Here is a 144,179-nt window from a genome sequence, read left to right on the forward strand (position 1 = left end):
GAGAGAAAGGTCTTCCTTTGCCATTGGTTCACCCTCCAATGGCCGCCGCAGCCAGCGCACTGCGACCGGCGCACCGCGCTGATCCAATGGCAGGAGCCAGGTGCTTCTCCTGGTCTCCCATGGGGTGCAGGGCCCAAGGACTTGGTCCAACCTCCACTGCACTCCTGGGCCACAGCAGAGAGCTGGCCTGGAAGAGGGGCAACCGGGACAGAATCCGGCGCCCCAACCGGGACTAGAACCCGGTGTGCCAGCGCTGCAAGGCGGAGGATTAGCCTAGTGAGCCGTGGTGCCGGCTCTCTTCCTAATATTAATATGCATGTTCACATTTCCTTATTTGTTTAGAGATACTGTATGTTGGATTTTGTCTTAAAGAATTCACAATTTTTAATACTTTTGCTTCTAATTTCAGTCTTTATTTTTTACTTATATAATGAGAACATCTTTCATAGAAGTAATTTTAAGAACATAATGACACTTTTGTCTCTTCTTCCTTTCTTTTTCTTAAGTTTTACAATAGCATACTTTCAATTTACTTTATAAAACACAGGCCTAATCCTTCTCGAATTTACTAAGTAAAGCAGAAAGACCTTGGTTCTGCACAAGTATAGGCAAGGGCCACAAACTATCATCAAATCCCAAGATATCAGCTTCACTCATATACATTTTTTTACTCTAAATATTAGCTACCATAAATCAGGGAAAACACATGGTATTTGTCTTCTTGGGTTTGGCTTATTTCACTAAGCATAATAGTTAAAAGTTCAGTAATTATATCAAGAATAGCCATTGCACTTAAAGATTGATCTTTATATTTCTACCCTTTTTGGTGGAATTGAAGTGAATAAAAATCATTTCTTGGCAGTCATTTGGATTTGACTGAAATGCGAAATATGTAGATTATGAAAAGGTTGAATTAGGAAACCCATTTATCACTTTTCCACTTCAGCATGACAATAAATCTCTCCATTAGGCAAAATCATTTACTGTCTGCTTCCTTTAGGTAAAAAGATATTGTAAAATCTAATCTAATCTATTTTGAGGGTTGCCTTGCATGAGACTAAATTAAGCAACAAAGCAAAACCCAGAAAATACCTAAGCATCAGCTACAGAAACCCAATCACAAAGACAATACTGTGCACAACTAAATTTTCCACATAAATAGAATATGTAGAAATTTATATATCAAATCTCCATTTCCTAGCATTCTGATTTTTCCATTTCTCTTCAGTATAGCCATGAATTTTGGTAGCCATAGGTTCTCAGCCACTTGCTTTGACAAGGAAGAAACTAATTTATGAAGAGGTTGATTAGGGTTTCGAAAGTCACTTTAGCAGCAGTTCAGCTAGGAAGAGAACTGCAGCCCCCCCGCCCTGTATTAGGTGAATGCTAAAGAAGCAATTTGGGTATTTTGCCCTCCTATGAAAGCTCAGATCACGCACATATTCCCAAACGATGACATGTCATCAATTTCATGTAAAAATATTTACCATATAAAAAATGGTTGACTCTCAAGAAAGGTCTCAAAGTATAAAAACGTAACCCTTAAAGACCCAAGGAAAATAAGATGAATATTCTCTGTACATATGCCACCAGGAACTAGGTTTATTAATTTCTTGAAATCATGAAAAATAAAGATAATTTTCAAAGATAGGGAAAAACAAGAGTTGTGAAGCTTTATCATTAAAACAAAGCCAACAGATATATAGCTTTTTAGAGAAGGGGTTTAAAAATTTGAGCAAGATAAACATTTTAGTAATTTTTCTATTATGTGTTACTATAAATTTTTCCAGGTTTTGCTTGCTATTGATGGAGTGATTCATGAAAATAAACACTAAATGTTCGTTTAGAAAGTATTTTAATGCAAGATCTAAAGTGATGTGTTTATCAGTTTTCTATAATAATTGTAATTCATCTCTGATTACTATATGAAGTCTAATAATTTCCATTGAAATAAAAATTTAAGCATGGAGAAAGGAAAAATATCAGTTTAAAGATGGTTTAATGGAAAAGTGAGTATGATCATTTATATAATTCATGATACTAATCTATTTCATGTTGTTTTTATTTTGATAATAAATCCTTTGCCCTCTATTGGCCAATTCCAACAGAGAGGTGATAGTAATTAATCTAATTATCTAGCTTTCTTCCTTGTTTCAAATAAAGCACGCTACATGAATATACATATAAGTGCTATAAAACATAATGAATTACACATCAAGCTGAACATGAGGTCTAAAAATTAAAAACATCACAGGCAAAACATTATGCCTAAAAGTGTCTCACACGGACACTGCTTGAGACCAATACTATTAAAGTTTAAATTAGACACCACAGATTACATATTAAAATTTCTTAAATTTCTTCAACTTTTGTTTATAAGTAATTATTGTTAGGTAAGTATTTTTAAAGATTTTCATGGGTACATGAAATTGTATCTATTTATGAGGCACAATGTGATTCTGCAATGCATGTATATATTGTGCATTATTCATACCAGGTTAAACATCTATCATGTCAAATATCTATCATTTCTATATACTCAAAATCCTTTTTCTCCCTTCTAAAAATATCAAAGGGCTTCAGAAAGTTCATCCTAAATGCATATTCTGTAAAAGCTGCCCATAGATTTCTATTTTTGTACCAAAATAAACTTGTTTTAATTCCATTTTCCATGAGCTTTTTGATGTGTCTGTATATATCGCACATTATAATTATCCATAGTCAATATATTGTGTAATTGAACACCAGAAATTCTTTATCCTATCTATAACTTAATACCCAATAATCAACCTTCCCCCATCCATTCCTTCCACCTATTCTCTTCAGTATATGGTAATTAACATTCTCCTCAAAATTTCTATGAGGTCACTTTTTTAGATACTACATCAGGGAGATCATGTGGTATTTGTCTTTTTTGTGCTTCATTTATTTCATTTAATGTAATGACTTCCATTTATATCCATGGTGTAATTATTAAATTTGAAATCATCAATGCAATTTTATATATATGACAATAGACGTCCTAGATACTTTAGAGATGGCACAGGCCATGACTTTGTTGGGGGAGAAGGGAGCTTATTTCTCACCATGAAGCAAGCATGCTTACAAAATATCTAGAAATATGTGCCCTTTTCACTCATAAGTTATAATTATATATATGTATATAATTATATATTATATAATTATATATTATATGTTAATGATTGTATGAGACTCCAGTCATTATCTGGAGATATCAAGACTTCTCTGGACTGTGGGGAAGAGAACAGGAGACAAAATCTTGAGGCAAGACAGTGAATGGCAGTTGCTCTCATGGCCATTTGAAAGGACCTTGCTCTGACCTATTCACATTAATTACAATTGAGAAAAAAAGTGGCCACAACTTATCATTAGCTACAGGAAACCAGAACGTAAAAGGGAACACTAGAACACTGTCAGGGCACCAGAAATAAAATGGGACTGTCCAAGGCAAGTTGGGCCCTATGGTTATCCATGACCCTGACTTACTGGGTGCTGTATAGAAATTCTCTTCAATTCTGCTCATTAACCACAGTCTGGAATAATTTTTTTAAAATACTGTTTGCTTGCTTTCAATGTACATTTTTATATTGGAAGGTATTTTTGATTATCAAATTGTTTTCAAATCATAAAGAAGAGTTGAATTTGACTTAAAAATCAATTATCAAGTTTATAATAATTGGTGGTCCATTATTTTCTTGATTTTGTTGCTGTTACAAAAACATGGTGAATCCCAAACTGTAGTAGAGCTGTTTGCTCACCCTTGCCTATTAATTCTTTCATGTTAGCAATGTACAGATGTTGGTATGTTCATTCATTCTAGGTGATTATTTTGTGGGGGAGATGGTAAATTCTTACCTATAAGCTTCATAATTTCTTTCAGGTCTCTGCTACAGGAGTGCATTATAGCATTTTGGAAGCATTTTAAGTGAACCCTGCCCCTATATATTTTCCAAGTATTTTAGGAATCATTCCATTGAAATTCTGAACAAAAGAATGAATGCAATCTACTTTCACTTAATAATAAGGCATCATCTGACTTCAGCTGGATTCCTGGGACCGAGATTAATAAAGCATTTGATGAAATCTTGATTAGGGCACACAAAGGATGATATCTGGGAAACAACAAGTGTGATTTGAGTTTTTATGTCACTCTAATCCTAATGTCCCCTGTACTGAATGAAATAATCACTGTAAATGTACGTACACTAATGATGTGTTTGTCATGACAACAGAGCACACAATCCCTTCATCAGTGTGGCTGGGGAGGGGGACGACTGATTTAATTCACTGCTTATTTCCAAATATTTTTATGATTTCATGCTTTTGAGAGTTCTGATATTTTTGAACTGATCTTCTGTGTCTAATTTGTATAGTCCGTGGATGACAGGCAAGGTTTCACCCTTGGTGACTTTGTTTTTCTTTATTTTCAAATTGAGAAGTTTGAAAAACAAATCGATAATTGGATGCTCAGAGATGAGCTAGTTTTTTTTTTTTTTTTTTTTTTTTTTAAGGTAGTAACCTCATCACTCAAGTACCCTTTAAGAAACTTGATTTCTTCTGCAGGATCACTTTTTTTTTTTTTTTTTTTTTTTTTTTTTTTTTTTAAGGTAGTAACCTCATCACTCAAGTACCCTTTAAGAAACTTGATTTCTTCTGCAGGATCACTTTTTTTTTTTTTTTTTTTTTGACAGGCAGAGACAGAGAGAAAGGTCTTCCTTTTCTTCCTTTTGCCGTTGGTTCACCCTCCAATAGCCACCGCGGCCTGCGCGCCGCACTGATCCAATGGCAGGAGCCAGGTGCTTCTCCTGGTCTCCCATGAGGTGCAGGGCCCAAGCACTTGGGCCATCCTCCACTGTACTCCCCGGGCCACAGCAGAGAGCTGGCCTGGAAGAGGGGCAACCGGGACAGAATCCGGTGCCCCGACCAGGACTAGAACCCGGTGTGCCGGTGCCGCAAGGCGGAGGATTAGCCTAGTGAGCCGCGGCGCCGGCAGGATCACTTTCTAATGCAATTTTAGTTATAAAAAATCTTACCACAGAGATTTTACATTTCCTAATTTCATTTCAACTACACTCAAAAGACAGTCTTTTGAGTTTGTTGGGGGAGGAGGGGTTTGTGTGTGTATGTGTGTGCTGTATTGTGTGATTGTGTACGTGTGTGGGTATCTATGAAAGTGTGATGAATAAGCTTGTCTATGAGTTGGGTGAGTGGGTTTATTCATATTAACTTGACTGAGTGATTATAATGAGTAGGATTGACTCGTGTTTAATGAAATCACAAAACTACTGAGAAATTTTGTATTTGTAGGATGTCATTTTTTAAAGACACTCAATAAGATTTTCCTAATCTTCTGCAGGAAATATTTTTCACTGAATAACAAGATTATGTGTTCAAAGAAAAGGATAGTTTTCTACCTGGTTTTGTATTTGTATAACTTGTTATGCTGCTGCTTGCAATGCCAGCATCCCACATGGGTGCTGATTTGAGTCCTGGCTGCTCCACTTCTGATCCAGCTCCCTGCTATGGTCTGGGAAAGCAGTAGAAGTTGGCCCAAGTCCTTGTGCCCCTGCACCAGAAAGGGAGACCCAGAGGAAGCTCTGGCTCCTGGCTTAGGATCATCACAGTTCTGGCTGTTGCAGCTACCTGAGGAGTATACCAGTAGATGAAAGACCTATCTCTTTCTCTGCCTCTGCCTCTCTGTAACTCTGCCTTTCAAATAAACAAATCTTCAAAAAAATAATTATTAGAGAATATATTGCACTCATGAAGAGTCACCAATAAGAGCAAACAATAAAGGCCCATGAGTTTATCAATCTAATGAGCAGTTCCTTCTAGGATTAATGCCACAATATATGAAATATATTCCATGAAACCTCTGTTTTTAACAAGTGGTTTTTACTCCAACAATTTTCTTGAACATTTGAAATTCTGTGAAAATATCTTTACAATTTATGCAGTTCAATGTTATAAAATGGGAAAGGACAGGTTAGATTTACATATGGCACTATATAAAGAAGAAATACAATGCTGCATAAATAAATACCCAGGTTAACAAGATTAGATGTAGATATTCAGTTTGGAGAATCATCAGGGAAAATGAGTCATATGTCAATCTGGAAATATCCTTACAATGAAAGACAAAAGAAGATAAGCTGATAGTCATATCTGATTCCAAAAAGTTTCAAGTAAATCTCAGTATGAATGGGTATTCTTCACTTTAATACAAATGCTAATATATTTGTAAGATAAACCTTAACTTACTATTCATTAAAATATTCTTTATTATCAACTTTATTTAATAGGCATTTTGCCAATACCATCATATACTAAATCCCATATATAAAGATATAAGTAATACTATTTATTTATTTATGGATTTTCATTCTACTCTATTGTTAATTTTTTCTATTTCCATTGCTATGTTAGAGTAGATTGATATTGTTACACGGCACATTTTGACAGCTAAAACAATGAGTAAGTACTCCCTGTTCTCTCAAAAATCCTTTGGCTGTATTTTGGGGTAGGGGCAGTCTTGGCAGACACATCTTAAGATGACCATATATAACCCATTGCATTTGACTGATGCTGACAGCTATGATTTGCTTACTAAAAAAATGTCAAAGATCATGGATGTCATTCTCATTATTTCAACATGCTGTGTAATATTGCATCTTATCAAACTAGATTGAGAGACTCTACCTTGCTGGCTTTGAAGTAATGATGAGCTGCCACTAGTATGAGATGATCTGGGAAGGAATCAGCTGGCAAGAAACTGGGAGCATCCTCTAAGAGGAAGGTTGGTCCTTGACTGACAATTGAAACAATCACAATGGATGAACTCTGTGGGCAACTAGAATGATCTTGGAAGTTAATGATTTCCTAGGAAAGACTAGAGATAAGAATGCAACCCAGAAAACTCTTTGACTTCAGCCTTGGAACATGAAGAGCAGAGGATCCAGGTAAGCCGTATCTGGGATATACACAAATCTGTTACCTATACAAACTGAGTTAATAAATTTTTGTTGGTTAAGCCACCCTAAGTGCTGTAATTTACCACATTTAATGGAAAACTGATACACTTAAAGTAAATTTTAAAATGTGTTTATTTTAAAGGGGAGGAAACAAAGAAAAAGAGGCAGGGAGTATATGTGAATGAGAATATGAATATCTAAAGTGATCAGTTTCAGTTCACAATTGATCATAATGATAGGATTAAAAGTCAAAAGGATCACATAAACAAGACTAGTGTCTGCTAATACTAACTATAGAATTAAAAGGAGAGAACAATCCAACATGGGAAGCAGGATATACAGCAGACTCATAGAATGGCAGATGTCCTAAACAGCACTCTGGCCTCGGAATCAGCCTTAAGGCATTCCGATCTGGGTAAAAAGCCCATGAGAGTTTCTCAGGCATGGAAAGCCAGGACACTATGGCAAAAAAAAAAAAAAAAAAAAAAAAAAATGACCTACATGAAAGATCTCTGTGAGTGAGATCCCAGTGGAAAGAACGGGTCATCAAAGAAGGAGGTACCTTTCTCTGAAGGGAGGGGAGAATTCCACTTTGACTATGGTCATGTCTAAATAAGATCAGAGTTGGTGAACTCAGGGGGCTTCCATAGCCTTGGCAGCTCATGACAAGAGCCTCGGATGATTACTGACATCATAAATTGTTAAATCAACAACAGGAGTCACTGTGCACTTACTCCCCGTGTAGGATCCCCGTCCTTAACGTCTTGTACTAAGTGAATTAATGGTAAAACTAGTACTCAAACAGTACTCTATACTTTGTGTGTCTGTGTGGGTGCAAACTGTTGAAATCTTAGTAAATACTAAGTAGATCTTCTGCATATAAAGATAATTGAAAATGAATCTTGATGAGGAATGGATGGCAGAGGGAGTGGGAGATGGGGTGGTTATGGGTGGGAGGGAGGTTATGGGTGGGGGAGCTGCTATAATCCAAAAATTGTATTTTGGAAATTTATATTTCTTAAATAAAAGAAAAAAAAGAGAGAGAATATGAGTATCTTCCAGCCTCTGATTCATGCTCCAAACGCCTACTATATCAGAGGATAGGCCAGGCTGACACTGCACCTGGAATTCAATCTACGTCTCCCACATGGGAGGGATCTATTTTAGGCATCACTTGTTGCCCTCCAGATTGTGAATGAGAGGAAGCTGGAATCAGGAGTGGAGTCAGGCCTTCCAAAATGGGATAAGGACATCCCAAGCCATATCTGAACAAGCACATGAAATGTGCACCCTTCAGAAGAATTTTAGAATAAAATGTCACATGGCCACAAATGAAGACAAACACTATAATGTCATATAAGAATATATGAACTAAGAAAAATTTTCAGGCAGCGCCAGCAGTGTCAGCATGAAGTACCCTGTGTTTTCAGCATCTATGGAGAAGTGAGCCTGAGGCTTCATGTAGCTAGACATCCTATGATTTCAGGCTACAGCATAGAAATTTGCCCTGTGCTTTTCTTTTATGAACATTTTCTCTAAAATACTTTGTATCTTAATTGCACATAATTGAAAGACAGAGACAGACGGATAGACAAAGATCTTCCTTCTGATGATTCATTCCCCAAATGCTCACAACAGTCAAGGCTGGGCCACTCCAAAGATGGCAGCCAGGAATCCAATCTAGGTCTCACGTGAGCATCAGAGACACAACTACCTGAGCTATTGCCTGCTGCCTCCCAAGGTGAGCATTAGCAGCAGAGTCAGGACCTGAACCCAGGGATACAGGATGCTGGCATCCTAAGCGGTCAGCGTCTTAACAGCTTGGTGAAACCCCACCCTTGCTTTCTTGTAGAAGTGGTTATGCACATGCTGACTGCAGTTAGAAGCACACTTTTCCTCTAAGAACTGGAGACAAGCAGCACGCAAGGCAAAAGACATAAGGGCTAACAGAGTGAGGCCCTGTGAAGTGCTTTTGACTGGGAGAAGAGAAACCCGCAGCCCTAGTTGACTCATCACCAGGGAACCTGAAAGGAAGCAGTGTTGTTCAGAAAATAGTCAGTGATTTCTCTGAAACATTTGATAAGGTTTTTATTGGGATTTCACAAAGTGTATAGATTAGATGTTCAATCTTGGCATTGCTCCAAAAATTGATAACTCAGATTACATACATAAATTTTTAAATAAATTTTGTAGTAGATCATGTTACAAATGTCAATACAAGAAAAAGCTTAAGTAGAAATCATCCTAAAATTTGATATTACTCTCCTGACAATATTTTCTTCAGGGTATGTGTCTGAAATAAAATGTGTTTTCTTCATGTATCTCGTCAAATATGATGACATATGGTATTTCTCAAAGTTCAGTTAGAAGAGTGCCTTTCACCTGTTTAGCTGTGTCTATGGGATCACTCTCCCAAGGTCTTCCTCATACGCATTCTTGCTCAAATGCCTGCATTTTCAATAAGATGATTGCAAAATAAACCACCATTTTTGACTAAAGCCATTGTTGATATTTCTTTTGATACAATAAAAGACTGTAACAGAAAGTTCAGTTTATTTATACAGCCTTAGAAACTACTGACATGTTTATAACATACTATATCCATGAACACTAGATGTCTCTTCATTTATTCAGATTTTATTTTATCATCTTCAGTAAAGTGTGACAGTTATCTTTATGTAGGTCGTGAACATTTTTGTTAGCTTTTTATAGAGCTATTGAGATGATCATGCAATTTTTATGCTTCATTCTGTTAACGTAATGACTTACATTTTTTGCTTTCTAAGTATTGAACCATACGTACATCCATGGGATAAAGCTCACTTGATCTTTCTGATATTTTGTTATATTTGATTGGCAGCATATTTTTAAGAATGTGTTATCTTTGTTCACCAGAGATACTGGTATATAATTTTCTTTTTTGTTGTAGTTGTGGTGGTGTCTTTTTCTATTTTTGGAATCAATATGATGCTGGCCTCAAAAAATGAGTTTGGAAGGGAACCTCCATTTCCATTTTGTGAAAAAATTTGAAATTTTAAAGAATTGGAGTTAGTTTGCCCACAAAAGTTTGGTAGAGTTCACAGTAAAGCCACCTGGTGCTGGGGTTTTCTTTCTTGAGAAGCTTCTTATTACCAATTCAATCTCATCACTTATTATTGATCTGTTCAGAGTTTCCATGTCTACATGATTTGATCTTTGCAACTTATGTGGACCAGAAATTTATTATTTTTTCTATATTTTCTGATTTCTTGGTGAATAGTTCCTTATAATAGTATGAAATAATTCTTTGTATTTCTGTGTTATCAGTTATAATGGCTTCTCTTTCAGCTCTGATTTTGTTGATTGTATTAATTTTATCTCCAATACAGACCATCCTTCCTTTGCATAGGGGATGGTTGTACAAGTTTTGAGTATCCCTTTCTTCAGAAATGAAGGAGGGATAATGTGTTATAACCAAGAAAGGCTTTATATCAGGAATTCAACTCTGATTTAACTTGAAAGTCAATCAATATAATCCATCCCACTAACAGTATAATGGAAACCAGACTATGTGATCATCTCACTAGATGTAGAAAATAAATTTAAGATTCAATATCAACACCAGTTCTTACAATTAAATCTAGCAATCAGCAATGTGAGAGAATTTCTTCAATATGTTACATGTTGTTTGTAGAATTCCAAAGGAAATCCTATTTTTAATGGTGAAACAGAATAGATTCACTGAGATCAGGAAAAAGGTGAATGTTTACATTTACTGTCTCTTATGTTAGAGCAATAAAGCATGCAATAGAAGTAAGAGGCATAGACCCTGAAAGGACAAAAAACGTCTTTTTTGTTCTCATAGGAAGTAGTTGCATATGTAAAAAAAAAATGGTGTTTACAAAAAAAAAAAAAAAAAAAAAGGAACCCCCTTGGATTTAAAATGAAAGCAGCATTCTTTAAGTGTATATTAGCAACATGCAAAGTACTTTTAGCTTGTATGCACTAGCTATGCTATTTGGGAATGAAAAAAAAAAACATCAATATAGCATCAAAATCATCAAGAAACTAGGACATAACGCTAACAAAGCTTGTAAAAATCTTCTGTAAGACAAGCATAAAGCATTTCTGAAAACCATTAAGACTTAAAAAGAAAGAATCACTGAGTACATAGACTCAAAATATTCATAAAGAAATAGGACACAATGCCAAATATAAAAATGTGTATCACTATGATTGATAATTTGTGTACCTAGCTTTCTAACTGCAGTCACTTGAAATACTGAGGTGGACAACTTGCGGCTTGTGAAGGGGCTGATCAAAAACTGCAGTGGATTATCACTGCATTTGCAGTTACCCAAAGTGCTGAGATCAAGAGATTCTATCTTTCACAAATGCAGATGTCCAAAAATGACATCAAGGGCCAGCACTGTGGCAAAGAGGGTTAAGCTTGTTATTGTGACGTCTCATATAGGAGTGATAGTTTGAGTCCTAGCTCCTATACCTCCAATCCAACTCCCTGCTAATGGGCCTAGGGAGGCAGCAGATAGGTAGTGGCTCAAGTAGTTGGGGCCCTGGCACAAATGTGGGAGGTCTGGATGGAGTCCACCTTAGACATGGCCTAGACATGGAGTGCTAACCATTTGAGGTGAGAAACAGGGAATGGAAGCTCTCTCCCTTGCTCTGCCTTTCAAATAAATAAATACATTTTACAAGGGCTAACTCACTTATTGAGAACATTTCAATTTGCAAACACTTGAACAAAACTTACACACTAACTCAATGTTGTGCTAATGCACTTTGAAAAATGCAAATTTCAAAAAATATTATAATGGATTAGAACATTAAAATAGGCTTTACACCATTTAAACCACTGGTATTGGAAATGATATGAAGATGAAATACATGGAATTATGAAAAGTAATGGTGATAATTGTTCAGAATGGGGGAAATTTTTAAAATAAAATTAAAATCCAAAAGATAAAAATTGGACATATGAAAACATATATGTCTAGATTATGAGCAATTGCATTGAGACAGTCCACACGAGATGACCGACTTTCAAATAATCAACTATGTTTTGAAATCTTGTGTTAAGATCAGTACGTGTGAAGCCATCAGTTGTTGCAGTGATTAAAATGCTGCTTAGAACACCTGCATATCATATTAGAGTGTCTGGTTGAGTTCCACCTCCTCTACTTGGCCTGGTCCAGCACTGTTGCAGGCAGGCAGAAGATCTCCATCTCTCCCTCCCTTCCTTTCATCCCTCCCTCTCTCCCTTCTTCCCTCTTTTTCAAATAAAGTGGGGAAATACGTTTTTTTTTTAATGCATAGCTCTCCTGAGAGAGTGAGAGTATTATCATATTCACTTTCTTTTTAGTACTTGCACTTTGCTATTATTATGATTTTATATATTCCTGAAATTTTCCCATATTATGTGCTATGCTACTGTGTTTTTTGGATTAGAGAAAATCCATCGCTCATAAACTCATATGTAGACCACAGATTTTAACAAAACAATATTTGTAATCAAAGAGTAACACCACTGTATAAATTTTGTTTTATACTACCAAGCCCCTAATAATTTTTTTAACCTGTCAGTAACTTGTTTTCAGATTCTTCAGGAAATATCTTTGTAATTCACTAAATGGTCCTGGAATTTCATCAGCCTGAAGAAATGCCAATTTAGAAAATATGACTCATTTTTAAATAGGATGGCATTGCCTTATTACATTGGAGAAGCCAATCCTTTCCCCCATACTTGGCTTTCTGGTATTTTACATAACCTTTTGTTCCATCAGAATTAAAGTCTGGGGAGATTGACTTCCAATATTTCATGATTCAAGATTTTAACCTTTAAGAATTGTGATTTTTGACTACATATTTTGATATTTTAGGATTTCAACGTTCAGGATTATCAGTGTCATCAGGAAAAAAAAGGCCATCACACAAGAAGCTGGTCGACTCACTGTTACCTGGGAAATGCAATTTCAAATGAGTTGAGACAACTTTTCACTTTCCCCATAATGACTAAAATAATGAGACAAAGAAAATCCAGAGAAAAAAGTATTCATGAAGTTGTAGAACTACTGAATCTATTACAATTTGTGGGTGAGAGTATAAAATAGCCCAATCACTTTGGAAAACTGTTTGATAGTTTTTGATAAAGCAAAACATAGACCTACTAAATGGTTCAACAAGCCCAGACCGTGTGCTTATCCACGAGCTGGAAACAATCAAATGCCCATCAATAGGAGGTCATGTTCATATAATGAATTACGATTCAGCGATAGAAGACAGAAACATTGATATACAAAACAATGCTGACAAATCTCAAAAACATTATGCTGAACAAAAGAAGGCTGACAAAAAGCAGCACATGTTAATAACAGACAAAATTAAGCCAGGAACACATAACTGAAACGCAGTGGCTTCCTGAAAACGCAGTATTGACTGGAAACAAACACCAAGCATTTTCTGACATAATAGAAATGGTGAATAACTTGTTTTGAGGTGGTTGTTATTCAGATGTACAAAAGATCATAGTTCACCCAGAAGAACCCATTGGACTTATTATTGATAAATAATAAATTTATTTAAATTTAAATAAATAATAAATTTATTATTGATAATTAATAAATATAAATAATTACATTTCCATGAGCAAATACATGTATACACAAAGAATAAGGAGAAAGCTAACTGTCAAAGGACAGTGTTGGAAAGTGCAATAAGGAAACAGCTATATTTGATTGTAAATCAAAAGATTAATTGGCCAAGTTGAATTATATTTTTGGACAGCATGATTTTCTTATGATAAGATGAGAATGTTAATATCAAAATTACTGTGTGCCTAAAAGAGCTACATCAGTATTACAGGGAAGTGCCAGGTCCAAAGCAGATTCCTAACAAAAGGAGTCACTCACTGTCCACTGATAACCTCATTTATTTTAGTGACTATAAAATATTAGTAGTGAAAAGAACATACCTCAATTTCTAACAGTTTACACCAGGAGTATGTTAGGAGAATAAGAATTCTCTACTGGTGATTTGATGGCACATTCCATATCGGAGTGCCTGGGGCAGTCCTGGCTGCCCTGCTTCAGATCATGCCTTTTGCATGTGAGCACCCTGTGAGGCAGCAGGTGACTCAAGTACTTAGATCCCTGCCACCATGTGGCAGACTGGATGAAGTTCTGGGTTCCTGACTCTTGCCTGGTGTAGCACTGGCTGAGAGTGTGAAACAGCAGATGGAACACTTATCTCTCTCTCCATCTCAGTTAAAAACGAAAACAATTTTTTGGGGGGCAGTGCTGTGGCGTAGTGGGTTAAGCCGCCACCTGAAGCATCAGCATCCTATATGGGCGCTGGTTCAGGTCCCAGCTACTCCACTTCCGATCCAGCTCTCTGCTGGTGTTCCTGGGAGGGCAGTGGAAGATGGCCAAAGTCCTTGGGCCACTGCACTCACATGGGAGACACGGAGGAAGCTCCTGGTTCCTGGCTTTGGACTGGTCTAGTTCCAGCTGTCACAGCCATTTTGGGAGTGAACCTGTGGATGAAGACCTCTCTCTGTCTCTCCTCTCCCTCTTTCTCTTTCTCTCTCTCTCTCTTTCTGCCTCTCCTCTCTGTGTAACTCTGACATTCAAATAAATAAATCTTTAAAATAGAATTTTTTTTAAATTGAAAATAGAATCTAAACTAAGATGGATTTTTGACAAAGGAAAATACGATTCATTTAAATCATGAGCAAACAGCATTCATCCTATGGAATTTGTTAAATTTCTAAATGAATTTATTAAACCTTCAGCTTTATTTTCAACAAAGAAAGACTATAGGGAGAAAATCAGAGAATGACAATTTCTGCTAATCGTATTTTTAAACATGGTAAGAAGTTGATTTAAGTAACTAAAAACCAGTCATCTTAGTTTTGATACCTATAACTTTATTAGATCACATCTGAAATAGCAAATTTGTAATAATCTAGTTGAACACAAGGGACGCGGTGGAAAATCAATTCAAGTTTGTGAAAAATCATACTAGACAAAATTTGTCTTTCTATAAATAGGTAACTAGCCAGTAATAAGTAAATGACCATTGATGTTAATGTTATATATATAAAGAATATATATACACACAATTAATGTAAGTTGTATCTGTAAAATTTCAATTTCTATTAATACCTGAATCATCCTGTGTTCTTGTAACACTAAATCTGCTTACACTTAAATATTATTGCTACTAACATACAGATCAAAGTATGTACTAACAGGAAGGGGTGTATCTACTTCCCAGTCTACTATCAGCATCTACAGTTACTGCAACATTTTCAAAAATATTTTTAAAATAATAGGGATTTTAACAAATGAACCATGTTTGAGACTCCAGTGGAAATTATAAAAAAAACACTGACTCATTTCTGATGTTTCAAACTCAAGAATCAGTAAAGATGCTGAACAGATAGTCTTCCTAGTGATGGGTATAAGGGCAGTGACGCTATCAAGGAAATATAGATTTCATGTAAGCAGGTGAGTTCAGTTTCCAAATGACCCAGTACTCCACACAAAACAGATCAGTTCCAAAAGTCACTGTGTAGTGCTAGCAGGAAGGAGAATGGGTTGAGGATTGATCCCAAAAGGGGTAAAACCCTTGGATAGAAATAAATGCTTAGGAGTAGTTCATGGCCTTGAAAATCAGTTTGTTTTCATGATTAATGTTTATTGATCATAAGAAAGTATAAATTCAAAAAAAAAAAAAAGGTTTGGGAAAGGAATTTGCCTTCATGGTTGTTGCCTGAATGCCTTATTCAAGGCATGGATTTGCATCCTGGCTGTGGTCCTGATTCATCTTTCTGCTAATGCTGACCCTGGGGGAGATATTCAATTGATTTCCAAGCTTAGGGCTCTTGGTTTCTATTATGGCTATTGATTCTGAAGATTTATTTATTTAAAAGTCAAAGTTATAGAGAAAGAGGAAGAGACAGAGTGAGATCTTCCATCCACGTGTCTGTTCCCCAGAAGGCCGCACCAGCCAGGGGTGAGCCAGGCTAAGTCAGGAGTCAGGAGCTTCCTGCAGGTCTCTCACTAGGATGGCAGAAGTCAAAACACTTGGGCAATCCTCTGCTGCTGCTTTTCCTAGGCCATTAGCAGGCAGCTGAATTGGAAGGGGAGCAGCCAGGAAACAAATCAGCACCTATATGGGATTCCAGCATCACAGGCATGCCTTCGCTTCCTATGCCACAATCTCAGCTTTTATTATGGGTATCTGAGTAGTGAACCCAAGAGAACTCCCTCTCTCTCTGTCTCTCAAAAAGAATATCTCTATATAAAGAATATTTATATATTATATATCTTTAATATACAATATCTATAATACATAGATATTATATATTATACATATTACATAGATATATAATATATATCTATATTATATATAGATATACATACATAATACATAGATATTATATATTATAAGTAGTATAATATATAAAGAATATACACACACAGTTAATACAAGTTGTATCTATAAAACTTCAGTTTCTACTAATGCCAGAATCATCCTGTGTTCTTGTAAAACTGGTACATTTCTTGTTCATACTTGAATTTTACTCCTCAACTAAAGTTTGAGAAAATGTCACTTTAAAAACAAATTCTGCAAGTAGTTTCTAATAAACATTGATTTTTCTAATAAGCAAGCTTGTAGAGAGACTAGAGGTAGCCAGGATTGGAGAGGCAACAGATTCCTGAAAATAAAGATTTAGAGCACCCAAGTACACTAAACATAGCCAGACTTAGGAAAGCAGCACTATATTGAATGCCAGTATCAGTTAACATTCTAGCACCATCAAAAACAGTGAGATTCTGACTTTACAAATAACGGGGAGATTCCTACAAGTTATTTTAAATAATGAAAATATTAACATAGTGTTAGTTACTTTTGGATCTTCCACAGTAAACACACACCATGAAGAACCAGTTTAAAATTATCCCAACTTAGGAAAATTTGAACCGGCTCTTAGATAAAAAGGATTGCCTTATATGATAATACACAGACTAAATGTATTTGAATTTTTTCCCCATCAACAGTGGCATATTAATACTTGTGTTTAACATGTAGTATGGGGGTAGATGTTGACAGTACTCATGTGCTCATTCCAGTTATATAGGTTTCTCCATAATAGTGTTATCAGAAACCAAACCGAACCAAGTCAACACAACAAATCTCTGTAATATCCACCCATCAGGTAGCGTACTTTTGTAGACAGATATCATAATTACACCCTACTGACTTACAGGATCCCAGATGCTTTTGAAACTATATGCTGAATTACAGGTGAAGGAGCAGCTACCACTAGGAAAAAAAATAGGCTGGCACATTTATAGAACATAAGCTGACATGAAACTTTTTGAAGGTTTGAAAATGTCCAGTAGACTTTTTAATTAAAAAATTCTGCTTGCCTTTGCACTTCTATGTTCCAAAAAGAACTAATAGAGTTAGGAACTGAAATAGTGTAATCTACTTTTGGCAAGATTTACAACTGGTTTGGGAGACCCTGGAGGCTCAAATGCTTTAGTCATACAGGCATATGGAAACTTTTGAGACTGATCTCAGTTTTCAGATTTGCTTAATAATAACGGAAGCTCTTATGAATCTAAGGAATTAAAATACAAGGATGACATTTACCTATTATATCTTGAGTGTAAGCAGAATATCAAAAAGAGGAAAGGATAAGAAAAACATTGTGCAATCTTTAGACTCCAACATCAAATACAGACACAGACATCAATCACAGATCCTGCAGTTCAAGAACATCAGGCCCAGGAAGTAAAAGCAAAAAAAGATTATGAGGTTATATCAAGAAACACATGTGTAGGCAGACTCTATTCTAGGATTTTATTCGTACATCTCTTTTCTTATCTAAAACAACCCCAGATCTGTTCCTATTCTCCGTCCTAGAAATGCAGAGAAAAAAAAAAAAAAAAAAAAAAAAAAAGCACTGGAAATGTCCTTTGTACCCTAGCATCAGAATGACTCATCACTGTCTTTTACTTGATACAGAGAGATTCAACACATTTGCTATTGTCTCTAGACTGTCTTAACCAGTTTCTGCACTTCCTCTGAAGTAGCCATTGATATTTATTGGTTCTACACATTTGAAGAACAAAGAAGCTCAACGTATCTATTTCTAGTAGGACAGTAATGAATTGAACATTTACTCATTGTCCATTATCCTCAATTTCCACATGGACATTAATTACTTATGACAGTTTAAAAAGGAAAGGGCGTCTGACAGACAGGACAGCATCACTGTAATGGCCTACTTCACAGGACAGTGGCCGATCATTTAGATCGATTGTCGCCCTGTAAAGGTGAAGCCGCTTCTAACAGTTTAAATGCAGGATCAACATAAGACCTGCATGTGGATATTTATTTATTCATATTTTGTTTATATTGTTACTTATCAAAGCAAATAAGAAAAAATAATGAAATAATCCAAATGCCTGAGTAATAGAATTATGTACATAAATAAAACAATTATGATGTTTATTGATGGAAATATTGTGTTGACATTAAGCTATATTTCTGAGTACTTTTTAATAAATGACAACTAATTAATCTGAAACACACATGAATTTCTATCTCTAAGAAGAAGTACAATAATGTTAACTGTTGTCATAATTTGATCGTGAAACATGCACTTAAATAATTAACAAATGAAAGGGAATTACAAATGAGAAGCATGATGAGGAAAGAGGCAAACTATTAAATAAGAAAATATATTTGCATGTTGTGCATCTCACAGGGGCCTAATGACCAAAACGTAAAAAAACTCTAACAATTTTATGTCAATAATAATAATCCAAGAAAAAAGGGCTGTGTTCCCAGCATCTGGCTCCACCCCTGGCCCAGTCCTAGCAGCTACATGTATTTGGGGAGTGAACTAGCAGATGGGAGCTTTCTCTCCTCTTTGTCTTTTTCTCTGTCTCAAATACATAAATAAAAAATAAAGAAGAAAAGAAGTAATCAGTCCAAAAAAAGTGTTTCTCATAGGAAGACATGTGAATGTTCAAAAGTTTGTGGAAAAATCAATGTGACATCATCTTATTCTATACAGGTTGACTATTATCAAGAATACCAAAGATAACAGATTTTAGCAAGAAATCAGAGAAAAGGGAATCCTTGCACACTATTGATGAGAATATAAATTGACAGAGCCACCATGGAAAACAATATGGAAATTCATAAAAATACTATTAATTCAAGTACTATATAATTCAGCAATCCCACTACTGGATATATATTCAAGGGAAATGAAATCAATCTATTGAAGACATCTATGGTTGTATGTTTATTGTAGCACTATTCACAACAGCTAAGGAAGGAAAACACTCTAAGTGCCCATCAGATGATGAATGGATAAAGAAACTGTGATACACACACACACACACAAACACACATACAATGGAATACTACTCAACCATGAAATCAATCAAATTTTGCATTTGCAGTAGCATGAATGAAAAAGGATGTTATTATATTGAGTGAAATAAGCCAAGCACAGAAAGGCAAGTACTACATGATTTCCTCACATGCAGAATTTTAAACAGTTGATCACATAGAAGTTGTAAGTATAAGTTGTCAAAAGCTAGGGAGAATAGTGAGGATGGAGGGATGGAAAAAATGTGCTTAATGAGTACTAAGTTTGCGGAAGTTCTGGTGTTAGTACTACATGATTTCCTCACATGCAGAATTTTAAACAGTTGATCACATAGAAGTTGTAAGTATAAGTTGTCAAAAGCTGGGGAGAATAGTGAGGATGGAGGGATGGAAAAAATGTGCTTAATGAGTACTAAGTTTGCGGAAGTTCTGGTGTTTTTTTGCACAGGAGGGTGACTATGGATAGTGATACTTTATATTTCTCTAAAAAACATAGAAGTATATATTTGGAATGTTTTTACCATAAAGAAATTATTTATTTATTTATTTATTTGGACAGGCAGAGTTAGACAGTGAGAGAGAGACAGAGAGAAAGGTCTTCCTTCCATTGGTTCACCCTGCTAATGGCCGCTATGGCCAGCGCGCTGCAGCTGGCACACCACACAGATCCTAAGCCAGGAGCCAGGTGCTTCTCCTCATCTCCCATGTGGGTGCTGTGCCGCTGTGCCCAAGGACTTGGGCCACCCTCCACTGCCTTCCTGGGTCACAGCAGAGAGCTGGACTGAAAGAGGAGCAACCAGGACAGAATCCGGTGCCCCAACTAGAACCCAGGGTACCAGTGTGCAGGTGGAGGATTAGCCTCATGAGCTGCGGCACTGGCCCCATAAAGAAATTTTAAATGATTGAAGAGATTGATGATACATTTACCTTGATAGGAAATTATACAATATATGCATGTATCAAAATACTACATACTACCCCATAAACATATATTATTGTAACTATCATTTGAAAATAAAAGATAAAAACATATTACTACATATCTATTAAAATGATAATGAAATCTATCATACCATATAGTTTTTCAAGATTTTACTTATTTATTTTAATGGTAGAGTTACAGACAGTGAGAGGGAAGGACAGAGAGAAAGGTCTTCCTTCTGCTGGTTCACTTCCCAAATGGTCAAAACGGCTGGAGCTGTGCCAATCTGAAGCCAAGAGCTTTTTCCGGGTCTCCTATGTGGGTGCAGGGACCTAAGCACTTGGACCATCTTCTACTGCTTTCCCAGGCTATAGAAGAGAGCTGGATTGGAAAAGGCGTAGCCTGGACTAGAACCAGTGCCCATATAGGATGCCAGCAACACAGGCAGAGGATTAACCTACTGCACCACAGCACCAGCACCCATACTACATGTTGGCAATAATTCAGGACAACCAACAACATCACACATCACTAGTAGGAATAAAATAGTACAGGTATATTGGAAAATATTTTGACAATTTCTTACTAAATTAAAAACATACTTACCATCAGCAAGAACAGTAAAAATACTAGGCATTTACTATAAAAAGGTGCAAATTTATGTTAACAGAACAACCTGTACATAAAGACATAGCAGCTCTATAAAATTGCTGACTGAAAACAACCCATATAGTCTTCAACAGGTGAATACCTAGGACATGGATGTAAAAATCCATATAATAAACTATTACTCAGCAATAAAAAAGAAAGAACTATTACTAACACCCAAAACAGTGATAAATATCAAAGTGAAAAAAGTCAGTTTGTGAAACAACCCATATGAATATAGAAAAGTCAACACTATAGCAGTCGAGACAAGATCAGTGGTGAGGCTTAGAGGATGGATGCAGGCTATGACTTTAAGTGGACAGTAAAGTGAATGTTTTGGAGGAGTGGAATGATTCTACATTCTGTTTGTGGTTGTGATTACATGAATCTATACATGTGCTAAAACTCCTAGCACTGGACAACTTGCCAAACACTTCAGTGCACATTGTCAAATATTAATTTTTAAAATGATGTCTTTAATCTCTGAATTTATAAAATTTTATATATTTATGGTACACCACATGGTGGAAATAGCCAAATTATGGTAATTAAAATATATTCATTTATAATACACTTGTAGTTTGGTCTAACATTCACACTTTTAAGCGTAAAACAAAGAGACAAAGGAAAGTTGGAAAGATTTTTAAAATAGTTAAAAATTAATATAGAACCAGAAATAATATGTAAAATAAAATCATTCTCATAGACCTCAATGAGTCTCTTTATTAAGGGAAATATAAATGGTCTTTATTAAGGGAAATGAAAATGCTGTGATATAAAGAATGTTAGCAATTAAAATTCCTATCCAACCTATAAGGGTTGCATATTTTAAACTCAATTATATACTCAAACACATGAAGAAATGTCATGATAGATGCATGGAAATACTGCATTAGTTTTTAAAATGCCAATTACTAATTAGGATCTTTAAGCATTCTTCAGGTATTTTCAAACCCCACAATTTGAATTTTATACTGTATTTATTTTAACAGTTTTAAAGTAGATGCACATTTTATTTATTGTTTTTGTTTTCTAGTTTCTCCTACTGAAAGCACATGATGTTATTTCCAACATAATTTTATCTTGGCACTGAATATTTGGTATATTGTAAGTACTACAGTGTCACTGCATTTAATGCTATAAAATTCTAGCAGCCTTGCATTATGTATGTATTGGCTTCAACATATTTAACCATTTCCCAAGGGCAAAAATCACGTATGATGATGTATCTTCCAGAATACAAAACATGCATTAGAATATTCAGCCGTGTTAATATGATACTATTGCAGTAACACTATGCTTTTCTTGGATTGTTTATATACCAAAAGTATTGTATAATCTAAAATTCCCATAGATTTCTTTTAATAAGTTATTTTTTACTACATAGAAAGGAGTTTTTTTTCTTTTATCTTTGCAAACTTAAATCTCTTTTGAATATTTTTGCTACTCATTATCCACTTATAAACAGTTGATATTCTTAAATAGTCAACTTTAGAAACTTTTCTTTATTCCTCTTATTTTCATGAATCTCATTCTTCATTTAATCAACTTATTTACTGAGAATCCATTATGTTCCAATAAGTAAAACAGATTCCAGGAATAAAATAAACCAAGTAGATAATAAACATCCTGGCCGAATGGAGGCTGTGGTTAACAGGATGGTAGTGGTTTTGTAGTGGCAGATGACATTAAGAAGATGGTCATACACTAAAAATAAGATTATAAGAATCATATCAAAATTAGCCAATTCATTTGTTGTGAATAGTAATAATAGGAGAATCGAATCTAGTCAAGAAAATAACAGGATCTGAGATCTGTTGTTTGAAGAGTAACTATTTACATGAAAAGTTACGGACATGTAAGTGCTAGAGAGATCAACACCCACGTGAAGTCCCTGCGGATGAAACAACGGAGGCACAGTGATGCATGGAGGAAGAGTAGACCCAGTGTGAATGGAAGCCACCTCAGTCCAAATCTTGTTCTCATTGATACATTGATGTTTTTTCTCTATGAGCCATGTTACCCTTTGAAAATTTTAGGCAAGAGGTTAAATGATCAGAATAATAATGATAAAAATAGATAGTAGGAAGTGTTTACTGAGATAAGACGGAATTTAGGGGATGAATGGTGACAATTAGAAAATGGTAGTAAGCAAGAAGAAAACGGTTACATTCAAATGAAGTTTAAGGGAAACATAAACAAATTTGAAGATAGCTTGTAGGTGCAGGTAAGAGGTTGTGTCTGGTATGGTTCCCTGGTTGCTAGACTGTTTCCCAAGGAGGAAAGAAGTGTTATTAAGGGAGCTAAGAGTAAATCAGAGAGATAGAGGTTTGAAGAAGAGGACCATCCACCTGGATTTTCATGCAGAATTCAGTATCATTTATGTAGTTGTGTTTAACAGGCAGCTGGATTCATGTATTCCTGGAGCTTACAGCCAAAATCGGAGGCAGAGGTATAACCTAGTGTGTCAAAAAAAAAAAAAAATTACCAGAACTTAGTGAAGAGACTTGCATTTTAAACAGAAATCACAAGCGAAGGAATGAGATTATTCCAATAGGATGATAGGACTATTGAAATAGCAAGAAAACTCCAATCTCATAGATCTCAAAGTGTCTAAAATATATTCCTGCTGTTTTTCATATTTTCTAAAGTTTTCTTTCAGTTTTTATCCATTTATTTGAGGGGGAAGTGAGAGGGGGAGGAGAGAGAAAGAGAGAGAGAGAGAGAGAGAGAGAGAGAGAGTGATTTTTGCTTCACTGAATTACTTTCCAAATATCTACAAAGCCTAGGGCTGACCAGGTCAATATCAGGAACCAATATCTTAGTCCAGATCTCCCATGTGGGTGACAGGAACCCAGTTGTTTAGGTCATTACCATTGCCTCCCAGAGCAGAAAATCAGACCAAGGTACTCTAATGTGGGATGTAAGAGTCCAATGCCTGTCCACACTTTAAAAAATTTTTGGCTCAGATTCTCAGATTTTTAGATTTACTGAAAATACGAGTGTTGTACCTGTTTTGCACACTTTCTATTTGTATTGCAACACTATTTGCCTAGAAGGGAAAGAATCCTTCACACGACATCTGAGTGAAAATCCTTATTATGGCATACCACACTGGGAAATTAAAGCAAAAAACAACATGTTTGAATATCCTGTGAGAGAGTTTGCACTGGTCAGGGTTTATATGTGTGTTTATGTAGGAGGATACATATATGTGTGTAAATGGAATGTATTTTCTATGTCACATAATTTGAGGGACATTTACATAGTCATCTCCCATGTAATAGCATTAGAGATGCAAGAAGTCTTTATATGATTCATGGAAAAAGGTGTATTATGGAAAAAACTACCCATGGACTTCAAAAAACATCATACCAAAATAAACATCTTTTAATCACATTTTTCATTAATTTCTTGAAGTTCCCTTGTATACACTGTACTATCTGGCTTCTAATTACCGAGGTTCCTTTTGCTCTCATTTTTGGCTAAATCATTGAATTGTAACATATTTTACTTCCTAAGATAAAATTTTTCTTGTCTTGGAGCTTTGCACTTGATGTTATACCTGTTGAAATGCTCTTCTCATAAAATTTGCATTATTTTTTATTGAAAACTCTGAAGTACCCAGCTCAAATAATCACTGACATTCTCTGACTACCCTATCTAAAGGTGCTTTCCCTCCTAGTGAGTCCTGTTTATTTGCTTCACAGTTCTGGACACATTGGTAATTCACTTACTTATTTGTAAAGATGGTTTATTCTCAACCCATCAGAATGTAAAGTCCATGACAGGAGGAATATTTCAGAGGTTGCTTGCCTGATAAAAGATTCATATATAAATTAGATAATGAGGATATTTTGTTGAATGACTAAATTCAAAATTCACTACTTTTTTTCCTTGAGTCTCTGATTAAAGCAGTCAGAAATACTCTCTTATTTGATACCTTTATATATATATATATATAAATTAATTAATTATCAGGTTGTTAGACCCATTCCCACCCCAAGTATCATCCCTTTCACTCTCTTTCCTGCCTGACCCCATCCTTGGGCTGGAGTTCCCAGAAGATATCGACATTCTCCCAGCCTCATTTTTCATTACACAATTGAGAATAGGAAAGGGTGTTTAGACAAAGAGAAATGCAGAGACAGCAAGAGGGAGAGAGATCTCCATCAACTACTAACCCAGTAAAATCAGTAAGTATTTTTACAAAAATTTATCTTGTCTTTCTCTCCATGAAGAATTCCAAGTTCCCAGGAAAATTGTGGTTAACTTAAAAATTCTATTTTAGTAAATTTTTTTCACTGCTTTTGGGCAGAAATATCATAAAAGATAGTAGAGGACTTTCAAAATGGGTAATGTTATAATTGATAAGTAGATATACTATAAAATATTATGACATGTAATATGATAAGTAGAATATGATAAGTAGATATACTATGAAAGTATTAAAGTTAGACTTTTGAAAGTGGTATTTTTATTTCCCTTAGACAAGCTGAATGCTAATTCAATGAATTTTTCAATCTATAAGTAGAATCTAAATTCATTTTGGAAACTTTTTAGTATAAAATATATAGTAACTTGCAAAAAATAGTTGGCTATTAAATGTTTAGTATGTTTATACACACATTATTAGATACTGAAAAAACATTTAAATGTTTCCCTCACCAATTTAAAAACATAATATTTTCCATGTTGTTTTATTTGTGGAAAAGTATTTCATGAAATACTGATATTATCTCTTGTTGGATATTCAAGTTGTTTTCATCATTTTTACAATTACTAACAACGTGTATTTTTCCATTTATTTTGTTCAGGTCTGAGTGGATCATAGGAGTTCTTGTGGATATTGAAAAATCTTTTTTTCTCCAAAGTGACTCTCTCTCTTCTATACTCACTAGAAGAGTGTGAAAGTTCTGGACTTCTCTGATTCACCAAGACTTTGGATGTCAAACAATTTTATGAATATAATCTGAATAAATAAAAAGAATAGTTTATATTTTCTTCATTTATTTACAAATGAAATTGAATATGTTTCTAAATACAAAACCACAACTCTTAATATCTTCATGATATATTTCCTTACAAATTATAACATTACCTACCTTGGCAGTCTGCTACTATCAGATATTTAGGTTACTGGAAACAAAAACTGTACACTTAAATTTTATCAGCAGCTATTCTCTTGAAATTAGGAATAGAAAAAGCATACACACTTACTTTTAGAGCTCATTGAAGGTAATATTGTGATCAATATCAGTTTTATCCTTTCTACTATTTTATAGTATCTGTGATTAAAAATAAATTCAATTATAGCTTTGCAATATAAGGAAGTTTGAACTAGAAATCTGGATAGGTGAGTTATATTGTTAGCTGAGTGATTTATTATTGTTCATTTTTAGACATGGATGTGTTTTTTTTCTTATAGTGCCTCAGGTCTTTACTAATTGTAAACACACATGCACACAACTGTACACACATACAAACACACGTTCTCTTGCATTACTCATAAATGTCAGATTTAATAATACATAGAACACTTGCAATCCGTGCAACACTATGTGGACATTATAACTATTTCTATGTTAACTTTAATGAAGCAAATTGGTCAAAAGAATTAAAATGTTTTCCAAAAGAAATATTTATGTCCATTCTATGATTCTTAAAGTGGATTATTTCAAACAATAGAAGCACATAGTTGTGTTTTCGTACGTTTCTACGTTAGCTTGATTGAAACTATTTTGAGTTTTCATAAATGCTTCTTCAAATGCAAGATTAAGACATTGCTGTTTTAATCTAGGACCAATGCTGGTACTAAGCACTTTGTATTACTTAGAATCCTTGGTTGTGTTTTGGCAAATATCCAGAAATAGAAAAGGGATTCTCCAATGTATGCAAGTATGCATCAGGTCTGAATGCCTATATCTCACACAATTCACGCTTTGCAACACAATTCCCATGGTGAAAGGAAAGTGGGGCCCCAGAGATCCTCTTTGGCACCTCCAGGGTGCAAAGACATATAGAATGCAAATCTGTGAGCTACAGGCCCTCACCAGAACCCAAGTCTGCTGGTGTCTCCATCTTGGTTCTCTTAACCTCTACCTCTGAGAACAGAGTGATGACCATATGCACTCTTATAGGTGTTAAACAACCATGACATTTATTAATTATTATAAGCCAAATCATAATGACAGTGAACAATTAAGGACTTTATGAGTATTAACAAATGTAATTCTATTAAGAATTCTATAAATAGATATCATTACTAGGGACATTTTGCAAATGAAAAGTTTATAATTCCAACATGTTAACTAATCCACAGACTGAGTAGAAATTACAATTTTTTTTTGACAGGCAGAGTGGACAGTGAGAGAGACAGAGAGAAAGGTCTTCCTTTGCCGTTGGTTCACCCTCCAATGGCCGCCATGGCCAGCGCGCTGTGGCCGGTGCACCGCGCTGATCCGATGGCAGGAGCCAGGTACTTATCCTGGTCTCACATGGGGTGCAGGGCCCAAGCACTTGGGCCATCCTCCACTGCACTCCCTGGCCACAGCAGAGAGCTGGCCTGGAAGAAGGGCAACCGGGACAGAATCTGGCGCCCCGACCGGGACTAGAACCCGGTGTGCCAGCACCACAAGGCGGAGGATTAGCCTAGTGAGCCGCAGTGCCGGCCGAAATTACAATTTGAATTCCAAGATTTCAGATTTCAGAGTCTGTACTACTCATGTATCAAGAGGAGACATTGCTTAGCTTGAATTGAGCAATCCTCAGTTTGAATTTTAAAATGATAATGATAATATTAATGGATATTTAATTTGCACTACATTCTAAATACTGTGTTAGGTAACTTACATTTGTTAATGTTCACAGGAACCCTCTACAGGTGGTGTTGTTATCTACATTTTGCTGAAATTAAGGAAATTTACTAATGCGCCCAGTTTCACAAGATTTTAATACAGTTTTTTTAATACTATGAATACAATACTCATATTCAGGACCAAGTTTTATAAATGGAAAAGTTAAAATCTCAATATTTCAGGGTGAAAGAGCTCTTCTTGGAATTGCAAAGTAACTCTTGTGCTAGATATGAATTTAAACATGTATCAGCTTGACCAAGAGGAGAAGTTCTTGTTGGGTAAGGCTTGGAGGTCCCAGGTAGTGCTACTGTTCAGGCCAGATCATGCTAACGTGAATGGTAGACATGCCACAGGCAGAACAGACTTCAGAGACTTCAGCACTGTTCACAGCTCTGTATTCAAACAGCCTCTTCACTTGATTTAACATGCTGCTGTTGTCATCTCACAAATCTTAATGGTTTTCATTGAATTTATGATTTACAAATGAAGCCTGAAGTGATGAAGGAGCATGAGCAGTGGAGATGTAAACAATATGTGTGTCTCCTACAAATCATACAAACAAGTAACGTTTGTAATTCCTGAGAGCATGAAATTCCACTGGACCGCCTGCATGGGGCTTCAGCGATACTTAAGCAAGTACCAGGTGTGTCATGTCTATGACTGTATAAACAGGAATCACGAAAGCCCAGGAGACTGTGATTTCCATTTCAACCGGGCTTATTTTGAAGGCAGTGGCATTCTAAGAAACATAAGTGTCCAAGACACCCTGTAGCATCCTGTCTTTTTCTTTCTTTCTTTTTTTTTCTTTTTTTCTTTTCTTTTTTTTTTTTTTGACAGGCAGAGTGGACAGTGAGAGAGAGAGACAGAGGGAAAAGTCTTCCTTTTCTGTTGGTTCACCCCACAAGTGGCCACTACAGCTGGTGCGTTGCGTCAATCCAAAGCCAGGAGCCAGGTGCTTCCTCCTGGTCTCCCATGCGGGTGCAGGGCCCACTTGGGCCATCCTCCACTGCACTCCCAGGCCACAGCAGAGAGCTGGCCTGGAAGAGGGGCAACTGGGACAGAACCGGCACCCCGACCAGGACTAGAACCCGGTGTGCTGGCGCTGCAAGGCGGAGGATTAGCCTAGTGAGCTGCGGCGCCGGCCAGCATCCTGTCTTATTCATATTAGTCAACCACTCATACTGAAAATGATATAAAAAGAAAAGGCAAAAATACAGTAATCCATAGGTTTGTTTCCTTTCTCAGAAAGCTACAAGGAGAGACTTTTTGGTAAAATATGTTTATATTAAGAGATAGAACACAAACAATGGGGCTAATTTTGCAGAGTTTCCACTGTCATATTAAAACACATATCCACATATGAGCTATAGAATACATGCTATATAATTCTGGTGATTCAACTTGAAAACTAAATTTTCTTCTATTTGAATTTACAACTGTCATTGTATGACATAAAGATGAACAATAAAATCCTTATTAATTTAGGGCCATTAATGTGGCACAGTATGTTAAAGTGCTGTTGCACCCCATATCAGAGTGGGGGATTGAGTCCTTACTATTAGGCTTCTATTATAGCTTCTGGTTAATGCTCCTAGGAAGGCAACAGAGGATGGCTCAAATGCATGGCCCTTGCACCCACACAGGTGATCTGGATGGTGTTCCAGGCTCTTGGTTTCAACCTGGTCCAGACCTGGCTCTTGTGTTGTGGAGTGAACTAGTGGTTGCAAGGTTTTCTCTCCCTCTCACTCTTGCTCTCACTCTTTGTCACTCTTTCAAATAAAGAAATACATCCTTAAAATCCATGTTAATTTAAAATATTTTCTAGAACAGTAACAATATAAAAACAACATAACAAGTTGAGAGAGGAGCACCAAAAGACAAGAAAAAACTGTATGTATTTCAGTATCTTTAATAGTAATTTTCTTCCTGGTTTTTGAGCTAGGAGTCCTGCATTTTCATTTGGTATTGGATCTCACAAATTCTTAACCAGTCTACCTTAGTCTGTTTGGGCTATTGCTGTAGCAAAGTGCTGTATTTTAGGTGATTTTAATAACAGTATTTATTTCATACCATTCTGGATTATAAAAAGTCCAAAAGCAAGGTTGTAGCCGATTCAATTCCGGGTGAGAATCCATTCCTAACTTTTAGGGCCCCTCACGGCCCATCTAAACCTCACTATCTTCAGAAGACTCTGTCTCTAAATACCATCACTTTGGGGGTTAACACTTCAATTTACAAATTTTGAGGGATACTTTCAGTCATCACACAGTCTAACCACAGTTATAGTGTGGATATCCATCTGCATGCCTCTAAGGATCTCTTCCCAAGCTGCAGTGGGAGTTAATCTAGTCTCTCTTGAAGTCTTACTTAGCACTCCTGATGTTTTAGAATGGGTATGTAATATTCTGCACATGTAAATTCCTGTTTAATGTATTGTGATTCTTAGAGATGAAAGTTCAAGCTGCTTCTTCACCTTGGGCTTCCACACTAATTCCATGGTCCTGATGTAGTCCAGGAAAGAGTACTTCTTTTGATGGATCTCTGATTATGTACAGGATTCCAGTGACTCAAGGCTTGAAAGATATGAACCCTTGTTTTATATGTACAAGTCTCTCCCTTTGCTTATTTTGGAAAAGAGATCATTTATGAATTTAATGTGCCTCACCTTATTCTTAGTCTCGCAATCATCTTACTTTGGGGGAAGATTCATCTTCTATCCTATACTTTATATAGGCTTTTGATGTTTAACTTTCGGAAACTGAAGCAATTCCTAAATACTCGGGAAACTTCCTAAGAACAAAATTCACTACCATGGAACTTTTAGAAATACTTAAGCAACTTTAATGTCATTTACTATCCTGTCTTGACATGTAGAATAGTGCAAAACTTGCAATTATGACAATATTCAATTAACTGCTTCCAATAAAAAGTGTAGAAAAATACAACACATGGCTAGAAAGCAATGAGTCAGATCCCACAGACCACATGCAAAAAATGTATCTTGTCACTTTGAATGAGAGTAACTTGTTTGGGTATTTCATACATTTGAATATGGTAAGTGTGGATGATTAATTTGCCAAAGATAGCATTTAACAAAAACATGTTTAGTCAATACAGAAAGGAGTACAAGAAGGCTAGAGTTTATTGTAGGCCAATTCCTTGTCTGAAGTTCTAAGCAAATAAAAATTTTGGCTACCTCGGATTTTTTTTTTTTTTTCTAATGCTTGGGGTCAAGGGAGTGGTGGGTCCCCTGAAAACTAATTGCTATATTGCAGTTTAGAAGTTAATTAAATTATGTTCAAACAGAAAGTTCCTCAGAGAATTTCATGAGTGTTTTTAACCAAAAGGATCTTTGTAAACAATAAGGAGAAAGCTAGAATATGTGCAGAGTATACTCCTAACAAAAGAGGTTCAAAGTAACAGAGAATCCACAAAAACAAATATTCCAAAATGAGTTAGTGATACAGGTACTCTAAGAATCAAAATCTAAAGAAAGAAAATTATGTTTAAATATCACATTATAAGTTTTAGTGTTTCATTAAATAAGCATGTCTTAAAAGCTTAGATAAAAATTTAGGTATTATTTCTTGGGTCCAGGACTGTGGCATAGCGGGTAAAGCTGCCGCCTGCAGTGCCAGCATCCCGTATGGGCTCTGGTTCAAGTCCCAGATGCTCCATTTCCAATCTAGCCCTGCTATAGCCTAGGAAAGCAGTAGAAGAAGGCCCAAGTCCTTGGGCCCCTGCACTCGTGTGGGAGACCCTGAAGAATGTCCTGGCTTCGAACTGGTGCAGCTCTGGCCGTTGTGGCCAATTGAGGAGTGAACCAGCCAGATGGAAGACCTGTCTTTTTCTCTTTCTTTCCCTCTCTGTAACTTTGCCTTTCAAATAAATAAACAAATCTTTAAACAAAATTTAGGTATCATTTCCGATTACTACAATTAGGCAGTTATTCAATGACCCACTTTCCATTTTTTTCCACTGAAAGACTTGATATGAATATTTACAAATTTTCATTTATCTGCTTTGTTGGAGATACAGCCATGGAGAGTACTTCTCATTCATTATCTTTAAACTGCAAAGAAAAAGTCAAATTTATTTATTTCTAATATAAGAGATTGATAAAACTGACCTACCTAAATAATTTTATCTCAACACTGCGGGTATTTGGGAACTATATCTTATTGAAGACAACCTATGGGCTGAGAGCTTTTTAAACATTTCTCTGATTTTTCCAAATGCTCTACAAAGTATTATTTCCATTTTAAAATGAAGAAACTGGAGCTGAAAGAGGTTATGTGAGTTGACCCAAGCTCACAAAGAATAAAATAATGAGGATTCACATGGAAATCAGGTTCCATACAATTGTGCCTCCAGATATGGAACTTACAAAGCTTTTAAGAGGATTAAATGAATGCTTTATAGATATTTCTTTGTTTTCTTAAACCATTTTATGTGACTTAGTAATAAAACACATACAAATATACATGTATATAAATGCAAAAATTTTTTCTGCCTAAATAGTTTCACTATTAGTATGTAATTATATGATTAATAATTAAACTAAACAATATTATAATGTCTATATCCCAAATCTTTCAGGATTGTGACTATACATCCCAATAATACTAGTTTTATACAAGATCAGGACCTGCGTTTAGTTTGATTGTGGGAATAGAGACATTAGCCTAACATGTTATTACCAATCTAACATTTTTAAATGCACTGATAACCATGAATTTATATTATAAAATTTCTAATCATTTAAATTGCTATTGCATCATTTATTCCTAAAATAGATTATCATGATTGTTTTCATTGGATGAATTATAATTTATTTCCTTTTTATGTTGGAAAGATTAATGCAATAACTCTACTTTGGTTTCTGGTAATAATGTTATAATAATAAAAATATTATAATATGAAATAATAATATAGTTAAAGGCAAGAAATGGGCATGTGTATGTGTTGGCACAAGGTAAAGAACACATGTTTTAGGTGGTAAAATATTAAAATAAAATGGGAAGGGATAAGCAGCCATGTGGGTGACCATATATTTATTTTAGATGACACATGATCACAGACCTACATTGATTGAAGAAGTGAGCCATATGTCAATATTTGGAGAAAGTGTATTTCAGACATAAGGAAGCAGAAGTGCATTCATCCTAAAATGGAATGGGTGTGTTTGAGCTATGGAAAAGGGTTGGTGTGGGTGGAGTGAAGCTAAGGGGGTTGGGTGAGATTGGACAGGAGTGGCAGGAGAGATAAATAAAAGGTGAGATGGTAGCTACATTATCTACTTGGGACCTTGCATTTTTTACTCAGTAAGATGCAAAGTGACTGGAGAGTTTTCAGTAAAACTATAATAAAATAAGATATAATGTGATTTAACTTAAAATATCACTGATTACAGCCTAGGGAAAATTTTAAGGAGGAGCTAATAACTAAATAAGAAACATTTTTGTTGCCATCAAGGTGAGATATGCAAATACTTAAACCAACTGGTCAGTGGTTGTAGAGAGTAGTAGTGACCAAATTTCTGAAAATACACTAATGGTAAATGTGATTTACTGACAGATTGGACATAGGGTGAAGAAATTACAAAAATAAAGAATGGACCCAAGGATTTTCTATAATACCCAGAAAAATGGAATTGTATTTTGCTAAATAGACAAAAGTTTAGAGTTTTCAGGACAGTGTCACGATTACGGATTGGGACATGTTCTGTTTGAAATAGCTTTTAGATTGCCAAGGGGATACACTGAATAAAAGTTGTATATACTAGTCTTGAATTCAATGGAGATGTCTGGGCTAGACTGGGACATTTACATCATTGATATAGGGATGATTCTTAAAGCCATGGAATGGGACAAAAAAGTCACCTTTCTGTATGAAGAGCAAAGAACTAAAAACTGAGCCTGCGACTCTTCATTTCCTGAAATGTCTAAATAAAGCATATCCAACACAAGAAACTGCTTGTAAACTGTCAGTGAGGTGGCAGGGAGGCAAAGATAATGGGACTAGTGGAATCTCAGTAGTTCTTGGTCTTTTTTTTTTTTTTTTGTAAACAGCTTCACAGATGTTTGCTTTGTCTGAGGGTACCCCAGAAAGTTTGTAGAAAGCACATACTATAAAATTTATGCATGCATTTCAAAATCTTTTGCAACAAAATAAATTGTTTTTAAATTCCATTTTCCATGAATTTTTTAAAGTAGCCTTGGTTACCCTGTGATGGATGCCTTGCATAAGATACCAGATGCAAACGGACATGATTTTCCTACTGACTGCCGCATCCTGTGTGGAATGCACAGATGGGTGACAGTGAGCACCTTTCAGTCTCCGTGTGACTCCACTCATGCATTGCTTGAATGTCCCTGTTGCTTCCCCCTTGCCTTTGGCCCTTTGAGGTGTGCTGTGCTCTTCCCTCTGGGTTGTGTAATAAAAATTGCTTCTTCAGAGACTAGAAGGTGGCATGTGTGGCTATGGAGGCTGAGTTTGGGAGGTATGAGAAAGCAATGGTCACACAGTATAAAATCTCAGAGAATCAGTAATATTTTCATTTTTTAAGATCTAGTGCATGCAATGGTGAATATAATAAATACTAATGCATTGTATGTTTCAAAATTACTGAAAGGAAATTTCAAATATCTTCTTCACAAAAAGAAGGAAATATTTGAGGTGATGTTGGCATAATCACTTGGATTTAATCATTCAACAATGTATTCATAAATCAAAACATCATTTTGTACCCTGTAAATATATATAAGTTATTGAATTATGCTCAGATTTTAATGAATATGGGAAAATGCCTTTGCCATTCCATATATCTTGGTGTCCCGCCCCTTTGTCTCACCTGAATGCTACACTTCATCTAATTTTCTTCCTAGTTAGGGCTTCTCTAGACAGTGATTATCTTAGTACAAATAAATTGGACACTGACCAAACAAGAGCCTGGAGAGCATCTTCTAGGGTAGACAAGTTTCTTGGGAGAAGGGTGCCTAGCTCAGGGTCCCACAGGTATGCATTAGGTTGGCCACCAGGTGGAAGAAGTATTCTATGAAAGGCACCACATAAACATCCATGATATCTCTTGGAAGCCAACTCAGAGCAGGACTGGAAGTTTTAGGAGCTTTCTGGAGAGAGACTTCACAGTGGAGGACATGACAACACCAAACTAGTCACACACCCACTATACAAATATAATGTTTTCTATTAAAGACAAAACTGGAAGAACACGTGGTAGACTTGAAAGCATTTTGAGTATAATAATTCCCATTTAACATACTCTTGTGTTCAAATTGCTAATAAAGCTTAAAATGCAATTTTTATTGGTAAACGAAGGGTAGGAAATGAAAACAAGTCATTTATATGAAGCACTTCTTCCAAAGAGTTTGTCTTTTGGAACTTCCTAGTTAAGGTGAATGAATTAGGACTCATCTCTGCTGAAAGAGATTCTTGAAAACATTGTTTACCTACAGCCTTTTCCTTTCCCATTTTTTCTGATTTTTGACCTTAGTCTGAGCCAGCAATCTGGATCAGCTCCATTTAAAATAGGATCTGCTTTTACCTCCCTATGTTCATCAGCCTTAGAGTGAAATTGGAATGGAGTATATAACCATTTGATGGTGCCAGTGTTTACCAGTCTGTCTCACCAGCTTGAGTCCATACAGAGATGATTTTGAAGTAAAAGAGTTACTCTGTTTACTCAGCAAACAGAGGGAAGGTAAGTAATTTTTCCCAGAAATGTAGAAGTGGTTTCTTCATGAGAGTTCACATACTGGAGAGAATCACTGAATAAACTCTTCACAGTAATGTTCCAAGATTCATTTTTAATAAAGTTGTTTATTTCAGAATATAAGCTCTACATTTGTACAAAATACCAAAACCAGTGCAGGAGGCTAAAAAGCTGTTCAGCTGTAATAGTGTAATTTGTTTCTTGGCCATTAAATGAGAATGCTGGGATTTTAATTCTGCTATTTGGTTTCCAGCATCTACGATAATTAATTTTCTCTTATTTTGTTGCTATAGAATCAAATGGAAACTAATGATGTGGAACCCAACGTTGTCAAGGCTGTGATGAGCTTCATCTACGAGGTGGGGAGGCTCCTGCATCTGACAAAATGGCAGATGACTCGAGTGGTTTCTGACAATGCTGGGGTCCTGTGCCTTGTGGCAATGTTCTGCTCGAGTTGGACCACCTAGGGACTGCAGTTCCAAACCAGCGCTGTTTTAAATCTTTCACTTGCTTGCTTCTCTACTTCTTTGTCAGCTTCATAGTATATTGTTATTTCATCTGCATTTTCTTTATCTCACTTTTTAAAAAATTATAAAATTTATGGATTCCTAAGAAATGCTTCAGTGTCTTGAGGTTATGACTTTGTTAAGTAACAAAATATTATAAAAATCACCATAAGGTTATTTTTATAGATAAAATATTTTAATTGATAAAAGATTAGGCGCCTCCTCTCCCCAAAATTTAAACTATTTAGCAAGAAGTCATTGAATTTATCAGAAAGCAGAAAAAGCTTTAAGCCTAAATATTTCTTTTGACTACTAGTAACCAGATAGAAGTTCTTGATTAAGTGGAAGTAAAAACTGTTCATAATGTGGCTAAGTATTCTGAGAACTGGTAAAAATCACTAAATGAAATCTTAGGCATCAGTGGGTTAATACACTTTTCTAATCTATAATAGTCAAGACATATTAAATCAAATTTACAAGGAGACAATAGTCACATAACAAAGGGAAGTTGGTATAGATACCAAGAGAAATCTTCTGTGAGCATGGAAAATTTTAAGGTAATAACAACCCCTTTAGAACACCAATTGGGAAAGGCAAACCTATAGAAGTTATATTTGAACTCATACATGAAGGATAGGTAAGTGCTAGGTATGGCATAATGACAGAGTGTGCGAGAGAGAGCGAGAGAGCAATGTTAGGGAAAAAGTCATGAAATAGATGAAATAGTGGAGTATAGGTATGTAGAATTTTGGAATAATCTTTAAGAGACCAATATGGTTGTGGGGTAGTTGTGAAAAGAATGGGCCCAAAGGAAGGAAATGTGGCAGAGAGACAAGGTTTTGCAGCCTTGCTACTAGCACTCTAAAGAATATTTGGACATTATTTTAAGTGTGATGGAAAGTCGTCAACAAGTTTTGAAGACTAGAATGGCACATGTCAACATTACATCTGAAGCTTAGTAAGATCATCCTATCTGGATTCTTAGAAGCAGTGGGAACAGAATGGTGAAAGCATGGAGAGCTCTTAGAAAGATACTCACAGCACAGGTGATGGTTTCAACCAGAGAAATAAATGCTAATGGGAAAAGAGAGAGAAGTAGATGGACGCCAAAGGAAAAAAAATATTTTTTTCCACTTTACAGTGTTGGACCCACACCAGAAACATTGTTAAGGTTATTAGTATGGAGTGAATTATATTCCTGTCAAAAGGGACACATTGTAGCCATTACTGTCAATACCCTGAAATGTGGCCTTAGGTGCAGTTAGAAACTTTATTAAAGTAATCAAGTTAAATCAAGGTCATTAGAGTAGGTAGATCCCAGTCTAATATACCAGGTTTTCTTCTTAAAAAGGGAAATTTCGGGGCCGGCGCTGTGGCACAGCTGGTTAACACCTGGCCTGAAGTGCCAGCATCCCATATGGACGTTGGTTCGAGAACCGGCTGCTCCACTTCCGATCCAGCTCTTTGTTATGGCCTGGGAAAGCAGTAGAAGATGGCCTATGTCCTTGGGCACCTGCACCCGCATGTGAGACCCAGAGAAACTCCTGGTTCCTGGCTTCGGATCGGCACAGCTCCGGCCATTGTGACCAATTGGGGAGTGAACCATCTGATGGAAGACCTCTCTTTCTCTCTCTCTCTCTCTCTTCTCTATGTAACTCTGACTTTCGAATAAATAAATAAATCTTTAAAAAATAAAGGATATTTGGGTAAACAAGCAGACATGCACAAAGGGAAAGTAATATGAAGAGATACTGGGGAAGAGACTCATTTCTAAGCCCAAAGCAAAGGGTGGAAATGACCTTTACCTAATGTGGTAAAAAGGAAGTGAACTCTGTTGATACTTTGATTTGGACTACTATGCCCCAGACCTAAGAAAACATATCTCTTGTTTATGTCTCTTCATTTCTGGCATCTGTTAAGGCAGCCATAACAATTTAACACAACAGGTGCATGAATATATGATCCAATAGTGAGATTTTTCTTCACAGCACACTACATGTGCACATTTAGATTCCTCCAGGAGTGGGTTTTGGTCTTATCTTCCAATAAATGGACAATAATACAAAAGCATTGAAGACATTGTGAAGAATGACTCATCAGTTTTATTAAGCATGGAACTAAACAGAAAAGGAATAAATGTAATACTCAAAGGCTCTGGAATATATGGAGAAAATAAGCTATATTTGAAGATGAAAGCACAATTGTACAAAGAGGGATTATTTTTGTACTTGTAGTCAAGGTTGAATATAATAATTGAAGTCAAATACTAAGTTATATACATACACACACATATATACATACAAAAGAAGTCATAGAAAAACTGACACATCAGATTTAGAAGTTACATCTCTTCGAAGCTGATTCTGCTAGCAGAGCATTCGCATTCTCATATCCATGGCCTCAAATTTCATTCATTGTGCTTTTGAAAAATTTTATAGTATTTATTTGAGTAAGAAAAGGAGGCAGGGAGAGAGAGGGAAAAAAATGAATCCCATTTGCTGATTCACTCTCCTAACATCTACAAGAGCCAGGGCCAGGCCACGCTGAAGCCCAAGCTGGAACCTCAACCCAGGTCTACCATGTGCGTGGCAGGGATCCAACTACATGACCCATCACTTGCTGTCTCATGGAAGCAGAGCTTGGACTTGAACCCAGGCACTCTGATGTGGGGTTCAGGCATCCCAAATGACTCCTTAACTAGATCAAAAACCTGCCCCATTCATTTCTATTAATTGAACTTCTCAACTTAGACTGTGTTTAATTCAGATATGCTTTGTCACATTTCAATCAGGCATTAAGACTTTCTGCCTTATTATATCAAATACCTACAACTTATTGAACTTTATTGAGTGAATTAGTGAAATCCTAAAAAAGGTTTAAAGTGATATCCAGAAGACACAGCCAAAAGAAGAAAAAGATAATGGGAGGATCAGATCCTCTATTCAAGCTCATACTGTAATGTTAACAGATAAGAGAAAGTAGAATTACTCATCTCCTATTATGTCCCTTTCTTTTCTGTCAAGAAGACTGAATATCAGGTTGAAAACACAGAACTAACATCTGAAAGAGGGAACTGAAGGCTGAGATAAGCTAGAAGACGGTGAGGGACCAAGTCTCTCCACTAATGAGTTTGTCTTCGAGCCAAAATGATTATTTCCCAGAGTCTTGAAAAAATTCAGCTCAAGATTTTTGAGGTGTTCATGATATTCAAAAAATTTTAGATAGCAGGCAACTTGGTTGAAAATCAGAAATGGATAATGCCTTGGTTTAAAAAAAAAACATAGAGGGAATTAGAGATTTAAATGATAGCTATCAGTGTCAGTATTTGTTGCCAGAACATTCAATGTATCATTTATGAATAAGAAAGGAGAGATGACAAATTTTTGAAAGATAACATGGGTCAGATTAATTTTCAAATCAAGTCATCTTATTTCAGAGTCATGCATTGAATCTTTACTCTTTCGATTCACTGACTTCTTATTCATCCTTTCTACATTTTCTAAAACTTATTTCAGAACATATTCTAAACTTACACCTTATGCAAACTATAGTCTAAGAGATGGGCTTGATAATGTAGATATTTTGTCTACAGTTCAGTACAACATTGAAAAATATTCTCAAAATATTCTGTCAAATAACAAATCAAACTGTGCAGCAAATGGTAGCATAATTGGAAGTACTACTGACAATCATGTCTATGTCACATACCAACATTGGAACACAGCACCTAAGAGCTGAATCTTCATTCTGAAGACACCAAAATGTTTGATTTCAAGTAAAGTATCTCATCTTCCTATGCCTTAACTTCCTAATTTACAAAAGAGGATTATAATAATGTTAACCAGGGGGACTATTATGAGAATTTACAAATACATTACAGAAATTTGTAAAAAGATTTGACATGTAATAACTCAAAATGCTTTTTTTTCTGATTAACAAGTGTAATATTTTCAATTTAAAGGGGTGAAGCTCTGTTATCTTGATATGCATTTAATAAATTTCTTGGCAGATGTTAATGACCTGTTAACTAAATTTAGGAATGATATGACAACAGCAGATAAAGGAGTGGCATAAGTGGACTAAATAGTTTTTTGCACACAGAAACATAAAAGAATTTTTTTTTCAAATAAAATGGTTATTTTCTCTTACTTGTGTCAAGTGGCCACACTTTCCTAAAAAATGCTACTCAAAGATTACTATATAGGTCCTATGTCTTATTTGATTTAGTAATATAGTTTTGGTTAACTCAGCATTTCTCAAGATTTGCTTATATAATGCTGACTGTGCTTTTTAAAATATTTTTTATTTATAGCAGATGAACAAATTTCATACATATACATTTAGGAGTATAGTGATGCTTCCCATCCTCCCCTCCCTTCCTACTACCCCTCCTCCTTTCTTATTTAATTTTTACAATGACATACTTTCGGTTTATTTTATAATCATACTTAACAGCTCTTGTCCTGACGGTTGATGTACAATGTAATACTTTATCCATTTTAGTATTTTTTTTTTTAGTACCATTGGTTGAACTCTGTAATTAACACACAATTATTCTTAGGTGTTTAAATTTTAACTGAAAAGTGATCCCTGTTAGGAATTTGGAAAACATTATGTTGAGTGAAATAAGCCAATCCCAAAGGGACAAATACCACTTGTTCTCCTTGATAGGTGACGACTAACTGAGCACCAAAAAGGAAACCTGTTAAAGTGAAATGAACACTATGAGAAATGGTGACTTAATCAGCCCTCACCCTGACTGTTGATGAGCAACTTAATATGTTATCCCTCTTAGTATTTTTTTGTTGGTTCAACTTAAAACTTTTGGTTGAATACTGTAATCAATACACAATTCTTCTTAAGTGCTGAAACTTAACTGGAAAGTGATCACTGTTAAATATAAGAGTGGGAATAAGAGAGGGAAGAGATGTGCAATTTGGGACATGCTCAAGCTGACTTACCTCAAACAGTAGAGTTAGAAACATACCAGGGGATTCCAAGTCAATCCCATCAAGGTGGCATGTACCAATGCCATCTCACTAGTCCCAGTGATCAATTTCTATTCACAATTGATCATAATGATAGGACTAAGAACCAAAGGGATCACATAAACAAGAATAGTGTCTGCAAATATTAGCTGATAGAATCAAACAGGGAGAGAATGATCCAACATGGGAAGTGAGATACACAGCAGACCCATAAAATGGCAGATGTCCTAAACAGCACTCTGGCCTCAGAATCAGCCCTTAAGGCATGCGGATCTGGCTGAAATGCCCATGAGAGTATTTCAGGCATGGAAAGCCAAGACACTCTGGGGAAAAAAAAAACTAAATGAAAGATGTCTGCGAGTGAGATCCCAGTGGAAAGAATGGGTCATCAAAGAAGGAGGTACCTTTCTCTGAAGGGAGGAGAGAATTTCCACTTTGACCATGGCCTTGTCTAAATATGATCAGAGTCAGTGAACTCAGGGGGCTTCCATAGCCTTGGCAACTCATGACAAGAGCCTAGGTTGATTATTGAGGCCATAAACAAGAGTGTCAATTTGTTAAGTCAACAACAGGAGTCACTGTGCACTTACTCCTCATGTAGGATCTTTGTCCTTAGTGTGCTGTACATTGAGATTTAATGCCATAACTAGTACTCAAACAGTATTTTTCACTTTATGTTTCTGTGTGGGAGCAAACTGTTGAAATCTTTACTTAATGTATACTAAACTGATCTTCTGTATATAAAGAGAATTGAAAGTGAATCTTGATGTGAATGGAAGGGGAGAGGGAGTGGGAAAGGGGAGGGTTGTGGGTGGGAGGGACGTTATGGGGGGGAAGCCATTGTAATCCATAAGTTGTACTTTGGAAATTTATATTCATTAATAAAAGTTAACAAAAAAAACTTAACCTGACACTAAGCAAAAATTTCAATGAATACTAAGAACAAATCAAAAAAAAAAAAATCACACTGTACCTGAACAGTAGCGACAAGGACTTTAAACAAAAATAAAATTTCAAAATGTCAAATTTGCTCACACTCATTCCCTGATCTTTGGTGTCTAATAAAGTACAAAAGGAATCTTCTAAGGTAAAGTGGATGAATATAGAATAAATCATTCTTTTAAGTCCAAAAAGTGTCATACTGCATAGTTTATAAAGACGATCTCATGCAAAACTATCCTTCCAAAGTACAGGGAACACTTTAGGAATATCCACAAGGAAAAACTGAAAGAGTGCATCACTAGCAGACCTGCTGTGCAAGAACTACTGCAACGAGTCCCTCAGGATAAAATCAAGGGCCCTTACAGCGGAATGTGCACCTATCCAATGAGACAATAATGGTGGTAAAATAATCTAGTTCCAACAAGTAAATATAAAGACAGTAGAGCATTTTCAGTTTCTAACTCCTCTTTTTTCACCAGGTAGTCTAAATATAAATACACATAATAATTATAAATTAATGTTAAGAGGCAAACAAGATTTAAAGATATAATTTGTGATAATGCCAATGTTAGGAATAGAGTTGGAAATGGAAAACAGCAGAGTTTTGTATACTATTAAAATAAGCTGATGTGAATTCTACTTGATTCTTATAAAATTAAGATGCTAACTGTATGGCACAGAGTAATAACTAAGAAAAAATGTATGTAATGCATGTGTATGTAAACAAAGAGGAGAGAAAAAGCAGTGACTAGAAATTATCAATTAAATAGAAAAAGGCAGTAATGATGCAATTGAGGTACAAAAAAGGTATAAAGAGAAAATAGCAAAACATGATAAAAATAATTTCCTTCTAAGTTATTAAGTGTAAATAAAAATTAATTAAAAGAAATATATTGGCAAAATACATTAAAAGTTAGATCTAACTATATTCTTTATGAAACAGACTAAACATGGATCCAAAAATCACAAAGAGATTGACAGCAACAGGATGGAAATACTAACCAAAGGAGAATTAAAGTGGCTGAATCAATATAGACTTAAAAATTGTGATAAGAGACAAGGACTTACAACACATTTTTAAGCATACTAGTCAATATTGCTAATTTTAGGCATAATGCTATGTAGCAGCTCTGTAGAACTTAATCTTTTTGCATAACTGAACATTTATACCCATCGACTAGCAGCTCCACATTTTGCCTTCCACTCAGCACCTGGCAACCATAATTCAGCTCTCTGTTTTTCTCCTTTTTGCCTCCCTTCCCTTTTGTCCTCCAGTTGAAACTGTTTTGATGCAACTGAGAATATCATTCTTTTTTATAGCTGAGTAATATTCCATTGTATATATAATTCACATGTGTATATATATATATATATATATATATATACACTACATATTCTTTATCCTTTCATCTAATCTTGAACACACTGGCTGATACCATTTTTGGCTATTGTGAATGGTGCTGCTATAAATAAGGTATTGCAAGCATCTGTATGACACAATGTGTTCATGTCTTTTGGGTATATACTCAGTAATTAGATTACTGTATCATATGGCAAGAACATTTCCATTTTTAAAAGAAATATGCATACTTTTTCCACAGTTGATGCACTAATTTGCATTCCCACCAACAGTATATGAGACTTCTCCTTTCTCTACATCTTTGCAGCATTTGCTGCTTTCTTTTGGATAATAGCCATTCTGATAGGTGTGAGGTGATATCTCATTATGATTTGACAGGGATTACATTGAATTCATAAATAGCTTTTGGGTAACATAAATGTTTTTATTTTTTGTTCATATTTTCTTATTTGAGGCACACTTGATAGAGAGAGGGGAGCAGCTCCTATTTCCAATGTGGGTGATCCTGTGCCTGGCTGAGAGACTGCCTGCCTAGCCCATGCAGGAGGTTAAGGGGGCATGGCACACCTTGCACCCCTGGAAAAACCCTGGTCGAGGGATCAGCACACTGGGACCCCCACACATGACCTGGCTACTGGTAGGTGATGATGAAAAATGCAAAACATTGATTAATTAAAGAGGATAAATAAATAGAGATCCTGCTATTGTGATTGCAAGATTTAATATTTAAGAAAAATGTGGGCTAGACATTTAGCCTAGTAGTTATGACACCCCGTCCCATATTGGAGTACTTGGATTGGATTGCCAGCTCTAGCTCCTGATTGTATCTTCCCACCAATGCATACCCTGGAAAGCAACAATGATGACTCAAGTAATTGGGTTCCTACAATTCATTTGGGAGATGTGGATTATGTTTCCCCCACCCCCACAGGTAAATAGCTCCTGGGTGTGGCCCAGACCCATAAAGACCACCTAAAAGGCTATATAGGCTACATGACCTTCAAGCTGATTGGAGAAGCAAAGAGGCAGCAGTATCAGCTTTACCATATAGAATTAATGTTGCCCTGAACTAGCTATGCCCCCTCTGTCTGCTCTTTAAAAGCTTGTGCCTTATTGTTAATAATATAGACTTATTCTCCATTCACTCTGCTTTCACTGTTCATATCTAAAAACACAACTAAATTTTAGGTTGACTTTTTAATCCTGTAACTACAATCTCATTTAGTTATTAGCTTTTGAAAGTATTATTTTATTTGTTGAAAAAGAGTAACAAACAGAGGGAGAGACAAAGAAAGATATCTTCCATCTGCTGATTCATTACTCAAATGGCTGCAATGGCCAAGGTTGGGGCAGGCTGAAGCTAGGATCTTGTAACTCATGAGTCTTAACACTTATAACTTAGTAGATCTGCTATATTGCTATGAAAACAAAACTGCTTAGAATTTATTATGATTTTAGGGATATAGATAGATAGATAGATAGATAGATAGATGCCAGCTGATATATTTCATCATGATAGCATTGACATCTTTTGGGTTTCATATACCTCTTAACAGGGAACTTTTAGAGAAGGTAACAATAGTGACGCTGGCTTCTACTCACTGGTCAAGTATTTGCTTTAACCATATGTTTGCTGATTGTGCTTAAAATAAGTGGATTTGTTCCTATTTTAAATGAGAAAGAATGGATGAATGAAGTCTACGTGGGAGAGAACTTTTATACATCATGAACAAGTGATGACAAAATTGGAATTTCAAAATATATTGTTACTTTTCATTAGCATAGTTTCACTAAGCAAAATTCTTGAGCAAGAATTTTTCACTACACTAGATGAAATATGAAGTGTGGTCTCATAACAATTCATCCTATTTATTTTTCATAAAGATTGAAATCCTCATGTATTCCCTAGCACAAGAATAGTCAAGAGTTGGGATGTGAGGCCTGCATTATAGTACAGCAGGTTGTGCTGCCAGCATCCCATACGGGTACTTGTTTCAGTCCTGTCAGCTCCACTTCCAAACCAGCTCCCTGCTAATATTCCTGGGAAAGCAGTGAAAGACGGCCCAAGTGCTTGGGCTCCTGTACCTATGCAGGAGACCAGGAGGGAGTTCCAGACTCCTGGCTATAGCCTGTCACAGCGCAGATTGTTACAGCTATTTGGGAAATGAACCAGCAGAGGAAAGGTTTCTCTCCTGCTCTCTCTCACCTTCTCTCTCAGAAAATTCTGCTATTTTAATAAATAAATAGAGTAGATATTTGTAGAATTACAAGTTTTTCTATTATAGTTAGTTCGGTATATGGCATGTTTCTGCATTTGTGATAGATTCTTATATGCTCCTTCGGATTAACATATTAGTTTTGAGAGAGAAGAAAAAGGAGAAAAATAACTTTCAACAATAATTTACTTCTAAGTTTGATGGATGGATGTTTTAGAATATGTAAAGCTATTGTTGCTTAATATGGCAATAAAAGTAGAGCTTTATAATAACAATGAGCCTGTCACGTCTCTCTAAAGACTATTTCATAACCACATAAGTCATAAAAATAAATATTTCTAAAGAGTGAAAATTGCCTGGAAACATAAATGTTTAAAGTGTATTATTTAAGTAAAATAGAATAAATTCAAGAACATGGTATTTATTATGCTTTAGTACTTATTCATATAACATAGTACAAATCTGATCATTATAGAATTTTGGCTGTCAACAAGTATTAATGGTATTATCTAATTATGTAACTCTGAAAATACTGTTGAATTCTCCGCACAATTTTCAGTTAAACATACAGGAGATTATGAATGTTTTATGATGAAAAATAGACAAAAAATTAAGATTCTAAACTTTTATCTAAGGCTGCTAACTGAGCTCACTTAAATACTTGTAAGAAGGCAATCAGTCTTTAAATTAAAGCTCTATATGACACTGCCTGCAGTTTTTACTTTTCCCTTCGCTTAGAGGTGTGCTATAACCTGAAGGATTTTTGTAAATTGCAATTCAGAAACTCTGTATGACTTCATCTTGGGGTTGTGTCATAAAATTGTACTGTATACAGGTAATCAAAAATGTTTGTATACTTTGGATATGAACTAATCAAAATATCCATTAAGCATACTTACAAGCACACCTGTTATCATTAGCAGATTTATTCCCTAACTTTATATGATTAGCACAATCAAATTAAAAGGTGAAAACGTATGCTCATAGCATCCTCCATGAAGTATGAGTAATTATTACCATAAACAGTACTATTATCAGTTACAAATGTAAATCCCCAGGAGTTACATGCAAATATGTTAACTTTCATTCACAAGCAGGAATTTTCTTTCAAGGAGAAATAAGGCCTTTCAATATATTCTCACTTTTTTACTGAGGTCCACAAATTAATATTTGAGACAGTATAACTATCCAATCCAGTCTCACCTTCATTTTTTTTTAAAGATTTTATTTATTTATTTAGGAGGTAGAGTTAAGTGAGAGGGAGAGACAGAGAGAAAGGTCTTCCTTCCGTTGGTTCACTCCCCAGATGGCCGCAACGGCTGGAGCTGCGCCAATCTGAAGCCAAGAGCCAGGAGCTAATTCTGGATCTCTCATGTGGGTGCAGGAGTCCAAGGACTTGCACTGTCTTCTACTTCTTTCCCAGGCCATAGCCGAGAGCTGGATTGGAAGAAGAGCAGCCGGGACTAGAACCAGCACTCATATGGGATTCCGGCGCCACAGTCGGAGGATTAGCCTACTGCACCACGGCGCCGGCCCCATAACCTTCATTTTTCTGTATTCAGATCCAGAGCCAAACAAGGGTTCTTCTCTGCACTCCTCTTTTTCTTTGGATGCAAAAGTCTATGCTTCCACTCTTAACTGTTTCTCCACATTTAGATACTTCATAAAACAGCATGAAGGGGAATCACGCGGGGCCCACTGACGTTGAGTCCAGCCTGAAGCAATAGCAGGGGCAGGGTGTCCCCCCAGCCCCATGAAAGGATGACATGTTGCTTTCCTTCCCTGGCCCAATGAAGGAGCCCTGCAACTAGCAGGAAGGAAGCACACTCTTACCACGGAGAGCAGAAGCTGCTCTGGCCTGTGTGACTGGGGGATTTTATATGAGGGTCAATCTGTGGTCCTCACTGATTTTGAATCTGTTCTGGAGGGTTGGCAGGGGTCAGGGTACTCACTCAGGCATGTGAAGTGCTCCCCTGCCCTCATTCTATTAAGGTGCCCAGACTCAACAGGCCAAGACAGAGCACCAACCAACTTTTATGGAGCTGACTCTGCGACTGCTGTAGCTCTCTGTGGTGATAGGGGGGGCTCCTAGGCTGATCCCTTGCTTCCTATGACTATGGGAGCCCTGCACACTGTGGCTGTGAGAATTCTGTGAAAGTGCAATCAGGTGGGTGTGACTGGGTCTTTGGGTAACCACCATGTCTGGCTCCAAAGATTCGGAGTTCCCAAAGTGCCTGGGGTGGAACATCACAGATGGTTCAACACGTACGCTGAAGATTGCATAGATCTTTGGGTGGCTCATGCACATGTGTGGGTGTGGTTCATAGACTGTGGGCTCACCCTGGGCAGGTGGTTCACCTTGGCACAGAATGGGTGAGGCTGTGATCATGCTGGCTGACACAATCATACCTTCCCTCTGCTGAGAACCATTAAGATCAACCACACCCAACTTGGTGTTACTGTGGACTCTGGTTGCACCCTTGAACACTAGCTAGAGCTTCCTGGCCCCACCCACCACACACCTCTGGATATCACTGAAGTAGCAGAAAGTCCACTAAGCAATAGAGGGGAAACCCAAAAAATATTTCCACAAATGCTTAAAAATAAATTTAGAAACAGAAGAAACATGAACAAGGAAGACAACATGACTCCTCAAAGGGAATGCACCAACAGCTTGATATTAGAATGTGAAGATGAATAGTTCGATGAAATGCTTGAAAAGGAATTCATGAGAATGATCATAAGATTATTCAAAAACACAGAGAAGCAAATACATGACTTAAAGAAATTCATGCATGATATGGAGAATAAATTCTGCTGGCAAGAATTCTGGAAGAAAAATCAATCAAATAAAAAAGAATTGAAAGCAGTAACAAAAGATATGGTGAGGCAAAAGAAAGACTATCCAGGATAGAAGACACATCTGAAAAATAAATCAATCAGACACACAAAAAAGAAAAAAAAATTAGAAAAACTGGGTGTTTGAGATTTATGGGATACTATCAAATGACCAAGCATATGTGTCTTAGGAGATTCTGAAGGTGCACAAAGACAGAATGGATTAGAATACCTATTCAGGGGCCAGCACCACGGCTCAATAGGCTAATCCTCTGCCTGCGGCGCCGGCACACCAGGTTCTAGTTCTGGTCAGGGCACCGGATTCTGTCCCGGTTGCCCCTCTTCCAGTCTAGCTCTCTGCTGAGGCCCGGGAGTGCAGTGGAGGATGGTCCAAGTGCTTGGGCCCTGCACCCGCATGGGAGACCAAGAGAAGCACCTGGCTCCTGGCTTCGGATCAGCGTGGTGCACTGGCTGCAGTGGCCATTGGAGGGTGAACCAATGGAAAAGGAAGGCCTTTCTCTCTGTCTCTCTCTCACTGTCAAAAATAAAAAATAAAAATAATAATAAAAAAAGAATACCTATTCAGTGAAATAATTGTATGGCTTACTTTTTTGCTTGCTCTTTCCCCAGATCTTGATAAGCTTATCAAAACCGAGCTATTTCACATACCTTGGTCATAAGTAAGTTCCTTTACTTTGGAGCTTACAGAGGATAAAACGGGGAAAGATTTTCATCTGCTAATGATACACAACCTTATACTAGCAGTACTTTCAACTATGTTTTATACACTAGTAGTAACTGTAGTACAAGTATCTTAAACTTACACTGAGAATGCTATTTAAGTGTCAGTTCTAACAATAATAGCAGAGGCTTAAATATTAGTGACCAATGTAAAATTAGAGAATACTTTTCTAATGTTTATGAAAAAGATTAAAACTGAAGAATAGAAATTTCTCTGCATGTTAAGAGGACAATGTTGGAGCACACATTGTGGCATAGCAGGTCTATCTGCCACCTGCCATGCTAGCATCCTGTGGGCTGTGGTTCATGTCCCAACTGCACCATTTCTGATCCAGATCTCTGATAATGGCCTGAGAAAGTTGTGGAAGATGGTCCAAGTGCTAGGGCTTCTGCCACCTACATGGGAGATACGGATGAATCTCCTGGCTCCTGACGTCCACCTGGTCTAGCCCTAGCCATTGTGGCCCTCTAGGGGAATGAACCAGTGAATGGAACATCTCTATCTAAATCTGACCTTCAAATAAATGAATCACAAAAATTAAAAATGTTAACCAGTCAGGATAACATCAAGGCTCAAGAATGGATGCAGGATGGGAGCTGGGATCAGGTGTATCATTTAAGAAATGGAATGAGGAATCAGAGCCAGAATTGTTAAGTGAATATTGTAGTTATTTCCCAATACAGGTTTCAATCAAGGGTGAGTTGAGGAAATGTTCCTGGTGACTTAGTGTGAGTTATGTCAGGATGCGAGAAGTGACAAACAGGAAGGAAATTTCCAAGGTGCCATGGGAGATGCTTCATTTACCTAAGTCGGGTTAACTCCCCTGGGGACAGACCTCTAATAGTGCTCACCTTTTCCAGAATAAATTATTCATAATGGTCACTGTATTAAAATTGCCCTCAAGTTTTTTTGTATAGTTCCTGAAAACTGAATATTTATGCAAAAAAATCACCAGGAAATTAATAAGTAAGATATATAAACATTACTCACAGTTTGCTACAGATAGTGAGTAGTTGGAAATAAGGATGAATGACTTTTGATCATAAGAATATGAGTGAATCAATTCTAAACAGAAAGGGGTTAAATTTAATGCCATGATAAAGCTAGTCCTTTTTAGTGAATACAGAGCCTCCATTTCCAATATCCCAAGCCTTTTAATCTTCATGAACATGACAACAAACTTTATTCATATCAAAATTAAAGGTCAGTGAAGCACTTTATGAGCACAGACTGACAACTTCCATCAACACTGACATTTCTAACCATTATGTGTTCTTAAAAGCAGGAAATTTTAAGTTTTATACCTGACACATAAAGTGAAAATACAGTAGAAAATATAAAGAAACATTTTGCCAATCACAAGGAATTTAACTGACTAACTAATATATGTAATTTTAACTTTAAAGTGGAATGGACTAGCAATTCCCTCTATGTGAATGAAAAAAATCAACTGAAATAGTATAGTTGAGAGATTTCTATTGAAAAAAAATACAATAAAATGACTAATTAAAGACTTGGAAATAAGAATGAGAAACATGGACTTTCTTCCATATTCCCCACTCTAGGCTGAGCAATGATCATTTACAAATGTAGAAGAAATGTGACTTCTTGGCCATTTTATCTTATTTATTTTCTGATGGAATTGGCCTGTGCTTCAATCTTGGTGGGAATTTGTTTTAAATTTTTAAATTTGTGTTATTACGAAAAAAAACAGATTTCATGTATTTTTCATAGATAAAATTTTAAAGACTACCACACTTTCTTTTCTCCTCCCTCAACCTTCCATTCTTCATTTCTTTTTTATTAAGTTTTGCAATAACATATTTTCAATTTACTTTATAATCGCAATTTAATGCGCCAATCACCAATGACCTAAATTTACAACCTGATACCATCAAATCACTAGAGGAAAACATTAGGAAAACTCTGCAAGACATTGGCATAGGGAAAGACTTCTTGGATAAGACGCCAGAAGCACAGGCAATCAAAGCAAAAATAGGCAATTGGGATTACATCAAGCCAAGAAGCTTATGCACAGCAAAGGAAACACTTAAATTGAAGAGGCAAATAAAAGAAAGGGAGAAAATATTCACAAACTATGCATTTAATAAAGGATTAATATCCAGAATACATAAGGAGTTCAATAAACTCAACAACAACAAAACAAACAATATAGTTAAGAAATGGGCAAGGGACATGAATTGGCATTATTCAAAGCATGAAATACAAATGGCCAACAGACACATGAAAGAATGCTCAGGATCACTAACCATTAGGGAAATGCAAATAAAAATCACAATGTGGTTTCATCTCCTCCCAGTTAGATTGGCTATCGTCCACAAATAAAATAATAATAAATACTGGTGAGGATTTGGGAAAAAGTTACCCTAAAATATTGTTGATGGAAAATGTTTTTATATTGTTAGGTATATACATTGCCTTTCTCTCCAAAACTAGCTAATGTGTAACCAGATTTTACTTTTACTTTTATTCCCCATATGCAACCTGTAAAGTTTAAGAGTGCAAGAGTCATGGTGAGGACTATTTGGTTATGATAATGGCATTTTCCATGATTTTATTCCTTATGTGGTTAAATCAATATTTTATCTCACATCATTCATTTTTGAGTTAGATAACTGACAGCTCATAAACTGAAGAGCATGCTCATGCAAAGTATGACTCGGGCATGGAGATAAATGAGGAGGCACACGTATCAGGCATTAGTATTTTGCTTAAATTTCTGAAAGGTTTCTGATGAGCATCCTGTGCTGACAAAGATTTCCATAAAATTTTGTTTTCTTTCATTTGAAGCCACTCTTGAGAAAATTTTCTTTGTTTATAAAAAATTATAGAGTTGGTAAAAAAGATATTAAAAGTAATTGGTTTTCTAAATGTTAAGAGTGCTGCCTATATCTTTAGAGTGATTCTGAGTTTGAAACAGATAATGATACGCTTATTGCTCACCATCACACAGTAAGCTACTACACCAGCTGCCTTCTAACGGGCTGCGTTACCAGAGGTGATTTTAGCCATGATGTGTCACATAATGAGACTGTGAAAGCACTGAGAAGGTCCCTTTGGAAGACTGCACATTGTGATACCCTAGGAATTTGTTTCTTCAACAACCAACAAAGCACAGGAAACAAAGGGGGAAAGAAAAATTCATCAACACGTGCACTTTCAGAGAATTGTTGGAAGCTATTCACCCCCAAAACGCAGACAAAACCTTCATTAACAGTAATAGAAAGTGTGCATATGTGGAATAAAGAGAGAATGTACGAGCAAACTAGTATATGTAATACTATATATGAATATTTCTTTCACGATTTTACATAGGAAAAAAGATTCAAATAAAATTATCAATCGTAAACACAGTTCATTTTTTTTTTAGTAATAGGCAAACCAGGATGGAAAAGACACATTGAGAGAACAGTCATATATAATATGAAATCCTGTACTGAAATTTTAAACTGCGTATGTTATTCTGTATTTAGAAATTAAAAGTGATAACCCACCTATTTTCTGTTTCTGACCTAGTCAGGAAAACATGCAATAAAAAGATGCATTCCTGGGGCTAGCACTGTGGCTCAGTGGGTTAACACCCTGGCCCGAAGCTCCAGCATCCTATGTGGGCACCCATTGGAGACCTAGCTGCTCCACTTTCAATCCAGCTCTCTGGTATGGCCGGGGAAAGCAGCAGCAGTGGCCCAAGTTCTTGGGCCCCTGTACTCGCGTGGGAAACCCAGAAGAGGCTCCTGGCTCCTGGCTCCTGGCTTCCAATCAGCGCAGCTCCAGCCTATGCAGCCAATTGGGGAGTGAAATATTAGATGGAAGACTTCTCTCTCTCTCTCTCTGCCTTTCCTCTCTCTGTGTAACTCTGACTTTCAAATAAATAAATAAATCTTTAAAAAGAAGATACATTCCTTATGGCAAGCAGATACAGTTTGAAAGAAACAGGTCATTTCCGTGAGTATTGTCTCCCCTCAATGTTAAGCTTTATGAATGAACCCCACATTCATTTAGCTGTGAGCTATGCTGACTTCACTGACAGCAGTGACCTCAGGGACTCTGTTTCTCTTGATGGTCACTGGGTCAATTGGTTAGTCACATGCAGTCATGACAATCACCAACTTATATCAATCATACACATGTTAATAACTGCGTATATTGCTTAACATATATCACACAATAAGAAAGAAAAAGATAATAGGGTTTATGATCAGAGGGAGAGAGAGAGAGAGAAAGAGAGCAACAGACAGACAGACAGAAAATGGAAGAGATCCTTTTCTGGCAAGAAGTCAGCCATGAACAGGACAGAGCCTTGGTCATGGATGCCTGGGTCCACAACGAGGCCTTCAGGGTGAGTGCCTTTATGGGTCACAGCCAGAGTTTTGTCTGGCTAAGTCTTGGTCTGCACTGATGCAGCCATTGGTATTACCTGGCTATGGATGTTTTAAAACATAGTTTGGATTTTCTTCTCTCTGAAGACTTCAAAGACTTATTTATTTCGCAATCCTATCTTTCTTCTTTCATTTGTATTTCTGTATGCGAGAGGCACAGAGACGGCTCTGAGTCTCTCAGAATAGAGCCCCTCACTGTCGGTGTTTCCAGTACACATAGGATCCTTTTCCAGCTAATGGCTAACAGTTACGTCTAGGTTTTTCTTTCGTTTTTTAAGCAACTATAACGTTAATAAATAATGGATAAAAACAATATTTCACTATGTTAAACTCATTAATTCATTAAATAATTCGGTAAAATTCCATTGAATAACTATGATAATTTCTGTGAGGGCTGAAGAGTGAAAGAAGATCATGCCTAACAAAAATAAATAAATGAAAATCATGCTTAGTACTTATGGCTTTTAAACCAAATGATGTTATTGATTCAAAAATTACTAACTATTTGCATTTAATTTAAACTACGAAGGATGAAAGATAGTAAATAAAATGAGGTCAAGAATAAAAATTTATACAATAATATATGACTCTCAAATTTGTTGCACCAAGATAAGCTTATCTTTTAATTTCATTGGCCATGAACTTGTTGAAATGCCCTAATATAATTGTCTTTAAGTGAGTCCATGCTGTTACATTCTGATTTTTACATTTATAGTTTTAATGTGCTATCATGTCATTAAAGCTTTAGTTGCATAATTTTGATTAATAATTTTATGTTGTGCATGTTAAACCAAAATTTAATTAATCCCATTTATGTTAACTTTGCAAATTGCTTCCATATCTGCCATGTGAATAATATTGGAAGAGACAATTCTATGTGTGAATTTCTTTCCTCATTTTTAATGACTACCTTTGCACAGATACCTATAATCAAAATTATTGACTACAGGAAATAATTTTTCCTTAGTGATCTTCCAAGCATAATGGAAACCAATGCTAAGAGAAACATTAATTTCTTCTCACTCGATTAGCCTAATCTCATTAGATTTATTATATGTACCTGCTTAGAAATTATTTATTATCTTTCTAGGATTCACTCTATGATTAATAACAATGCATTTGCTTCAATGAAGTATATCTATCAATTTAATCCTGGGAAATTTCAATTCAAGTTCTCAAGTTAAAAGTGGCTCTCTGGAGCTAGCGCTGTAGCGGATTGAAGCCCTGGCCTGAAGTGCTGGCATCCCATATGGGTGCCAGTTCTAGTCCCGGCTGCTCCTCTTCCCATCCAGCTCTCTGCTGTAGCCTGGGAAAGCAGTGGAAGTCAGCCCAAGTTCCTGGGCTCCTGTACCCACGTGGGAGACCCAGAAGAAGCTGCTGGCTCCTGGCTTCAGATCAGTGCAGTGCCGGCTGTTGCGGCCATCTAGGGAGTGAACCAACGGATGGAAGACCTCTCTCTCTGTCTCTACCTCTCTCTGTAACTCTTTGAAAATAATAAAATAATTATTTAAAAAAAGTGGCTCTTTACTATTTATACTGGGCTGTGGATTTTATTTTTCATCAATATAAAATTGCCTTACTTGCCTTAATAAACATGTTTTTCCTTTACTTCTTGTCAACCATGTCTCCTGTTCTTCAAGGCTTGGATATTTTTAATCATTCTGTTACATCTAGACACATGATTATCATCCATGACATTTTGTGGCAATCTACTCTGTTTCATCATTTTTGCTTACTTGATTCTATTGCTTTCCAGGTTTATTTATTAAAATAAAATATTTTTCCATAAGTAGTATGCATTTAAACTTTACTTTTAGTGCAATCAGTATCACTTTTAAGCAAAAGAAGTCACAAGTCTTAATATTTTGTATGTGTTCCGTAATTTGACTACTGTCTTTCTCCATGCCTTTTTCCAAATTCATTTATTTCTTCTAATGATTTTATTTTGTTTTGCTAGTGACATAATGGTGTTTTATTTGTTTTTACATTATTTGACTCTTCCTTAGCTAAATTTATTGTCATTTTTTCATTATTTATGTTTCACCATTTTTGTGTCTTAAATTATAATTCTAGAATTTAACAATGATTTTATTACATTTATCTAGGCCAAAAAATAATTAAGATTTATCAATCACATATTAAAAATCTAATATTTGGAAACTCATGACTGGTGCATAGGGAGATTACTGATGCCATAAACAGGAGTGTCAATTTGTAAAGTCAACAACAGGAGTCACTGTGCACTTACTCCTCATGTAGGATCTCTGTCCTTAATCTGCTGTACATTGAGACTTAATGCTGTAACGAGTACTCAAACAGTATATTTCACTTTGTGTTTCTATGGGGGTGCAAACTGTTGAACTCTTTACTTAATGTATACTAAACTGATCTTCTGTAAAAAAAAAAAAAAAAAAAGAAAAAGAAAAAGAAATTATCAATTCCTAACTTGACTCTCACTGGGATTAAACATGACAATAGGTCTGATCTGATTTAATCATCATTTAAAAAATCATCTATTATTTTTCACTTTATGTTTCTGTGTGGGAGCAAACTGTTGAAATCTTTACTTAATGTATGCTAAACTGATCTTCTGTATATAAAGAGAATCGAAAATGTATCCTCATGTGAATGGAAGGGGAGAGGGAGTGGGAAAGGGGAGGGTTGCGGGTGGGAGGGACGTTATGGGGCGGGGGGGAGAAGCCATTGTAATCCATAAGCTGTACTTTGGAAATTTATATTCATTAAATAAAAGTTAAAAAAAATAGTATCACCATGGTTACCATATCTGATTATTTATTTGCATATCCCCCTTTTGCCTCTCAGATCAACAGGTAATCCCCTGCCAGAACAAATCTCTCCTATCATTTAAAAAAAAATCTAATATTTGGACATTAGCAGGAAGCTGGAATCAGAACTGGATCTGAGACTCAAACCCATGAACTCTAATATGGCATCTGTTTTGCTGTGGCAAAAGCCTATCCCAGGTCACTTTTATTTTATGTATGAGTGAGAATATATGGTGTATGTCTTTTTGTTCATGGTTTATTTCACTTAATATATGTCCTTTAGGGAGAATAGCAACATGGCGGAATAGGGAGGGAACACATAGATAGTCCCGGAAAATACACTTTAATAAAAGTGGAGATACTGCAGGTTCAGGGAAGAGATAGGGAAGAAACAGCAGAGGAAACTCTTCCAGAACTAGTGGGACATGGTGGACCTACATGGAGCGCATAGGCGGCCATGCCTCGGGAACCCAGCCACTGAATCTACGCACCAGTGCTGGAAAGAAAGGTGAGGCAAAACCTCAGTAGCCCGAGACACTGGCGGGAAAGTGGAAGGAAAAGCCTAGAGGGAACAAGGCTTGAAGTCCCATGGGGGAAAGTTCACCAGACTAATTAGAGGAGAGAGGGAAAAAAATAAAAATAAAAATAAAATAAAAGGGACCAATTCAGACACAAGTCTCTCTCTCCACTCACATTACAAAGGCGAGGGAGACAAAGAGCAGGTGCCATTTTGGACATACATAAAAACTTCTCCCACCATCAGCCAAGCAGAAAAACCTGACTACGGGTTGGGGGGCCGGGGAGATAACAGGAGGTTAGGACCTAGTGAAGGTGTGGAGCTAATGAACTGAGACTGAAAAACAAAAAAATGGTGTGTGAGGGAACTCATGGAGTACCCTCTGGAGACGTTCCAAACTCGGTAACCTTGGCAACACGGTGGGAGACTGCAGGGGAATTTGAGCTCACACTGAAGATAGCACAGATCCTTTGTGTGGTCCTTGGGACAGAGCAGAGGAATATTATACCCACAGGAGCCAGAGATCAGACACTGACTGCCTTCAATTACACTCAGCAGTGCGGAATTACTTCCCTTCTGAATTAAAAACAAAACAAAACAAAACAAAACAAAAAAGAGAGAGAGATTTACCATGCCTAACCTGGGTGTGTTACTTATGGCACACGCTTAACCATGAAGAACCAGAGTTCTCTGGCCACACCCATCACAAGCCTCTAAGGGTCCATCAAAAGCAAACAGTCCACTTAATACAGTCATAATATAATGAGAAAAAAACACCACAGTGAGGGAAGAAACCAAAGAATATCTACACAATCCAAGCAACAAATGCAGAAACCGAGGACACGAACAAGGAAGACATTCTGATGCCCACAAATGAACAAGACACCCCAAACCAAGATTATGAAGATGATGAGATAGAAGAAATGCAAGATATGAATTTCAAAAAAATTATGATAAGAACATCTAGAAGTGCTCAAAAACAAATTCTTGAACTACAGAAATCCTTATTGCACAGGATAGAAAGTCTCTCTCATGAAAATGAAATCTTAAGGAGGAATCAAAATGAAATGAAGAAACTAGTAGAAGATGAAATTGTGATAGTGAAGAGAAATCAAAATTAAATGAAGAATTCAATAGATCAAATGACAAATGCATTAGAGAGCCTTAAAAGCAGAGTCAGTGAAGCAGACGAGAGAATATTGGACTTAGAAGGCAGAGAACAGGAAAGAATACAGTCAAACCAAAGAAAAGGAGAGTAAATTAGAAATCTAAAAAATATTGTTGGGAATCTACAGGATACTATTTAAAAAAAACCCAACATTAAGGTTCTAGGAGTTCCTGAAGGCATGGAGAGAGAGAAATTATTAGAAGGCCCTTTTAGTGAGATACTAGCAGAAAACTTCCTGGGTTTGGAGAAGGACAGAGACATCCTAGTACAGGAAGTTCATAGAACCCCTAATAAACATGACCAAAAGAGATCCTCACCACGACACATTGTAATCAAACTCACCACAGTGAAACATAAAGAAAAGACTCTAAAATGTGCAAGAGAGAAATGTCAGATTACTCTCAGAGGATCTCCAATTAGACTCACAGCAGACTTCTCATCAGAAACACTACAGGCTAGGAGGGAATGGCGAGACATAGCACAGGTGATAAGAGAGAAAAATTGCCAGCCCAGAATATTATATCCTGCAAAGCTCTCATTTGTGAATGAAGGTGAAATAAAGACTTTTCATAGCAAACAGAAATTGAAAGAATTTGTCACCACTAGTCCAGCCCTGCAAAAGATGCTTAAAGATGTGTTACACACAGAAACACAGAAATACAGCCATCAATGTGAAAAAAGGTAAAGGAAGGAAACCTCACAGCAAAAGATCACAGGAAGTTCAAAGCATATATTAGAAAATATCTTTGGGAAAAAGGCAGGGCAAAGTTACTACTTATCAAAAGTCACATTGAACGTTAATGGCCTCAATTTTCCAGTTAAAAGACACAGATTGGTTCAATGGGTTAAGGAACAAAAACCATCTATTTGCTGCTTACAAGAAATACATCTTTCCAACAAAGATGCATGCAGACTGAAAGTGAAAGGGTGGAAAAAGATATTCCATGCCAACAGAAACCAAAAAAGAGTGGGCGTAGCCATATTAATATGAGACAAAATAAACTTAACACAAAAACTGTTAAGAGAGACAAAGAGGGACACTATATAATGATTAAGGGATCAATTCAACAGGAAGATGTAACTATTATAAATGTATATGCACCTAATTACAGGGCACCGGTTTATTTAAAAGATATGTTAAGGGACATAAAGAGAGACTTAGACTCCAATACAATAGTACTGGGGACTTCAATACTCCACTCACAGAAATAGACAGATCAACCAACAGAAGAACAACAAGGAAGCAACAGATTTAAACGCCGCTATTGCCCAAATGGATCTAACAGATACCTACAGAACTTTTCATCCTACACTTACAGACTTTACATTCTTGTCAGCAGTGCATGGAACCTACTCTAGGATTGCCCACATACTAAGCCATAAAGCAAGTCTAAGCAAATTCAAAATAATTAGAATCATATGATGCAGTTTCTCAGACCCCAGTGGAATGAAGTTGGAAATTAGCAACTCAGAAATCCCTAGAGAGTATGAAAACACATGGAGACTGAACAACATGCTCCTGAATGAACACTGGGTTATTGAAGAAATCAAAAGAGAAACCAAAAACTTTCTGGAAGTAAATGAGGATAACAACACAACATATCAAAACTTATGGGATACGGTAAAAGCAGTGTTTAGAGGAAAGTTTATAGCAATAGGTGCCTACATCAAGAAATTGTAAGGCACCAAATAAATGAGATTTCAATGCATCTCAAGGATCTAGAAAAACTGCAGCAAACCAGACCCAAATCTAGTAGGAGAAGAGAAATAATTAAAATCAGAGAAGAAATAAACAAGATTTAATCCAAAAAAATTACAAAAAATCAGCCAAGCGAAGAGCTGTTTTTTTGAAAAAATGAATAAAATTGAAACACCATTGGCTCAACTAACTAAAAAAAGAAGAGAAAAGACCCAAATCAATAAAATCAGAGATGAAAAAGGAAATGTAACAACAGACACCACAGAAATAAAAAGAATCATCAGAAATTACTACAAAGAGTTGTATGCCAGCAAACAGGGAAATCTATCAGAAATGGATAGATTCCTAGACACATACAATCTAACTAATTGAACCATGAAGACCCAGAAAACATAAATATTCCCATAACTGAGAAAGAAATTGAAAGAGTAAGAAAGGCCCTCCCAACAAAGAAAAGCCCAGGACCAGTTGGATTCACTGCTGAATTCTACCAGACATTTAAAGAAGAAATAACTCCAATTCTTCTCAAACTATTCAGAACAATCGAAAAAGAGGAAATCCTCCCAAATTCTTTCTATGAAGCCACCATCACGTTAATAAATAAGCCAGAGAAAGATGCAGCATTGAAAGATAATTACAGACCAATATCCCTGATGAACATAGATGCAAAAATCCTCAAAAATTCTCGCCAATAGAATAGAGCAACACATCAGAAAATTCATTCACCAGGAAAAAGTGGGATTTATCCCTGGTACGCAGGGATGGTTCAATGTGTGCAAATTAATCAATGTGATATACCACATTACCAAACTGCAGAAGAAAAACCACATGATTTTCTCCATAGATGCAGAGAAAACATTTGATAAAATTCAACACCCTTTCATGAAAACTCTAAGCAATTTGGGTATAGAAGGAACATTCCTTAACAATCAAAGCAACTTATGAAAAACCCTCAGCCAGCATCCTATTGAATGGGGAAAAGTTGGAAGCATTTCCACTGAGATCTGGTACCAGACAAGGATGCCCACTTTCACCACTGCTATTCAACATAATTCTGGAAGTCTTATCCAGAGCCATTAGGCAGGAAAAAGAAAGTAAAGGGATACAAATTGGGAAGGAAGAACTCAAACTATCCCTCTTTGCATATGATATGATTCTTTATTTAGGGGATCCAAAGAACTCTACGAAGAGACTATTGGAACTCATAGAAGAGTTTGGCAAAGTAGCAGGATATAAAATCAATGTACAAAAATCAACAGCCTTTGTATACTCAGGCAATGCCCCGGCTGAGAAAGAACTGCTAAGATTAATTCCATTCACAATAGCCACAAAAACAATCAAATACCTTGTAATAAACTTAACCAAGGACGTTAAAGATCTCTACTATGAGAATTAAAAAATCTTAAAGAAAGAAATAGAAGAGGATAACAAAAAATGCAAAAATCTTCCATGCTCATGGATTGGAAGAATCAACATCATCAAAATGTCCATTCTTCCAAAAGCAATTTATAGATTCAATGCGATACCAATCAAGATACCGAAGACCTTCTTCTCACACCTGGAAAAAATGATGCTGAAATTCATATGGAGACACAGGAAACCTCGAATAGTTAAAGCAATTTTGTACAACAAAAACAAAGCCAGAAGCATCACAATACCAGATTTCAGGACATACTACAGGGCAGTTGTTATCAAAACAAATGGTACTGGTATGGAAACAGATGGGTAGACCAATGGAACAGAATAGAAACACCAGAAATCAGTCCAAACATCTACAGCCAACTTATATTTGATCAAGGATCCAAAACCAATCCCTGGAGTAAGGACAGTCTATTCAATAAATGGTGCTGGGAAAACTGGATTTCCACATGCAGAAGCATGAATCAGGACCCCTACCTTACATCTTACACAAAATCCACTCAACATGGATTAAAGACCTAAATCTATGATCAACACCATCAAATTATTAGAGAACATTGGAGAAACCCTGCAAGATATTGGCACCGACAAAGACTTCATAGAAAAGACCCCAGAGGAACAGGCAGTCAAAGTCAAAATTAACTATTGGGATTGCATCAAATTGAGAAGTCTCTGTACTGCAAAAGAAACAGTCAGGAGAGTGAAGAGACAACCGACAGAATGGGAAAAAATATTTGCAAACTATGCTACAGATAAAGGATTAATAACCAGAATCTACAAAGAGATCAAGAAACTCCACAACAACAAAACCAACAACCCCCTTAAGAGATGGATCAAGGACCTCAATAGACATTTTTCAAAAAAGGAAACCCAAATGGCCAACAGACACATGAAAAAATGTTCAAGATCACTAGCAATCTTGGAAATGTAAATCAAAACCACAATGAATTTTCATCTCACCCCAGTAAGAATGGCTCACAATCAGAAATCTACCGACAATAGATGCTGGAGAGGATGTGGGGAATAGGGGCACTAACCCACTGTTGGTGGGAATGCAAACTGGTTAAGTCACTATGGAAGTCAGTCTGGAGATTCCTCAGAAACCTGAATATATTCCTACCATATAACCCAGTCATCCCACTCCTTGGAATATGCCCAAAGGAAATTAAATTGGCAAACAAAAACACGGTCTGCAACTTAATGTTTATTGCAGCTCAATTCACAATAGCTAAGACCTGGAATCAACCTAAATGCCCATCAACAGTAGACTGGATAAAGGAATTATGGGATATGTTCTCTATAGAATACTATACAGGAGTAAAAAAACAACAACAACAACAACAACAACAACAAAAAAACAATGAAATTCGGTCATTTGCAATAAAATGGAGGAGTCTGGAAAACATCATGCTGAGTGAAATAAGGGAGTACCAAAGGGACAAATATCATATGTTCTCCCTGATCGGTGACAACTAACAAAGCACCCAAAAGGAAACCTGTTGAAGTGAAATGGACACTATGAGAAATGGTGACTTGATCAGCCTTTGCCCTGACTGTTGATGAACAACTTAATACTTTATCCCTTTTAGTATTTTTTGGTTGTTCTGCTTAATACTATTGGTTGAATTCTGTAATTAATGTACAGTTATTCTTAGTGTTGAAACTTAACTGAAAAATGATCCCTGTTAAATGTAAGAGTGGGAATAAGAGTGGGAAGATATGTACAATTTGGGACATGCTCAAGCTGACTTGCCCCAAACGGTAGAGTTAGAAACATGCCAGGGGATTCCAATTCAATCCCATCAACATGGCATGCGCCAATGCCATCTCACTAGTCCAAGTGATCAATTTCTGTTCACAATTGATCATAATGATAGGACTAAGAGCTAAAGGGATCACATAAACAAGACTAGTGTATGAAAATACTAACTGATAGAATGAAAAAGGGAGAGAACGATCTAACATGGGAAGCGGGATACACAGCAGACTCATAGAATGGCAGATGTCCTAAACAGCACTCTGGCCTCAGAATCAGTCCTTAAGGCATGCGGATCCGGCTAAAAATCACATGAGAATATTTCAGGCATGAAAAGCCAAGACACTCTGGCAAAAAAAAAAAAAAATGACCTAAATGCAATATCTCTGCGAGTAAGATCCCAGTGGAAAGAACGTGCCATCAAAGAAGGAGGTATCTTTCTCTGAAGGGAGGAGAGAACTTCCACTCTGACTACGACCTTGTCTAAATATGATAAGAGTCAGTGAACTCAAAAGGCTTCCATAGCCTTGGCAACTCATGACAAGAGCCTAGGGTGATTACTGATGTCATAAACAAGAGTGTCAATTTGTTAAGTCAACAACAGGAGTCACTGTGGACTTACTCCTCATGTAGGATCTCTGTCCTTAATGTGCTGTATATTGTGATTTAATTCTATAACTAGTACTCCAACAGTATTTTACACTTTGTGTTTCTGTGTAGGTGCAAATTGTTGAAATCTTTACTTAATATATGCTAAACTGATCTTCTGTATATAAAGAGAATTGAAAATGAATCTTGATGTGAATGGAAGGGGAGAGGGAGCAGGAGAGGGGAGGGTTTCATGTGGGAGGGAAGTTATGCTGGGGGGAAAAAAGCCATTGCAATCCATAAGCTGTACTTTGGAAATTTATATTCATTAAATAAAAGTTAAAAAATAAATAAATTAAAAAAAATTTAAATTTCAGTATGGCTCTCTGTTACCTACTTTGGTTTTATTTTACATCATTTTGTTTTTAAAAGTTCTTTCTCTTTTTATCTATTACCTGAAAATTTCTTGCCTATCCTCTGCATCAGAGATGTGGGGTGTTTTTTTGTTCCTACATTTATCACTATATTTGAATTCCACTGTTAAATTTTATGTAGTTCTATTATATTCTTTTGAATTCAGTCATCCACTGATTGCATACTTCAACCTGTTTCCCTTGTGCTAGTTTAGAGAAAGCATAGCTACCTGGGGTGGCTATTTGGTGCAGCTTTTAAAACAATACTTAGGATGCCCACATTGCCGATCTCAGAGCCTGGTTGTCGTCCCAGTTTCACTTCTAATTCAGCTCCCAGCCAATGCATAGCTTGAGAAGGTAGCAGATGACGACTCAAACAGTTGTGTCATCACCAGCCATATGGGAGATCTGGAAGGAGTTCCTGGCTCCTGATTCCTGCCCAGGCCAAGCATCCCCATTGCTTGCTTACTGCCTCCATCCCTGCTCTTCAAATATAATGAACATTAATAAATAAAATCATTTACACAAGAATGCACAGTTACTTAAACTTTTAAATAACAACTATATCTTAAAGGTAAACGCATATATATCAAGTTCAAATTTCTTCTTAAAAATGTTTTTATGAGTCATAGGGTGGTATTTCTGCTATTTAAAATAAAAAGATACATTTGCATCTGTCTTTTCCCAGTAACAATGGGACGGCCATCATTACCAGGTAGTTCATCACTGTACACTTATAGCCAGTTACACACACACACACACACACACACACAGAGCCATGCAATTTATCACTACAAAACTGTAAGTGGTGTCTGAAGCTGTAATATTTTCTTAATAATTTGTGGAAGATTACTTCTAGCCTTACATGGTCATTGTGGCACAAGTACTTAAAAGAACGAGAGTGTTGGTTTGACTGCTCCTGGTCACCTTCCAGTTGACTAACATTTCCTGAAATGAAAACGCATCATATGAAATGTTCTGTAACTCCATTACCTCATTCCAACATATGGGTTTTGTGCTTTCTGGATAATTGGAAAAAAAAAAAAAAACAAATAATGCAACGGACGGAAAATGCTACCAAGTGGAGGCTTTAGGAAGCATACCTCTTAGGTGTGCACTGGGTTTGTGCTTAATGAAGCTCACGCTTCAGGTGCCTGTGTATTGTAATGGAGTCCCTACCTTTGAGTTGTGTCCATTTGAACATCCTGCCATTGGGCACTCTGGGAAGCTGAAGGTGATGGTCCAAGTGATTGCATCCATTGAAAATCAGAAGTGGAAAAATGAAAGCTCAGTTGATGCAGCTCATGGAATGTAGAACACATATTAATAGACTCCATGTCAATACTAATATTTAAAATTCTCCATGTATATAGTGGTTGGACGCCAACCACCCATTTAAGATCTGCAATGAGTTCTTCATCTTTTCAGTCTTGGCTGTTGGGGGCATCTGGAGAGTCAACTAGTGGATGGGCAGTGTTGATCTCTCTGTCTGACTCTGTCTGCCTCTGCCTATAAGATACATAAGCAAAAATAATTAAGAAAGCACACTTCTTGATTTCCTCAGTGTATAGCTCAAAACCTGTGGATTAATGTTGCCTTTTTTCTTTTCAGCCTTGATAAAGCGTTATAACTTGTAATTATTAACTAGTAAGCTCAGTATTTCTTATGAGATTTATATTAAAATATTCCTTTTATTTACTATATGAACAGCCAAAATAACTGTGGTAATTTGCATACAATCTAACAATAGCTTTTTTCTTGCTAAAATAAATTCTCCACGAATCATTTCAAATATATCATATACATTGGATTAATACCACTTGTCCCTGTGGATCCAATCTATACCCAAAGATTGCATCAGTGGGCCACCATGCACTCCAGATTATAAATATGAGGCACCTGCAGGAAATGCTCATAGCAATTCAAGAGGACTTTTAGGATCTTTATCAATTGCCTCACAGTCAGATGACGATATTTTTGCCTTCCTCTTTTAATGGCTACAGATACCACTCAGTACATATTAACAAATGACTCTCTCCTGATACTTTACTTGGAGAATATTTACCCATCTCTTCATTTTTGTAACTAATCTCTATATTTGTAAATAATCCCTTTATTAAAGTATCCTCAAAATAACTGAATGTGCCACGAGTTTCTAACAGAGAGAAAAAGTAGTAACTAGAAATAACATTGGCACTGCAGTTTTAGAAGCTAGCGATCAGATCAAATTGCTTAATATCACTGAGCTTGTCCCTTCATTTTTAGCATGTCTAATAATATTTACCTGCCAAGACATTGTGACAGGAAAATGCATATATCACACTTGCAACATAGTAGACAATTTTAAAATCTTTTACTGGTCAAATAATCCTCATAAATAACATGAAAAGTGAAAGCAGATGTGTATATGTGAGGAGAAATGGCATCATCTTCTGGGAAACCAGATTTTTCTTTACATCTTTAGTTATGCTTCCAACATAAAGATTGTAAAATTGTTTTCAAACGTTTCATGGCAGTTATGCAGACTTAATTTACATCACACATTGTCATTTGCAGTAAGTCACATATCACGAAGAATAAAGCTTAAAACTTCTGTGAAAATTATATGGTGCAAAGTAACAACAAATGTACTTAGCAGTTGTTGATACATACCCATACATATGGCAAAATTATAAAATAGTTGCTATTTTTCATGTTTCCTGATAAAGTGATTTTAGGTAATAGATCAAAGTGGCATATTGTGGCTGAGATTTACAATGCAGTATAGATTTGGTGAAATCAGTATTATCTTCTTGTAGTCATTGCCAAGCTTGAACCACTTCTGAATCATTTACTACTCAAAATAACAACACTGTGGCATTGGCATTAGGCTTAGTCAATAAATGAAATGTAAACTTAAATATTAGTATTGACATGGAGTCTATTAATATGTGTTCTACATTCCATGAGCTGCATGAACAGAGCTTTGATTTTTCCACTTCTGATTTTCAATATTGCTGTAAGTGTTGGAAATCTCTTTTAACATTATAGCAAATTTGACTCTTAACACCCTTTCACTGTTGTAATCTTAAGTAACAGGCACATGACAGCTTCAGTCAAAACACTTTATATCACTCAAGTTTTAAGATGGAAAAATATATAAAATCTTCAGTGTTATTCTCACAAAATGTATAAATTTTAAATACTTACCTAAGCATACTTTGTGTGTTAGACTACGAAAAAATATTTAAAAATACTTTTATCACTATACTGTTTTCATTTTAAATAACAAGACTAAGTAGAACCCGAAATTTTAGCTATTCTTTACTCATCTGCTTGAAATGAATTTTATTGATTTTTCTTTTTTAAGCAATTTATTAACACATTAGATTCTCTGGATCACTGCTAATGCATGGTAACTACTACAAAACAATTCCCATCAATTTTCATGTTAATGTAGTATTAATAAAAAGAGAAAAATTTAATATAGTTCATAGATGCAATTATAAAAATATAATGATACTTCTCCCTCCCCTCTTTCTCCCTCCTATGCTTCCTTCCTTCCTTCTTTGTTACAAACCACAAAGTCATGAGAACATGTATCAGAGACGTCCGCAGCAACATGTTTACAGCAGCAATGTTCAAAATAGCAAAAATAAGGAATCAGTCAAGATGTCCATCATCTTATGAATAGATAAAGAGAATTTTGCATGTATGTATGTATATGTGTATATGTATATATATATATATGTATATATATATATAGAATAGAATATTATCCAGCAATAAAAAGAATGAAATTCCACTATTTGCATCGAAATATTTGCATCTGGATGACATCATGTTTAGTCAAATAATCCAGACACAGAACGAAAAATACTACATGTTTTCCTTTATATGTGTGAGCTAAAAATGAAAAAAGGAAAAAATAAACATAAACAAGAAAGAAATGTCTGTATCAGTATTGTACAGTATTTGACCTTTTTTGTATCCCTTGCTGATATTCCCACTGATTTTCCATCAAAATTTTGAATTTGTTGAGACTTGTTTTATGATGAAGCGTATGGTCTATACTAGACAATGTTCCATGCACTGATGAAGAATGTGCATTCTGCAGCTGTGGAATGAAATGTTCCACAGATATTAATTAGACCCATTTGGTGAATAGTGCAGGTTAGTTCTGTTGTTTCTTTCTTTTTTTTTTTTTTTTTTTTTTTTTTGGTCTGGTGGATCTGTCCATTGATAAAATTTGGTTGTTAAAGTATCCCACTAATATTCTATGGGAACTTATATAGTCTTTTGGGTCCATTAACATTTGGTTTAGTTCTATCAGATGAGTAACTACTAGAGATCTATGAGACATTATTTGATCAACAATCAAAAAGGAAAAAAAAATTGAACAATAGGCTAAGAATATAAGTAGATGTTTATTCTCACTGGTCATTAGAGAGTGTTAATTAAAAACCCAGGAAGATAGTACTAAAGCAAAATGTCTAAAATAAAGATTGGATTTGGATTGGCTGAAACTCACATGGAACATACATAGTGGTTAGTAAAAATGTATGCATGTATGTTTTCATACTACCCAACAATTTCAGTTTAAGTCTCACGTGCTTGAAAAGACATTGAAAAATAATAACTCAGTGTTATTCTTAATAATGAAAAGTTAAATAACTCATTTATCCATCAGAACAAGAATAGATTGATAGATTCAATAAAATTACCCATTATACTGGATGAAACAACGTTAGCTAGAAGGCTCCATCAACAGTAAATATATTATATGGATTTATTTTATGAAAGGTATAAAGAAGTAGAATTAAAATAATTACTATTTTAATGTTTAACATTAATCTAGTCCTGGCTGCTCCTCTTCCAATCCAGCTCTCTGCTTTGGCCTGGGCTAGCAGTGGAAGATGACCCAAGTCTTGGACCCCAGCACCCATGTGAGAGACCTGGAGGAAGCTCCTGGTTTCTGGCTTCGGATCAGTGCAACTCTGGCCATTGCTGCCATCTAGAGAGTGAACCATCAGGTGGAAGACGACTCTCTCTCTCTCTCTCTCTCTGCCTCTGCTCTCTCTGTGTAACTCTTACTTTCGAATAAATAAATAAATTAAAAAAAAACTGTAAATGTTATTTTGTCTTTGTGACAAAACTAAATGCTTTCAGCTTATTTATGTTTTGTTCTGTATATTAGTAGCCAATTAAATTTGTATAGCAATCATTTTAAAAGTAATAGAGATAAATATGACCTATAAAGTAATTCCATAATTTCTTAATACATAAGGTGAATTGCTACAACTCATTAAATTCATAATTACATTAGTTTACATACTGAATCAATGATTTTCATAATATCAGCTATCATTCCATATAATTAGAAAAGGAAACTATTAGTTTTTGTCTGTTGAGCTCCATAATTCCAAAATTTCAATATGGTTCACAGAAGAAAGAGAGTGATAAAAAGTACTATTTAATAATTAATAAATAATCAATTAATTAATAATTGAATTGTACCATCTTTCACACTTGCCAAAACTTCAAATTAGGAATTGCGATTTAACTCAGACAAGAACACATTAGTTAAAATTCTATGGAAAAAAATAATTAGTCATGATCTGAGGAATTTTTAAATATCTTTATTTAGTTGAGAAAGTAAAAAAAAAAAAAAACAGAGAAGAGAGAGGAAGAAAGGGAGACAGAAAGATAATGCAATAAAGTTAAAGAATGTCAAGAAAGAAAGAGAAGAGAATGAGATTGAGAACAAGGGAATCTGTAACAGACAGCTTTCATCACTGGCTCACTCATCAAATGTCCAAAATGGCCAGGAATGGGCCAGGCCAAAGCTAGGACTTAGGAACTCAATCCAGAATTTCCGCAAGTGCAGCAGGATCTCAATTACCTGAGCCATTACTGTTGCCTCCTATGATCCCTTTAACAGAAAGCTAGAGTTAGGAACAGGAGCGGGGTCTCCAACCCAAGTACTGTGATGTGGGATAAAGAATTCTAACCAGTGTATTATCCTCTAGGATAAATGCTTGCCCCTAGACATTTTAAAATAAATTGCTCTACCAGATATAGTTTATTGCACATGTAAGATGTGAAAATATTCAACACAAATTTTAGATAGCATTTGCATAAATCTAATTATCATAAAATGATTCAACCAAAAAATTTAATAAAGGTTTTATGAGTATGCTAAGGTTAGATTTTATACTCTTTGAATGTCTCACGATTTCATAAATTGATCTTTCTTTTCTCTTCGCTTCTCAGCCTTTTGGCTAAGATCAAGTGATATTTCTTTTCTTGGACAATAGTGGGGGGAAGAAAAAGAAACAATTGTGATAATTTACAATAAACCAGAAATTCACATTAGAAATCTGCTGTAATAGAATACAGCTTATAAACTCTGACATTTTGGACAATTTTGTGGTACAAATTGGTTAGGTAGCAACTGGTTTTGCTTTAATATTCTTCTTCTCAACCAACACAGAAATACATGAGGAGAACATTACCCACACCTCATACTTCAAGACGAGGGATCTGAGGCTGATTTGGGAGCTTCCCTAGATTTATAAAAATAATAAATATAGGGTCTGGGGTCGTGGCACAGCAGGCTAAGCCACTGTCATGGAAGCCAGCATCCCATATGAATACCGGTTAGAGTCCCAGCTGCTCTACTTCCTATCCAGCTTCCTGTTAATGCTCCTGAGAAATGCAACAGAGGATGATCAGAATACCTGAGCCCCTCCCACTCGTGTGGGAGACTCAGATGGGATTCCAGGCGCTGGGCTTCGGCCCGGCCCAGCCCTGGACATTGAAACCATTTGCTTAGTGACTAGCAGATAGAAATCTCTCTCACTGTCTCCCCCTCTCTTGATCAGTCTACCTTTCAGATAAATAAATAAGTCTTTACAAAACCCCTAATAAACAGGAAAATTATTCCACTGTTTGTCTATTAGAGTTATAAATCTTTGTAGTAATTTTTTACACTTTAATGTTTGAAAAGATTAGTTTTTTAAACATTTAATTTTTAAAGGATTTATTTATTTATTTATTTGAGAGGTAGAATGCAGAGCCCCAAGGACTTGGACCATCTTCTGTTGCTTTCCCAGGCCATAGCAGGGAGCTGGATGGGAAGAGCAGCAGCTGGGACTAGAACCGGTGCCCATATGGGATGCTGAAGCCACAGTCAAAGGATTAATCTACTGCACCACAGTGCTGGCCAAAAAAACATTTAATTTTTTAAAATTCTTTTAAAACAATTAACTTTTAAAAATTAAATGAGGATTTTTTAAAAATTGGTCATTTTTATTAACAGATCCACTAAGAAAATGGAATATATATCATGCTCTCTGGTAGCTTTCTGTACTGTTCAAATTAACCAGATTATGGCAAATCTCGGCTGTCCTATTCACGCTAACATGATAGCCATTCATCTCCATTAAAAAAGGTCATTTTCTTGTTCAATGCAATATGAGCATATCAGGGATGGTGCGATACACTGGTAAATGCCTAGGTGCAGTGCTACAGCTATGAATTTTGTTGTCTAAAATATGTTTTGTGCTGCCATCGTGTCATAGTGGGTAAAACTTCCACCTGTGACATTGGCATTCCATATGGGTACTGGTTTGTGTCCCAACAGCGTAACTTCCAATTCAGCTTGCTGATAATGGCCTAGGAAAGCAGTGGAAGACGGCCCCTGTGCCTATGTGGGAACCTGGATGGAAGTCCTGGCTCCTGGCTTCTGCCTGGCTTAGCCCAGGCCATTGCAGCCAACCTGGGGAGTGAAACTGTAGATGGAAGATCTCGCTCCTTCTCTCTCAGTCTGCCTTGTCTCTCTCTGTAACTCTAAAGTTCAAATAAATAAACGAATATTTAAAAGTAAAAAACGCTATATTTCTTCCTTAATTTTAGTATGAATACTTCACTATAAACATATGTATGGTATTGCATTTTATGTCCTTATAAGCTCATAAATATCACAAACTGTGTAAGAAGAAGTTTTTCTCATCTTTTCACAAATAAACAAGAGGAAATCTGAAGACAGAAACAAACCCAGAAACAAAAGTGTATATTCTGTTGCAAGATTTTCTTCTTCCTCCAAGTATACCATCTACCTAGTAACAAGGCATCATTTTGCAAAGTTTGCATTTATCATTAGTTTTTACCTTTTATATTTCAACCATGTTGAAGGAGTGTTGTTTATAAAACCAGGCACATATAATGCCTGCTTAACCATACATTAATAGTGTTGACGCAATTGTTTGTAAGATTTACAATGTATGATGTCATATTAAATACTTCGCATGTATGAGCTCAGATTATGGTTGTCACTCTATCACATACTCCCTCTTTCACTAATATCACCATAGGAATGACATGCTAAGGCATTTAGCTGGCTGAGGCGGAGGTATGAACTACCCTCCTACTAAAAATATTTAGAAAATGTACTTAGATTTTTGTTGCAGTTTTTGCTATACTTTGACGCTGTTTCCATGAAAGCTGCTGCTCCTGAAGGTGGCATATACATGTTGGGTAACAGAGGCTTGGTAACAAGAGGACAGCTGGCACTCAATGGTGAGGACCTACCCTGGGTGGTCAGGACAGGGCCCGAGTCTTTGTGGGTTGAAGGACGAGGTGTAAAGATCCATGCAGTTCTTGATATGAGATCTTTTATAATAAAATCCTGCAATAAGAGGAACTTGAGATTGTGAGGGAAAGTACAAAACAAAGGAAAGGTATATTTTCTTGACTCTGATGCCAGTTCTGTTTTGTTCCTCTGTGGGTGGTGTCTTTGAAATACTGATTGCTGAGGCTTGATAGCTTGAGAAAATTCCTGAGTAAAATAAGAAAGAAAGGAGGAAAGGAGAAATACAGATGACTTCACATAACCAGAGGGATTCTGGCAAACACTGACTTTTAGGGAAAGAGGCATAGAAAGCGGATCTTGAGTATTGGCCAATGTCCACGGTGTAAATGGTCCCACCATGAGAGATTCTGTATTAGCAATATGAAGCCGGTTAACAGTGAGTCTGGAAGATGTGCATATGCAGATTGTGTGGGAATAAGAAGCCAGCTCAGCACACTGGACTTGAATTCCAGATGAAACTGTGCTATATAGGAACCTAGAGTACACTGTTTGGGTATATTCTGAGAAATGTATTGTGTATTTGTGGAAAGTGAATGAGCTAGAACAGTTTGGGTTTCCAGGCTATTGCAAAAATAGAAATTGGGCTTTGGGCAACACCACAGTTGCACTACACTTCATATTGCCTGATATAAGACATAGTTTGAGGGACCAGTACTGTGGCACAGAAGATAGTACTGCCGCCTGCTACACCAGAATCCCATATGGGCACTGGTTGAGGTATCAGCAGCTCCACTTCTGATCCAGAACCCTGCTAATGGCCTGAGAAAAGCAGTGGAGGATGACCCGGGAGTTTGGGCCCCTGCCACCCACGTGGGAGATCTGGATAAAGCTCTTGGCTTCTGGCTTTGGCCTGGCCCCAGTGATGGCCACTGCAGCCCCCTGGGGAGTGAAGCAGCTGATGGATGATCACTCCCTGTGTTGTGTCTGTCTGTCTCTAACAAGGAATTTCAAAACAAACAAACAAACAAACAAACAAACATAGTCTTGAATGTTCTGATCCTCTTTTGGATCGGTAAGTCCTGTCTGTCTGCTCTATCTCTATGTTCTTTTTTTTTTTTTTTTTTTTTTTTTTTTTAAGATTTATTTTACAGGCAGAGTTACACAGAGAGAGGAGAGGCAGAGAGAGAGAAAGGTTTTCCATCTACTGGTTTACTCCTCAATTGCACCGATCTGAAGCCAGAAGCCAGGAGTTTCTTCCAGATCTCCCACACGGGTACAAGTGCCCAAGGACTTGGGCCATCTTCTATTGCTTTCCCAGGCCATAGCAGAGAGTTGGATAGGAAGTGGAGCAGCCAGGTCTCAAACCCATCCCACCATATGGGATGCCGGCACTTCAGACCAGGGCGTTAACCCGCTGTGCCACAGCACCGGCCTCTGCTCTATATTCTAAATATGTCATGGGTCACTCCTCCTGTCCACTCCTTAGATCTACTCTTCACTGCAAGTACTATACTTATCACTGGGAATATAATGAGGAAAAAGACAAGGTTCCTGCCCTCATTGTTTCTTGCTTCAAATCTGACAAGCTTCCTGATTTGTTTCACTCTCTCTCGTGTCATCCTTCATTCAATTTTAACATAGTTGCTGGATGTTTTTCTCAAGTATGAAATGATGACCTCATTCTCCCAATTACATTCAATAAAAATAGCTCAACTGTTCAAGAACCTGCAGCCTGGCCTGGTATGGCATAGCGGGTTAATCCACCACCTGCAACACCAGCACTGGTTTTAGTCCCAACTACTGCACGTCTGATCAAGTTCCCTGCTAATGCACCTTGGAAAACAGCTGAAGATGGCCCAAGTGCGTGGACCCCTGCACCTGCATGGAAGATCCAGATGAAGCTCCTGGATCCTGGTTTTGGCCTGGCCCAGCCCTGGTTGTTGTGACCATTTGGGGCATGAACAAGCAGATGGAAGATATTCTTGTTCATATTTATTTCTCTTTCTCTCTCTCTCTCTCCCCCTATTTCTCTTTCTCTCTCTCTCTCTCCCCCCTACTTTTCTCTGTTGTAATTCTGCCTTTAAAATAAAAAAAAAAAAAACTTAAAAAACGCTCCATATTAAACCCCACCTAACTCTCCATCCCAGTATGTGTCTCTAATCTTTCCTACTATAGCAATCATTTTCTGAACCTACAATAAATCCAGGTTCCCTGTTCTTTCACATACTGTGCTTTCTGCCTGCCATGCTTTCTCTAACATTTCCTAGAACAAGGTAGTTTCTTTACGGCAACCCCTGAATTCTCAAGTATTTATTCTCGCTGCAAAGGCCACTGAATACAGTTACCCAGTGTGTAGAAGAGTCTGTGTTGTGATTCAAGAGTGACAAGTGCCATCTGTATAAATGGTATCTTGAAACTTTCAGGAATTTTTGTTCATTTAAGATTTTATTTATTTATTTGAGTGGTAGAGTTACAGACATAGAAAAGGATAGAGAAAACGGTCTTCCATCCACTGGTTTACTCCCCAAATGGTTGAAATGGACAGAGTTGGGCCAATCCGAAGCCAGGAGCCTCTTCCAGGTCTCCCATGTGTGTGCAGGGGCCCAAGTACTTGGGCCATATACCACATCTTTCCCAGGCCATAGGCAAAGAGATAGATCAGAAGAGAAGCACCTGAGATTTAAACTGGCACTTAAATGGAATACCGGTGCTGAAGGTGGAGGCTTAGTCAACTATGCCACAGCGCTGGCCCCAACCTGACGCTTTTCAACAGAGCAATATTGATGTTTTATTTACCTGTAAGATTAAACTCACCATGATAAGATAATGTACCTTAACTATTCTGCATGATTTCCCTATAATAGATTACCTGGAACCCCATTTTTGTGGGAATAATTTACTGAATACAAGGAAATGGCTTTTTCCAGCCAATGTGAATATGAGTGCACATATTCAAATGTTAACGACTGATACACAACCCGTCTGTGATGTATTCCTATACAAGCTGTTTACTTGAATTACCTTCAGTTATTACAAGTATCTCTTTTTCAGTAGGTTGTACTTTGTTGGTGCTTTATTTGTTCCCACTTATCTCTATACTCATATAAATGGAATGTTGTTAAATTATTCCTTGTACATAGATTTTCATATAGCAACAGACAATGGTCACTGATGGTACTATGGTTCACTGTTAATTAGTACAGTAAAAGACCTGCTGTCACTCTGACCCTTTAGTAAACTGTGATAATGACACATATTTGCATTTTCATGGTTTCCATGAAAATGTCAGCATCAAATAAAGCACACGCAAAACGGTTTCAGTCCTCAAAGAAGAACACTCTGGTGCAAAGTTGTGATTTAATTGTGTTCTACACCAATTGTCTTTTCCATTCATATTTTCATAAGACCTCTTTGTTCAAACAGCTTTCCCTTGCTCACCATTTGAAAGACTCCTAATAAAAGAAAAATATCATGTGAAGTTCTGCAGGACCATATTATTGAGATGCAAATTTTATACAGTATAGTAAGATTATTCTACACTACTTTATCAGATAATTATTCTAATCAACATTATTAATTTGTTCTGTTGAAGGAAAATTTTCTTATAGCTTAGTGAATATTAATTTGTTGATGAGTTTTAAACATAATTTGGATCCATATATTGCATACATAAATATTTTAAATTCAGACTCTTGATGTGATTCATAATTTTCAGCACTTTATATAAAATTAACTCTTTTCTCAAATATGTTTTATATTGTGTTTTTTATTTCCATTAAAATGTGAACCTGAGATTTTACCATTATAATTTCATTGCACCATATAATTTTAAAAAACACTTAGATATAAGAAAAACGATGTGTGTGGGTGTGAAGATTTCTACGGAAAATGAACTAAAAATACATTTGGAGATCTATAATTTTCCAAAGGCTTTGAATAGTAATCACAGAGTAGGTAGGCATTTCATTCCAATAATATGTATCATAATCCCACCAAACTTTTTTCCACACATGTTAACATTATTTCCTGTATAGGTATTTGGACAGTACTAATATTTATCATTATTATGTTCAATCTACTTGAATAGGTTTAATGCTTAGAATATCATTAATTATGCCATATATATCCTTCCTGATATAGAAAGATATAAGAAAGCACCCACCTTAATGCAGTATAGGAAACTGCCAATTTCCTATTTTCATAATGTAATGAATGAGAAGAAACAACCTTAATAAAATGGTATTGAATAAAATCTAACCATACTTTGGGGAGTAGTCAAATATTATTCAGAATTTTTAATTGATAGTTTTTTGTAATTATATTTGTATTTTTGTATTTATATTGTATGACAACATAAAAAGATAATATGGAAGTGGAATTCTCCACTTATATTAAAATGGAGCCCAGCATTACTTTCTTGGCTAAATATCAAAGACTTCACTCAGCCAGCTTTCACTGCAGATCTGCACACGCAGCCATTCAGTAGTGTCAGGTTACACTGTGGAGCGCACCTGACAACATGCTAAAGTCACTGCTGCTGTCTGCACACCTACGGGAAAACACTTCAGTTGAGGAGTGTTCCACTGGGCATCACCAATGGGGACTTGGACAAGATGCCGTGTTAGAGTCATGACTTCTATTCTGATACCTGTCTGCTCATGTAATGTAATCTTTGCTTCCTTTGCTGAGAAACTCTCAATGTTTTCCATACCCAGTTCCTTGGTCATTATTTTCAGCTACTTCAAGTTAAAACTAGGCTCTATTTCATTATATTAATAGAAAAACACCGGTAATAATTTGAGTATCCATATGAAACAAAAGGAAATGTATATGTCTTTATCACCCTTCCCTCTCACTGGAAAGATGTATTCTCTATCATATGGAACTGCTGTAAACCAATTTTCACTTTACACTAGGTAGAGAAAAATCAACACATAACTGTTATCTACTTCCTGGAGCAACATGGTAACAGGACCTTGAGGAAGTGACTTCAAATACTGACCTCTCCAATTAAAGACGAAATCACTCAAAAATATATCATCTTTAAAGAACCAGGGATAGATTCTAGTTAGACAAAAGGTCTTGTACTTTCCAGAAGCAGAAAGCACAAGGCTTTCGCTGGCACTACGAGGTGGTTGGGACAACTGAAGCTGAGCCCATGGGCAGACTTAGCACCAAGCTGAATGAAGAGAGCTGTGCTTTCCTTCAGTTTTGTAGGCCAGGCATATTTTAAATTAACACCCTTATGTGCTTTGAAAATATTTGTCCGACACGGTACTTAGAAATATGTTTCCACAGTATGGTGAGACTTTCTTTTACTGACTGGGATCCTCTGCTAACACAAACACTGTGGACGAAGAGATGCCTACCGTCTGCTGAGAGCACGCACGTTTACAAGCACCCTGTGTGCAAAATAACAGCACTGGGTGACTGGGCATATAGGGAGAATGTGTGAGTTATGTTTCAATACCATTCATCTGAAGGGTCATAAAGAGAAACATTCACTTCATAGATGATTTGTCTTTATATTTGTATTTACTGATGCCTAGTGTTGAGCCTAAACAAATAACAGCATAATAAAATACTTGTAAACCTAAATATCTAGGGACTACTAAAATCACAATGGGTCTTTTAAAAATACACTCTGGAACATATTCTCTATAATATAGTCCAATAAATATCTTACTGAAGATAATTTTAATTAAGTAGAAAATCAGTAAGTCCACAAAAATAACCAAATGTAACACTTTACACACTATGGGATCCTCTATGGGCAGATAAATATATATATGTGTGTGTAAGCTAACATCTTTAACTTTTGTAAATATATAATTTATATATATATATATATGAATACTGTACTATTGTATTCAACTAAAGATAATTCAAAATCCAAAACCTTCTTTAGAATTAAATACATTTATTTGATTATTTAGGCATGTGAAGATTTTTTAAACATCCACAGTGTTAACTGATCATGTTTTTCTTTTTTAAATTTTTATGACACATTTTGAATTCCACAGGATTTAAATGTGAGTGTGGGAGTCATGTGTGTGTAGGAGTCAAAGTTGCTATGAGTGTGTATAAAATATCAGCAACTTTAATCATGCTTTCACACTAGCTAGTTCTCACTGATATTTCTGTGTATTCAGTGTGTAATACAACAGAAAAACATCAAATACCTAATTATTGAATATGGCTAGAATTTGGCATTTAAACAAAATGAGAGGACGGTAAAGTGGTGTAGAGGGTAAAACCACTGCCTGCAGTGCCGGTATCCCCTGTGGGTGCCAATTCTATTCCCAGCTGTTCCGCTTCCTCTCCAGCTCTCTGCTATGGCCTGGGAAGGCAGTAGAAGATGGCTTGAGCTCTTTTACCCTCTTAGTAGACCTGGAAGAAGCTCCAGGATCCTTGCTTCAGATTGGCTCAGCCCTGGCCATTGCAGCTATCTGGGGGAGTAAACCAACAGATGGAAGACCTCTCTCTCTCTCTCTGTAACTCTGCATTTCAAATAAATAAATATTTTTAAAAGGAGCTGGTATTGTGACTCAGCAGATGAAGTCATCACTTAAATAAATAAATAGAGACAATGCAGTAATAATCAAAGATGGCATGGCAGTGATATTCACATATATGATACCCAACTCATCACATAATTGAAGCTTGTATATTGTAGTAGCACATGCTGCCACAAAATACCACGGACTGAGTGGCTAATACAGGAATAACTTGTTTCTCTCAGTTTTGTAGGCTGGCAAATTTAATATCAAGGTGCTGACAGAGTCACTTTCTAGCGAAAACTCTCTTTCCAGCTTGAAGCTGGAAACAGGCTGCTTTCTGGTTTTTCTTCACATAATGGGGACCAAGAGAAGGAATACTTTGATGCCTTCCTCTTATTTTTTTAAGATTTATTTATTTATTTGAAAGGCAGAGTTACAGAGAGAGAAAGAGAGGCAGAGAGAGAAAAGAAATAAATAAAAGAGACTAGTTTACCTATAAAGATAACAAATGACAGATGGTAAGACACTTGCCTACTTAGTGTATATGTTGTTTCCTTAAAGAGACTATGGTGGCCGGCGCCGCGGCTCAACAGGCTAATCCTCCACCTAGCGGTGCCGGCACACTGGGTTCTAGTCCCGGTCGGGGCACCGGATTCTGTCCCGGTTGCCCTCTTCCAGGCCAGCTCTCTGCTGTGGCCAGGGAGTGCAGTGGAGGATGGCCCAAGTACTTGGGCCCTGCACCCCATGGGAGACCAGGAGAAACACCTGGCTCCTGCCTTCGGATCAGCGTGGTGCGCCAGCTGCAGCACGCCAGCCGTGGCGGCCATTGGAGGGTGAACCAACGACAAAAGGAGGACCTTTCTCTCTGTCTCTCTCTCACTATCCACTCTGCCTGTCAAAAAAAAAAAAAAAAGAGAGAGAAAGAGAGAGACTATGGTTAGACTATGGAGTAAGGGACTTCTCCAAGACAAAGCAAACGTTGAAGTAGCTGAGGGACCAAGAAAATAGGTCTTAGCCAGAGAGAGCCAACTTCACCTTGAAATGCTTTAATAACTACATCTTTGAACTTTGGTAAGTGAAATCCAGTCAGACAAGTGTCGCATGCACCTGGAAGATATGTGATGCATATTGATCGTTCCTTGCACCCCAAGCATTTCCATAGCATTCACAAGGCCTCATGATCACTACATTGTGAAGAACCCATGATGTATGGGTTAGCAAGACTAGATGTATGTAAGGAAAGCACATTACTTTGACACCCTGATTTCCCTTCAAACTAGAATGCCCTTCAAATACACAAAGTGATGAGTATTCCAAAAGAACAAATTACCAAAGAACCCTATATCTCTTGTTACATGTGCTAATTTCCTATATTAGCTAACCACCTGTTTTCTCAGGTGCATTAGCAGGGAGCTGGATGGGGAGTGGAGCAGTTGGGACTCAAACTGGTTCCCATATGGGATGCCAGCGCTGCAGGCAGTGCTACACCACAGCGCCAGCCCTGATCTTATGAAATTCAAATCTCTGTGCTCATTCTTCATACACTGTTGTCAATGGCCAGCTTCACAGCACAGTTAAGCAATTTGACAGAGACAATATGGCCCACAAAGCCTAAAATATTTAGTTCTGTACAGTGAAAGCAGCAATGTCTACTTCAGAGAAATATAAACTACAAGCTGCAATTTACAAAGAGCTTCAATAAGAATTACACTATTTTGAGGTCTAGTGAATTTTGATTGAAACACTATTCAAGTTGGTATTTTATAAAAATTAAATGTTGCATCTGGATGTATGTTTGGAGAGAAGTCTAGTTCTCCTAGCATGCAGAATGTGGAACCCAAGGGCTTTCTGTTCTGACTTCAGGGGAGAGGGTTGAGTGAACAGCAGGAGTTGCTGAGAGATCAGGCTGCAAGACCAAGCAATGGGCAGGAAGCCTGCAGCCTGCTTTTCAACACAAGGCTTCTTCAAGAACCTAGATTGAACTTCATGGCTATAATCAAACAAAACAAATTTGTTTTGTTTTATTCTAAAGAAAAACCAAGGGGCCAGAACAGCACTGTACATGCTGGACACCAAAGATTCCTATCCCAAGCTAACTTGCAAAAATGTGTTCTGCTGCTTTTTCCCAGAGCTGAAAGTGGATAAACATGACTGGAGAAATTTGTTAAAGGACAGGTAAGCTATTTATCTAAGGACTCTGTTATGATGTGCTCATTCTGTCTATGCAGGTTTTCTCACTCTTTAGAGCTGAGAGATGATGCTCTCATTCCACAACCTTGAAATTTCTGACTTGAGTAAGAGATTCCAAGTAGTATAACATGAAATTGTTGTGAAATTCTAAGGGATTGTAACAGAACTAGGAGGAGGCAGGAGTCGATTGTGGCTGAAATACACTTCTGTTATTCAAGGCAGGCTCCAAATCTGTAAAAGTCAAGTTCAAGGAAGTCCATTTTCACCACCATTGATTTTCACTGAAGGCAGACTTTTTCACCTCATTGATTTTGATGTTGATTGAGTCATGTTCATCTGGTTGGTCAGTATTTGGAAGCTTGTTCATTTCTGATGGGTTAATTTGCCTGGGATCACTGAACACTTGCTTTGATTTAAAGCTATTATTATTTAACACTATCTTAGCACACATATTAAGAAGTTAAGAGCTATTTAATTTAGTCACTTGGTTTTCTAAATAATTTACTTACTCCAAATATTTATTTATTTAATTTTAATCACAGTCTTTGGATCACTTGATATTATAGAAAACACACACACACACACACACATACACACACACATATATATACATATATGTATGTATATATATGTTTGTATATATATATATAAGGTTGTAATTCACATAAAAGCAGGAAATTTACTGGGGAAAATTATTGCCACAAATATATGATTTATAAAAGTCAAAACTGTGACTGAACATTAATATCTGAAAATGAAAAGCACATTTTAAAAACAAATAAAGCTAAAAAAAGATAAATCTTGAAGTCTGAAGGATTTTTGTTATCTAATTATCATCATGCAACACACAGCTTCTGTACTTATTTCATTTATAACTCATAAACTAGAATCTTTTTGCCTAACTCATAAACTAGAACATTATACCTGTGAATAGTAATGTGCAATCCACAGGAGAGCATATGGCTCATGTCTGAGGTAATAATTATCTTCCTGTGACACATTTATGAGTCTTCCTTTCATTAATTTTTATCTTAGAAATTTTCAGTGTTCTAGCAGTCAGGTTTTAGGACACTTGCTTTGTGCAACTCTTAGCTGGTTCCTTTAAGGCTGTATGCTTGAAACATCTGAAAGTTCTACATAGGATTTCTATTCTTTCTGACTCCAGTAGAAACTATCCCATCTCTCTCTTTCCTATCCTTTAACTCTCTTAAAAACATATAAATCTCTTTGGCTGGTGTTGTAGCGTGGTAGGTTAAGGTGCCACTTAACAACCATGGCATCCAATAACAAAATTCTGGTTGGAGTCCCAGATCCTGTCATCTAATGCAGCCTCCTGCTATTGCACATTGAAAGGTGATGGAGGATGGTCTAAGTGCTTGGTCCTTGCCACCCCTGTAGGGGACCCAGATGGAATTATTGGGTCTTGGCTTCAGATTTACCCAGCCCTGGCTGTTGTAGCCACTTGAGAAGTCAATCAGCAATAGAAAATCAATCTCTCTCTCTCTCTCTCACCTATCTATGTTTCCCTGTCTTTTACTTTCTCTGTCTCTCTCTGATGCTCTACCTTTCAAATAAATTCATAAAACTTATATATATACATATATATGAATGAATGTTAAACAGAGATTTTATCTGTTCAATATCAGTCATCTTCAATTAGCTTTAGTTCATAAAATACAAATGATTTAGCTTCCCTATGGAAACATATCTGAAATATCTTTTTTCAGTTTGTGCTGCATTGCATTAAAATCTATAGTACTGCCATTTGTGTCATAAGCAAGTGATCCATAACATTGGGGACATATGTTTGACATGATTGTTTTTTGCTGTTTTGTGTCAAGCTCACTGTCTACCTCATATGTAATACATAAAACCTAAAAACTGAAAATAATTCTGTATTCCAAAAAAAGGAAGTGGCATATTGCATATGATTGAAAATTGTTTAGTCTTTAACTGTTATATTAAATGTTCATTGAAGTGTTTCTACATTTGCAGAAAACGAAGAAGTTCAAGTCAACAATTTCCATGCTGTACTTACGGGAAATCTAACAAAATTTGAATCCTTTAGTAATTACTTTCCCCCAAAGGCTGCATGGTTTAATTGCTAAGGCTTATACAAATAGGTCAATTAAAAAGGTCTTCACTGGGCATCATATAAATAAATATCTCTGTGTGTATACATTCAAATGTGTGTATATATATAGGTGTGTATATGCATGTGTGTATAAAGCATATTGTAGTATAAAATTAAAGTAAAAAGAAATCATATATAGAATTGAGGGCCCCTTTCCTACATTTTTAAATTTAATATTAATTTCAGTTCCTCATTGGATTATTACTTTATAAATCTATATATTAAAATGCAACTTGGAAGGTGTAATAGTAGTGAAAGTAGTTTTTTTGAAAAAAAATTGCATCATGTCTAAAATATAATTTAAAAAGTGTAAAGACAGCAATTTCCTATATAATGAAAAACTTTCTCAAACTTACTACTACCTTTCTTCAGTAACTGGAATAATTATGCTTAGCCCTCCTTTGCTATGTAAGCTAGCCTGGTAGTCACAACACCTGCATTCCATTTTTTTTTAAGATTCTTATTTATTTATTTGAAAGATAGAGTTACAGACAGTGAGAGGGAGACAGAGAGAAAGGTGTTCCATCTGTTGGTTCACTCCCTAAATGGCTGCAACAGTCGGAGCTGCACTGATCCAAAGCCAGGAGCCAGGTGCTTCTTCCTGTTCTCCCATGTGGGTGTAGCGGCCCAAGGACTTGGGTCTTCCTCTACTGCTTTCCCAGGCCACAACAGAGAGCTGGATTGGAAGAGGAGCAGCCGAGACTAGAACCGGTGCCCATATGATGCTGGCGCTGCAGGCGGAGGAATAACCTACTGCACCACAGCACTGGACCCCGGATTCCATTTTTGTTCTTACTGCACAACCACGACCATGAATCTAGCCATGATATTCATGCTGTCCATCAATCACCATCATCTTCATCTCAGAATGACTGAGAAGGTGACCTGTTCTCTAACGTACTGAGAGATAGTCATTACCAATACATTCAAATATAAGTATCTTCAACTCTTGCTTTCATCCTATAAATCCCATATGTTAACATGGCATTAATTTGGCCGGCGCCGCGGCTCACTAGGCTAATCCTCCGCCTAGCGGCGCCGGCACACCGGGTTCTAGTCCCGGTTGGGGCGCCGGATTCTGTCCCGGTTGCCCCTCTTCCAGGCCGGCTCTCTGCTGTGGCCAGGGAGTGCAGTGGAGGATGGCCCAGGTGCTTGGGCTCTGCACCCCATGGGAGACCAAGAAAAGCACCTGGCTCCTGGCTCCTGCCATCGGATCAGCACGGTGCGCCGGCCGCAGCGCGCCGGCTGCAGCGGCCATTGGAGGGTGAACCAACGGCAAAGGAAGACCTTTCTCTCTGTCTCTCTCTCTCTCACTGTCCACTCTGCCTGTCAAAAAAAAAAAATGGCATTAATTAATAACACATTACAAAAATAGTTTATCATACTCAAGTGGGACTCATTTCAAGGATACAAAGAATTATGAAGCATATGCAAATGAATAATCATCATACTTCCCATCAATACAATGAAAGATAAAAAAATCATATGATCATCTCAACAGATGAAAGACTGTTGATAAAATCCATCATGTCTTCACGATAAAAATTCTGAACAAATTAATTGTGGGAGAAACATAACTCAACATATTAAGACATATGTAGCAACCAACATCTAACATACTGAATGAGGATAAACAGAAGGGTTCTCTCTAACACCTGAAATATGTCTGCCCACTCTCACCATGTCTATACAACACAGTACTGAAAATCCTAGCAGCAATAAGGAAAAGAAAGAAAGAAAGAAAGAAAGAAAGAAAGAAAAGAAAGAAAGAAAGAAAGAAAGAAAGAAAGAAAGAAAGAAAGAAAGGAAGGAAGGAAGGAAGGAAGGAAGGAAGGAAGGAAGGAAGGAAGGAAGGAAGGAAGGAAGGGTATTCCATTTGGAAAGGAGGAAATCAAATCATAACTATACGCAAATGAAATGATGTTAGACATCCATAGAAAATCCCAAAGATTGCACGAAATTGTTAAGATAATAAGTAAAGTTAGCAAACTTTCACTCACAAATTCAGTGTACAAAAATCAGATTTGGGGAGCCAGCGCTGTGGCGCAGTGGGTTAACGCCCTGGCCTGAAGCGCCAGCATCCTATATGGGTGCCGTTTCGAGACCCAGCTGCTCCACTTCCGAACCAGCTCTCTGCTATAGCTGGGGAAAGCAGTGGAAGCTGGCCCAAGTCCTTGGGACCCTGTACCCGAGTGGGAGACCTGGAAGAAGTTCCTGGTTCCGGACTTCAGATCGGCACAGCTCCAGCCATTGCGGCCAACTGGGGAGTGAACCAGCAGATGGAAGACCTCCCTTTCTCTGCCTCTCCTCTCTCTATGTAACTTTGACTTTTAAATAAATAAATAAATCTTTTTTTAAAAAAAAAAATCAGTATCATGGGCTGTAGCTGTGGCGCAGTGGGTAAAGTGCCACCTGCAGTGCCAGCATCCCATATGGGAGCTGCGTTAAGTCCTGGTTGCTCTACTTCCAATCCAGCTCCCTGAAATGGCCAGGAAAAGCAGTGGAACATGGCCCACTTGGGCCTCTGCACCCCGGTGGGAGATTTGGAAGAAGTTCCTGGCTCCTGGCTGCAGACTGGCGTGGCTCTGGCCATTGCAGCCATCTGGGTGGTGAACCAGCAGACAGAAGACCTGTGTGTCTTTCTCTCTTCCTCTTCCTCTCTGTAACTCTGCCTTGCCAATGAATAAATAAATCTAAAAAAATTCAATATCATTGAATTATATAGGAAAAATTATATAGGAAAAATGTAATCCCATCTAATATAAATAATAACGAAGAAAGAGATTAGATAAATTAATATGACAATGAAAACAATAAAACATGGAGGAAAGAAATTGAAGATGACGTAAAGAATTGGAAATCTATCTCATGTTCATGGATTGAAGAATCAAAATTGTTAAAAGGTCCATATTACCCAGAGTAATTCATAGATTCAGTGCAATCCCTATCAAAATAGCAATGACATTTTTCCGAGGACAAGAACGCAATCTTCCAAAATTTGTAAGGAAGCAAAAAACAGCTGGATAGTCAAAATAATCTTGAGCAAAAGGACCAAGCTGGAGGTATACTGCATTCACTGTATTTCAAAAACATGTAAAACTACAGTAATTCAAACAGGATTAGCAGACACATAGACCAGTGGAATACAATTGAGACACTAGAAGTAAACACATGTATCTATAGCTGTTTGATTTTTAATGTAAAAGCTAAATGGTAAAATGCATTGGAAGTTTCTAAATGTATAGGAAACAAAGGCAGAACATAGTCTAATGGGAGAGATATAAAAGCCACAGGCTGCTTCTGTCATGATAAAAGTTTTGAGTTTGGTAAAGTAGCAGGATATAAAACAAACACATAAAAATAAATAGCATTTGTATATACAGATAATGGCATGGCTGAGAAAGAACTTTTAAGGTTAATCCCATTCGTAATAGCTAAAAAAAACTTAAATACCTTGTAATAAATTTAACCAAGGAGGTCAATGATCTCTATGATGAAAATTGCAAAACATTAAATAAAGAAAGAGAATAAGACACAAAAATAAAAAAAAATTCCTCTATGTTCATGGATTGGGAGAATTAATATCACCAAAATGTCCATACTACCTAAAGCAATGTACAGATTCAATGAGGCCCCAATCAAAACACAAATATTATCTTCAGATCTGGAAAAAATGATGCTAAAATTCATATGGAAACACAAGAGACACCAACTAGCTAAAGCAATCTTATACCACAAAAACAAAGACAGAAGCATTACAATAGCTGATATCAAGACATACTACTAGGCAGTTATAATCAAAACAATCTGCTATAGACCAAAGGAATAGAATAGAAACTCTAGAAATCAACACATGCATCTAGAACCAACTTATCTTTGACAAAGGAACAAAAATCAATCAACAAATGGTACTGGGAAAACTGGATCTCCATGTACAGAGGTATGAAACAAGATCTTTAGCTTATACCTTACACAAAAAAACTACTCAAAATGGATCAAAGACCTGAATCTATGGCCTCACACCATTAAATTACTAGAGAACATTGGAGAAATACTACAATACATTGGCATGTGCAAAGACTTCTCGGAAAAGAACCCAGAAGCATAGGTAATCAAGGATAAAATTTTCAAATGGGATTACATTGAGCTGGGAAGCTTCTGTACTGCAAAATAAACACTCAACAAAGTGAACTGGCAACAGACAGAATGGAAGAAAATATTTGCAAACTATGTAACTGATAAAGGATTCATATCCACAAATCTATAGAGCTTAACAAATTCAAATCCAGTTAAAAGTAGGCAAAGGACTTGAACAGGCATTTCTCAAAAGAGGAAATTCAAATGGTCAATAGACACATGAAAAAATGCTCAGGATCACTAGCAGTCAGAGAAATGCAAATCAAAACCACACTGAGGTTTTACTTTACCCCAATTAAAAAGGCTTTCATACAGAAGTCAACAAACAATAAATGCTGGTGAGGATGGGGTTGGGGGAGGATACCCTAATCCACCACTGGTAGGAATGTAAACTGGTTGAGTCATTGTGGAAGACAGTTTGGAGATAGACAGCTGAAAATGGATCTACCAACATGAACCAGGAATCCTACTCCTGTAAATTTATTTAACCAAAAATAAATCAGCATATGAAAATTATCTGCACATCCATGTTCACTGCATCTCAATTCACAATAGCTAAGAAATGAAATCAACCCAAATGTCCATCAAATGATGACTAGATAAAGAAATTATGGTATATATACACTATGGAATATTACTCAGTGGTTAAAAAATGAAATCCTGTCCTTTGCAACAAAATGGATGCAACAGGAAACCATTATACTTAGTGAAATTATCCTGTCCCCAAAAGGCAAATATTACATGTTTTCCCTGATCTGTGGTAACTAATAGAGTATCTAAAATGTAATATATAGGAGTGAAAATCGCATTTTGAGATTTAATGATCTGTTACACCTCTTATCTCTACTGTTGAGGAACAGTGTTTTTTTTCTCATACTATTTATTGAACTTTTTACATACAATAGGGTAAAGTGAAAATATATTTTTGTTAAAAAATAAGAATGGAAAATGAGAGAGGATGAAGGTGGGAACATGGGTGGGAGAGAGAATATGGCAGGAAGAATCACTATGCTCCTAAATCTGTATATATGAAATGCATGGAGTTTATATAACTTAAATAAAATTTAAACAAAGAATTTTTAGAACATTATGCAAAATCCACCTTCCGTTTCTACTCAAATTATGTGTTTAACACTGGTGCAATACAAATTAAAAAATGCAGCATTATCTTGAAATGCCATGGGTTTGTGAGAAAATCATATTCCTCCAAAATGATGACATTTTAAATTTTACCATAAGCCCTGTGTTAAACTGCTATTTAATTTTGTGCATCCTCAAGTCAGAGTTTAGTGCTTCAGACAGAAACATAAAATCCAGCATAAACAGAATCCAATAGACTTTTATTTATTTTACCATAAAAGTTATAGAACTGGAGCTTGAACAGTTATCATCATAACCTGTCAGCTCTCAAAACAGTTTATGAGTATACTCATGATTTTAGGGAGGGAACAATGGCTTTGTTGAGAAACTTTGAAAACATTTTTATATGTACACAAATACATGTGTAAAAATAGCAATAAATCATCTCTCTAGTTTGAAAAATTAAATATGGGCTTAGCTTTCTCATCAAACTATCAGCAGTATATTGAAATAAAAATGCTAAAATTTCAGCTGAGTTTTTATCTAATTATCCAATGGGCAGTGTCATTAGAATCCAGTTGCTACTAACTACTTTTTTAAAAATGAAAAGTAATTATTTTGAATTGGAGAAATCTAAGCCTCTATCAATTTGTGTTAGAAGCTTTCTAATTGAAATATGATCTTGGAAAATCTGATTATACCTAACTGGATTTCATGTATGAAGGAATTCTTAATTTGACCCAAGAACACTTTGCATATATCAGTGTCTCTCCAGGCAATAGAAACGCTAAGAAAATGTACTATGCAAACAGTATTTGTTTATTAATATACAATTTAAGATTTTCAATTTGGGATTCCACTGCTGTTAGCATTTATCAGAACAGTTTTCCTTGATAATTTCTATGAAATCCAATGAGATTCTCAGGGGAACACCATAAGGCAGTTTAGTATTACTGTCTCAATTTAAAATGAGAAGATACAGAGTTTAAGTTATATCCCCAAGATTAGTGAGCTTTTAAATGGATATGGATTTGAAAACACATATGGACCTCAAAGCCCACGAATTCTCCATTTTGCCAATGGAACCCATTGCATTGTATCATCTTGGATTTTGTGTGGTGTCAGATTTTAAACAGAAATTCTCCTGAAGGGTGAATTTATTTTGAAAACTTCAAAGCAGTAAGAGAAAACACTTAGTTCCTACCCTGCAACTTGTTTTTTACTGGTGAACCCAGACTCACCTGGATGCACACAGGACACATTCTGTGCATCCACCTGGGATGGCCATGGCACCCCATGTGGATCTCCGGTATTGCCAGTATTTTTCAGTGACTTTCATTTACTTGTTGCATTTCCATTGTTAACATGCACACAACCAACGCAAACAAAGCCAAAGAAGGACATTTGATTCTTTTCCTGACATCACCGAAGAAGGCATCACTGCACTCTTTCAGCTTCTCTTTTGATTGTGCTTAACTGGAAAAAAAAGTCAAACTGGAAGATCATATTAATCATGCATGATGCAATATAGCATACTTGTATTTTCTGTTTTCATTTAGAATGAAACTCAAAGTGCCTGAAAATGGTCCTGTGTTTGCTGCTGACTCCCTCCCTATTCGAGGAGACTCACTCTGGTTTGGAGGCCAGGTCTAAGAAGCCTTTCCTCTGCCTCTTTCCTATCCTTCCCGCTGGGAACTATTGCATCCGTAATGGAAACAAGAGAAAGGCCACTGGGTCAGTGGCTAAGTCTGCTCCTACAGGCCACATCCATGCCACTGTCCGTCTTTATCACTAATTCAACCTGGATGACTGGACTACATTTGAAGGAAAATCACCCACGAACTCCAGACTAAATAAAGGCACACAGGTCACCTTCTCTTCTGTAAGGCTATGTTTTTTTTTTTCCTTTGCAGCTATCTCCTGAATATCATTCTCATTTAAAAAGCTAATTTGGAAGTCTTACAGAATTGTATGTCCTCTGTCATAGTCACTGAGACACAGAAATAACCAGGAGAAGTCATCTGGCTCCATTAGCATGATCATTTCATGTTACAAAACAGAGTTTATTCCACTTCTTACCTTCATGCAACAACTGAATGGTTGCTTTCTCCTGAGTGTGATACTGCACTTTACTCATGTACACCTTTATGTATAAAATATTAAAACCGGTGCCATAGAAACTACTTCCTGTTTTTTATAAGTAAGCAAGAATTTTCTGAGGCTAGAAGTTCTGGAAGAGGAAAAAAAATATTAAAAATATTCAAATAAGCCTGGATGTAAAATACTTTTTTTTGATTATATGTATTATTCCTGTATTTTCTTCTCATGTCACAAAGAAAGTGAGGAAGAACACAAAAGAATGATTTCTTTTACAAAAATAATGGGAACCCACTGGAGATGTATCCTTCTTTCTACTAGATGTACAAAATTTATTCTTCAAGAATTATAATACTTTGAAAGCATCTTATAATAATGAAAAGTTACAGTCACTAAATTGCCATTTTCCACTAAATAGCTTAGTGTGAGACTTCACATGCTCTTTTAGTAATATAGTAAAATAGTTTTATTTCATTAATATTCAATTAAACATTCCCCTGGACAGTAAAATGTGTATGACATTAGCCTGAATATTCCCTAAAATAATCTTTATGTAGTTAAGAACAGCATCGTCTTTGTACTAGAGGACAAAGTGCTCAGTCATTATCAGAGGTAAATTGTAATTTACCTTTATTACATTTCTAGATGACTCCCTGAGTATTCCTATTCCAATTGATACACTTGTTTTTAACTTGATAATTTGTGGGAAACCACTAGAACTGTTTTGCAAAACATTTTAGTGAGACAATAGGTTATATCAATTAATCAGGTGTCTGCAGATATGTGTAGGTTTGTGCATGTCTAGGAGACAGAAAAAAAGTGTGTGTGTAGTTTTGTTTGAAATTTACTTGAATAGTTAAAGATACTATAAAGTTAAATCTTGACAAATTCAAGAACATTAACATTGGGAGAGTACTGCAATTTATTATTGATAATTTCACAGTGGTTTCTTTTATTTCCTTTGCTATTATAGATATATTAAATAAAATATAAGGTTTTTTTTTTATTTCTACCATGCTTTTCTGCAAGCATAATGTTAGTGTTCATTTTGCAAAAAGACCCAGGCATGCTGTGTTACAATAGCATCACATGGTGACCAATGCCTTCTCATGAACAACCCCAGGCCATGCAGCCTTTGCAATATGATCCAGCTTCTAGGTCAATGATCTCCTGCTGCTTTATTCTGATCTCACTGGAACTGATTTGCTTTCTGACTGGACAAGCGTCATTCAACAACAACAATGAAGTCCTTGTCTACAGGATTTGACATCAATGAACCTGACTGTACATGTCTTTTCAACAGTGTTATCAAACCGTTGACCTTTTGTCAGAGTCTGATTATCACAAAAGTTTAGAGTAGTTTATATTATACCTGCACTAGTGCGTCTTCATATATTTTGAGAATTTCAAATTCAAAATTATGATGCTACATTTAAAGTGTATCATTATGATACATTTAAAATGTACTTGTTTATTTGAAAGAGAGAGAAAATAAACACCTCCATTCACTGGTTCACTCCCAAATTGCTACAACAGCCAGGGATGGAGACCAGCTAAAGCATGCAATCAGGAACACAATACAAGTCTCCTATGTGAGTGGCAGGAACCAATTACTGGGGCCTTCCTGCTGCCTCAAGGCCTACATTCACAGGAAATTGGAGTCAGGAGCCCAGGCCTCACCCAGGAATCAAACCCAGGCACTTAGATGTGGGACATGGATTCTTTAGTGTCTTGAGCACTAGGCTACATGCCAGCTCCCTAACTGCATTTTAAATAGATAATATAATCTAGGCCTTCCACATACATTCATAAGTGGCAAAAAAGTTAAAATGAAAATATAAAACACCACCAGGTAAAATTTCAAAAATGGACAATTGCACCTCCTGATTGTTATGTGATGCTGGTTATAAACATGTGAATAGTTATTTTTATTGGATGTACATGAGTTAGATATTTTGCAAATGTGTCCCATGTATGATTTTCTTTTTTTCTTCTTTTTTAGAGGTTTATTATTTATTTGATATTTTTGATTTATTTATTTATATCTTTTGGATCTCCCATTTGGGTGAAGGGTCCAAGTACTTGGGCCATCTTCTAGTGCTTTCCCAGGCCAATAGCAGAGAGCTGGATCAGAAATAGAACAGCTGGGACTCGAACCAGCGCCCTTGTGGCCTGCTAGCACTGCAGGTGGCAACTGTACCCGCTATGCCATAGAATTGGCCTCACCCACCCAGTTTCAAGAATTGTCTATTCACTATCAAAATTCTCAATAAATGTTATGATTTGTTCACTACTTTTACTTGCAAAAGTAAGCAAGCAGCCTCAATTCAGTAATAAATAAATGATGTAAGTTTTAAAAGAGTTGCTTGCATTCATAAATTTTAAAAGATATGGAAAATGAAAATGAAAAGGTATATTAAATACAAAGACACACTTGTATCATTTATAGAAATTAGAACCCACTTGGTACAGATTTAATTTCAAAATTGTCTACATGATTAGAAATGACTAAAAACATATCCTTTTACTTAAGGTGTAGATTAGAATCAAGGCAGATATATCCATTGGGAACAGAGATTGATAGTAGGGGAAAAAATGTGTTTTATAAGGATAGCAAGATAGAAATATTTTGGATATTTCTGAGTTTTCTACTGTTATTTTCCTGTAATGATATAAATAATAATAATTGGTACTTTTACAGTGCTTTATTGTTTATCAAGTGCCTCACATTGGTATCACAGCAGAATACACCAAACACCTTCCGATGTGTCAATGTATTTATCCCCGTTTTATAAATCAGAAAAAGAAGACCAGAGCAGTATGTCCAGCTACATTGTCACCAGGTGATGGAAAGCAGGGTGTTCCAATGCCAGGCCTGGTGGTTTTTGTAGGCTACTACTTTACATCTGCGACATTTTGCCTTGTAAGTGGATAGATAATGTAAGATTTGAGATAAATTCCATCATAGTTATCTTTCAATTTTAAAGGATTCTAAAATAATAATACTGAGAAAATGACAAAAAGTATAATGACAACAGTTACATGGGATATATGTTGTCTGGCATTTTTTAAAGGCTATTTAACTCCTTTATATATTTTATGGTAACTAAAAAAGGTAATATAGTATACATTGTTATAAAACGTAGAATATGTGGCTGGTCATTTAATTTATTCTACCATTAAGGGATAATAACCAACTTAAGGTTTTGGAATTACAACAGCAGCAATCACAGAATAGGGGCAAACATCACTCTGAACATTAAATGTCTCTGTAGCACCCATATTTCTTATGTACTGACTACTACTAACAATTTTTCTCATTAAAAATTCAAAGAGAAAGTGCAGCACTGTCATGCATGTTAATCAGGAATGGTTAGGGAATTATCAAAAAGTGCCACATATCTGCTGTGTCAATCAATTTCCATGGTACAATGGCTAGTGAAGAATAGAATAGCTGAACTACATCAAGATTGAACTTGCAGTTGATAAAAGTCTGTCCTATTTTAGAGAACTCTCTTGGCTGAAAAGTTAATTTGGAAACATACTGAAGGTTAGGAGGTGTAAGTCTAAAAGCGTTAGAGACTACAACATGTTTTATCAACTTTCTGATGAAAATTCCATTCTAAAGTTGATTTGTTCAAAACCTTAGAATTTAAAACTAAAGTAAGGAGCCTGAATTGTGGCAAAGCTGGTTAAGCTGCTGCTTGTAACACCAGCATTCTATAAGGGAGTGTCTGGTGGAGTCCCTGCTGACTCCCAATCCAGCTTCCTGCTCATGCACCTGGGAAGGCAGCAAAAGATGATCCATGTACTTATGTCCCTGACATGCACATGAGAGACAAGGATCAAATTCCTGTCTCTGACCTGGCCCAGACCTGGGAATCGCAACCATCTGGGGAGTGAATCAGCAGATAGACAATCTCTCTCTGTATTTCTCTCCTTCTCCCTGTCATTTTTCCTTTCAAACAAATATTTTCTTAAAATATACATTCAAAATTAAAGAACAAAAGAAAGAAAAAAAATGTACCATTAGCCTATTCTTCAACTTAGTATTGCTACAAACTTTAACATTATCTTTTTCATTATAAACAATATGTGTGCCAGGTGAAACATTTTGGAACCTATTTATAGAGGCTATATATGATCAATGTTATGAATAAAAGCATTAAAAGATCTTTCATAGATTTAATTATAGCTTATCTCCAAATTTTGGGCAACATGTCTTCCCTTGGTCTTCAATTCAGGTATATCAAAACCACTAATCTCAACATTTGGAAAAATATTTCTCTATACTTTCTTTAAACTTATGTGTTTATAGCAAGAATTCAAAGAGGAAGAAAGTCAGTGACTGGATGACCAGTTATTTAATATGTCTCGTTCAAAATTTCCTTAACAGACAAAAAAAATACATTATAGGATTCAGATTCATTCCTCTCTCTCTCTCTTTCTCTCTCTCTCTCTTTATCTCTGTCCACTTTTGTCATTTATTAATTTCCCTTTCTTCATGATTCTTCAGAATTCAATCAATAATATGTGAAAGTATTTAATAAAATGCCATGCAAATAACATGTGTCCCTGAAAGTGCTGGCAAGTATCTGTAAGATTTAAAATGGATGGATTTTCAACCTTCTATTGTGTTGTTGTCTGTTAATAGATTCTGCATGTTGTGGATAAAGTTCTATTATTAAACACGTATTTTTCAAGTCTGTTCTTTCAAAGGAATGTCTTTACATTTTCTTAATCCTGTCTTTAGAAACTAAAATCTATTATATACAAATAAACGGTTAGTTATCAGCTTCATATGTCAAGCACCATTTATTTGGAAACAATGCATGTTTCTCTAGAATAAATGATACTATGGCCAATTCCAAACAACTGGGATGATATCAGTTGGCTCAAAATCCCCTAAAAATCTAACAATTGGCTTTCACAAGCCATTATGAACTGCTTCCAGCAGACCACCAACCAAAATACATAATTTAGTAACTCATGCTGAACCTAGCAATATTTTAATTCATTAAAATGTAATGTTTCTTGTGAATCATTTTTAAATATGAATTTTTAAAATTTTTAGGTTATGTTTGTAAATACAGTTGAATTTTACATGCTTATTTTCCTCTTTTTCTGCAATCTTTATTGAGGCATTATTGACACAGAAAAATTATATATATATTTAGGGTAAAATATGATGTCTTAATATGTATATGTATTTATAAATGATTGGCCCAAACAAGCATACAATTCATTGAGAACATTATGAGAAGTTAAATAAGTAAGATACAAGAAGAAAAGTATATCACTGACATGAGGAATTTAAGGGATAAATAGATGAACTTAAACAGGAGAATAGAGTGGTGATTATCATGGCATACGGAATAGGGAATGGAGAATTAGGAAGATATTAGAGGATGCAAGTCTTCACTCATAAAGTGAATAAGTACAAGACATTAATATGTAGCATTATGACTACAATCAATAGTAATGGATATTGACCTCATATTCTTCAAACTTATTCAACTCATAAATGAGTTGTAAGGGTTTGCTAATATCCCTCTTACTGTTTTCTCCTATGAGGTCATGGTATGCATTGGTGAACAGAAATAGTTTAACTTCTCCCTTCCCAATCTGGATGTTTCCTATTTCTTTTCCTATTACATCTTCATGATGGATTGACACCTTTTCCATTTTAATTTTGTTTCCAGTTATATAGTCTTTTCAGCTGATATTAACATCACAATCCATTTCTATTTAGATTGTTTGTAACATACATAAATATTTTCTCTCTCAAACTTGGTGCAGTTGAATCCAAAGAATGTCCACTGAAGACAACATATAGTTAGATCATGGCTTTTATTTTTATATTTTGCCTATTGACTAGAATGTTTAGATCATGTGCATTTAATGTAATTAATGAATTTGCATCCATTTTCTAGTTGATTTCTTTACAACTTTTATACGTTATATTATTCTATCCCCCCATTACTACCTTCATTTGTTAAATATGTTAGTGTACCATTTTCTTGCCATTTCCTGAGAATTTCAATAAGTATGTTAAGGCATCCATTTATTATTAGAATCAGCATGCTTTTGGTAGTCTACAAAAATAGCACTCCACTACAGCTATCTTCCCTCCCATCTCCTTTTGTGATATTAAGGCCATAAAGATGTCTTTGCACATGATAAGCCATCGGTTAAGTTTTATCATTACTTTATGCAGTCTTCCTTTAAGTTACACAGAAGAAAAGACCTACAATCAAATAAATACAATGATGGCCTTATAGTGAAATTTTGGTGTGGTGGGTGGTGATATTGTCTGACTACAATTTGTGTGAATGATTTTGAATACTTGGTTGTGAAGGGCCTATAGTGATATAAGAATGGAGAAAGAAGTTAAAAGGTTATTGCTATATCCAGGTCATCCAGTATTTTTTATAATTGGTATTGCAGCTCTGTATATAGTAAAGGAAAAGCTGACTGTATTACATATAACAATAGAAAATGTGAATGCAAGAACATAGAGAATTTTTTTGTTATATTGAATGGTAGGAAAAGCAAAGAATCAGATGTGACTTCTAGATTTTCACCTGAGAAGTAGAATAGATACTGTGGGCAGTTAGAGAAACAAGATTACTTGAAGAAGAATTAGTTTAGCAGGTAAGAATCCAATCTGTTGATAGTATGAAATCAGGGTTGGCTGAGTAATATTGTTGCAGGATTAGTGGCAGGAGGAGTCTTCTGTTCCAATTGTTCGAGTCTGTGTCTTGTCCCTGAGAAATGTGGCCATTATTCTCACCAGATTGAACAGCAAAGCCCGTGTGTAGTAGCTCTGTGTAGTACAGCCTCTGCTGTTCCATCAGCTCCCAGCTTCTCCTCCCTGCCAGGTTTTATGAAGAGTGTTGCAGTCTTCAATGTTACAGTTTCTACTCTCTGCCTGTTTCTTTAGCTCATGACCATGAAGAATGAGGCACACAGACAAGGAAGAGTGAACAAATCCAAGGAAGCTTATTGAAAAAAGCAGAGAAAGCTCCCAGTCACTGGGGGGCTGCCCAAAGGGGATGAAGATGAAAGGCTGCGACAAGGGACTTTTCTAAAGGAGGCAGTGGATGCTAACAAAGTATTCACATGAGCCAATCGGAGGATTGAAATTGGAATACCATATTTGGCATAGAAGTTGGCAGAGTGCTCAGGCAGGTCAGAGATGGGCAAGACTTTTGCAAATTCAACATCTAAAGATTGCATTGCGTTTTTTTTTTTTTCCTGTCTCTAAGGAATCCTGATTGTTACACCTTTCCTTTCCAGGGGTCCCTGGAGTCCCTAACGATATTAGATTCTTAGGAGGATCAGTGTAAAATTAAAACGTAGTGGCTAGATTTCAAAATTGTAATTTCAAAAGAGTGGTATCAGAGCACTAAGCCAAGTATGGTAACATTTTACATATCCTTGTATTTACTTTATGGCTAGCAAAGCCAACCTGAGAAGCCATCTACTAGACAGCCATGAAGAGACTGTTTAGGCAGTTGTTTGCATATGCATTAGGCTCAGGGAAGACATATGGAGACAAAGTCACCTAATTTCAGATGAGTCACTCACATGCTGTTGGACAGTTCTGAAAACAATGCTGAAGACATCAACCTATAATGCTGTTAAAGTTTAAATGTAACAAAGAAAGGAATCCATGAAAAAGTGAAAGCTTTTACAATGAGATTAGAGAAAATTGTATCCAAATTAACTGAAGGAGATGAAATATATGTAGATAAAGATATTGGGGGAAAAATAGGTTTAGAAACACAAAGACAGGGGCCAGCACTGTAGCATTGTAGTTAATTCTGTGCCTTCAGCACCAGCATCCTATATGGGTGGCAGTTCTTGTCCCAGATGCTCCTCTTCCAATCCAGCTCTCTGCTTATGGCCTGGGAAAGCAGCTGAAGATGGCCCAAGTGCTTGGGCCCCTGCACCCAAGTGGGAGACCCAGAAGAAGATTCTGGCTTCAGATTAGCCCAGCTCTAGCTGTTGTAGCCATTTGAGAAGTAAGCCAGCAAATGGAAGACCTCTGTCTGTCTTTCCTTCTTTCTCTCTCTGTAACTCTGTCTCTCAAATAAATACATCTTATTTTTCTCTGCAATTTTTTTTTTCTAAAGAAGAAACTGGTTTAAAAGAAATTAGAATTTTCAACTCTATGATATTCAGCAGTTTCTGGCAACTCATGTCGCTGATTCTAGAACCTTGAATCATCAAGCAAGATGTTTCTCTACTGACCAGGCCTTTGCACTACAGAAAGATGCTAATAGGTAAGTAAACTAGATATGCCTATTATGCCCTCTCCTTCATTTTCTACGTATTCAAACTGAGTCAGCTGATAAGCTAATTTCTTAGTCTAGTGACTCAGTCAGGTCTTCATTACATTGTCTAAGATCTTCAGAGTAAAGTGGGTCTTTTAAGATTCTAGATAAACAATATCTTATAAGATCTCTTGGTAAAATGCTGCTTGTTTTTCTGGGTTTGAAACAGTCTGTGAATTTAAACCTCCAGTTCAAAGCAGAAAGTTGGAAACTGTCTAGTTGTGAATACTTTTGTCTCATGACAGAATAAGGAGAAAGGGATTAAATGAAAAGTTCCCATGGATTCTGGGGGGTTCGTCTGAGTGTAAAAGTGCTGCAATGACTGAATGTGTTTTATATATCATGGCATTTTAAGATCTGAGAAATATTACAAGTAAATGATTTAACTGCTTTCAGCTGTCCCTTAAGTTGTTCATAATCACTGATTTTGCTTTTCAGATGAGCATAATAAACTTCTCAATATAGCTCTTTCAATGGCAACAGCAGTGCTGACGCTTCAGTATGAGCGGACTCAATTCCTACAGGATATCTTCACATCTAAGAGAAACAGAAATTTAAAAAAGGAATGCAAGTCTATGCAGTGGCTGTCTGGTATGTTTGGTTAGACAGAGGTGCTGAGTCTTTGAAAAGTCAGATACTTTTAATAAATTTTCTCATGCTTTCAACAGCTTCTGATCTCAGTGATTTTGGACAAATTATTGTTTTTCAGTTTGGAAGTTTATTTTCAACCGTGTGATTTACTAGCCAATTCTGTGGTTGTCACATTAAAACACTGTGACAATTGAGAACAAAATCAATACTATCATTTGGCTCCCAACAAGGAACTAGGGTACCCCAGTTTCTGTGTGAGAACATCTGTATCTTTCTCTAATTCTGAACACAACTCTGATCTCTTTGGAAAACGTGGAAGGTAACAAGGCAATACGAGTCTAGTGAAAGAAGATCCTAGGCCAAGAATTAGATCACCTGACATGGCCAGTGACTATCCAATAGACACAGTCAAGTTGCTTCTCCTTTCTGGGATTTGCTTTTAATATCAAATAACTCCACATTTTTAGATAAAAAAGTACTAATGCTGGACTTCATCAGGTCATTATAAAAGTTACATATGATAAGATGTTCCCAATCAGGTCTCTACTAAATTGAAGTTATATTTTTTAGTATCCTGCACTAGGTTATTCTATTTTTTTTTTTATGCTTAACCCATGGAAAACCCACCAAAGAAACAGGAGAGAATATGCTATCTGTTAATTTTATTGTTTAGGGCTTTGTCCCCAGTTCTTCTCAATAAGCAAATGACAACGATTTAGGGTGGAATGTTTCTTCATAAGTGCCCATGAGAACTATACCTGAAAGTAGGTACTAATTAAGTAGACTCAGAAAAAGCAAAGATGGTGCACATTTTCCCCCAAAGTTGGATGTCTATTGACAGTAGGAATCACAGCAGAAATTCTTCATTCTAATAAAAACATATTTTGCTACACAACCTCACTTGAATTCTTTAATGATGTTATGTTCCTTATTTGTTTGCTTTTAAATAACAGTATGTGACCACAACATTAAAATTATTGTTCTTGGGGGTGGCACTCTGGCTTAGTGGGTAAAGCCACTGAATGTGATCCTTCATCTTAAACGGGCACCAGATCGTGTTCCCGCTGCTCCATTTTCCAACAAGCTTCCTGCTCATGACATGGGAAAAGCAGCAGCAGATGACCCAAGTGCATGGGCCCCTGTCACCCACAAGGGAGAACAAAATAAAGATTGGCTCCTGACTCTAGTGTGGTCCATCCCTGACTGTTTTAGCCATCTGGGGAGTGAACCAATGGCTGGAAGATCTTTCTCTGTCTCTCCCTCTGTCTCTGTAACACTTTCAAATAAAGAAATAAATCAATCCTTAAAAAAAATAAAATTATTGTTTTTATGTGTGTCAGATACACAAAAACATTTTAGAGGTTATCTTCATAATTATACACAAAAATATATATGGCTTATTTAAAAACCAATATTTTATGCTAAGATTACATATATCAATATCATGTAAAATTGACCCTAATCTTATATAAACAGTAAAATGGATAATAACTAAATAAGGGAACATTTACACAGATACAGATTTCCTCAAAATAATGTAATAAAGAAAAGTAGTATGAATATTTAAAATTTTTAAAATACACAAAACATTAACTGCCCAATCTGATAATTTTGACCTTTATTTCATTAGAAATATTTCCCACCTAGAACTATTTATAATTTTGCATTAGCCTAATTTTGATATTAGTACAATTGTTAAGCTTTGTCTAGTTGGGCATCAGGATACATGCTGCTTTACATAAACTCATTTCTTTTTAAAAATATGTTTTATCCATTTTCCTTGATTTTGTTTTTCCATTGAAATTGACATTGCTTTTGCTAATTCAAATCTTAGCTATGGTTCTTTGTGTCACAGTATGCCTCATAAATAGCCACACCATCTCATGTTTCATTTCTCCTACTGAAATATTTGAAAAAACTTGTCATCTGCTGTGAATGTTAGCATATTGTGAAACACCAGCAAATGTTATTGGGTACAATTTATTTCTTTTTAAAGTTTGAAAAAACTATTTATAGCAGTACTGATATACACAGGTATTTTCTTTTTGTTTTTTTTTTTTTTTTTAATTTTTTTTTGACAGGCAGAGTGGACAGTGAGAGACAGAAACAGAGAGAAAGGTCTTCCTTTGCTGTTGGTTCACCCTCCAATGGCCGCCGCGGCCGGCACGCTGTGGCCAGCGCACCGCGCTGATCCGATGGCAGGAGCCAGGTACTTATCTTGTTCTCCCATGGGGTGCAGGGCCCAAGGACTTGGGCCATCCTCCACTGTACTCCCTGGCCACAGCAGAGAGCTGGCCTGGAAGAGGGGTGTTTTTGTTTTTTAATCTTAGTTCCCACATGTAAGGGAGAACATGTATTTAAATAGTGGAATATTTGCATTTTTCTAGCTGCTAATGGTATTACATGGACTCATTCATCAAAATCACATGCAAATCCTTTAAGGGCCCACTCTGTTCTTGAGCAAATGCTCATAGGCTTTATATAAAGCACACTACTTATGTGTTTATTGAGATTTAAAGCATCTAATTAAATGACTCACTGTTCACAGCAGACAGGACCACATCCACTTATTTATAATCTGGCAAAAGTCAATGGGTTGACTCCTATTGCTTCCTTTTTATTTTTTTTGGTGAAATACTGATCTTATTTTTTGACTTTGGATTTCATTTTTTTAAAGATTTATTTATTTTATTTGAGGGTCCGATTTTTTTCATGTTACTGTTTTCTGCACATGCTTTAAAAAATTTTTTTTAATTTACTTGAAAGACCAAATTACTAAGAGGGGGTAGGAAGGAGTGAGAGAAAGAGAGACGGGGGAAGGGGGTCTTCGATCTGTTTCTTCATTCTCCAAGTGGTTGCAAAGGCTCAGGCTGAGCCAAGCGAAGCTAGGAGCCAGGAGCTTCTTCCAGATATCCCACAATGATGTAGGGGCCCAGGCACGTGGCCATCTTTTGCTGCTTTCCAAGGTGCATTAGCAGGGAGCTGTATTGAAGTGGAGAGGCTAGGACTCAAAATGGAACCCGTATGGAATGCCAGCAAAGCAGGCAGTGGCTTAACCCTGTGTGCCACAAAGTCAGCCCCTCTGCACTTACTTTTGACTTTTTTGGCAATAGATTTCTAGAAAAAAGTAATTTTTCTTTGTTAAGTTTTAATTTTAACAGTATAGTATAATTAGAATTATATTTATATTCCCTCAATTTCTTGAATACTTTTACTTAGATTCAACAAATCCCTGAGAAATACCAATAAAAAATTCTGCAAATGGAACATTATAAAATTCAAACAGTATATAAATTGTATAATATATTATATATATATAATATTTGATTTGAATTACTGTTTCTACATGCCAATGATGATCAGGAGCATTTCAGATTTATTTCCTTTGATTCAGAACTATCAAATAGTAAATATCACAAGAAATTTTTCTGAAATAATTTGAATTCAATTGATGTAATATTTTTCAGGACCCACTCTGTGCCATGTATCTTGAACTTCTACCTCTTTCTGTTGGTATTAAATACACTGAATATGTTCTCATTTTTAAGCTACGTTTGGAATACATGTTTGTGTCCCCCTGAAGTTCATATGTTGATACTCTAACACACAATGAGATGGTCATGGGGTAGGACTATGGATGAGAAAAAGGGTTATATTAGGCCATGAATTCTCATGATGGGACTCATACCTTGGCAAAAAAGAGGAGAAAACCAAGTGTCTTTCCCTCTTCAAGTATATGCCAAGAAATTCATCTAGGCATATAATGAGAGGGATCACACCAAGAACTCCACCATCACATGGCCTCCTAGTAGACTTCTAGCCACCAAAGCTCTAAGAAATAAATGTTCACTGTAGAAGCCTTGCAGTCTCTGACATTTGTGATAGCAGCCTGAACAGAGTGAGACAGCTACCTTCACCCACACATTGTCTATCTCTGCACACCAAAGTCTCACACAGTAACTCTTTTATCTTTGATATCTATATGCTCTTATTTTAGATTTCTTTTTTGAAAAATTAATTATGGTATTTTAATAATTTTATATTTCTCATATAAGCATTTTGAATGATTAATAATGATACAAAAATAATCACATTCCACCAACTGAAAATAACCTAAATTTTGGTAACCTTAAGTTCACATAACTCATGATGCATACTTACAAATAGAAAGATAACTGGTTATATAAGTTTCGTGACAGATAGATCATATGGAGTTATTTTGAACCTTCTCTTTGTATAGCTTTATGGAGATGTAATAGACAAAGAAAAGAGTACACATTTAAAAAATACATGATGTTTGGTTAACATATGGATTGTGGCATGAATGTCACAATCAAACTAAGCAACGTGTCCATCATCTTAAGGTTACCATTTTTAAATGTGTTTATAACAATGCTATTGTGAATTCTGAGGAAAGATTTCTTAATGGTGAATGGAAAAAGAATATTCCTTAAAGTTAAATTTAAGAATTTTAAATTACACTCGCTTTTATATATAATTTAAATATATTTTCACATACACCATATGTTGCATTACTGTTGCCTCATAAAGTTTCTTGCTTAATACTTCATTTCACTTAAAACAATAGTCATTGTCCCACTATATTCTTCATTGAGTATCAGCACAATGGAATATATGATGGATCAAATGTGTTTTAACAGCATGTAATTAGTTTTTCCAACTATGATGTCTACATTTTTATTACTATTTTTAACAAGTAAATTAAAATACATATTGCTTTTAAACATTTATATCAGTCTTTTCTAGGTAAACATTTTGCACTTACACACATTTTCAAATTTTTATTGTAGGAAATTTGTCTACCATTATAACTTTGGTTATTTTCTATTATATTTGTTATTCTTTCCTCTTCCTGAGCACCAATGATATATTTTAATATTTTACAATTATTAGCATAATAGTTTCTTATATCATTAAAATATTTGTTCCACCATTTCTAGTATATTTGAGTTTTAATACTGTGTTTTTGATCTCAGCATGTTGTTACATTTCTCCTCTGCAACTTTTACATTAGCACTGGCAGTGCTTTTTCCTCCTCTCCTAGTTGACTTAAATCTTTTTCTAAAAATTATTGTCCCAATTATTTGAGATGATTCATAACCTATGCCTTTTATCAATCCTTTGTGATCATGGCAAACTTTATTTTTTGGATTATTCTTTCTATAACATTTCTTTATATGTCTTTTTCCTTGTATTTTCTGGTTAATATCTACATAGAGTTCTTTATAACTTTGTGTGCATTGCCTGGGTAAAAAGTGCAACGTATGTAGCATCAATTTAGGCTGTTTTTCCACCTAAATAATCACTCTCCTTTTTCACTTTCAAGTGCTTATCTACAAACCTTGTTCTCTGTGACCTACCTATGATCTATTACCATTGCTCCAGTCAAAAGGTAATTTGAACAGCCTTTCCAACCTTTTGATGTTTATTATTTATTTATTTAAGATTTATTTATTGGAAAAGTAGAGTAACAGAGGCGGTGGTGGGGTGGGGGCTTCCATCCTCTGGTTCCCTCCCCAGAGGGCTGCAACAGCGGGAGCTGAGCTGATCTGAAGCCAGAAGCCAGGAGCTTCTGATGGATCTCCCACAGGGGTGCAGGGGCCTAAGGCCATTTTCTAACGCTTTCCCAGGCCACAGCAGAGAGCTGGATCAGGAGTGGAGCAGCCAGGACTTGAATTGCATCTATATGGAATGCTGGCACTGCAGGCGGCAGCTTTACCTGCTATGCCACAGTGCCAGCCAGTGATATTTCTTTTTTGAAGTCTGTTTTGGGGCAGTGCTGTGGCAAAGTAGATTAAGCCTCCACCTGTGGTGCTGGCATTCCACATGGGCACCCGTTTGTGTCCAGGCTGCTCCTCTTCCCATCCAGCTCTCTGCTATGCCCTGGGGAAGCAGAAGAAGATGGCCCATGTCCTTGGGCCCCTGCACCCACGTGGGAGACTTAGAAAAAGCTCCTGGCTTCAGATCAACTTAGGTCCTGCTGTGCGACCATTTAGAGAATAAATCAGCAGATGGAAGACCTCTCTCTCTGTCTCTCCCTCTCTCTGTAACTCTACCACTCAAATAAACAAATAAAATCTTTTAAAAAAAGTCTGTTTCATGCTGAAACTCCAAGAGTATGTATGAGCTTTCAATTTCACACTTATTCTGACTCATATCCTGAACTCTTTGTCTAGGAGATTTCCTAGTGGTAGTTTTATATTACGACCTTGTTTTTACTGTAGCCATGTGTGTGCTCACATGTGTTCATATATGTGTACCTGTTATGTTATGTTATTAGTTATAGCAAGTTTGTAGGGAAAGAAGGATAGTAAAAATAACTTAGCTTTTCATCTTTTGAATTTTGGGTCAAAGATTTATTCATTTACTTGAAATTCAAAGTTAGAGAGCTCAGATCTACTGGTTCACTCCCCAAGTGGACACAACAGCTGGGGCTGGACCAAGGGGAAGCCAGGAACCAGGGGCTTCCTTCAAATCTCTCATGTGGGTGCTAGAAGCATCTGCCGCTGCTTTTCACAGACCATTACTAGGGAACTGGATCAGAAGTGGGACGGTCGGGACACAAACCGGCGCCCATATGAAATGACAGCATTGCAGGTGGCGGGCTTACCCACTATACCACAACTCTGTTCCCTAATTTTTCATCCTGAAATCTCACTTGAACCTCTCCCAAATATCACTCAAGTTTTCTTGCTGTGCTAACTACTGATCTCATAAAAACACAGTGGACACGGGGCAGACCTCATCTACCCTGGACTCTTAGCAGCACTGGGCACTGATCACTCTTGTTTTAGCATTGTGCTTCCCCAGAGATTTCATGAATCACAATCTCTTTGTCCCCTTTTTATATCTCTGAATGCCCTGTATTAAAATCTTTTTGATCTGTTTTCTGTCTTTATATTTCTGGAAATTCTTTTTACTCTGTGTCTTCCTCTCAGAATATCTCATTCATTGTCATGATCTATTTATAATCATTTATTAAATATTATTTATTTATCATAAATACGCTGATCTACTGACCACATTTATTTTCTAAGCTTGTTGTACATCACTGAACATGTCTCCTGGTCCTCAAACTTGCTGCTTAGAAAACAGTTCAAGAATGTTTTCTTCTTTCTAAATTTATCTTCTGATTATACAGAACCTTTATACATTATTTTATCTGGCAAAGACCTAGGAGTCCTCTGGACATAGTTTTCTCTCTCACCTAGCACAGGCAAATTTCCCTCAAGCCATATGGGTTTTAAAACCAAAATATACTGAAGTTTCAACTGTTCCAGTTGCTGTTGTTACCACCATATGCTAAGCCAGCTACATCTATAACCTAGACTAATATTGGTGCATCCTAATTGGAGCCTATTCTGTTCTGACTCTTGTCTCAATACATGTATCTTCTACTACGATACTTGCCATATAATAAGAAAATTAATGTTTTCTAACTGAATGTTTGTATTCATTTATTGAATTAATGAATTGAGTGATTTACTGAAATAATGACTCTATACTAGGTATAATACTTTCAAGAAATGTGAAGCTTTACTTAATGCTAAAACTTAACAGCTCATATGTATAGCCTCAATATTCAAAATTATAATAAAGCCATAGTTATAACAGTTTATAATAAAATATGATTTTGAATATTCTAGTATAACTATTCACCTTCAGATGCATCTGAACCCAGAAGCTAAAATAAGTTAATCTATATAAAGAGAATGTAGTAAAACATGAATTATTATTCAAAGCAAATAAAACCAATGTAATCTAGAGTTCTCCACTATAAATTCACCCATAACCCCTATATCATATTAATTAATGTATATGTCTATATTATTATAAATTGAAGAATGCTATGATTATAATAAAGACAAATAGAATCTTATAATAATAAATGATATAAAATGTTCATGTTTTTATTGAACAAAAAGTATACAAACACAAAATGTTTTCATTTATGGTGTTTTACATGAAATCTCCCAATTCTAACTTGCTAAACCACTGAAATGCATATAGTAGTGTTACTTATTAACATTTGTTGAGATTTATTCATTTGAAACTAAGAGTGATAAACAGTCAATGCAGGGAGGGATAGAAGGAAGAGGGTAGAGGGAGAAAGACAGGGAGAGAGAGTGAGATCTCTCATCTGCTGTTTCAAAACCCCAATAGCTGCAATGGTTGGAGCTGGACAGGTTGAAGCCAGGAAACTGGAACTCCATTCAGGCATCCCATGCTGATGGCAGTGGCCCAAGGACTTGGGCAATCATCTGCTTCCTTCCCAGACAAATTAGCAGAGAGATGAGTATGAAATCGAACAGGTGGAACTCTAACTGGCACTCTGATATGATTGCTTGCTTTGCATGCAGCAACTGAACCTGCTGCTCCATAATACTAGCCCCTACTTATCAAATGTACATGGGCCAAGTACAGGAATGCTATATGTGATTTTTTTGTTATATGTGATAATTAATAATACATGTAATTAAAGAAGCTATGAAGAATGTACTAATGGAAAATATTCTCACCCCATATGTACAAAAAAAATAACTGAAGGGGAAACCAATCCAAGATACACTAGACCATTTCTGACTGATAGTACATCACAATATATGAAAACAAAACAAAGTGTGACCCATTTGTTCTAGCTAAAAACAATGACCAAATTTGAAAGATTTAAGATTTCCTTGGGAAGAATAAGATTTTCTTAATATGCCAATTTTGACTTTTTTTTGGCTTTTCAAACACATGAACACTTTGTAAGTAATGTCACATGAGGAGGAGTCTCAAAATTACCTGCATTAAGGATGATTTGCCATATGGCTGGCGCTGTGGCGTAGTAGGTAATGCTGCCACCCATAGTGCTGGCATACCATATGGGCACCGTTTCTTGTCCCAGCTGCTCCACTTCTGATCCAACTCTCTGCTATGGCCTAGGAAAGCAGTAGAAGATGGCCAAGTCCTTGGGCCCCTGCACCTGTGAAGGAGACCCGGAAGAAGCTCCTGACTCCTGGCTTCATATCAGCCTAGCTCTCACCATTGCAGCCATTTGGGGAGTGAACCAGCGGTTTGAAGACCTTTCTCTCTCTCTCCATTGCCTCTCTGTAATTCTGCCTTTTAAATAATAAAGAAATAAATATATATATGTATTTTTAAAAAAAGATTGGCTTATCTTATAGATTAGTACATAGCGATTTAAATAAGAATAAATATAATATTACCATAATATTACTCAAGTTGAAAGAGAAAATAATCCATAGGGCCAGAAATCTGGTGAATTTCACTTAAATATAAGAATTCACAAAATTATCCTTGTAGTTCATTTTTTTAAACTAGTAAAAAGAATTTTCAGAAATGCTGGTACATAATACAAGATTATTTTGATATACTATTTGAGTTATTTGTATCTTATACATTCCTATATTGTCCTTTTTATATAGATATTCTACTAAAAATTTAAAAGACTATATTTATGTTTTAAATCTTTTTTACATCAACAGCATCTATTTGGTACACGAACACATCTGAAGTTCTTTAGGTGGGAGCAGTTATCTGTGTTGTGTTCTCTCTGTCTCTCCCTTCTCCCTTTTATTTTCTTTTGTTCTTTATTTTATTCTAGAGGTTCCTAACTATAGAAAACATTTTTTTCCTTTAGGTTTCAACCTTAGTACCCTGTCTGCTAATCTAACAGGAACAAAACTTTGCAATCACTTTTACTGACAGCAATTAGGAAATAAGACAGTTCTCCTGTAGTTTTTAACTGATATCATTATTTTGCACCAAATATCAATATTTAAAAATAAATCACAACTAGAATGTCTGCATTGCTTGTTTTTTTCTGTTTATATTCAAAAATTAGATACATAGATTTTTATCTGCAATGTCAGAATTTTGAGACACACCATTTATCAAATGGAAAAAGTAAGAGAGTAGCACTCGGGCATTCTTGAGTCTCTTTTTATAGTTCTTGCTTTGACTCACTTTTGACCTTCAGCAAATGGAGCTCGGTTGAGCTGACTGTAAAACGAGACGGCCATACTGACCTGTCTTCCAGGGGTATTCGAAAACTCAATAAATCAGGGCCTACAAAGTTCTTTAAGGTTCTCCGATGAATTGTACCATCTAAGGGTGAAATGTCAGAGCAGAAAAACGTCTAGTACCTTTTATACATCAGTTATTACTAAATAGGCACCACAAAATAGTATCATTTCAAGCCTTCATAAAATTACTTTTATTTTCTCAAAGAACATGGAGTTAAGTCCCGTTAAAGGAGGACGTAATAGGTTGTGTTAGCCTCCGAAACCAACTTCTTTATTTCAATACTCACTATTCAACATTGCCCTGTCATCTTGGTTAACTGACACAAACAAGCCCTTTTGAGATGAATTATGGATTAATGATTGCATTGTTATGGTTACATGTTTCAGTATCATTGCTTGCTTCTCAGAGACATTAGTTGTAGTTGATGAACAACCACATTGTTGTTGCCAGCTTAATATATAAGAAGTTTGTGGTGTATTTTAAATTATCTAAATTCAGAGCTAAAAATTAATTTTACTTTGATTTTTTTAACATCTACTGATTAAACTTAAGCAGCTAAATATCTTAGGCATTTAACTTCAATATTGTGTCCTCCCCTATCAGAATGAAATTGGGCATTTTCCTATACACAATAGAGGAAAAAAAGCAATTACTATCAATCAGTGACTAAGCAACAGATTGGAGTATTTAGAAAGACTCATTCATACACAGATTTGCAGCAGTGTTCAGCGCCTCTGATTAGATTCCATAGATTTTAAATTGTAGCTAATTAGGCTGTCATAGGTTCATTAATGGCTCTACTGATTCAGCACTCCCTCACCTGCATGCATATTAAAGCTCATTAGCTCCCTTGTCTAAAATACCACCTGCATTAATTGCTGCCGATGCACCAGCACTCTTCAGGAGCCTCTTCTGACAAGGATTCTACCTGCTTGTGGTGCCCCGTGCCCCCGAAAGCTCTTCAGGAGCGCTCACACACAAAGTTCATGGTGCTGCACACGTGGGGAGATTGCAGCTGTTACAAGGGCAGTCAAGCCTGTTTTACGCTTAACAGCAGGATATAAATAATTAGTGATGCCTGTGCTGTAGCGCTTAGCACAAGGCCAGAGTACCTCATTCTAAATTTCTCCTAGACCATCCCTCTCCACAAACTGAGCTCCTAAGTCGCCTTTCTGTGGTTCCTGATTTTTTTAAGCAGCTTCCTCAAAATGACAAAACGAACTCACAGGAGAACGAACACTGTAATGTGCTTTTAGTTTCTCTTCCTCTGTCCCTCACTGGGAGTGATAAACCCCTGGGCAGAGGTCCCTAAAGGATCTTGGTTCATGGCTGCCTAAGTCACCAGGTCAGTTAACCTATTATGACATCACATGTTGTAAGTCAGTCCCATTGCTAATGTCAAATAACTCCTTTAAACTGTTCTCAGCTTTATTTATTTATTATCTATTTTTTACCTATATCTTTTGCATCCCCTTAGAGAAGCTTTTTTTTTTTTTTTTTTTGGCAAAAAGGTCTGAATTCAGAGTTATCAGGATGAGCTGGGAAAATGCTAATAGTAAGAAGTAAGCTATTGGTAAACTAATTCTTGTTTTCCTGTATTTCATGTTGTTTACTCTTTAGGGCTAAATTTTTCAGTAGTAGGCTGTTACTAACTGCTAGTTATTATCTCAGGAATTCCTCTTATTACTGTGTGCTCTAAATTTCTGTAACTGTAGAGTCAAACTTTTCGCATGTACTTGTTTGAGAGGCAGAGGCAGAGAGAGCATGCATGCACCCTCTCATCCATTGAATCACTCCCCAAATGCCCTCAACCGTAGGATGAGCTACAGCCAAAGACAGGAGCCAGGAATGGATCCAAAATTCCCATTTAAGTGTCAGGAACCTAATCACTTCTAGAATCACCACTGCTTCACAGTATCTGTATCAGCAGGTAGCTAGAAACTAGAGATGGAGCCAGGTATTGAACCCAGGTATCCCAGTGTGGGACATGGGCAACACAAGAGAGGCCTCAACTGCCAGGCTAAATACTTCCCCTGTAATGATATCTTAATTTGAGGATTTCAAGGATTGAGAACATCAAATTAGAAGAAAATCATATATATTTATATATGCACATATATATCTGTACACACATATACACGTATGTATTTACATTTATATACAATTGATATATCTTCAAATCTCTAGCTATCATAAATCTGCAAATAATAATGGTTAATCGAATTCCATGTTTTATGCATATATTTGAAGAATAACTTTTTCATAATTATATTTCCCCTGGTCACTAATTTAAGAGAATTCACCCTTTAAAGATTTAATAGCAATTATAAGAAAATGGGAGAATAAGGCAAAAACTGTATCGAGAAATGTGATTTTGGATATAGTGACAAGTTATTCTTAGAATATAGTTAATTTTAGATATTTATTTCTGTCATTTATTTTGTGTACTGTTTCAATTTCTTCCTATGTTTAAAATTAAAAGGATTTTTTGGAAATTTATGGGAACAATACACTCTCAGGATCAGAACAAATGGATGATAATTACTACAACACAATTCTCTTCATTCTTATGCTAATGTGATATTAATACAAAGAAAACAGATTCCATGCAGTCCACACACACAGTTCTGAGAATATAGTGATACTACCTTTCCTTCCTGCCTATTTTTCTTTTTAAAAAATTCTTGAGATTAACATTTTAAATTTACATTATAGTAAAAGGCTTAATGCTTCATTAAATAAATGGGTCAACAAATAAAAAATGACTTCAATAAAATCATTAAGCAAGAGAATCATAATGAAGTTTCATTGTATGGACAAGGTTTCTATAGAATTAAAGATCATTTACACAGATTTCATAACTGTAGCTATATTATTTCATATGAACAAATTAATTCGATAGCAAATGTTTGATAAATTTTAAGAATTTAAATGAATTTAATATTTCTCAATGTATGCAAGTGTCTAAATGAATTGCGTGTTGTGAGGGTAGAGGTCTTAGTATTTTATTCAATATAGATATTGATAGGAAACAACAGCTATTGAAAGGTAAAATGGGAAAACACTACTCAAGATCATAGTTTTAAGCACATAAAATCCTGTATTCTGATCTCATTTCTATCCTGCTCCCAGACAGAGTATAACTCGCAGTCTACACAATGAAGTTTATTCACATTTTTGCTGCTTTGAGGAAGCAAAAGGACTTTGTCACAGATTGGTCTCATTGCCTGAGATTTAGTCACGAAGCAAGTGGTTTACCTATAGTCAAGACCCGCTAGTTTCACAGTGGAGTGGTCCTGTGCAGTGATAACTCCATTATACTTTAGGATATGGTGGTCTTATGATTTTGAAATTTTCCACTATGATAAGAGGAATTTTGTCTTAATTTACATTTTAAATGAAATTATGGCTGGACATTTGTCATTTGTGTAATATGTTTATCGTGTATACTAAATTTATTTACTCTACTTGGTAACACAATTGCAATTTCCTTTTTGCTTCTTTTTAATTTTTGGATGGACTCCCTAAGGTAAAGTGTGCTTGGGTCTTCTTTATGGAAATATTTTTAATTGCTGATTCAGTGGTTTTACCTGATCTTGTTTTATCCAGATTTCTATTTATTTTGGAGTGTCTTTATAGAATTTGCTTTTATTTAATTTGGGCATTCCTAGAAACTTGTGAGTTAGCATTCTTATTCTTTGATATTGCAAATGTTCTCAAAATAACTTTGGAACTTCTAATATCCTGGCACCATGAATATAAATAAGATACACAACATCCTCCTCCAAACTTCAACAAAAAGCTAAGATGACAAATATTGTGAGTTTCATTTTTGTTTTCAATGTAAAAGAAATTTATAACAAGACCTTAACTGAAAAGGAATATGAGGTTCAAGTTTGACAAAAGCACACCCTTAGTGGAATAACAATAAAAAGAACAGCATGTGAGAGAATGCTGGTGAATATGGAACTCTGCTACACAAGCTCCTTACTTAGAATGTAAGCCAGTACACTACTCCACCAGTGTACTTCCCTTTGGACCCCTCCGTTTCTAATATAGCAATGGTTCCTTATAGCGATACTGAATTTCAGAGAATAAATGAGTTTTCGACATATCATTCCATCTTCAAAACAACTATAGATTTTGTGTGATCCTCTTACAATGAGTTTTTTTTTAAAAAAACATGCTTGAGGTTTTCAAAAAGCAGCAATATGCTTTTTTCATTACTCACACATATAGAGTATGTGAAAACATACATTCAATTGAACTAGCATTCTAACTTATGTGTCTTCAAGATTAGTCTTCAAATGCCAATAAAATGCAGTTTTCTGATGAACTGGAATCCTTCTGGTTCCAACTGTCTGTACTTGGTGGGTCCTGATGGCTCTTTCTCCCAAACTTTATGGCTACCTTCGTGGGAATCACTACACCAAAAGCATGCATTTCCAGCCTTCATGTGTTTTCAAGTTTGGATGAATAGAGATTATACTTTAAAACACTCTTAAAAATAAATATCTAACACTCTTTGTCCTAAACCCTCAGTGTTTACCCTTCTATAAATACATTTTAAAAATTAACTGATAAATTTTGTACAAAATGGATCAATCTGGAAAACATCATACTTAGTGTAATAAGCCAGTCCCACAGGGACAAATACCATATGTTCTCCCTGATCTGGGAGAATGAGTAGAGTACCTAAAATGAAATCTGAAGAAGTGAAATTGACACTTAGAGAAGGGATGACCTGAGTTGTCCTTGTCTTGATTGTCGAGAAACATTTTTTTGATATTTCATTTTTTCTTCATATGGCTTATTGAACTCATTACTCAACGTAGAGTTAATCATATGTGTATAATGTCAATTGAGGATGGATCTAAGTAACAAATAAGCATGGGAATAAGAAAGGAAGGATGCAGTTTGTAATGGTAAAGCTATATAGTTCTACATATATTCCACAGGACTTACTTCTAAGGATCCAGTTTAAAAATTTGTCATGAGAACCCAAATCCTATTAAGCTGAATGATAAAAAATGTCATCTTAACTGAAAAAGTGACCATATAAATAGGACCAAGTATTGGGTAATTATAATGGACAGAATTAAAAAGGAGAGACTATTATAACATGGAAAGCAGTCCACACAGCAGATTCATAGAATGACAATCACTTTTAGTAACACTCTGACCTCAAAATCAGCCCTTAAAGCTTCCTGGTCTGGCTGAAAGGCCCACGAGAAACTTTCAGGCATGGAAAGCCAAAACACTGTGGCAAAAATTATTCTACCTGAAGGATCTCTGTGAGACCCCAGCGGAAAGAAGTAGCCATCAAAGGAGGATGTACTTTTCTCTGAAAGAAGGAGAGAACTTTTGCTTTGCTTATGACCTTGTCTAAATACTGATGGAGTCTGTGGATTCAAAAGGCTTCCATAGCCTAGAAAGCTCATGTCACAAACCTCGGGTGATCACTGACAGCATACTTAACAGTATTACTTGTTTATTAACAACAGGAGTCACTGTGCACTATCTCTTCATGCAGGACCTCTGTATGCAAAGTTGTATTATGAGAGTTAACTGTGATACTTGTTCTCAAACAGGTGTGTGTGTGTGTGTGTGTGAATATGTGTTCAATTTGTTGAAATCTTTAGTTAGTATAGAGTTGGTCTTCTGGGTACAAAGTTAATTGAAACTGAATCTTTTATTTAATTTTTTTAATTTTTTTTTTTTTTTTGACAGGCAGAGTGGACAGTGAGAGAGAGAGACAGAGAGAAAGGTCTTCCTTTGCCGTTGGTTCACCCTCCAATGGCTGCCGCGGCCAGCGCGCTGCGGCCGGCGCACCGCGCTGATCCGATGGCAGGAGCCAGGAGCCAGGTGCTTTACCTGGTCTCCCATGGGGTGCAGGGCCCAAGCACCTGGGCCATCCTCCACTGCACTCCCTGGCCACAGCAGAGGGCTGGCCTGGAAGAGGGGCAACCGGGACAGAATCCGGCGCCCCGACCGGGACTAGAACCTGGCGTGCCGGCGCCGCTAGGCGGAGGATTAGCCTAGTGAGCCGCGGCGCCGGCCGAAACTGAATCTTAATGGAGAAAGCTACTGGGAAGAGGAGAAGGTGGAGGGGGAAAGGTGGGAGGGCGGGTATGGTGGGAAGAATAACTGCATTCCTAAAGTTGTATATATGAAATCTGTATTCTTTAAAAATAAATAAGTTAAAAACTGAAAAAAATTAACTGATACGAAAAATTTGTACATACAGGATCCTGTGTCACATTTTGACACAAGCATACATTGGGTAATAACCAGTCGAAGTAAATATTTCTATCCCCTTAAATATTTTATACTATTTATGGTGAAAGTGAAAATCATTTCTTCTAGCTTTTTGTTAATGTAATACCTCCTGCTTTTTTAAAAAAATTATATTTAAAAGTCAGAGCTGCTGGTTCATTGCCCAAGTGGCTGCAATGGCTGCAGTCCACGCTGTAACCAAGAGCTTCATCCAGGTCTTCATCTATGGGTGGCAGTGGCCCAAGCACTTGGGTCATCCTCTGCACTTTTATAGGCCATTAGAAAGTAGCTGTATGGGTAGTGGAATAGCTGTGAAACAACCAGCATCCACAGGGGATGCTGGCATTGCACATGGCGGTTTAACCCACTGGGCCACAATGACAGTCACTGCTTTATTCTATAGGTTGAGGACTGCTTTGGCTATTTTGAGTCTTTTATAGTGTCACAGAAATTTTGATAGATCTTCCAATTCTGTGAAAAATATAATCGGTATTTTGATGGGGGATGCTTCAAATCTCTTGAATATTATGTACATGAACTTGATATAATTTTTGCAGTTCATGAACACTGTATGTCTTTGCATTGCTTTATGTCCTCTTCAATCTCTTTCATCCATATTTGACAGCTTTCACTGCAGAAATTTTTTTACCTCTAGTTAGGTTTATTCCTACATATGCTTGGTAGCTTTTGGAAATTTGATTTCTCTATTTTTTTTTCAGATAATTTTGCTATTATGTATCAAGGTTACTTACTTGTGTGTTTACTTTGTTTTCTTCACCTTTGCAAATTCATTTATTAGTTGAGATATTTTTGTGGTCTTTGAGGTTTTCTATGAATAATATCATATCTTCTGTAAACAGGATATTTTACTTCTTCCTTTCAAGTTTTGAGTACCCCTTCAATCCTTTTCATCATTCAACTATCTCCATCTTCTCCAATTTAACATTTACTATCTCTGCCCTTTTCCTACATTGTATTCTCTTTACCTCCTACTATTTACGAATTTCACTGCTGTATTTCCTCAACATTTTAAAGACTTATTTAGTTATTTATATGTTTGTTTGAAAGGCAAAACAAAAGAGAGGGAGAGACAGAGATAGAGAGCTTGTGCTTGCTGACTCAGTTTCCAAATGCCTGCCAACAGCTGAATCTGGGCCAGGCCAAGGCCAGGAGCCAGGAACTCCATCCTGGTCTCCCACATGAGTGGCATAAGTCCAAGCACTTGGACCATCTCCTGCTGCTTTCTCAGGTGTATTAGCAAAACGCCAGATTTTGAAGTGGAGTAGCAAAGACTCGAACCCAACTCCTATGGGATGCCAGCATGGCAAGTAGAAGCTTAACGCTTTGCACCAAAATTCTGGTTCCCATTTCAATAAATGAATATCCCCTTTATGTTAGAATAAATCATAATTCAGATCAGCAAACAAAACTATGCAATTATGCTTGTACATGTTTGTGTGTGTGTTTAATAACAGCTTTATGAAATTTAGTGGATGAAATGAGACCTACATACACTGCTTCATCCAGAACATATACCTGTGATAAAATTTAGTTTTCCTTTTCTTTTTCCTACTTCTATCAGTGTCTCTAGTTGTAGTCATTGTATTTTCCAAATAATGTCATTTATTCTATCTTCCTAGATAAGGTAACAATATCTACAATTTTAAATAACCCCCTTTAAAATATTTTGTTTTTAACTGATACATAAAAGTTATACATATGTATAGGATAGTGTATGATGTTTTGATATTTTTATTTTCACTATGCAAACATATTTAGTGTCAAATTTATGTAAAAAATTGCATCAGGAAGATACTCATGAAATAAGATACCTAAAAAGAGAAATGATATCTTCCCTAAGCAATTTTTATTTATTAGGTAAATACAATATTGTAAACTTCAAAAAATCAATTTCTTTCAATTTTCCAAATTCTCCAATTGGTTTGCCCAGTTTTAAGGCTAAAAGAAAATTTCTATTTTGCCTATAAAACTACAATACATGGAGCTTGTCATAGTGTATTATCTATGAGGGTACTTCTCTGGATAAACAACAATCCTGAAAATTAAGTATCTAATGAACTACATATTTGAAACCCTTTTCCATGTGAAAAATAGATGTTTATACTATAGAAGAGGTACAAAATCTCTTAGTAGATATTAAGAAAGGAATACAAGTAAGATATATGTTGGGGCCAGCGCCCTGGCTCACTTGGTTAATCCTCCGCCGGCATCCCATATGGGCTCTGGGTTCTAGTCCCGGTTGCTCCTCTTCCAATCCAGCTCTCTGTTGTGGCCTGGGAGGATGGCCTGGATGCTTGTAGAATTTGGCAATTTCCATTTGGGAGGTGAACCAATGGAAGGAAGACCTTTCTCTCTCTTTCACTGTCTATAACTCTACCTGTCAAATTAAAAAAAAAAAAAAGACATATGTTGTGAAAGACTGCTTATCACATATCTCTTTTTGGGGTTTCTACTGTCATATTCAAATACTAAACACATTTTACATGCATTCAAAAAGTAAACAAAATATGGTTCTCAAGAAAATATTTTACTATAAAAACCTTTGTAAACTTAAACAGTGTTTACAAAGAACAGCTTTTGAAAAACTGAAAATTGATTTGTAAAATTAGACATTTGAGACAAATCTATGAAAATAAATGTGAATTTAACACTTTAAAAGTCAAACATGTTAGTAATAGAATCTCACAAATTCTGAAATTACCTTCATTCTATAGTTTCATGAAGCATGCATATTACATTGTCTAATGTTGAGCTCCTTTTCAGCAGATCCTCAACTAGTTCTGCGCGGTTGTCTTATGTCTTTGCTTTGTGGACCTAAAGTAACTGTAGGATAACTAAGTGTACTGATAAAACACTTCAACATACTAATGTCCAGACACTAAAAGAACTACAAAGGCATTTCAAAAAGTTCAAAAAAAATAGTAACACGTATGAACTAACTTAAAAATTTTGCTGGGCGAGCGAGCAGCGCCGGGAGGAGGCGGCCGGACCCAGCGAGCGAGCGCCCGCGCGTGTGGCGTGAGGGGAAGCCGCCCCCCGCGCCTGCCCTTCTCTCCCCCTCCCCGCTCCGCCCCCGACCGCGGAGCAGCACCTTGTCGGCTCAGGCGGCCAAAGTCAGTAAGAAGGAGCTCAACTCCAACCACAACGGGGCCGACGAGACCTCAGAAAAAGAACAACAAGAAGCAATTGAACATATTGATGAAGTACAAAATGAAATAGACAGACTTAATGAACAAGCCAGTGAGGAGATTTTGAAAGTAGAACAGAAATATAACAAACTCCGCCAACCGTTTTTTCAGAAGAGGTCAGAACTGATCGCCAAAATCCCAAATTTTGGGGTAACAACATTTGTCAACCATCCACAAGTGTCTGCCCTGCTCGGGGAGGAGGATGAAGAGGCGCTGCATTATCTGACCAAAGTGGAAGTGACAGAATTTGAAGATATTAAATCAGGTTACAGAATAGATTTTTATTTTGATGAAAATCCTTACTTTGAAAATAAAGTTCTCTCCAAAGAATTTCATCTGAATGAGAGTGGTGATCCATCTTCAAAGTCCACCAACATCAAATGGAAATCTGGAAAGAATTTGACAAAACGTTCAAGTCAAACGCAGAACAAAGCCAGCAGGAAGAGGCAGCACGAGGAGCCAGAGAGCTTCTTCACCTGGTTTACTGACCATTCTGACGCAGGTGCGGATGAGTTAGGAGAGGTCATCAAGGATGATATCTGGCCGAATCCATTACAGTACTACTTGGTTCCTGATATGGATGATGAAGAAGGGGAAGGAGAAGAAGATGATGATGATAAAGAAGAAGGGTTGGAAGACATTGATGAGGAAGGCGACGAGGATGAAGGGGAGGAAGATGAGGATGAGGATGAAGGGGAAGAAGGGGAGAGGATGAAGGAGAAGATGACTAATAGAAAACACTGATGGATTCCAACTTTTTTTTTTTTTTTTAATTTTCTCCAGTCCCTGGGAGCAAATTGCCGTCTTCTTTTTATTTTTTTCCCTCTTGTGCTCAGTCTCCCTGTTTTTGAGGTCTCTTTTCTCTACACCATGGTTCTCACCTTATTGTGGGGAAAATACCTGAAGCAGAATACAATGGGAAAAGAATCTCTACCCCTTTCTGTTCCAAATTCATTTTATCCCTCTCGTCTCGACAAAAACTGTATGGAATCAACACCACCGTGCTCTGCGGGAAAAAGAAACCCTCCTGCTCCCGGCTCTGCTGGAAGCTGGAGGGTGCCAGGCCCCTGTGTAGTAGTGCATAGAATTCTAGCTTTTCTCCTCCTTTCTCTGTATATTGGGCTCAGAGATTACATTGTGTCTCTATGTGAATACGGACAGTTAGCATTTACCAACATGGATCTGTCTACTTTCTCTTGTTTAAAAAAACAAAAACAAAAAAACTTAAAAAAATGGGGTTATAGAAGGTCAGCAAAGGGTGGGTTTGAGATGTTTGGGTGGGTTAAGTGGGCATTTTGACAACATGGCTTCTCCTTTGGCATGTTTAATTGTGATGTTTAACGGACATCCTTGCAGTTGAAGATGACACTTTTAAATAAAATTCTCTACTAATAAAAAAAAAATTGCACCAAAATTATATGGTCTTTTAATTCCATTTATCCATGAACTTTTGCAGGCTAAGAGACCTTTTCTTATGAACTACAATATGTTTCAATATGTGTATACAACCTGTACTAACCAAACACGGCAATCAACACCTCTCTTTCCTTAACGTTATTTTATGATTGGATACCTGGAACTCTTTTGCACTGTTTATTCTTATATTACCTGCTAGGTTATGGTGAACTCTAGTCTACCCACTATAGCTATGATCCAGTAACTGTAACTAAGATTTGGTTTCTTTTATCCACATTATTTCTGTTCTCCCATTGCTCACAACCTCTAGTAAACATTCTGTTTTTTATTTTTATTTTTCCCCTTAATTCACAAAATGAGGGGGGGACATGTGGTGGTTGTCTCTCTATGTTTGGCTTATTTTACTTTATATGATGTCTTCAGGTCCTTCCATTTTCTGGCAAATGACAGAATTTCCTAACTAGCGCCCTGCTGGTGTTCCTGGGAAAGCAGTGGGAGATGTCCCAGGTTCTTGGGTCCTTGTATACCTATGGGAGACCCAGAGGAAGCTCCTGGCTCCTGGCTTTGGATTGGCCCAGCTGTGGCCATTTGGGTAGTGAACCAGCAGATGAAAGACTTTCTATATCTGTCTCTCTCTCTCTCTATCTGCCCCCCACTCGGCCTTTCAAATTAATGAATGAAGCTTTAAAAAAAAAAAAAAAACTAGCTTGAGATTGAAGCAATAATTAAAAGTCACAAAAAAAAAATCTCCATGACCTGATGATTTCATATCTGAATTCTATAAAACATTTAAAAAGAAACTAACTCCAGTGCTCCTTAAACTATATGAAAATATTGAAAATTATAGAAATCTGACCAACTTTTTTAACTAAAAGAACCTTTATTTCAAAATTTTGTCTAATTATTTGGTCTCTAAATCAGTTATTTTTTGGATGCAAAATTATTCCTTACTACTATTATTCCCTTAAGGTTGCAAACACAAACTTATTAGCAGTAATATATGGATTTTGGTATGCCAAATAACATTGTACATGAAAAGTATTGATACGGTTTTAAGGATTTTTATAAATGTCATTAATTTATCCATATGAATATACTGTAAGGCCAGCATTAGTCTGATACCAAAACCAAAGACAACACAAAAGGGAAAGTGAAGATCGATGATCTGGATAGACACAGATGCAAAAATCTTTAAATTAGCAAATCACATCCAAAATGGCATAAAAAAAATCATACATCAGAATCAAGTGGGATTTATCCCAGAAATGCAAGGGTGGTTCGACATTTGCAAATCAATAACTGTCAAAAATCACATCAATAGAATAAAGAACACAAACCACATGGTCATCTCAATCAATGCAGAGAAAACCCAGAATAATATTCAACATCCCTTCATGATAAAAATCCCTCAGCAAATTAGGATATAGGAGGTACACACATCAAAGTCATTAAGGCTATATATGGCAAACCAGCAGTCAATTTCATATGAAATTGGGAAAAGATGACAGAATCACCTCTTAGATCTGGAAAAATACACCACTCTCAATAATCATTCTGTATAGTACTAAAGTTTTATCAAGAGAATTAAGAAAGTCAAAGAAATAAAAATTGCAAAGATGTAAAAATATGTATGTTTGAAAATGGCATGATTTTTTAATATGGAAATATTTAAATACTGAACCCAAAGAAAGGAAAACTGTTAGAACTGATAAACTAATTTAGTAAAGTCATGGGATACAAAATCAACATTCAAAATAACAGCATGTTTATACAGCAAAATAATGATCTCCTAAAAAGAAAAGATATCTTATTCAAAACAACCACAAAAATATTGAATATTTAGAAATCAATTTCTAGAAAAAGTGAAAATCTCTACAATGAAAATTATAAAACACTGATGAAAAGAATCATTAAGGACACCAATAATGAAAGCATATCCCTTTTTATGAGTTCAAAGAATATCACTGAAATGTATAAACTCCATAGAGCAATCTGTAGGTTTAATGCAACCCATATGAAAATACTAGGCTTTATAGAATTAGAATTTTAAAAATCCTAATATTCCTGTGGGGCCACAAAAGACCCAGAACAGTCAAAGTAATCCTGAGCCTGAAAGGACGCCTGGAGGCATTGCAATACCTAATTTTAAAGTGTAGTATGAAGCTATAGCAATTAGAACAGCATGATACCACCATAAAAACTGACACATAAATTAATGGAGCATATAGAGATCCCAGAAATTATGCACAGTAAACCAATTTTTGACACAGGTGCCAGGAACATACATTGAATAAAGGGTTCTCTTTTCAATAAATCATGAGGGCAAAACTCAATATACATATGAGAAAGAATGGGGCCGGCGCCGCGGCTCACTAGGCTAATAACTCCGCCTTGTGGCGCCGGCACACCGGGTTCTAGTCCCGGTCGGGGCGCCGGATTCTGTCCTGGTTGCCCCTCTACCAGGCCAGCTCGCTGCTGTGGCCAGGGAGTGCAGTGGAGGATGGCCCAAGTGCTTGGGCCCTGCACCCCATGGGAGACCAGGATAAGTACCTGGCTCTTGCTATCGGATCAGCGTGGTGCGCCGGCCGCAGTACGCTGGCTGCGGCGGCCATTGGAGGGTGAACCAACGGCAAAAAAGACCTTTCTCTCTGTCTCTCTCTCTCACTGTCCACTCTGCCTGTCAAAAAAAAAAAAAAAAAAAAAAGAAAGAAAGAAAGAATGGAATTACATCACTCCCTCTCACCATATACAAAAATCAACTCAAGATGGATCAAAGAGCTAAATGTAAGACAAGAAACTATAATTCTACTAGAAGAGAAAACACAGTGAACACTTCACAACATTGGTGTACGCTGGCGGCTCGGCTTATAGGCTAATCCTCCGCCCAGAGCGCCGGCACCCCGGGGTTCTAGTCCCAGTGGGGCTCTGGATTCTGTCCCAGTTGCTCCTCTTCCAGTCCAGCTCTCTGCTGTGGCCTGGGAGTGCAGTGGAGGATGGCCCAAGTGCTTGGGCTCTGCAACCGCATGGGATACTAGGAGAAGCACCTGGCTCCTGGCTTTGGATCAGCGCAGTGCGCAGGCCACAGCACGCCAGCCACAGCAGCCTTGGTGGGGGGGGGGGGGTGTGAACCAATGGAAAAGGAAGACCTTTTTCTCTGTCCTTCTCTCTCACTGTCTTCTCTGCCTGTAAAAAATAAAATAAAGAATAAAAAAAAAATTGATGTAGGCAGTGATTTCAAAACAAAACTCAAAAGCATAGGCAACAAAAGCAAAACTTGATAAATGAATTTATACCATATTAAGAAGCTTTGGCACAGCAAGTGCAATAATCAATACAGTGAGGAGACTGCTGACAAAAAGGAAAAAATATTTTCCACCGTCCTTATACATTAATAGGCTGATAGCCAGAATATATCATGAACTTAGGAACTCAACAACCACAAGAAAAGCAAGCAATCCAATTAAGAAAAGTCAAAGGACTTGAATAGGCAGTTTTCAAAAAAGAACTATATGTACACAAAAAAATGAATAAGTGCTCAATATCACTAGTCATCAAGAATATGTAAATCAAAAATCTCAAGGAAATGTTATCTCATGCCTATTAGACTGGCTATTATCTAAGCAAAAGTAACAAAGTCTGGAAATGATATGGAGGAACATGGACTCTTAGACATTATTGTAGGAATATAAGTTGGTACAGCTATTATGAACAATAGCATTTCTTTAAAAACTAGAAGTACAACTCCCCTGTGAGTCAGCAACTGTGCTACTGAGTAGGCAAAAGACAAGAAATCATTGTATTCAGAGATACCTGCTGCACCTTGTTTATTGCAGCTCCCTAAGAGCAAAGATATATAATCAACCAAGGTACCCATCATCAGATAAATGGATAAAGAAAATCTCTCTCTCTCTCTCTCTCTCTGAAACACACACACACACACACACACACACACACTACTCTTAAACCCTAAGAAGAATGGAATCCTGTCATTTGTAGCAAAATGGATGGACACCATGTTAAGTAAAATAAACCAGACACAGAAAGACAAACATCACAAGTCCTTTCTCAAATTTGGGAGTTAAAGGAAAGCTGAATTAGAACATAGAATAGTGGGCTAGCGCCGTGACTCATTTGGCTAATCCTCCACCTGCGGCTCTGGCACACCAGGTTCTAGTCTTGGTTGGGGCACCAGATTCTGTCTCAGTTGTTCCTTTTCCAGTCCAGCTCTCTCCAGTGGCCCGGGAGGCAGTGGAGGATGGCCCAAGTGCTTGGGCCCTGCACCCGCATGGGAGACCAGGAGGAAGCACCTGGCTCCTGGCTTCTGATAGTGGTCACTTGAGGGGTGAACCAACAGAAAGGAAGACAAAGAATAGTGATTACTAGAGGCTGGGAGAGATGGAAGCAATAGGGGGAGTTTGGATACAAAAAATAAAGGAAGCTATGTGTGGTTTATTAATTGTGATATACTAACAAAAGATATTAATAATAGGAAAAGTTGGGTGTGGTTTATAGATCATATATCACACTAATATCGTACGTTAAAAATATTGGGTTTACGAGAATTCCATATCATTTAGCTATTTTTGTTTCTAAATTTCAAAATATTCTGAAATTAAATGTTTAAAAGTAATAAAGACCTAGCTACAATACTTTTCAAGCTATTCCGAAACTTTACAATTCTTCCAAACTTAATTTTATAAAATGTCCTTTTTCTTCTGAAACCTTTTATTTAAGGTATGCAAACTTCATGCATTTCACAAATACAACTCTAGGCATACCACGATCTTCCCACCCTACCCGACATCCCACCCACACTTCCACTCTTCCTCCTCTTGCTTCTATTCCCAAGCAGTTTTTATGAGGCCAGCATAACCTTAAAACCAAAACCAAAGATGCCAAACAGAAAGAAAACCAACATCCAAATGTATAAATAAATGAACATAGATGCAAATTTTATCAACCAAATATTAGCACACTGAATCAAGTATCACATCAAAAGGATCATACATCATGGTCAAGTAGTATTATCCCTGGGATGCAAATATAGTTAAACATACCTGTACTGATAAATTTCTTAACTCCCACTAACAGAATGAGGAACAAATACCATATGATCATCTCACTAGATTCCAAGAAAACATTTGATAAGATTCAGCATCCCTTCATGATAAAAAATGAATAACTACCTCTTAGTCAGAAAAATTATTTGTTGAAAAGACATCATTTTGTCCATATATTTTGATCACTGATTTCTTCAACATATTCCATTGAAGCATCCCATTAAGCAGGATAAGTTGATACTTAATAGCCAAAGAATGACATCCTTCTAGCACCAACCAAGTATGTTATGGAAAAGAAAGCAACTGAAGAGGGGATTATTGCAACATAAAAGCCTTAAGCAAATATGAACTAAAGACATAATTAGGAACACTCAGCTGAAACTATTAGCATTTCCAATGCTTATACATCTTATTCTGGCAAGAACTGTAGAAACAGTTGTAAAATTACATTGACAGAATGAATGTGAATGATTCAGCAGCCTGTTATGGGAGAGATTAATAGCTTCTGTTTTCCAACAAGTTAATCTCTCTGTAAAAAATATAGTGCCTTTAGGTTACCTTAGAAGAAAAGAATTAAATACAACATGATAGATCTGTATGTGTGTGTGATTCAACAGCTACACCAGTCTTACCAGCACTGTTTTTCAGAGAATAAAAGTCCTGCTCTACAGCACATATTGAGTAAATGCACAGTATTGCTTACCTACATAGTTATGGTAAGGAAGTAGATTAATTAATAATATGGAAATTGAAACAAAAGTAACTGTAGACTGTGATACACTCAGGATCAAGATTTTAGTAGATTATCAAGCTTACAGAAAGTACTCAATACGTTCTTATTTAATTTGCATTAATACCAATTTAATAATAAGCTATCAGAATGAAATCCTTCATTATGCATATAAAAGAATATAACAGACCATGAATTTAAACATGTTGTCACATAGACAGAGCTGATCAAGAAGGAGAAAACAAATTCTCTGCATTGTAGCTATTGGTTGGCGTAACGCCCTTCAAGAGAAAAAGACATAACGAACTAGCTAAGTTACTTACCATGCTATGGCAATGAGCAATCAGGTCAAATCTGTGCTGAAGGGAACCAATCAAAAGGCAAAAAAAAAAAAAAAAAAAAAAAAAAAGGCCAGAAGTTAATAGGAAGGATTCTGATGGAAATAGTTTTAATATAATTGCATATTATATGAAATTGTAAATGCTTGTGAATTTTTAACGTTTATTAGTGACACAATTTCTATTTGTCCCTGAGCTTTTTGGGATCACCGATAATTCACAACTTAACTATCATTTAGGGAAAGGACAGAAGCGGAATGGAATCTCCTTTTTTTGAGCTCCTATTGTATCATAGAACTTATGCTAGTGGAATTGCATAAATACATATATTCATGTTTAATTTTTTGATGGTAATGAAATAAAACAAATCCATTTAGGCCGGCACCTTGGCTCACTAGGCTAATCCTCCGCCTTGTGGCGCCGGCATGCCGGGTTCTAGTCCCGGTCGGGGCGCCCGATTCTGTCCCAGTTGCCCCTCTTCCAGTCTAGCTCTCTGCTGTGGCCCAGGAGTGCAGTGGAGGATGGCCCAAGTCCTTGGGCCCTGCACCCCATGGGAGACCAGGAGAAGCACCTGGCTCCTGCCATCGGATCAGCGTGGTGCGCTGGCCGCAGTGTGCCAGCTGCGGCGGCCATTGGAGGGTGAACCAATGGCAAAGGAAGACCTTTCTCTCTGTCTCTCTCTCACTGTCCACTCTGCCTGTCAAAAAATAAAATAAATATATATATATATATAAACAAATGCATTGGACAATGAGAGAACTTATGGACAGCATGGTAAAATAACCTAAGATCACATTTCTGACAAATAATGAAAATTAATATGCACTTTACATGAACTTTTTGCATGCCTCTCTTATGCATGGACTTCAGAATTCTTTTGCACAAAAATCATACTTTTAATTTCATTTTCCACAAACTTCTTGAAGTACCTTTCTATTGCAAAAATTTCCATTGGCTTTGTTGAGACGATCAAGCTTTCTAAGCCTGTTTTTCCTTGAGTGTACCTCCAATTAGTTTACAAGGTTGTCAATGCCAGCAATTGTTCTGAAGGTGGAACATTCAATAGCAGCACTTCTTCATGAGCTACGTACATTGTTTAAGGATGCTATTTAATTTCTCATATTCTTTAATGTCCTCAAAGGAAGATGGGAAGATTTGATTACTGTTATCAGTTAACTTCCTAAAGTAAGAAGGTACATTGTGGGAGGCAACTCGGACTAGACTGTTACTGGAATTAAGACTTATTCTATGCATCTGCTTTCCCACAATATGGCGCTGGGAGAGGAGGAAACAGCTTCTACACAGCTGCCTCCAGTTCAACCAATAAACAGCAGGACCTGCTCCTGATTGGAGGAGAGCAGCGTACTCGGCGTGTGGGTAGCCGAGTTGGGATTGGTGGAAGAGGACTATAAAGGAGGAGAGAGACAACATGCACCAGGAACATCTGAAGGAACACCTGTGCAGCCCCTGAGAGAGCCTGCCGGCGGTGTGCCGCTCCCCCGCGGAAGTGGGGAAAGTGGCAGGGGGAATCGCCCTTCCACGGAGGTGGAAGGGACGGTAGCCAACCCGGGAAGAACCAGCAGCAAACCCGGGAAGGGCCGAGCAGACAAAAGAACAGCGCAGGGTCCTGTGTCGTTCCTCCGCGAAGAGGGGGAGCGACAGTACATTTTCTTTTTTAAAGATTTATTTTATTTATTTGAAAGAATTACAGAGAGAGAAAGGTCTTTTATCCACTGGTTTAGTCCCAAGATGGCTACATGGCCAGAGCTGAGCTGATCTGAAGCTAGGATCCAGAAGTTTCTTCCAAGTTTCCCATGTGGGTGCAGGGGCCCAATGACTTCAGCCATCCTCTACTGCTTTTCCAGGTACATTAGCAGGAAGCTGGATTGGAAGTGGTGCAGCCGAGACTCTAACTGGTACCCATGTGGGATGCCGGCACTGCAGGGCAGGGCTTCAACACACTGCACCACAGTGCTGACCCCTAAATTATATTTTCTTATACATATTTCCAGTTCCTACAAAGAATATACACACACATATATTAATACAAGTATATGTATTTGTATATAACCACATATACTCACATGTGTATATCTATGTACATTTATATACGTGTATGTAAAGATACTTCCTTTGCATTGCACAGGTCTTTCTTTTATTAATGGATATTAAAAACAAGCACTCGTATAGATTCAAAAGACATCTTTAGGAAGAAAAATGTCCATCTCACCTGTCCTATTAACCTGAAATGATTTTTTTTATTACACCTCCTTAGCACAAGTTGAAGAGAACAAATTTTTAACTTATCACTAACTTGCCTTTTAATTGAAGTGATAATCAGTGGCTATATATAATATTGCAAAACACACTATTAAAGTAGATATACCTAGAATTATACTTCTATAAAGTATTTTAATAGGCAAAATTATCTCTCGAGACCTAAAGACAAATTCTATTTTTTCTGGTATATGTACTGGGCATTTTATTTCAACTAAACATTCCTTAACTCCTTTTTTATGTGTAATACACAGTTTACCAGAAATAACATTTTAATGTGAATCATAACTTGGTAAGAATGCTCCTAAAAGTTTAGACAAAGGAAATGTAAGTCCTGAGGATCCTGACTCACTGTACATAAAGAATGCGGAATGTTCTAAAGGTTGGAAGTCCGTCCCCAGGCCACTGACTTTAAGACAAATAGCTCACTCCTTCTTGTCAACAATCACCAGAAAATCGTTGTTGATTCAGAAGTGAAATTTTGTGAGAGATATGAGATGTGCAGAGGGAAGCAATGCCGAACTCTAGACACCACATCTGCCTTCATCAAACATCTGCTTTTCATAATCGTATTCCTCTTTCTCCAGCAACAGCACGTGAACACATAAGCAAAAGTGATTGAATATATAGCCAAACCCAAGTAATTAAACTGCTTGAGTAAATGGTGCTTTTAATACTCATATTATTTTAATACAAGTGTATCCATTATTTTATTCTTTATCTTTCTCAAAATTGCATGCATGACAATTGAATATTTTTATAATGATTAATGATTATATTTTGGCAGATTTTAAATGATGAATTATGCTTAAAATATTTTCCTTCAAAAGCCATGTAAACATATAAAAATCAGCAAATATGTAATCATCTCTTTTAATTCAGGGTCAAACAGAGTGATATACTGCGGGAATAGCATACTTCAAAGTTGATATGTAACAGGTATTTTTTTGTTTCTATAGCTCTCAGTTCCTCATCAAAATTGTTATAAATACCAATGTAAAGGACATCGTCTTCTTTATTTCAATGAACTCAGTGTGCTATGCTCTACTGTCTCACCCTTTCCACATCTCCATGGAGCAAGTCCTCAGTGTGCACTCTAATTGCTGCTCTAATACCGTTTTAGTCCTTCCCCCTTCAGCCTTTTAGTCTCAATAATAATCCCTCATATTGTCGTATGTAATTGGCTCTTAATACCCTATGTATTGGGATGGGAGAGGGAGTGGGAGATGGGATGGTTGCGGGTGGGAGGGAGGTTTTGGGGGGGAAAAGCCAGTATAATCCAAAAGTTGTACTTTGGAAATTTACGTTTATTAAATAAAAGTTTAAAAATACCCTAGGTGAAATTCTGAGTTATCTTCTCTAAATTTAGTGTCACAATGGCCTTTTCATTTTAGCTTCCTTTCTCAGGGTCAGGACACCAATTCTTCCCCTTCATGGCACCAACCTCTCCATCAAATCACACACGTGTACACATATTTTCATCTTTCCACATATGATACCCATATTTCTAATTTGGTCTCTAGTTCTCTATGCTTTCTGTGTACTTTCTCTGAATAATTCCATCTATTTCTAAGCCATAAACTTCTACATATACTAATATTCCACAACACCCATAAATATGTGTTTAATAATTCTACCTAAACATGTATATTTTGCTTCACTAAAAACAGGCTTCTCTATTTTTAGTCTTCTTTTCTGACATTGCTTATCTCAGTTTATGGTGACATCACACATCTACTCAGATGCCTTGTGGACAACCTCTATATACATTTTGTAAGAAGACTACAACAATGGGTATATGGAATGGGATTGGAAACATTGGTAATGTCAGAACAGAAGGAAGCTTTTCCCACTTGGTAACTTTACCCCTGTTTCACCCCTGTATTTAAAGATCATGAACAATAGCTATAGAACCTTTTTACAGGTCAGACATCTGCAGACTGTGCTACACTGACATTATTGTCCTTTTATCTTGACAGTGGTCTTGCAAGTTGCTTATTCTCATTTTCTGGGTAAGTCAATGGAACCAAATATATAGAAATATTTTACCCACAATCATACAGGTAGTATGCAAACCTGTATCTGTTTACCTCTTGAGGCTCTTTTCTCTCTCTCTCCGTGTGTGTGTGTGTGTGTGTGTGAGAGAGAGAGAGAGAGAGAGAGAGGTAGAGGGAGAGAGAGAATGAGACAGAGAGGCAAAGTTATTATATATGTTTAAGGTATAGAACATGATGTTTTGATATAGATAAATAGACAGATAGATAGTGAGACTGTTATAGCTAAGCAAATTCATTTATTTAATATCTCACATAGTTATACTTTTTACAGTAAAATGCTATCTTCTTATTTCTGATATCTTTATCACTTGTGATATGCAAGAGTTGATAATTTGGAGTACCTGCAAATATCAAAAAAATGCCTGAAACTGGTACCTTTTTCTCACTCAGTTTAGGTAAATCAAGCTGTAGGACACAGCAGTTGAAAACAGTCTTTTGTACTCCAATAATTTGAAGTTCAAAGCTTACCTGCTGAATTATGAATTCTATTACATATGTAATCATTTCATAATGGGATTCCATTCATCAACCTTTATGCTTAAGCACCATTTTAATGGCTATTATCCATAAAGAAAATAAGCGTATATGCATCAAATATACCTGAAATGTAACCATTGGTCTTTGAAATGGCACTGTGATAGGTAACAATCGCATTCAACTCGATCTGATTCTGCTTTTGGTTTGTAGGAGTGGAGGGTAGGACTGTGCAGTTGGTGAAAGCATCTTTTTTAAAAATTTACATCTCATAAATATAACATCACATACATAGTCATTCTTCCTATTATATCCAACCTCCCATGGATTCTCCCCCACCCCGCTTCCTGCCCCCTGTTCTGTTTTATCCAAGAAAGAAAAATGAAAAGAACGAATGAATGGAGTAAAGAAAACTAAGAGAAGTGTTCCTCAACAGTCTATACAAGGGCTGCTCTTTGTTATTGCTTCTTGAAGGTGATTTTGCTTTTTTTTCCCCTTCCTCTTTTCGCTTCCTTCCTCCTCCTTCTTTCCTTTTAACAACTTTCTTTGAAGAAGAATCCAAGGGTGATGCATCTTTAGGAGGTACTTTTCTCTGAAGGGAGGAGAGAACTTTCACTTTGCTTAAGGCCTTGTTGAGCTTGGATTCAAAAGGCTTCCATTGCCAAGGCAGCTCATGTCAACAGCTTTGGAAGATTACTGATGTCATACATAAGAGTGGTATTTTTTAAATAAACAACAATAGTCACTGTGTAACAACTTCTCACGCAGGACAGCATCTTTTAAGAAGGCTACAGTTTTGGTCACCAAGGAAAACAGATTTGCAAAAAGCAGTTATTGTCTTTTGATGTTTTATATTTCACCATGCAAAAACCATTTAATAAATGTGTGTTGCACAAGTCATATTTTTTTACAAGCAGGGTGGAGGTTTTTGTTTTTGAAAGATTTATTTATTTGAAAGGCAGAGCTACAGAGAGGCAGAAGAAGAGAGAGCAAGAGAGAGAGAGAGAGACTACCATCTGCTGATTCAGTACCCAGATGGCTTCAACAGCTGGAGCTCAGCTGATCTAAAGCCAGGAGCTTTATCTGGGTCTCCTACACAGGTGCAAGGGTCCACAGAATTGGGGCATCTTCCACTGCTTTCCCAGGCCATAGCAGAGAGCTGGATTCGAATTAGAGCAGCTGTGGCTTGAACCAGTGCCCACATGATATGCCGGCACTGCAGGCAGCAGCTTCACCAGCTATGCCACAGTGCCGGCCCCAAATCATTGTGTCTTCAGCAGTAAAAAATGTTTATGAGACTGCTCTTCATTAACTAGTAAAGTATTAAAGTATGGAAAAATCATACTCTTTTTCTCCCTTGAGATTCAACATTATGAAAGGTTATTCTTCATATTTTATAGATAAGAAAACTCAAATTCAGCTAGTTAAAATAATATTGTCATTATAAGAAAATAGAGGAGCCGGTGCTGTGGTATAGCGGGTAAAGCCACCGCCTGCAGTGCCAGCATCCCATATGGGCACCTGTTCAAGTCCCGGCTACTCCACTTCTGATCCAGCTCTCTGCTATGGCCCGGGAAAGCAGTAGAAAATGGCCCAAGTTCTTGGGCCTCTATATCCGCATGGGAGACCCGGAGGAAGCTTCTGGCTCCTGGCTTCAGATTGGCGCAGCTCTGGCCATTGCAGCCATCTGGGGAGTTAACCAGTGGATGGAACACCTCTCTTTCTCTCTGCCTCTCCTTCTCTCTGTGTAACTTTGACTTTCAAGTAAATAAATAAATCTTAAAAAAAAAAAAAAAACAGAAAAGTTCTTAAACACAAAGTTCAGGATTTGAAAAAGACAAAAAATATGCATCATAATATTGGTGACTCAGTGTCAGCTTTGCATACAATGGACAGTACTCCATATTATCACATGACAAGTTATAACAATCAAGTTAGTTTTAGCACTGTTTTATTATTGCGATGTATCACAGGGCAGAACTTAAACTATATGGAGACATTAGAGGATGCAATAGATTAAGAGCTCTTGAACATAAAGAATAGGTAGCAATAACTAAAATTGATCTTTGAATTGTTTCTGATCATGGCTCATTCAAAATGAGGAACTCAAAATATCATAGCCATTACTTCGAGGAAGATTGGAGATACAAGGAAGAAAAAGGAAACATAAATTCATAAAAGTTTGCTTTATTGAAATTCAAAATAACACAAAATGATTTTTGGTCACTATATAAAAGCTATTGCATGTTGAAATGACAGCTAATAGAGTTCTCATTCAGTGGAATTGAATTCAATAGTCTAGTCCCTTCATTTGACTTTATCATTTATTTGTTTTAAATAGATAGGCAATTGATTATGACTATCTTGTAATTTGGCATGCCTGGGCATTTTTAAGTTTTAGGAATTAAATAGTAAGGCTAAATATCCTTCCATACTGAGGTGTGTTTGTATTTTTCTGTCCTACAAAAGTCTTTACCATGTTAGTACTAAAATGTGACCAGCAGTTAGTGTACAATTTACTCTAATCACGGACAATCAAGATAATGAAGTTTGAAAATCAGATACTGTGCATGTGGTAGCTTCTTTTGGCTGCAGCTTGCTATACTTCTACCATGAACATACAATACTTTTCAGGTGAGTGGAGAGCTTCTAACTGAACAAGAAGCTATCACATTCTCTAAAACGGGAGGATGTGGTGTTTGGATAGCCCCTGCTGTGTTTAAAAAAATCCAACTGCAGTAATTAGCAGCAGGTTTTCCATCTTGGCATGATAGGTGGAACAAAGAAGCCTCTGGAAAGAAAATTTAAAAAATAGCAACAACTATAGGGGGACCCTAACAATAGAGCAGACAATGCTCTGCTCGATCAATGGTCACAACTGTTCTAAATAGGCTTCATAGAAAAGTATCAGAACTTTGCACAGTGAAGCATCGGAGATTAAATCTGTAAGTATTCAGGAATTAGAAAGTTATGTCTACGATCTGTGATTTTTAAGTTTGATAAAAGTAAAATTAGACACACATTGACTTAATGCCAACCATTAGAAAGAATGTTTTTATTTACTTGATGATTTTAAATAATAGTGTTTGAATTTTGTTGACATCATGGGTTTGATCTATTGGCAACTTTTAAACATAATTTACAGAGTACTTTCTTTTTAAAAGACATATCAAAAATAAGATATTTAAAATCATAAAAATACTAGGCAGCAATTTTAGGAAGAAACTTTACTATATTCTAAGTATTTTGGTCCTAAATGAGAGATGCTATAAATGAGCAAAAGGAGATGCTAAGTGATTGCACACATTTTAAAGATATCTTAGATTTTTAAAATAAATTGAACATTTATATTCTTCTAAATGGTTAAGAATGTATGCCTTGCACACACGAAAGCCCACCTTTTAATCTAATCTCTTATCTGGCAGGAAGTCTAGTCAGAATGAACCTATCTATCCATCCATCTATCCCTCTATCTATCCATCTGTCTGAACTGGATCTATACAAAATGAGAATTTAATGTCTGAATTATATTCTATCAATGTAACCAACAGTGTTGAGATAGTTGTATCTGAAGCAAACATATGTGATAAAAGATTATGGAATCCATTTTAGTTTAAAAAACTCATTGACCTATCCCATCTGTATCCTTATTTCTAGGTAGTGTATGTGTGTGTGTGTGTGTGTGCAGTCCAGAGATAAAGGAATAGGTATCATTCATTCTAGATCCAAATGGTGTATTGTTCCTCAACAAAAGAAATATGTTTCAAGAAGTAAAATACCTTCTGGAAAACTTATCAGCACTAAAACTGTTAAAGCATAAATTCTTTAAATTTCTCAGCAGGAGATTTCATTCTTCTCTAATTCTGCTTAGGACCCATTTTAGTAATACTTTCTGCCTTAGATTAATTACCCTGATCTAATTCATTTAGTGGAGGACAGCTGTGGTACGTGGGTTGCCCACTGATGTATTGTGTTAAATGACGCCCATCTGTCATTGCAGCATATCAGCATGGATTCAGTGTCACCCACTTCATTGGTTCTGCTGAGATGTGAAGTACAGCTACAATGTTTACTACTGTTGTTAATTTAATACCTACACCTTTAATAACCTGACTGCTGTCACTCGCTGAACAATGATACATGATGGCCGGCAAAGAAAGCATTAACTAGACAGCAGAGCAGACCCTCTGGTACAGTTCATTACAATGCTAGTGGGCAGAGTTGCCAGTGGGGCCCAGTAAGGCATTCCCCTAGGGAAATTCTTATTGAGAAATAAAGTTAAAAGGATCTGTGTTACAAGTGCCTCTGACAAATTTAATCATTGGTTTTTGTTGAAAAGGAATTATTTTTAATAGAAATTTTTGCTTTTTTAAGCGTTCATTTTGGACTCTATTTCTTTACATTGTTTGTACTTCACCACAGTTCCCTAAATTTGTAATCTTTTATGTGATTCTTTGGAAATTGGCTGAAGAAAGTATAGTGCAGCAAATCTATTGTTTTCACTTTAAAGTTTTAATCTTGGCTAAACTATATAAACTTCTAACTTACTATTGCCTAATTAATTTATGTATAATGTTACTTATATAATACTTGATTTTGTTTACAAAATAATTAAATTTATGTATATGTAGTTGCTTATGTAGTAGGTGGGAAAAATTTTAAAGTGTAAAATACATGTTTACATCTTATCTGTTCAAGAATGACCTTAAAGAATGTACAAAATTATAGAAATATATTTTAAATTAAATATATAAACGCAGACAAGTTTTGATTTTAATATTTTTTAAAAAGCTGAAGAAAATGTACTTTGATTTTCTATTTATTTTGTCTTTCATATTATTCGGTTTATCTGACCTATTAATTTACATTAAATTCATATTTAATTTCCTTTCTTTCTAACACTCATATTCAAATATTTTTCCATTTCTTTGTGTTGAATGAAATTTTATCCCACAAGGAAATGGCTTTCACTATTTTATCTCCAAGTACATTTACTCCATTCTCCCAGGATCTAGATAATTAGATTTGAGACATGGAGTCACTCTCTCAGTAATACACAAATACACCAATGCACAGATATCCTTAGCCTTTGCCTACAAAGTTTTCTCTTTTAAGGCTTATGCTATCTGGATGAAACATCATCCTTCCTCCTTTATTTCAATCCCCTGGTCCATGTCACCAAGTACTTGGTTATTTTCCAGAATCAAATTTAATGAAAACAGAATCAAATATTATCCAGCACCAAAAAAGGCAAAATTGACATGTGTAGTATTTAGTAATTAACAAACCTGCACAAAATAGGAAACTATGATCCACGGTGGGTAAGAGTGTTACTCAAATAAATTGACAGAGAAATTACACCAATTAGAGATCAATTGGACAACCCATTTTCAAAACTTGTAATTACAATCCACATTCAAAAATAGAGTAAAATATGGCTTGACTATGGTAAAGAGAGATATGGAAGACATAAAAACCATCCAAATTGAAATTATGATGATGGAAATACACTGGACTGACATTTACAGCAGATTTAACACTGCAGGAGAAGAGTTAGTGAACGTAACAAGAGAGTAACACAGATTACTCAAGATAAATACTAAAGTGATGAAAAAGTTTGTTTTAGTGAGTTATCAAACAACTTCAAGCCCCTTAAAAGACATATGATTGAAACCATTCAAGGGGAGAAGTGTGGAGGGAACAGAAAAATTGCTAGAAGAAATATTGACCCGAATTTCCCAAATATGATGAAAAATACAATCTCACAGAATCAAGAAAGCTCAATAAAACCCAATCAGAAGAACCAGAAGAAAACTACACCAAGGTGATAATTTTAATGAAATTCCTTAAAACGGGTATGGGAATTCCAGTTGTCCCACATTGTTGCCAGCATTTTGCAAGGTTTCTTTTCATTTTTTTATTATCAACTACATTATTTTTTCAAGAAATACATTTTATTCACTTTTGTATTTCCATAATATCTGGAATAATGCCTTAGCTAAATGGATTATCTAATGACTGTTGGCTGAATTTAAAAAGAAGCAACAAAGTCATTTTAAAAAATATTTAGTGATGTCCCATCATACATTAATTTACATTTCCTTAAGAATGATGATGTAGGTTTTTGTCCATGTGCTTATTTTTTAACCACTTTGTATTTGTTGTTAAATACCTATTCGAGTCTTTTGCCCATTTCAAAATTGTTATTAGTCTTCTATTAAGATTTCATTAGGGTGCTCCTAGTATCTCATACCATTGGCTATAGTTTGTTTTAAATAAGTATTTAAATGTACGACTTGTTCAAGAATCTCGAAGGTTTTCAAGCACTACTTTATATACATAATAATCAGTCCCTCAAAACATGCAGAAGATGGAAAATATTAAGTGTAAAAATTTACTTTATGGTAACAGCATTACCTTGATAATTGAGTTTGTAGAATTCTTTGTGTATAAAACAATTTTATTACATTGCAAAATAATTTTAATTTTAAGAAGTCCAAAAGTTCAACTTTATATTTTATCAATAGTAAGTTTGGTGTTGTACTTAAAAATATTGTTATCCTTTGTTTTTCCCTCATTTTAGTGAACAAAGTTTATAGTTTTATCTTTTAAATTGATGTCGGTGAGCGATTTTAATTGTTCTATTTAGTTTAAAATGAATCAATATTCTGCTCTTCGTATATAATGCACAAATGTTCCTTCATCAGTCCTTTCTCCAAGGAACTGTTTTCAATTTATGTTCAAAATCATTTTTTCAATTAAGTGTAGATTATTAAAGTATGATCTGTTCCTTTGACATACTCAAAATTTTGTAAATATCATTCCTCTTGATTACAAATGTTTAATAATAACTTTTTTTTTTTTTTTGACAGGCAGAGTGGACAGTGAGAGAGAGAGACAGAGAGAAAGGTCTTCCTTTGCCGTTGGTTCACCCTCAAATGACCGCCGCAGCTGGCACACTGCGGCCAGCGCACCACGCTGATCCGATGGCAGGAGCCAGGAGCCAGGTGCTTTTCCTGGTCTCCCATGGGGTGCAGGGCCCAAGCACTTGGGCCATCCTCCACTGCACTCCCTGGCCACAGCAGAGAGCTGGCCTGGAAGAGGGGCAACCGGGACAGAATCCGGCGCCCCGATCGGGACTAGAACCCGGTGTGCCGGTGCCGCAAGGCGGAGAATTAGCCTAGTGAGCCGCGGTGCCGGCATAATAATAACTTTTAAAAGTTCATATTGCAAGTCCTACATATTTGTTCTGATTTTATTTTTAATCACTCTACTACTTTTGCCTTCTATATAAATTTATGAGTTTTTAATTTTATAAAATAAATCCCACTGGTATTTTGATTTCTTCAGTTCTTTTTTTTTTTTTCTTTTTCTTTTCTTTTTTTTTTTTTTAGAGGCAGAGTGGACAGTGAGAGAAAGACAGAGAGAAAGGTCTTCCTTTTTCATTGGTTCACTCCCCAATGGCTGCTGCGGCCGCACCACCTGATCCGAAGCCAGGAGGCAGGTGCCTCTCCTGGTCTCCCGTGCGGGTGCAGGGCCCAAGGACCTGGACCATCCTCCACTGCCTTCCAGGGCCACAGCAGAGAGCAACAACCAGGACAGAATCCAGCGCCACAATCGGGACTAGAACCCGGTGTGCTGGCGCCGCAGGTGGAGGATTAGCCTAGTGAGCTGAGGCGCCAGCCTTCACTTCTTTTTTAATATCACTCAGTACGGATTTTAACTTTCAACTACAGATTTTACAAACAACTATTTAAATGTATTTATAAAAAACGATTTTTTTTAAAGATTTACTTATTTATTTATTTATTTGGAAGTCAGAGTTACCCAGCGAGAGGATACGCAGAGAGAGAGAAAAAGAGAGGTTTTCCATCTGATGGTTCACTCCCCAGATGGCCGCAATGGCAGGAGCTGTGCTGATCCGAAGTCAGGAGCTAGGAGCTTCTTCCCGGTCTCCCATGTGAGTGCAGGGGCCCAAGGACTTGGGCCATCTTCTACTGCTTTCCCGGGCCATAGCAGAAAGCTGGACAGGAAGTGGAGGATCCGGGTCTTGAACCAGCACCTATATGGGATGCTGGCACTTCAGGCCAGGGCGTTAACCCACTGTGCCACAGTGCCAGCCCCTAAAAAAATATTTTTGATTGCTTACCCAAAATATGAAATAAATGTCCAATAAATGAGCATGTATTACTTTCCAATATCTCTTACATGGGTGATATCTTTATGTTTTCATTCTTGATATTGATAATTAGTGTTTTTTTATTCTTTATTGCCTATTTTTTTTTTCAGTTCTTCAGTGAATCAGCTTCTGGCTTCTTAATTTGTTCTGTTGTATGTCTTAAAATTTTTTCTTAAATTTTTATTCATTTGTGAGGCAAACAGAGATAGATGGAGAGAGCAAGAGTGAGAACATGGCCACTTCCAGGTGCAGATTCACTATCAAATTCCCACAATGGCCGTGGGCCCAATCAGGAACCAAACCTAGGATACAGGAACACAATCCAGATAGATAAGGGAACCCACTCACCTAGCCATCACTGCTGCCACCCAGGGTCTACTGTTATAAAACAAGATTCAGGAGCAGAACTGGCCATAAAACCCAGCCCCTCTAATAGGAGATGCAAGCACATCATAACCGGTATCTTCACTTCTAGGCCAAATGCAACCTCTGTTTGTATCTTTCTATTTCTCTAATTTACATTCTTATAGTCATTATTTCAGTTTTCCCTGTTACAGATTTTTGTAGTTTATCCTTTATTGAGTTTATGGCCTGTAGCATTACACATGGTTCCCCTTTTTAATTACCTGCCTTATCTGTCTAGTGTACTTTCCTGACATTTTTCCATGATATCCTTAAAAATTTCAGACCCAGATTTCTGGTTTCAGTACATGAAATCACACATCAAAATATATTGCTGGGACCAGCATTGTGGCACAGCGAATTGAGCCATTGCTTGAGATATCAACATTCCTTGTTGGAGTGCCAGTTCAAGTCCTGGCTACTCTGCTTCTGACCCATGCTTTCTGCTAGTGTATCTAGAAATCAGAGGAACATGGTCCAAGTATGTGGGCCAGGATGGAATTCCCAGCCCCCAGCTCTAAATTTGCTCAGACCTGGCTGTTGTGGCCATTTGGGGAGTGAAGACCTCTCTCTTTCACTCTCTCTCTGCCACTCTACCTTTCAAATATATCAATACATCTTCAAAAAATAAAATCAACCACTACTTTGTAGTTAAAATACTGAGATATTTCTATAAAATATGTACATGGTTCATTTTCTGAGCTCACTAAGTGCATTCTTTTCATCCATTAGCTTTGACAGCCTTACTTGCCCACAAGCTATGGGTTTTCAGGACCTAGTTCAGGTACGGTCTGTCTCTGTAAACAGGTACTTCTATATTATGAATATCAGTGATTGGTTATCATGAAATATGAGAGTTCTGCACAAATTTTGTGCAGATTGGAATAAAAGATCAATGTGTTTTGCTGAAAAAAATAGAAGTCCACGAATATGAGAGATTTTTCCTAAGTAGCCAAAACAATCGTGATCAAAAAAACAAAGCTAGAAGTATCACAATACCAGACTTCAAGATATACTATAGATCTATTACAAAGCAATCGTCATGGTACTTGCATACAAAGAACAATGGAATAGAACATAAATCTCAGAAGCAATCCATGGAGTTATAGGCAACTGATTACAAAGGCACGCAAAACATACACTAGAAATAGATAAGCTCTTCAACAAACAGTGCTTGGAAAACTTGATGTGAATATGGGAAGACAGACACTTCAACACTTCACACCATCTAAACATCAACTCAGAGTCAATATCAAAGACCAAACTGTAATGCCTGAAACTATGAAACTACTAGAAGGAAATATAGGAAAAACATCTCAAGAGATCATTTATATATATATATGTATATATATATATGCCCAAAAGCAAAGAAAAAAGGCAAAAATTAGAAAAATGGGAGTATATCAACCTAAGAAGCATAACAAAGTATACAGTCAAGTGAATTAAACACAGTAGAGAGAATAGGAAAAGATAATTGTGAACTACCCATCTGGCAGAACATTAATGTCACAGATATAGAAGAGGCTCAAAAATCTCAACACTAGAAAAAAAAATCTATTTAAAAAAACAAGGTGGGTCGGCGCTGTGGCATAGTGGGTAAAGCCACTGCCTGCAGTGCCAGTATGCCATATAGGCACCAGTTCGAGTCCCAGCTGCTCCATTTCCGATTCAGGTCTCTGCTATGGCCTGGGAAAGCAGTAGAAGATGGTCCAAGCCCTTGGGACCCTGCACCCATGTGGGAGACCCGGAAGAAGCTCCTGACTCCTGGCTTCGGATCCACACAGCTCTGGCCAATGTGGCCAACTGGGGAGAGAACCAGCAGATGGAAGACTTCGTTCCCTCTCCCTCACTCTGCCTCCCTTTTTCTCTGTGTAACTCTGAATTTCAAATAAATCAATCAATCTTAAAAAAAAAAAAAAGCAAGGGACAGACACTGAAGTGTTGCATTTAAGGCACAACTTGGGAAACCCCCATCCCATACTGATGTGCCAGTTTAAGTCCCTGCTAACGTGCTCTGGATCCAACTTCCTGCTAACGTGCCTGTGAAGGCAGCAGATGAAGACCAAAGCACCTGGGTCTCTGCCACCCATGTGAGAGACCCAGACGGATACCTAAGTTCCTGGCTTTGGCTTGGCCAGAGCCAGGTGTTGTGGGCATTTGGTTAGTAAACCAGCAGATGGAAGATCTTGAACTCCCTGGCTCAACAAGAAGAAATGACTTTCCCCATCATCTTTTAGGCTGACAAATTTTTAAAAAGTGATCCTGGAGGCTGGAATTGTAGCATATCAAGTAAAGCCACCTTCTGTAGTGCTGGCATCCCATATGGTTGCTTATTTTAGGCCTGGCTGTTCCACTTCTCATCCAGCTCCCTGCTAAGACACCTGAGAAAGCAGCAGAGGATGCTCAAGTCCTTCGATATCTGCACTCATGTGGAAGACTCAGGAGAAGCTTCTGGCTCCTGGCTTGAAACCTGACCCAGCTCCTGCCATTGTGGCCATTTGGAGAGTGAACCAGTTGATGTGAGCCCTCTCTCTCCCTCTCTCACTTCCTCTCTTTCTCTCTCTCTCTCTGTAACTCTGCCTTTCAAATAAATAAAAAAATAAATTTTTCTTAAGAAAAAAGTTATTTTGACCTTGAAAAAACATTTTAAAAATCTATTAAAATTTATTTATTTAGAGAGGTAAAGAGACAGACAGAGATCTTCCATATATAGTTCACTCCCTAAATGCTCACACAACAGTCAGAGCTGGGCCAGGATAAAGTCAGATGCCCAGAATTCAACCCAGTCTCCCACATGGGCTATAGGGACTCAACTAAGTAAACCAACACTTGCTGCTTCCCCGTGTATGCACTTTAAGGAAGTCAGGTCAGATGCAGAGTGGGTACTTGGACCCAGTTAGTTTGATATAGGATGCACTATTCTTAACCGCTAAATGAAGTACCTTCTCCAGAGACAGATGCCTTAATTAGTATCTTAACTAGCATCTTAACTGATAGGCTAAATACCTGCCCTCCATCAGATGTTGTGTCCTTTTGGTACATGACTAAAACCTTTTTTATTATTTGCAAGAAGAGAGAGAAAGACAGGCAGAAAGAAATCTTAGATCTGTTGGTTCACTCCACAAACGTCTGCAATATCTGGGACTGGGCCAAGCTGAAGTCAGGAGCCCAGAACTCAACCCAATCTCCCACAGAGGTAACAGCGACCCAACTACTTGATACAACTTAGTGCCTCTAGGGTATACATTAGCAGGAAGCTGGAATCAGAAGCTGAGCCAGGACTAGAACTAAGGGACTTCCATCTGGGTGGCATATGTCCAGAGAGGCATCTTCACCTCTGTGCCAAACACTTGTTCTGTGTCTGTTAGTCTCAAGGGGCTATCTCATACCTACAGCAACAAATATACCAGGGTCGCCTTTCAAATTTCTCACTCCAGAACCCTTTTTATCTATCATTTTACTGCAAAATGATTTTCTCACCACAAGAAATATTGAAATATTTTAATGCAGATTTTATTTAGAGATAATGATGGAATTATGTGCATTTAATGTTGGATTGTCAATGTTTTTGCACATTAGTAAATGTGCCTTTTTATTTGGGTATATGTGCTTATGTATATTTAAAACTCATGCTTATTTTGAATATTTAAATATTGTACATTTTGAAGTCCCCAAAACTTAAGTGAATGCCAATAGTAGACAAATTCATTCTTGAAAATTTATTCAAGAGTGCTCCTTTTAAGTGCTTTTAAATGGAAGCAATTGGCAACTTATCATTGGCTTATTTTGTTTGTTTGTTGTTATATATTCAACAGTAGCAAATTCATAGGGTTGTATTCTTGTCTGCTGTGCTTAAAGGATGCAGCCACGTCTGAATGAGTGATCGTAACCTGCTTATAAATCATAGTTTAGGGAGATGAATTCATTCTCTTAAGCTGGTTTGGTTCTGAATGCACTCTGAGGAAAGAAAAGCTAAAAATCTTTACTGTAAATAAGGCTGGCGGCCAGGAAGCTAGAACAGCTCTCTCTGTTCTATAACTCTGTTTTGTTTCCTCTCAAGAGTATCACATGCACTGAGCCCATCTCATTCCAAACATATAAATAATTCCTGCAAGTTTTCAAAATATGCTGGAGCTGAGTGTAAAATGAACATTGTTATCCC

At 36.5% G+C, this 144,179-nt stretch overlaps 1 pseudogene across 1 annotated transcript; it reads left to right on the top strand.

Annotated features, from left to right (window-relative positions):
* The first annotated feature begins 56,784 nt into the window (after nt 1–56,784).
* LOC100349081 (protein SET-like) lies at nt 56,785–120,205 on the top strand (annotated as a pseudogene). Its single transcript, XR_016222641.1, has 3 exons — nt 56,785–56,854; nt 99,394–99,546; nt 118,858–120,205. The product of XR_016222641.1 is annotated as a protein SET-like (transcript).
* The last annotated feature ends 23,974 nt before the right edge of the window (nt 120,206–144,179 follow it).

Source organism: Oryctolagus cuniculus, chromosome 16, assembly GCF_051225735.1.
Source record: "Oryctolagus cuniculus isolate XC-2025 breed Fujian yellow rabbit chromosome 16, ASM5122573v1, whole genome shotgun sequence".
Taxonomy (NCBI): Eukaryota; Metazoa; Chordata; class Mammalia; order Lagomorpha; family Leporidae; genus Oryctolagus; species Oryctolagus cuniculus.